Raw genomic sequence first — 144,179 nt, 5'->3', positions numbered from 1 at the left:
GCTCAGGTCATGATCCCAGGGTCCTGGGATGGAGCCCCGCATCTGGCTCTCTGCTCAGCTGGGAGCCTGCTCCCTCCTCTCTCTCTGCCTGCTTGTGATCTCTGTCTGCCAAAAAAAAAAAAAAAAAAAAAAAGCCTAGTAATCACCCATTATTTGGAGGGCTGATTGATCTGGAATTACTTCTAGATTGTATGTTGTTGGTGGGTGAACACACCCAGGTAGTTATATGTATACGTAAATTGTAAGAAACAGGGAGGTACAGGAAAGGGCCAGAGAAGAATTAAAGAGAACAAAGGAGGGGTTTCAAACTTCATGCGGTTATATTTTTGAAAGATTCTTTTCTTGGTGTAGAATTCTAGGTTGACAGCTGTTCACTTTCCTACTATAAAGATGTTGCTTCACTGTCTCCTTGATTGTGTTGCTTCTGATGAGAAATCTGTTATTCTCATATGTTTTTTGCCTCAAAACATACTGTGTCTCTTTGTTTGTTTGTTTTCTTTTTGGCTGTTTATAAGATTTTCTCCTTATCATTGGTTTTAGACAATTTGAGAAGGTTGTGTCTGGGTGTAGTTTTGTTTTGTTTTGTTTTCCTCACATTTCATTTTATTAATATATAGCTTAAGTTATTTTTTAAGACCTCATTTTTTAGGTCAGTTTTAGGTTAACAGCAAAATTAGAAAGAAGGTACACAGATTTTCCATATACTCCCACACACCCACTTGCCTAGCCTCCCCCATTATCAATAAAACCCACCGGAGTTATACATCTGTTACAACTGATGACCCTGCATTGATACATCACAATCAACCCAAATCTATAGTTTACATTAGGGTTCACCCTTGATGTTGAACATTCTATGAGTTTAGACAAAAAGGATAATGACATTTATCCACCATTATGGTATCATCCCTAACAATCCTCTGTGTTCCACTTACTTGTCACCCATCCCACCAACCCCTGAAATCCTTTTGCTGTCTTCATAGTTTTGCCTCTTACAGAATGTCAGATAGTGGGTATAATACAGTATGTAGCTTTTTCATGTTGACTTCTTAAAATTAATAATATGTATTTAAGGTTCCTATACATCTTTTCATGGTTTGATAATTCATTTCTTTTTAAGGCTGAATAATATTCCATTATCTGTTGTACCACAGCTTACTTATTCATTCACCTACAGAAGGACATCTTGGTTGCTTCCAAGTTTTGACAATTATGAGTAAAGTTGCTATAAACATCGTGTGCAGATTTTGTGTGGACATAATTCTATACCTCCTTTGGGTAAATATCAAGGAGCAGGACAGTTGGATCATAGGGTAAAATTATGTTCAGTTTTGTAAAACTGCCAAACTGTCTTCTAAATTGACTGTTCTATTCTTCATTTCCACCATCAGCATATGAGAGTTTCTGTTGCTCCATATCCTTGACAGCATTTGGTGTTTTGGATTTCAATTACCCTGATAGATGTGTACTGATATCCCCTGTTGTTTTAATTTGCATTTCCTTAATGATATATGATGTTAGGCATCTTTCCATATGTTCATTTGCCATGAGTTGCCATGTCTGAAGCCTGTTAAATGATGTACTGTGAAGGTCTTTAAACCATGTTTTCTTCAGATTTTTTTTATTGTTGAGTTTTAAAAGCTCTTTGTATATTTTGGCCATCATTCATTTATCAAATATGTCTTTTGGAAATACTTTCACCCAATCTGTGACTTATCTTGTCATTCTTTTGACATTAACTTTCACACAGAAGTTTTTAAATAAAATCCAGGTATCAATTCTTTCTCTCATGGTTTGTGCTTTTGGTGTTGTATCTAAAAAGCCAGCACTATACTCAAGGTCATCTAGATTTTCTCCTATGCTATCTTCTAGGAGTATTACAGTTTTGTGCTTACATATAAGTCTTTGATCCACTCTGAATTTTTGTGAAGGATACAAGGTCCGTGTCTAGATTGACCTTTTTTTTTTCATGATATCTAAATATTCCAGTACTATTTGTTGAAAAAACTATCTTTGTTCTATCATATTGTTGTTGCTTCTTTGTCAAAGATCAATTGACTATATTTATGAGGGTCTATTTCTGAACTTTGTCTCGTGTTCGATTGATCTGTCTGTTCTTTAGCCAATACCATACTGCCCTCATTTTGGTACCTTGATAGTAAATCTTGAAGTTGGGTAGTGTCAGTCCTCAGATTTTTTTCTCTTTTAACATTGCCTTGGCTATGCTGGTTTTTTTGCCTCTCCCTATAAATAAAAGAATCAGTTTGTCAATATCCATAAAATAACTGCTGGGATTTTTTATTGGGATTCCACTGAATCTACAAATCAAATTAGAAGAACTGACATCTTGACAATATTGAGTCTTCTTCTTTTTTTTCATTTTTGGGGTTTTTTTTTAAGATTTTATTCATTTACTTAACAGACAGAGATCACAGTAGGCAGAGAAGCAGGCAGAGAGAGAGGAAGGGAAGCAGGCTCCTCGCTGAGCAAAGGGGGAAGTGGGCTCCCTGCTGAGCAAAGAGCCCAATGCAGGGCTAGATCCCAGGACCCTCTACCAGAAGGCAGAGGCTTTAACCCACTGAGCCACCCAAGGGCCCGTATTTTTTACAAATATATTTTAAAAAATAACAATTGCAATGACATCAGTGATTGATCATCTGTACTCTCCCTACTGCTGGGAGAAAAACCTATATTGTTGAGTCCCAAAGGAAAATCAAGACATTATTATCAGGCACCCAACAGCCAGAAAAAGCTCTTTTGGTCCAGCTCTGTTGGTATAGACACTGACATGTTCAGTGTACCAGTGCAATTAAAATATATACATTTATAATTATCTCATCAAAAAGAACACTCAAGATAAAATAACTATGCATTAAGCCAGTTATTCACTCATTCATTCACTCTTTCTGCATCTATGAAGTCATCACGACAGTCATAAGGACAAATAAAATAACTTCTAGTAACAAAGAAAAAAAAATCCAAACCTCAGCCCCCTACTTTGTGGGTTATTTCGGTGTGCTAAAATGACCATAATAGAAGGGCCACGGGCTAACTGACATGCAGCAACAAAATGACAACTGAAGCATTTCATTTCAAACAAAGCACAACTCAAACTCATGGGAAAAAGGTCTGCAACAATATGAGGTTGATATTACCATGTACAAACTTATAAACACAAATTACATTTTAGAATTGCTGTTCCTTAGATCTGAGAACTTTCTTTCTGAGCTCTGCATCTTAAAGACCCTTATACAAACCAAGGGATAGAAATCCCTCCTTATTTTTAGTGAACTATCATCTGAAAAACTTGGGGATTACTGAATAAAGTCATTGTCTGAAACTTAAGTCAAGAGCCAAAGGGTTGGTCTCTCCTGACATCTGGAAGCCAGGACAGGTGATTAGATACCAGGGACTAGGAAAGGACTTCACTTCCTCCTTTGTTTGCGTAGTTCTGTACCTCGATTTTGACCATGACAATTATCTCCCTTCGTAATATTTTCTTCAGAGGGTTTATTTTCTTTTCCCTATTAATACAATTAGAGTGAAATCAAAGTGCCAATCCTTACTCTTGGTATTTAAATCAAACCCAAATGATCTTCAAAAGAATTAGGTCTTCATTGTTTCTAGAGAAGGCAGCAACTCTTTTCTGAAAAATCATCTTAGTTTCCCCCAGGTTCAACATCTAGCAAAGAGATTTCTGAGGCACAGTCCATTCTGGAAACTATGTCCCAATTCTTGACCCTGCGGCCATGACCATTACCAGTCGACAGCTTATCCTTAGACGGTGAATGCAACATAAAAACCTTTCTGCTGTACAAGGCCTATGTAGAAAAGGGGAACCATGGCAACTGGTACCAAAGAATCAGATGCCAGGGAATGAAAGAGAATGTTCGCTCTCCAGGGCCAAAACAAAGCAAAGTGCTGCAGGAGTGAAGCCAACATTCACCTTAAACTTGAGCAGGTAAGCTGGAACATGTCCAGGAGTGCATGACTGAACAATGTTTTCCAGACAGAAGTTGTCAAAGAGCAGTTCTCAAACTTCTCCCTTTCCATGTGTGTTAAAAGGTTATGGTATAAATGTAAATCATTCTTTTCATCTTCATGATCCATCCCAGGCATCCATTCCCTGGAGACTCACGTTATGTGATAACACATGGGTATATATACTACTCTCTCTTCTTTTGCTCAACTGAAACACATGTGAACACTTCTTCTTTTTTTTTTTTAAGATTTTATTTATTTATTTAAATAAATATTTAAATATTTATTTATTTATTTGTCACAGATTGAGAGAGAGATCACAAGTACCCAGAGAGGGGAGCAGGCGGGGTTGGGGGGGAAGCAGGCTCCCTGCCAAGCAGAGAGCCCCATGTGGGGCTCAATCCCAGGACCCTGAGATCATGACCCAGGCTGAAGGCATGAGCCACCCAGGCGCCCCATGTGTGAACAATTCTCTTCCCCAAATGCTGTCACAAAGCCTATGATTGTTGATCTCTAGGAGTGCCAGGATGACTCAGTCATTGATCATCTGACCCTCAGTCTTAGATCAGGTCTTGATCTCAGGGATGTGAGTCCAAACCCTGCATTGGACTCCATGCGAAATATGGAGCTTTTATGGCTTTGTCCTCTACTTAACAGAAGGTAGTTTCAAGGTCCAGACAGACAAACAGAACACATCTTGTCAAAGCTTAAAAAAAGAGAGAGATTCCACAATTTATATTTTTAGAGCTTGAGTCTTTTGTCATTCTATTCCCAGAGTTAGCTTTTTCTTGGCTGGGGTCCAAAAATACCAACCTATCATCTGAGTAGATAGAGATTATTAGGGTGAATCTCAACGAATTTACTGTTTCCATATCATGAGATGGAACTTCCTTACCTGGAAGTCACCTCTGAATACAAAGTGTCTGGTGAGTCAGCCTGAGATCCCCATCAGAGGGATGGATGCTGCTTAGATACCATAGGAAGAAGTGAGCCTCAGTTTCCCTGATTGCAGTCTGGGTTGAGAAGTTTGCCCTCTGCTGGCTGGCTTCAGAAGCCAACATAAGTGCTGTGTGTGCACTTAGGTGCATGTGTCCCTTGCATCATCCTAATCCTAATTAGGATCCTAATCCATCAACAGTCTGAAACAGGTATTGTGTAGAAGGCTGAGACAAAGGCTTGGGGTTTCAATTTGCCAGACATCACTGCAATTATAATACTGAGCCACTTTTTTTAAAAAACTAAGTGGTTTCTGTGTTGTAGAAAAGGCAGCACATAATTGTCAATGTCCCATTGGAAGAGGGGATCAATTTCCTGGAACGGTAGAAAACAGTGGTGAGGAGCATGACCTTGATCTGTTCCAACACATGGCCTAGAGTTAGGACATTCAGATGATCTGTGTCATTGCTTCTTTGTCTGCTTGGTCTGGACCCTGCATATGGGGACTTCCCTCTTCCTATGGAGAGAAAAACCATCTACTATCACCATGCTTCCGAGCCATGGCGGGAAGGTGCTGAGACTCGTGCAGGTATTTCCTTCTTCCCTTTGGAATGTTCCCTTCTGCCTCTAGTTGAGCCCTGGCTTGCCTCCTCTTTAGTATGGGTTTGGCCCGTGTTTGGCGTTCACATAGAGAGGCTCTTCTTTAAGCATCTCTGCCCCAGGGAGAGGGATTCTTTGGACAGCAGGTACAGAGCCAGCACCAGGCACCATCATGACCATCCCTCCTGAATTGACCACATTGCCTGCCACTGGTAGTGTCATAGTGACAGCCCCTTGCCCACTGCTGCTTGTGTCGGTGTTGCCTCCTGTCTGAACAATCTGTTCTCCTGCCAGACTGGCTGCTGGTGTTGTGATCATCCCTGGAAAGGGACTGTAAGGTGCTGCAGAATGGTGCCGTCTGCATGTACCGGCTGATGGATGGTGGTCTGTCCTTCAGTGGTCTGTGCTATTTGTCATTCCTGGACAGTCTTCTGCTGCTGGGTCTGGGTCTGGCCAGCAATGACTGCTCTCTGGGGCTGCGAGATGATGATCTGCTGGGTCTGGCCTTGCTGGCCCTGTATCTGCACAGCCTGCCCACCATGGATCTGAATCTGTCCAGGTGGGACCAACTGTATCTGCTGTAAACCCTGAGTCCCAGACATAAGTACTGGCATGATGGTTTGACCTTGTCCACCAGGGACAGCTTGGACCATGGTGGGCTGGCCAGTTTATGGAATTAATTGGCTTCCACTGTTGACCTGTACCATTAATGGCTACCTCGGACCTGCTACTGAATCTCTCCAGCTGGCATGACAATCTGTCCAAATATTGCTGTTTACTGTATACTACTCCATGGTCCCTCCAAGTTAGAATCCTGTCCACAGTGAGTTTCACTGAGGAGATCCTAGAAGACTGTGAAATGCACTCCGTGCCTGCTCCCCCGGTTCTCTGCCCATGCTGATTGGCTCTAGTACCGGATCCCAAAACCCAGAGGTCCAGCCACAGCCGTTGCTGCCACAGCCACTGATGTGATTGAGTCTTCTTAACCATGAATACACAGCATCTCTCCATTTATTTGGTTCTTTGATTTTATTTATCATCTTGATTTTGTTTTTTCTCATCTAGATCTTACACATATTCTGTTCAATTTGTACCTAAGTATTTCAATTTTTGTGGATCCTAATGTAAATTGTATTTTTTTTAACTTTCCAATCATTTATTGCTAGTATATAAGAAAGCAATTGACTTCTGTATATTAACTTGTATCCTCAATACTACAGAAATATTTACATTATATTAAATTATCATATTTAATATACTAAAGCATTTAATATTGATATTTAATGTTATATTTACCTTAATAATATTAATATTTAATGTAATATTATACTTAGTATACTATATTTAATATACCATATTATTTTTGTTCCTCTATAGGTAGAGTCTCCCCCACCCCCCACCTCCAGTTTCTTTCAAAATTTTCTCTTCAGGTTTAATTATCTGTAGTTTGAAAATGACATGGGTAGCTATAATTTTTTTGGCACATATCCTGCTTGGTTATCTCTGAGCCACCTGAATCTGTGGTTTTGTGTCTGATATTAACTTGTTCTCAGTAATAATTGCTTCAAATAGTTCTACTGTTCCATTCTTTCCTTCTTCTTCTGGTATTCTCACTACACATACGTTACACCTTTTATAGTGGTCCTTGGATAGTCCATTGGATAGTCCATTCTCTCTTTTTCAGTCTTTGTTCTCTTTACTTTTCAGTTTTGCAGTTTCTACTGTTATAGTCTCAAGCTCAGATAGTCTTTTCTCAACCATATCCAGCCAACTAGGCACGTATTGCAAGGAGCATTGGGTGTGGTACATAAACAATGAATTCTGGAACACTGAAAAGAAATAAAAAAATAGGGGCACCTGGTTGGCTCAGTGGGTTAAGCCTCTGCCTTCAGCCCAGGTCATGATCTCAGCATCCTGGGATCGAGCCCAGCATCGGGCTCTCAGCTCAGCAGGGAGACTGCTTTCCTCTCTCTCTCTGCCTGCCTCTCTGCCTACTTGTGATCTCTCTCTCTCTCTCTGTCAAATAAATAAATAAAATCTTTAAATATAAATAAATAATAAAAATTTTTAAAAAAACATTCTTCACTTCATTCCAGTTGTTTAGTTTGTTTAGCATTTCTTTCTGATTCTATGTTAGGATTTCCACCTCTGTTCATGATATTCACCTAGTTTTGCATGCTGTCTACTTTATCCATTAGAGAACTTAGCATATTGATCATACCTGTGTTTAATTTCCAGCTTGATGATTCCAACATCCTTACTATATCTGGTCCTAAAGTTTGTTCTGTCTCTCCAAATTGTGTTTTGGTCTTTGAGTGTGTCTTGTAATATTTTCTTGACAACAGGACATGATGTACTAGGTAAAAGGAACTGTTGTAATTAGACTCTTAGTAATGTGGTGGTGTGGTGTGAGGGTCAGGGAGGTGTTCTCTAGTCCGATGATCTGGTCTCAGTCTTTCAGTAGTCTATGCCTATGGACCATGTCATAGGGTTTCTCAGGTTGCTTTTCCCTTTTAGGTGGGACAGAATTGCTCTCCCAATTGGGTATTTCCTTTTCCCACTAGGAAAGCTAGAGCTGACTGGAGTTGGATAATCCCTTTGCCCCAGGTCAATTAGGCTTTGATAAATACTCCAGCAGGTTTGGTTCTGGTTCATTAGTTTCTCCTGAGGGCAGGCTTTATTACAAAGAGCAGAGTGCCCTGGGTGTGGGGTGGGGGAGGAGGGGGGTTGGTATTTAAAAAATGGTTCCTTTCTCCTCCCCCTGCCTAAAGCAGGAAGGAATTTTTCTCCAATACTATAGGGAAACTCCAGTACTATAGGGAAACTGGTCAAACTCCTGGAGGTCATCTCAAAATATTGTGCCCCTTGGTGTTCTTCATTTTCAGAATGATTACCACTGAGCCTCCATTAATTCATCGATTACAGCTCAGGTTTTTCTATCCCAGCACTGGATCTTGCAGTGTCTGTGAGCCTCTGCTGGGGTAACAGTGATTACCTGTATCGCCTGCCTTTGTCTCCAATCTTGTAGGTAGTGATTTGTTCTTCATCCTCCCCTCTCTTAGGAACCCAAGAAGAGTTGGTTTTTCGGCTTATTTAGCTTTTTACATGTCATTAGGATGGAGTGGTGACTTCCAAGCTCCTCACATGTAGAACCAGAACATTCGGTGTAGTTTTCTTCATGTGTCTATATTTCATCTTTGTGGAGCTTCTGGGGTAAGTGGGTTTATAGTTCCCACCAAATTTAGAAATTTTTCAATCATATATTTTCAAAAAAAATTTTATGTATTTCCTATTTCCCTTTTAGAATTCCAGTTAAATATATGTTAGGCCAGGAGAATTTTTTCAGCAGCTCCTTGATGCTTGGTTTTGTTTTGTTTGAATTCTTTTCTGTGTTTTCTTTTGAATGGTTTCTATTGCTGTGATTTTTACATTTACTGATCATTTACTGATTTTTCGTTGGCCCAGTGACATCACAGCATATGAAAACTGAGGAACATCTAAAACACCAGGTTATGGGTTCTTTGGTCCACTTTCATAGTCATGTTCCAAGAAATTGGTATGATAGGGTATCTATCAGAGGTATCTAAGAGCAATCACCTTTGAAATTCTGGTAACACTGGTAATATTAGATGGATCTCCATTTTTATCCATTATAAAGAACACTGTATAGAGGAGGGTAATCTAGCATCCTTGCTGCAAACTGAGATCACAGGACCTCACATGTGTTGCTAGGAAAGCTTTCGTCCTTCTCTTCTTCCTTGAAGACAATGAGCTTCTTCAGTAGGAAAGGATAGAAAGGGTGATTGATGTTGGCAGTGTTGATATAAGTATAATGTAAGACAGAGGCCATGAGATTTCTTATTGTTGGCCAAAGTAGTAACAGAAGGTAGCATTGGACTTCTAACATGTTTGTCCAATGACAAATGGAGAAGGTTGTCTCTACTGACAGACTTGTGTCAGTGAAGAGCTGAACCCATTGAATTAGGATTTTTTCAGCAATGCCACCCAACATCTCGAATCTCCAGGGGAATTCTTAGGGAGTTCTAAAGAATGCAGTATGAAGTTGTAACCTAGAGAGACTCTTAAAAAGCACTTTTTGTAGCTCACAGAATTGTCCAGAGTTTACAGGTGAAGCTATAGTGCAGTCAGCCAACACTCTACACAACTAACAGGAGTGATTATGGAATTAAGGTCCTCTAGTTTCACTGTTGCTGTGATCACCACGGCCACTACCCAGGTTTCACCAGCAATGTCTTCAGGTTTCCATCTACTTTTTATAGATTTAGGTGTAATGTCTCGACATTTTGATTTCAGATAATTGGGGAAAAGCACAAGGATTTTAATTTCCATGTTAATTGGTGAGTGAGTTGTATTCCCATATGCCATCAAATTTTACTTCTCCATCCAAGAGCAATAAGTTCAGCCCAGTGGACCATGTTTTAGGAAGGCTTCAGGGATACTCTATATAATGATTAATTGCTCCCATTCTCCTCCCTGTCCCACCTTTTGCAAAATATGTATTGATTCTCTGTGAGCATATATTTTAAGTTAAGTTTTCATTGCTGGTTTTAAAATATACATTGCACCCTGAGTCTTAAATTATTTTTCTAATTCTGTTTTTACCGTTCATTCGTGTTATATGAAAACTTAATTTCAAACTGTTACATTTCTAGAGAGCATCCTTCTGTTTTAATTACCTATCTATTCCACCAACACCCCCCTCCCACAATGGATACTGGATTACCTCCAGCTCCCTGCTATCATAAATGCTGTTATGATGAAAGTCTTTACAGACCATGATCCATCTATGATCCATCTTTATGGACCTACATGAGGCTTTCTCTTTTGGGTTTCATCTTCTGTTAATTACCTGTTCATATTCTTTTGTCCTCTTGTTCTCAGTAATTTGCAGCAGTTCCTTTAGTTATTCTAAATATTATTTCATCATTGGCTTTATATTTTGGAAATAACTTCACCCAATTTGCCATTTTTCTGTCACTCTGTCCATGACATGAGGATTCAGATCCAAATGCAGGAAATAAGAAAAAACTGGAAAACCTTACATAGCTCTCAATTATCAGACTCAAAAGGAATTGTTAGCCTCTGTCTTAAATTGTTCCCCAGGAAGGCTAGTTCCATCAAGATATTCGGTGAATAACTCATGTAAACCTACAACTAACACAGCCTTAACAATACTCAGAGGTAAAAATGTAGGGTGTTGCCAGAACTGCATTTACCATAAATATATCTTGGTTTCATTGCCTTTTAAAAATCCATCCACCCACACCCCTTGATAATATGCCTATTTAAGCACATAACCAAGCCATGTCTTAAGAATCATTAAACATTAGAATGAGGTCAAGATGAGAAACTTAGTGCATTCATTAGGGTGGGTGTCCAGGAAGTCATTAAGGTGGGTTTCCAGAGAAAAAAACGTACTGCTGCTCCTTTCAAGACTGAAACAGAAATGTAGCAAGATGTTAAAAAATAGTGTCAGTGAATTTCCTAATGCTGAGCAAATTCTAATTCCTTTGAATACTGATAAGAGTGCAACCTAATGGAAGAACTTTACATGGAAATGTTCAAACATAGATTTGTTGTCACATATTTCTTTCATATTAAGCTAAGGCAGTCCATTTAAAAGTCCTTTTCCAAATGGACATATTCCTAATACATAAGAAGAACCATTGAATTTACCATGACCTTAATCTTTTGCTTGTATGTCTTTGATTAAATTAAGCTTTAGTGATGTGGTCATTTCTCTTGTTTTGCTTCATTTCTCACCAAAGAAGTACATACCCTCTTGAAAAGGTTAATGTTACTCTGAACTGGATCTTAATATAATTCTCTGCTAACATTTCCATTTCTGAAATGTACTATGTCATATCTCATATGTTAAATGGCAGTGTACCATCAATGCCACAAATATATTGGAAACATATATAACAGAAAGATCTAGACATAGAGATAGAGATGGCCATGGAGAGGGAGGTAAAGAAAGAGATAAAGATGAAGCTAGAGATAGATTTGTTTCTAAATGCAAAAATTGAAAAAGATTTAGAAAATCTGTATCTAATTCCTACCTTAAGACTCAAACAACTGGAATGCCTGGGTGGCTCATTTGGTGAAGTGTCTGCATTTGTCTCAGGTCATGATCCCAAGGTCCTGGGATTGAGTCCCACATCAGGTTCTTTGCTCAATGGTGAACCTGTTTCTCCCTCTGCCTCCTGCTCCCCCTGGTTGCGCTTTCCTTCTGTGAAACCGAATTGTTCATGTGAGACTTAGTAAGCTGAATTTGATTATCATAATAAATAGCTTTCAGCGTTAGGTTATTTTTAGTTAAAAAAATAGGACTTAATTAAATATTAAGTAAACTACTGATAGTTGTTTTTCCCTACCATGACTTCTAATGATACTGATTCAATGAACTAAGACTCTTACTACAGGGGCGCCTGGGTGGCTCAGTGGGTTAAAGCCTCTGCCTTCTGGTCAGGCCATGATCCCAGGGTCCTGGGATGGAACCCCATGTTGGCCTTCCTGCTTGGCAGGGAGCCTGCTTCCCCCTCTCTCTCTCTGCCTGCCTCTCTACCTACTTGTGATCTCTATCTGTCAAATAAATAAATAAAATCTTTAAAGAAAGAAAAGACTCTTACTACAACATGGGATAAACTATAAGTGTATCTTCTGGATAGATGTCAGAGCTATTAGCACATATATTTAAATGAATAATAATTTTTGTTGGGTATTATTAGTAAAGAATAATAGTTAACCTACAGAATACTAGAAAGCTGTTTTAGAAAAAAAAAGAACAATTATGGAAAAAACGGAAAAGAAATAAATGTCTATAGATCTCCTACACATACCATCTCTGTATTAAGAGGTCTTACATATTATGCTTGTTATCTCACATAATTTTCATATCTAATCCCCACAGAGACTTACATCTCATTTTCCCACATTTTTACAGAGATAGATCATTCAAGGTAAGTATAACTGACTGCCACTGCATGTTAATTAGTCTTCTCCTCAACAATAGGTGTTATCCAAGTTTTGGAATAATAAAGTAGAAAGGAGTAGAAACCTCTAGAAATTTCTGGAAATCTTTCTCCCTCTCTAGTTCTCTCCCTCTCTCCCTCATTTTCTTCCCAATAGACAGCAGTGTATGTTACCTTCTTTTTCTTACTTCTAAGGGATTAAAAGCAGATTAAGTTCCAAAGGTCTAGAAATAAAAGAATAATTCCTACTACCCATATTTCAAAAGATGTAAAGTAAAGCTCTAGAGCTAAATGCACATTCTCCAGAGTTATACTCTATATAGTGTACACATACACACACACACACACACACACTATGCTTTATATAAGATCATAAAACAAATAACTGTAATTAATAAGAAATATAACTACAATATGTATTTCTGATTCATAGCAACTGTTATTATTTGGTCAGTAGAAGGAATGAAACATTCACCTGTTCCTATTTGACTGAGTTAGAAAGAAATTAAATGTGGAAAATATCATAAAATTTATCTTTCTGCTAATGCGAGAGCTGAGCAGCTTCAAATTCATTAAGAAGGTATTAATTAGAAATTGTATATGTAGTTCTATTTCTTTAAGACTCTGGCCTTGTCTGTTACTCCTTTTCTCTCTCACAAATTAGATCCCATTCTCCCACCCATTTTCCCTGACCAACAAATATGTTCAAGTCTCCTCTCACTGAACACACAAAACCAAACAAAACCTCAGCAGTCCTTCCACTTGAAGATGGTTCTCCATGTGTATCATTTTCTTCATGGCCAAACTTCTCAGGACAGGGTTGTCACACACACAGATTCATTTCTTCTCTGTAAGAAGAAATTCTCATCTCACTGAGATCTGACATCCTCCACCTCTTCCCTGAATCTCTTTCCCTCCTTATCTCCTGAAAGGCTTTACCTTGTTGGTTTATTTCCCATCTCTTTGTCTTCACACTCCCTTTGGTTGTGTCTCCCTAATTTTCCAACCATAAAGTTTGTATCTTTGGACACAGCTGTGGTCTAAATCTTTGTGCCCTGCCCCAAGTTAATATATTGAAAGTCTAATATCCAATGTGACAGTGATCGGAGGTGGGGCCTTTGAGAGGGGCTTAGCATGTGAATGTGGAGCCCTTGTGAACTACATTAGTTCTCTTACCAGAGACCTCACAGAGCTCTCTTGCCCTTTATGCTCTGGATACAAGAATTCTCTAGAGTGAAGAAGGCTTTATCCATCCACACAGGCAACCTGATCTCAGACTTCCAGCCTCTGGAACTGGAAGCAACAAATTTCTGTTGTTTATAAGCCACCCAGTCTGTTGTTTTGTTAGAACAGCCTGAACGACTCACACAGACACCTTCTCATTTTGTTCTTTCTTACAGATCTGAATTTTCAACTGCTTACTGGACATCAAAAATATTACCCAGTGTATTCCCCCAAAACACTTTTTCCTCCATGTTATTTAGTGACATTCCTATTATACTAGATAGAATTATTCCATTTGCTACCAGAGATAACCTCTCAAAATATTAGCTTGCACAATACAAGTTATTTCTTGCACATATGTAGTCCAAAAAAAGGGTTCCTGTTCGGTGGGCCATTCTCTGCCATCAGTGATTCAGAGATACTCAGGACCCTCCACCTTTTTACTTGGCCATCTTTAACACTTTATATTCAAGGTCACTGAGCATGTCTTCATTGAGCCATTAGAAGGAACAACAGCATGGGAAAAAGCAAAAGTAATTTTGTGGTCTTTTCTGAAAATGATACACATCACTTACGGTCACATTTATATAGCACATCGAAGAGAAGAATATTAAACTGCTCCTGCTACCATAACAAAATAGCATGACTGTGTGACTTTAAACAACAGAAATTCCTTTTTCGTGGCTCTAAAGCCTAGGAAGTCTAAGATCAAAGTGTCTGGTTAGAGTGTTCTTCCTGGCTTACAGATAGCTGACTTCTCATTGTGTCATCACATGGGTAAGAAGGAGGGGGTAGGAGGAGAGAGAGAGATTTGTGGGAGAGTAATAGAGGAATCTTCTCATAAGGCCACAGTCTGATCAGAATAGAACTCAGCTTTTATGACCTTGTTTAATCTACATTATCTCCTAAAGACCCTTTCTCTATATCCAGTCACTTTGTGGGTCAGGGCTTCAAAATATGAATTTGAGGAGATCACAACTCAGTCCATATCTGATCTGTTTTCCCAGGAAGAAGAGGAAATGGGTCCATTAAATGGCTAGGCAGACTCTACCACAGTTCACCCTTCTGCTCATCAAATATCCTTTCCACCCCTTTTACCCCACACAAAGAACATACTTACCTTCTCCCTAAGGGATAGAGGTCAAAGTCCCTTCCAGTAACTGCATCCAGCTCAATGTCCAGAGTCTCTGGGTGGTGCATGTTCCTCTCCAGTATAAAAATCTCTTTTCATGGTCCAGTGACTTAGAACCTAAAAATACAAATGGTCTGCCTCCCCAACCTCCCCTTACGCATGTGCACATATACTCACTCACATCTGATATATAAGTTATAGCAAGGACAAGATAGCCACAATAAACCCTTTGATATTAAAAAGGAAAGAATAGGAAAAATAGTCACTGATCCATAGCAATGATGAAATTCTTCCAGACAGGAATTTTGAGAAATCTCTGTCCTGTCCTGACAAAGGGGTGGTGTGGTGGGAGTTCCCTGCTTCTGCTCTCTGGAGGGAATTCCCTTGTCCATTGACTTCTGTATCCCCTGGGGCTCATCAAACCTAAAACTTTTACTCTATAAAAACTCAATGAAAAGAACAAAAAGACAAGCTACAATTTGGGAGGAAATTATTACAAACTACCTATCTAAATGTGTACATTTCTCTCAATCCTCTTCAACAATAAAAAAGATCAAACAGTAAAATTAGAAAATGGGCAAAATACATGAACAAACATTTCACCAAAGAGTGAATAAGCAAATAAGAGAATGAAAAAATGTACATCATTAGCCATTAAAAAATGCAAATTAAAATGTAAATGAGATATAGAATGGCTAAGATAAAAAAGAGTGACAAATCCAAATGCTGGTGACATTTCACAGAAATTAGATCACATACACATTGTTGATGGAAATGTGAAATGGTGCAGCCACTTTGCAAAACAGTTGGGCAGTTTCTTTAAAAACTGAATGAGCAACTACCATACAACCCAGCAATTACACTCCAGGGTATTTATCCCAAAGAAATGAAAACTTATGGGGTGCTTGGGTGACTCCATTGGTTAAGCATCTGGCTCTTGATTTGGGCTGAGGCCATTCATGATCTCAGGGTCCTGAGATCAAGCCTCACATCTGGCTCCATGCTCAGCAGGGAATCTGCTTCAGGATTCTCTCTCTTTCTCCCTCTCCCATTGCCCTTCTATTCCACTTGCATGCTCTCTCTCTCTCTCCCATTCTCTCTCTCTCCAAAGTAAGTAAATATTTTTTAAAAAATAAATCAAAACTTGTATTCACAAGAAAACTGCATGTGGATGTTCATAACAGCTTTATTTGTAATAGCCAAAATCTGTACTCAGCCCGAATATCATTCAACAGGTGGATGATTAAAGAAACAGCACTACCTCCATACTATGGATAGAACTCAGCAATTGAAAGGAACAATCCATACATACATACATATCCGTACAGGAGCTTCAATAATCTCTGGGAAATTACCTTGACTGAAAAAAGTCAATCCCAAAAGGTTGGAAAAATGGCAGCAATGGAAGACAGATTAGTATTTACCAGCAACTGGGGGTAGAGAGCAGAAAAGAATGGGTGTAGTTATAAAAGCAACATAAGGGATGCTTGTGACATTGCATAGTTCAGGATCTTTAGTGTGGTCATGCAAACACACAAAGGTGAAAAACTTAATACACACATGCAAAAGAATGAATAATACTGGAGAAATCTGAATAAGATGAGTGAATTGTATCAATGTCAATATCCTAGTTGTGATATCTTATTATAATTTTTGCAAAATGTTAATGTCTGGGGGGAAACCAGTCAAAGTGCATACAAAATTTCTCTGTATTACTTCTTACAACTGCATGTGGATCTACAATTACCTCAATTTAAAAAAAAAAGTTTATTAGGTTAAAGAAAAGTTTCTCATTACAAATTACCAGGAGTTGCTGTGGGTAATAACTCTCTAAGATGAATGTGATTCACTTCTTATTTTTAAAAAGTTGCATATTATGGGAAGGAAAGGAGCCAGCCTCCATTCTTCAAGAATAAATTCTTAGCATTGCATATAAGATTCTCCTTACCTGATTCTAAAATACTTTCCCATCCCCTTCTTTTCCTACAATATATAATGCTGCCTACATCTCAGCCATGTCTATTTCCCAAATATTTCAAGCAGTTTCAAGACCCTATGCTCATGTGATTCTGTCAAGCTGAAGTAAGTTTTCCCATCATCTATTAAAATTCTTATTCTTTCAGCTTATTCAGATGCCACTGCCATGTCTGAAGCTCTCATTGGTCTGCCTTGTCTGAATCTCTGACTCCTTATTCCACATTCTTACAGCAGTTCATCTTTTTACTTTCCATCTCCTTTTACACATTATTCAATATTTGATTAACCAGGCTAACTTCTCTCTCTCCTACTATATGCGATATATTATAAACTCCTTGAAAAAAGAACTGAATCACATTCATCTTTGCAAATTATTATCCTCCAAAACTCCCAATACAGTCCTTTGCATGTAATTTAATATTCACCAAAATTTATCAAGCGCCTGCCATTGCCAAGCCCTGTCCTAAATGCTTTCCGCACATCAAAGAATGTAATCCTCACCACTAAGGAGGTCTTCTTATTTCCACTTATACATGATAAACCCGAGGCACAGAAAGCTTACATACCTCACCCAAGGTCACAAGTACAGCTGTATGCACATGGTCGCGTTCATACCCTTCATGGTCAGGTAATGCTGCTCCTAATTAGCCTTCAATGATTGACTATCTGATACATTTAAGGAAAGCGCTCTGAAGAAGTACAGCAACTTGTTTCCCAGCAAATTAGTACTGTTGATTGCTGGTTATGTGCCAGGCACTGTACTGGCTGCTGTCACATCAGCTCATGGAATCCTGGTCTTCCCATACAATAAAAGGGAGAAAAATGAAACCCAGAGACATTACATAATTTAGTCTACCTCTCCCAGTTGGTATTAGGGCTTTGTTTGTTTGTTTCATCAGCTCAAGTTACAAGTAGGGACAACACCATGATTTGTGAAATCAGGTGAAACAAATTAAACGAGATCTTTCTAATAAAGTAGTTAAGTCCATAAAAATTATGACATCTTAGAAAATCTGCCTTGCATTTGTATTTTTTACAAATTCTATTTCCTAAATCTGTTATTTGATCTGCCTCTTACACAAAGTTTTCTTTCTGTATATTCTCAAGTTCTCCATGTTCTTATGAGCTGCTGTGAGATATAGTGTCATAAATAATCACTTTTATAAAACATTGAGAAGAATAATTACATATATGAAGTTGATTCCCTCTGTCAGAGAATTCACTTAAAATGCTAGGTGGGCTTTAAGTCAACCAACACTTAATATAGGATCTGTTTCCTCCTGCCTTCTACCCTGTGCCTGGGATTGTGCTGAACATAAAGAAAATCTAAGAAAGTATTCAACAGGTTCTTATTCTTTAAGGCCTTTTAAAATTCATGGAGTAAATGTTATTTCAACCATTAACGAAATACTTCATCCTGGTATATGGTCTTTTCTGATGCAATTATATGTATATATATAATTATGTAAATAATTATAAATATTTTATATAAGTATATAATATATAAAATTATTTATGGATATGCGTATGTATAAAACAAGGTTCTTAAGAAATCCCAAGCTTTCTTTACAAATCTGTAAAAACTATTAATTTAAAGGGCATGGAGCTACAGAACTCCAGACTCACTCTACAAAATTGTTGTCCCTACAAGAATTTCTGGAACAAACATGGCTTTTATAGCAGGACACTTTTATATGGTGCATGTTACTTCAAGTTAAAAAAAAATGATAAATTGGTGGATTAAAATCTCTCTCCTCTGATCTGGAATCCACGTACTCGGGAACCACTTCTCTTGATCACCTTTGGCCTTGATGGTCATTTTGCTTCTATCAAAGTTCAAACTCTCCAAAGGTAAATAAGAGAACAAAAGAACAGCAATAAACAAAACACCCCCAGAGGGAAGGGCATGGGTGTCTGAGAGCAAAGCAGCAACAGGGCCTACTCATTTGCAAAGGACTGGTTGCCACTGGCATTATCATCAACTGGGATCCCCTTGATGTAAGTCTTGTTCTTCTGTTAAGTTATATCGTGGGCTCGTAATGAACGAATTTCCTGTCAGGGAAATTCATGTATCAAAAGCTTTTTTATGTGTGCTGTGCATGAGTGCATTAAGACCCTAGTACAAGGATGAGAAAGGGATGAAAGAGTCAGCAAAGCCTTCATGAGAACGTGAATTTTGAGCTGGGCCATGATATAAAGATAAAGAGGTGAAAGGTTCTGCAAAATATGTAGCTGGGATGAACAGTAACTCAGCAGGAAACAGTACTTGTGAGAAGAGTTTAAAAAGGAGAAATGAACCTGGAACGGGTGCGGTACCAAACTCATGCAGCCAATGTGGCCATTTATAAATGAATATTTTACAGAAGATATCTGTAGCCACCGGTAGGTAAGGGCAATTAGATGGGAGGCCTTAGGGAGCCTCTGCACCCTCACTACCACTTTCCAGAAAGGTAACTCTCAACTGAATTTGTCTGCACCTACTGACAAATTATTAGCAAACAGACAAATAAATAGAAACCTGTTCTTTTTTAAGATCTTAATTATTTATCTGAGAGAGAGAGAGAGAGCTTTAGTGGGGGAGGAGGAGCAAAGGGGAAGGGACAAGCAGACTTCCCATTGAGCACAGAGCCCAATGCGAGCTTGATCTCAAGACCCTGAGATCTTGAACCTGAACCAAAATCAAGAGTGAGCTGCAGAACACCTGGGTGGCTCAGTTGGTTAAGTGTCTGCCTTCGGCTAAGGTAATGATCTCAGGGTGCTGGGATCTCTGCTCAGTGGGGAGTCTCCTCCCTTTTATTCTCTCTCTGTACTCTCTCTCAAATAAATAAATAAATAAAATCTTTAAAAAAAAAAAAAAGAGAGAGAGAGAGAGATGCTTAATTGAAGGGGCCCCAAAACCTGTTTTTTGAGGTCAAGTCCCAGCTGTCTCTTTAAGTGCTCTAAACATAACTGACATGAAAGGGTCACTAGAGAAGAAACTGATAATTTTTCAAAATCAGGGTCAACAAAACTTCTGTTCAGCCCAAGACAACCAAACTTTTCTGAATAGGAAGCTGCTCACAGGCAACATTTGGGAATCAAGTCATCAACCAAGCCATGAGGGTGGAGACTACTGAGCTGGATTCTTACAGTCTATCCATATATCTGGCCAACTCACACCTCTAGCACACTTTGCTAGCAAAAACTCATTCCAAACATTCATATTGCTAATCAACAAAATGCCTTGTGTTGATTAGAGCTAAAAATAGTTGAAGAGCCACTAGGAGCTCTCTCCTCTGAAAGTGCCCTTTTGATTAAATGCCACCTCACCATCCCTGAAGTGTGTATCCCTCTTCGGGCAACTACACGCCATCCATGTGGATTAAAGATAATTAAAACACTTCTACATACCACATGGTCTCTGATGAAGGATTTTGAAAAGTAAATCATCCCTGACACAGCAGGCAGGAGACAGCAATAAATCCTTTAGTGAAACAGGCTGTTTGAGGCAGAGAGAATGTTGGCAGATGTAGCAGAGGACAGGGCGAAGCCAGAGGATGCGAAGTGCCCACTGGCAAGGGAAGTACATTTCACAGGCTGCAGGGAACCTTTGAACAGGAGACTCAAATAATCTTCTCCTGCGAAGGTAGTATTGGAGAGCATGGGCTCTAGAGGAGGACTGCGGGTGGGGATGAGAACTCTTGCCATTTACTAGCTGTGCGCACTTGGGGAAAATGTCTCTATGCCTCCATAAAGAGGGGATCATTAAAATATCGAATCCATCATATTGCTGAGTAGAGTTAATTATAATATCTTTATAGCATAAAATGCTTGTAACAGTGTCCGACACCAGTAGGTGAACAGATGTCAGCTATTCCAAGAAGGATGTGAGGGTGCAAAGAGATGGAGGAATGCAAACTAAGACATCACTCAATTGCACCCAAGTGGTAATGTGCACAGGGCCTGAGTCCCTGCCATCCAGGCAAGAATGATGGTTTGTTATTTGCCTCCTTCCCTCCTTTTTCCCCCAATAATCTTGATTAGATGTGAAATTTAATTTGCAGGATTGAATTTGCCCTTGCGCCTGGTGGCAACACTGCAGTCCCAGAAGTGGAACCCTCATTATGGGAGGTGATCTGGGACCTGCCGGAACCAGCTGACTACTGTTCTACGGAGTCAACAAAGCACAGAGCGCAAAAATCTCCTCTTGGACACAGAAACGTGGGATGACATGTTCAGATTGTGAACATAATGTGTGTTAAGATTGGGGGCTGCTACCACAGCATGGAAGAGTCATGAACCTTGCACGTGACAATTCTTTTTCTTCTTAGCCAAAGCAAATAACAATTCATATAGGAAAGTAAAAAGAGATTTGGCTTCACTTATTTTGCTGTTTGAATGCCTTTCCTGAAAATATATACTCAGGTTTTCAAAATAGAATATACTTTTAGGGTTTCTTGCATCAAATTGTTCAATTGTTCATCTAAATAGAATTAAATCAAATTGTTCTTCAGTAACATGGCAGATTATTCATCTACGTAACCATTAAAACATACTGAGTCCCCACTGTAGTTACTTAAGCTGCTTTAGTTAATAAAGTAGACGTAAATCCCTACTTGAATGGACCTTCTATTCTAGTGGGAAGAGACAGACATGAACCGTAACTGTGATAAATAACTCACAAAGCATGTTGGCAGATTGTAAGTACAGTGGAAACTAACTAGAGAGCGGTAAAGGGGCTCAAGCATGAGCAGGTGGGAGGGATGTGCAGTTTTAAATGGAATGATCCATCTTCCAGAAGATGGCTTGAGGAGTGTGCTGAAGAAAGTGATGAAAGCCACCAGAGACATTTAAAATTAAGAAAGAACACCTCAGGAAAACTAAAATAAATTATGGAAGACATTGTAATGTATAAGATTCTGACCTACAAACTAATTTCAGAATTATCTATTGCAATAAAAAGATGTAGTGATGCCAAAGACTGCATTATGGCTGGAAAAAATAGAATCCAGCATACAGCAGTGTGAAAAATGAGCCACTTCTTTTTTTGTAATCTTATTTTATTTAAATTCAATTAACATATAGTATATCATTAGTTTCAGATGTAGAGTTCAGTTGTTCATCAATTGCATATAACACTCAGTGCTCATTATATCACCTGTCCTCCTTATTGCCCATCACCCAGTTATTCCATCCCCCATCTCTTTCCCTCTAGCAATCCTCAGTTTGTTTCCTACAGTTAAGAGTCTCTTGTATCCTTCTCTTATTTCATCTTATTTTATTTTTCCCTCCCTTCCCTAAAGATCCTCTGTTTTGTTTCTTAAATGAGTGAAACCACATGGTAATTGTCTTTCTCTGATTGTCTTATTTCGCATAGCATGATACCCTCCAGTTCCATCCATGTCATTGTCTAGGGTAAGATCTCATCCTTTTTGATGGGTGAGTAATAGAAAAATGAGTCACTTCTTAATGGCTCAAAGAATGGCTTCAGTCAGAACTTCAAACTTCAGGCCAAAATTAACATCTTTATCCAAAATTGAAGAAGAGGGCTCTTTTTCTTTTCATTAAGTTTCTTTCTTTAAATTCCTTTGAAACACCACAGTATTTGGTCTACTTACATCATTTCTAATCAATCAAAGACTATTTATTGAGCTCTACAATGTTCTGGGCTTGTTTGTAAAGATACTCTATGAAAAACAATCCACATTGTCTGAGTTAACTACCTATTGGGACGGGAATACAAGCTTTAGAGTAAGTCATATAAAACCTAGGACCATGGAAAAACTTCATGTATGAGGTTTTGGATTTGTTGATTTTAAAATGATCTCAAGAACTAAAAAGTTATTGCTGAATTCCTTGGGTGGTAAACAAACTACAAAAATAATTTTAAATTGCATCCATTGTATTTTCAATGGTTATAATTTTGATATGATAGATCAAAGACTCCAACATAGAATGGTTTAAATAAGATAGATTATTATTTTCTTTTTTTAAATTATTTATTTTTTTTAATAAACATATAATGTATTTTTATCCCCAGGGGTACAGGTCTGTGAATCACCAGGTTTACACACTTCACAGCACTCACCATAGCACATACCCTCTCCAATGTCCATAACCCCACCCTCCTCTCTAAACCCCCCTCCCTCCAGCAACCCTCAGTTTGTTTTGTGAGATTAAGAGTCACTTGTGGTTTATCTCCCTCCCAATCCCATCTTGTTTCATTTATTCTTCTCCTATCCCCTTAACACCCCCATGTTGCATCTCCACTTCCTCATATCAGGGAGATCATATGATAGTTGTCTTTCTCAGATTAACTTATTTTGCTAAGCATAATACCCTCTAGTTCCATCCACGTCGTCACAAATGGCAAGATTTCATTTCTTTTGATGGCTGCATAGTATTCCATTGTGTATATATACCACATCTTTATCCATTCATCTGTTGATGGACATCTAGGTTCTTTCCATAGTTTGGCTATTGTAGACATTGCTGCTATAAACATTCGGGTGCACGTGCCCCTTCGGATCACTATGTTTGTATCTTTAGGGTAAATACCCAGTAGTGCAATTGCTGGGTCATAGGGTAGCTCTATTTTCAACATTTTGAGGAAACTCCATGCTGTTTTCCAGAGTGGTTGCACCAGCTGGCATTCCCACCAACAATGTAGGAGGGTTCCCCTTTCTCCGCATCCTCACCAGCATCTGTCATTTCCTGACTTGTTAATTTTAGCCATTCTGACTGGTGTGAGGTGATATCTCATTGTGATTTTGATTTGTATTTCCCTGATGCTGAGTGATGTGGAGCACTTTTTCATATGTCTGTTGGCCATCTGGATGTCTTCTTTGCAGAAATGATTGTTCATGTCTTCTGCCCATATCTTGATTGGATTATTTGTTCTTTGGGTGTTGAGTTTGCTAAGTTCTTTATAGATTTTGGACACTAGCCCTTTATCTGATATGTCATTTGCAAATATCTTCTCCCATTATGTCAGTTGTCTTTTGGTTTTGTTAACAGTTTCCTTCGCTGTGCAAAAGCTTTTGATCTTGATGAAATCCCAAGAGTGATAGTTTGACTTCTTCTTTGCCGATTTGGATGCCTCTAATTTCCTTTTGTTGTCTGATTGCTGAGGCTAGGACTTCTAGTACTATGTTGAATAGCAGTGGTGATAATGGACATCCCTGCCATGTTCCTGACCTTAGCGGAAAAGCTTTCAGTTTTTCTCCATTGAGAATGATATTTGCTGTGGGTTTTTCATAAATGGCTTTGATAATATTGAGGTATGTGCCCTGTATGCCTACACTTTGAAGAGTTTTGATCAGGAAGGGATGCAGTACCTTGTCAAATGATTTTCAGCATCTATTGAGAGTATCATATGGTTCTTGTTCTTTCTTTTATTAATGTGTTGTATCACATTGATTGATTTGCAGATGTTGACCAACCTTGCAGCCCTAGAATAAATCCCACTTGGTCGTGGTGTATAAACCTTTTAATGTACTGTTGAATCCTATTGGCTAGTATTTTGGTGAGAATTTTCGCATCTGTGTTCATCAAGGATATTGGTCTGTAGTTCTCTTTTTTGATGGGATCCTTGTCTAGTTTTGGGATCAAGGTGATGCTGGCCTCATAAAATGAGTTTGGAAGTTTTCCTTCCATTTCTATTTTTTGGAACAGTTTCAGGAGAATAGGAATTAGTTCTTCTTTAAATGTTTGGTAGAATTCCCCCGGGAAGCCGTCTGGCCCTGGGCTTTTGTTTGTTTGGAGGTTTTTGATGACTGTTTCAATCTCTTTACTGGTTATGGGTCTGTTCAGGCTTTCTATTTCTTCCTGGTTCAGTTGTGGTAGTTTATATGTCTCTAAGAATGCATCCATTTCTTCCAGATTGTCAAATTTGTTGGCATAGAGCTGCTCATAGTATGTTCTTATAATTGTCTGTATTTCCTTGGTGTTAGCTGTGATCTCTCTTCTTTCATTCATGATTTTATTTATTTGGGTCCTTTCTCTTTTCCTTTTGATAAGTCTGGCCAGGTCTTTATCAATCTTATTAATTCTTTCAAAGAACCAGCTCCTAGTTTTGTTGATTTGTTCTATTGTTTTTTTGGTTTCTATTTCATTCATTTCTGCTCTGATCTTTATGATTTCTCTTCTCCTGCTGGGTTTAGGGTTTCTTTCTTGTTCTTTCTCCAGCTCCTTTAGGTGTACGGTTAGGTTGTGTAACTGAGACCTTTCTTGTTTCTTGAGAAAGGCTTGTACCGCTATATATTTTCCTCTCAGGACTGCCTTTGCTGTGTCCCACAGATTTTGAACCGTTGTGTTTTCATTATCATTTGTTTCATGAATTTTTTCAATTCTTCTTGAATTTCCTGGTTGACGCATTCATTCTTTAGAAGGGTGCTGTTTAGTCTCCATGTATTTGTGTTCTTTCCAAATGTCCTCTTGTGATTGAGTTCTAGCTTCAGAGCATTGTGGTCTGAAAATATGCAGGAATGATCCCAATCTTTTGATACCAGTTGAGACCTGATTTAGGACCCAGGATGTGATCTATTCTGGAGAATGTTCCATGGGCACTAGAGAAGAATGTGTATTCTGTTGCTTTGGGATGAAATGTTCTGAATATATCTGTGATGTCCATCTTGTCCAGTGTGTCATTTAAGGCCTTTATTTCCTTGTTGATCTTTTGCTTGGATGATCTGTCCATTTCAGTGAGGGGAGTGTTAAAGTCCCCTACTATTATTGTATTATTGTTAATGTGTTACTTTGATTTTGTTATTAATTGGTTTATATAGTTGGCTGCTCCCATGTTAGGGGCATAGATATTTAAAATTGTTAGATCTTCTTGTTGGATAGATCCTTTGAGTTGATATAGTGTCCTTCCTCATCTCTTATTATAATCTTTGGCTTAAAATCTAATTGATATGATATAAGGATTTCCACCCCTCGCTTTCTTCTGATGTCCATTAGCATGGTAAATTGTTTTCCACCCCATCACTTTAAATCTGGAGGTGTCTTCCGGTCTAAAATGAGTTTCTTGTAGGCAACATATAGATAGGCTTTGTTTTTTTATCCATTCTGATACCCTGTGTCTTTTGATTGGGGCATTTAGCCCATTAACATTCAGGGTAACTATTGAGAGATATGAATTTAGAGCCATTGTATTGCCTGTAAGGTGACTGTTACTGTATATTGTCTCTGTTCCTTTCTGATCTACTACTTTTAGGCTCTCTCTTTGCTTAGAGGACCTCTTTCAATATTTCCTGTAGAGCTGGTTTGGTGTTTGCAAATTCTTTCAGTTTTTGTTTGTCCTGGAAGCTTTTTATCTCTCCTCCTATTTTCAATGATAGCCTAGCTGGATATAGTATTCTTGGCTGCATGTTTTTCTCATTTAGCGCTCTGAATATATCATGCCAGATCTTTCTGGCCTGCCAGGTCTCTGTGGATAAGTCTTCTGCCAATCTAATATTTTTACCATTGTATGTTACAGACTTCTTTTCCCCGGCTGCTTTCAGGATTTTCTCTTTGTCACTAAGACTTGTAAATTTGACTATTAGGTGACGGGGTGTGGACCTATTCTTGTTGATTTTGAGGGGGTTTCTCTGCACCTCCGGGATTTTGATGCTTGTTCCCTTTGCCATATTAGGGAAATTCTCTCCAATAATTCTCTCCAATATACCTTCTGCTCCCCTCTCTCTTTCTTCTTCTTCTGGAATCCCAATTATTCTAATGTTGTTTCTTCTTATGGTGTCACTTATCTCTCGAATTCTCCCCTCGTAGTCCAGTAGCTGTTTGTACCTCTTTTGCTCAGGTTCTTTATTCTTTGTCATTTGGTCTTCTGTATCGCTAATTCTTTCTTCTGCCTCATTTATCCTAGCAATGAGAGCCTCCATTTTTTATTGAACCTCATTAATAGCTTTTTTTATTTCAACGTGGTTAAATTTTAGTTCTTTTATTTCTCCAGAAAGGGCTTTTATATCTCCTGAGAGGGTTTCTCTTATATCTTCCATGCCTTTTTCAAGCCCGGCTAGAACCTTGAGAATCGTTGTTCTGAACTCTAGATCTGACATATTACCAATGTCTGTATTGATTGGGTCCTTAGCCTTTGGTACTGCCTCTTGTTCTTTTTTTTGTGGTGAATTTTTCCGCCTTGTCATTTTGTCCAGATAAGAGTATATGAAGGAGCAAGTAAAATACTAAAAGGGTGGCAAAGACCCCAGGAAAATACGCTTTAACCAAATCAGAAGAGACCCCAAATTGTGGGGGGGAGAAAGGGGATAAAAAGAGGTTCAGAATAAAAAAGAAACAATTAAAAAAAGAAAACAAATAAAGAAAAAAATATATATATATACATGCATATATACATATGTATATATATTAGATAAACTAGTTAAAAAACATTAAAAAAGAAAAGGGTAAAAGTTAAAAAAATTTAGCAGAAGAAGAAAAAAATTGAAAAAAATTAAATTAACTGCAAGACTAAAGAATCATGGGGAGAAAGCCATGAGTTCCGTGCTTTGCTTTCTCCTTCTCTGGAATTCCCCTGCTATCCTTGGTATTGAACCTGTACTCCTTGGTAGGCGAACTTGGTCCTGGCTGAATTTCTTGTTGATCTTCTGGGGGAGGGGCCTGTTGTAGTGATTCTCAAGTGTCTTTGCCCGAGGCAGAATTGCACCACCCTTCCCAGGGGCCAGGCTAAGTTATCTGCTCGGGTTCGCTTTCAGGAGCATTTGTTCCCTGAACACTATCCGTAGAGTTCCGGAGGACGGGAATGAAAATGGCGGCCTCCCAGTCTCTGGCCCAGAGGAGCTGAGAGCTCGGGACCCCACTCCTCAGTGCGCCCTCAGAGAATAGTGCCCAATCACTCCCGTCTCCCTGGCCTCCAGCCGCTCTCCAATCTCACCCAGCCTGCGACCAGTTCAAGGTAGCCCAGAGCTGAGAGCTCACTCCTTGGCTCTGTCTTTGTAGCTGGCTTTCCCGCTATAATACCTGCAAGCTCTGGGACACTCAGACACCCCCGATCCTTCTGTGACCCTGTGGGACCTGGGACCACGCTGACCACACATGGGCTTCACCCTGGTTTAGCCTCTGGAGCGATGTCCCTGAGCGGAACAGACTTTTAAAAGTCCCAATTTTGTGCTCCATTTCTCCGCTGCTTGCCCGGAGCTGGCCCCTCCCCCCGTGGTCTATCTTCCCATCGCTTTGGGTTCACTTCTCCGCCAGTCCTACCTTTCAGAAAGTTGTTGATTTTCTGTTTCTAGAATTGCTGTTCTTCTTCTCTTCGATCTCCTGTTGGATTTGTAGGTGTTTGCAATGTTTAGATAAGCTATCTAGCTGATCTCCTGCTACCTGAGGTAGTCTCAGCCTGCTACTTCTCCACCATCTTGACTTCTCTCTCAATTATTATTTTCTACCAAACTATAGTTTAGCTATTCTAGGCTGACAGGATCTCTCTGCTCCACATGGGCATTCTAAGATCCATGTGTCTGCCCCCCATGCTTGATCATTCGCAAAGGCTTTGTCCTTGTCTTCAAAGTCATAGTCAGGTCTTTGACACATCTGTGTTCCATTTCCTATTTTGGGGAAAAAGAACCATTGTCTGGGAAAGGTAACTAGTCCTTAAGTTGGAGAAGAGATGTAAGTTGAAATTGTCACATTCTTCCCAGATATCCTTGGTCCAATGTTAGTCACATGGTCATACTTATCTGCAAGAAAGACTGAGAAATGTGACCTCTATATAAATTACCACATATCCAGGAAGAAAGAGACAACTTGCATTCTGCTGTGGTCTGCCCTTCTGTCCACCCAAATACCCTACACACCATTCTACCCACACATGCAACACACTACACTTTCTCTGAAATACTCAAAGTCCCATCCAGTTACTGTGGCCAGATCAACAAAACTTTAGGATCCCCAAGTGATGAGCAACTTTTCCATCTGGTCCAAAGTGGCTCCTCATGGTCTAGAAGGTATACACAAGAAAGCAGCTTATAACAGATGAATGAATAAAGAAGATATGGTCCATATATACAATGGAATATTATGCCTCCATCAGAAAGGATGAATACCCAACTTTTGTATCAACATGGACAGGACTGGAGGAGATTATGCTGAGTGAAGTAAGTCAATCAAAGAAAGTCAATTATATGGTTTCACTTACTTGCGGAGCATAAGGAATAACACGGAAGACATTAGGCGAAGGAGAGGAGAAGTGAGTTGGGGGAAATCGGAGGGGGAGATGAACTATGAGAGACTGTGGACTCTGAGAAACAAACTGAGGGTTTTGAAGGGGAGGGAGATAGGAAGTTGGGAGAGCCTGGTGGTGGATATTAAAGAGGGCACATATTGCATAGAACACTGGGTGTGGTGCATAAAAAATTAATCTTGGAACACTGAAAAAATAAAATTAAACTTTAAAAAAAGAAAACAGCTTATTTATGTTATCTGCTTCCTTCCCAACACACATTCAATCTACAATGGGGACCAAATTCTTGCCTGAGCATATCTCTTTCTTATAATGCTTTGTTGACAGCATCAGAGGGTCATAGGAATGCATGTCTTCAAATTATGCAGATCTCTGGCACTTGAGATCATTGATATTGGCTTCTGGGAAGTTGGGTCTGAGGGAGTGGTTAATGGCTTCTTGGAGAGGGATTCCTGTGATTTTCACCTGCCTACTGGTAAGCTCTCAAGCAGTGCTGGGTTAGATCAGCAATGACAACTTTCCAACTCTTTACTTCAATACTCCCCCCAATGGTAAGGGAAGCCTCTACTTCTCTATATTAAAATATTTCATTCTTGGATTGCTAATTGACTTTTTTTTCCTGATCAGACCCAAACTGTTGCACCATATTTCATCGAACCTAAGTCATTGTCAAATGTAAGATCCACCATTAATATATTCAACACAAAAAAAAAGAAAGACTATATAAGCTATATATATATAGTTAGCTATATAAGCTAACTAACATCCTGGTTTCAGAGAAAGAGATATTCGAATGTTTAAAATGTGTCTCTTAGACTCAAGAAAATATGGGAGAGTAATCTCCTTGGAATTGTTTTTTAAGTGTGGGATGAAGTAGGATCTAGTTTCATGTTTTTCCACATGGATACCAGATTGTCTCAGCATTGTGGATTATAAACTATGTGCTTTCATTCCCTGATCTGTAATGCTGCTTCTGTCAAATACCAAATACCCTTATGTGTGTAGATATGATTCTGGGCTTTCTAGTCCATTCCACTGATTTGTCTATCTCCATACCAATACCATGCTGCCTAAGTTGCTATGTTGTCAAAAAAAAAAAAAAGTTTTGATGGCTGTAAACAAATCCTACTAACTTGTTCTTTTTTACAGCAATCTTGGCCTTTTGTGTACTATATAAATTTTAGACTTAGCTTGTCAAGTTACACACAAAGCCTTCTGCCATTTGTCATTCAGATGGCAATGACCCTCTAAATTAATCGACCTGTCCATATAGTACTGCTTCTTCCAATTTATGAGAATAGTACATAACTCTCCATTTTTATATTATTCTTTTAATAAACTCTTTAAAGTTTATTTGTAGAAGATTGGCACAGAGTTAGTTGAACTCATTCCGAAGTGCTCCATACTTTTGATGTTTTCATGTATGGCATCTATACTGTTCAATTCATATCTGTTGGCTTTGCAAACTCTCACCAGACTCTAAATCATGCCAGTTTTGTTTCTTCCCTTCTAATCCTTGTACATTTTATTTCTTTTCTAGTTTTATTGAACTCTCTGGAATCTCCAGTGGAGTGTCAGATGGATGGGGTGAGAGCAGACATGTTTGTCTTGTTGATCACAAAGGGAAAGAATTCAACATTTCATCATCAAGTGTGATGTAAGTTATAGTTATTTTGGAGAATAAGAACGCTACCTTCTCTTTTTTTCCTAGCTTTTTACGAGATATTATTTAAAAATAGGTAGTTTTATCACATATTTCATTATGTGGTAAAAAAAAAATGGCCAGCAGTATTCCAGACTACAATACCTATTTCTTCGTCCCCTGTCCCTTGTCTACTAAAATGCAACATATCATCAATTTTGTGTTATGACAGTACACCATTCCCAAGTACCTATCTCTAAATTTGTTAAGGTAAAGTCTAACTAGTCTAACAAAGTTAACTCATTCCCACAGCAGTTCAAATGACATGTCTTCTTGCATACCTAGTAGCCTGATCATCTACTCTCACAGGGATCCTCTCTTCAAAGTTGTCATGCACTTGAGATTCTTTTGAGTACAGTAAAGCTTTACTCCCTAAAGAAAAGAAATCAGTATAGAACTGGGTTGAGGAATTTCAATACAAAAACCATTGATGCTGCTTAAAATGGTCATGCTAGCCATATTCCTCCAAAGTCTGTTCTTCCCACGCCCTTGGCTGCCCAGCCAAAGACTGCAATTCTAAGTCTCCCTTGCAGCCAGGTGTTGCCATGTGACAGATGAGCCAATGAAAGGCAAGGGAAAAGGAAGTATACAGTTTCTATGTCAGCTCCTTTTTCTAGAGAAGCTGCCTTTCCAAGACTCTGGCTCTTTTTCCTTTCCTGCAAACCCAAGAGCAGAGATGCCAGCAATCCATTTTGAATAAGCAGATAAAGATAAGGGCTAAGAGAGGAGCAGAGTAACTGGCAGAAACTTTACCTCTTCTTAAATTGCCACCTCCACTCCATTAGCATAAACATCTTTTGGAAAAGTTGGAAAAGACATTTTATCATCAATCAATAAGATCTGATTTAAAAAATTAATTGCAAAGTTTCTTATTTCAGTATCTCCATGAGAAGATAATAAAGTGTTCAATCATCTAGGAAAAGATGGATGGAAATAGATTTTTTAAAACCAAATCGACTGCTCACGCACTTTCTTATTTGACATTCTCAATCACTAACTTCAAGCCTAAGAAATATCTATTGACTATCTAAACTTTGTTCTAGCATTGTCGGAGGTACTGGAAAACAATAATCATTAAGACAACCACTGACTGCATGGCAGTAACAAATAAAAAGACACAGACACACGTTTTTCCCTCTATGTCTGTCTCCACTTTCCCCTTTGTCTCTGAAATTTGCGTTAAGGATGCAGGTACCCATAAAGAGTCCATTTTACACTATTTGGTGGATATGGGACAGAACTCAACATCAAACTAAATCAAACCTTTGAGCTGTTTTCAAACATATCTCACAGAATCGTTGCTGCAATACAAAGGAAAATTACTATGGTGGCTTGCCCTGGTTCTATTATTCTGAAGAAACTCGAAAATGAGAAAAGAATAGCCTACTCTGTAAGAAGTCGGTTTTGCTGATCGTTATTTTAAGAAGTTGCTAATACTAAACCTTATTCGATGCTTACAGTCTAAGGAATAATATGACCTAACATTAGTACCTTATGTATTAAGTGATTCTATCCTCACACAGAAACTCCCTGAGGTAGCTATTACTAATGTCCTCATTTTACCAATAAGAAAAACAGGGCTGGCAGCCATTGAGTAACTTGCTCACCCGACACAGTATTCAAATGCACAAGGCTTGGATCATTATTATATTCTCTTTGTTTGAAGTCACTGTCCTGGTCTCATTCAGCTTCCCTCTGGCCTTCTCTCCCTTGGCCTCACTTTCTCATCTATTTAGCATGTATTTCATAGGGTGCATTGTAAGACTCAATAAGGACTGTCTTAAACTTCTTTAGAACTAAGAAGGATGTAGAAAAATAATCACTCAAGGTCTATACCTCTTTCTGTAATTTAAAGTCTTATTTTTAATTTTGGGGTGATGTTGCATTTATGCATAATTTACCTAGTTATTTTATTTAAATGGCTTTAGTTACAATAAAAATATAGTAATAATTCTTAACTTGCTAGAGGACACTGACCAAGTCAAAAGAGAGGTTCTCAGACATACAAATGGCTAACAGACACATGAAGAAATGTTCATCATCATTAGCCATCAGGGAGATTCAAGTCAAAACCACATTGAGATACCACCTTACACCAGTTAGAATGGCCAAAATTAACAAGACAGTAAGCAACATGTGTGGAGAAAGGGGAATCTTCTTACATTGTTGGTGGAAATGCAGTTGGTGCAGCCACTTTGGAAAACAGTGTGGAGATTCCCTAAGAAATTAAAAATAGAGCTTCCCTATGACCCTGGAATTGCACTACTGGGTATTTACCCCAAAGATACAGATTAGTGAAAAGAAGGGCCATCTGTATCCCAATGTTCATAGCAGCAATGGCCATGGTCGCCAAACTGTGGAAAGAACCAAGATGCCCTTCAATGGATAAATGGATATAGAAGATATGGTCTATATATACTATGGAGTATTATGCCTCCATCAGAAAAGATGAATACCCAACTTTTGTATCAACATGGATGGGTCTGGAGGAGATTATGCTGAGGGAAATAAGTCAAGCAGAGAGGGTCAATTATCATATAGTTTCACTTACTTGTGGAGCATAAAGAACAACATGGAAGGCACTGGGAGATGGAGAGGAGAAGTGAATTGGGGGAAATCAGAAGGGGAGACAAACCATGAGAGAGTGTTGTCTCTGAGAAACAAACAGGGTTTTGGAGGGGAGGAGGGTGGGAGGTGGGATGAGCCTGGTGGTGGGTATTACGGAGGGCACGTATTGCATGGAGCATGGGGTGTGATGCATAAACAATGAATTCTGGAACACTGAAAAGAAATTAAAAAATTAAAATTAAAATTAAAAAAGAGAAGTTCTCCCTTGTTAGTTATATATTCTATAATCCAGTGTACGCAAATATCAATGAGTTACAAATGTTCTTCTGTATATTAAGAATGAGGCAAAATAGGATTTGTCTTCATTTTTGGGTTTTAAGGGTACAATCCTGTAGCAGTCTGCAAACCACAAATGCAACTGTGTGTAAGGCCACATATTTTATGCATCCCAAGGATCAGTCTTAAAATCAATAATCAACCAGATTAAAAATAAGATTGAATTATCTTTCTTATATCTCTATAAAAATTATATTATATCATTGTCATATAAATAGGCAATCAAAGATTACACTGCCAGAAACAGGGAGATGTCCTACAGATGTGTATCAGGTAGTTCATTAATAAAACTACAGTTATCTTTCTAGCTTTGGAGATGATTACAGTATTTATCATTTTTTTAAAGTTTTAATTTGTTGTGACTTCTTTCTTTATTCCAAATAAATGTTTTCTTACATAATTTGGTTCCTTTTCTTACTGAGTACCCCCCAAATTATATAAGCTTTAGTCTCTATCAGAACAGTTAGATGGAGTTTTCCTCCTCTGCCTCCATACTTCTTGCACATATTACATGATTGTCATGAGGATAAAATGAAATAATGCATTTTAAAGATCTTGGAAAAGCAAAAAGTACTATTTTACAAAAACTGTTAGTATTATATTGCTTTGGCTATGACTCATTTTCACCTAAATCTTTCACACATGGTATAGAGACTTCCATAAATGGGTTTTCATTTCTAGCTCAAAACAGAATGTGGTTTCCTATGTATAATATTCAGGTGTGAGGCATAACTGCTAAATTATGGGGTATCTCAGAAATCTAAGATATATTTTCTGCATTGAAGAGGTTTATAAATTCCTGAGGAATCTCTTCATTTGTTTGTTGATCCATACCATAAGCCAGACAATATATTATACAGTAAGATGAGTCAGAAACAGAGCCTCCTTTGAAGACAGTCTCAGTGATGGTGTTATCCGTTGAGAATGGGTGTGGATTTTGAAAAAACCCAAAAATCATTTGGAGGTAATGGGATGGATGAGTTGAACAAACTTGAATAATCATGATTGAGTCTATAAATAAGAAATGAGTGAAATAATGAGGCTAATTTTTCTTATATGGTCCATACACTGGATTCGAATACAACTTGTGAATTATTTGTTTATAGAGGCACCTAGGTGGCTCAATTGGTTGGGTGTTCAACTCTTGATTTCAGCTCAGGTCATGATGTTAGGGTCCTGAGATCAAGCTCTATGTCGGGACTCCACACTGAGTGGGGAGTCTGCTTGAGAATTCTCTCTCCCTCTCCGCTGCTACTCTCCCCCCTCGCATGGGCACATGCTCTCTCTCTCAAATAAATAAATAAATCTTTACAAAATAAAATGAAATATTTGTTTTTAATAGTCATTCATGACTTTATTGTCACATTTTGTACACACCGTGATTTGGAGGCCTGCTTGTACACATGCCTTCAGTAAAGAGAAGCCAATGCACCTATATGTTTGTAAGTTAAACTTCTTCAAGTGTGATATATTCACTAAAGCAAATTTTACTTTAAAAAAAAAAAACATAAAATTGTGCATATATGTATGCACAAACATAGACCCTCAAAAGCACTACTTTGCCTGAGACAAAGCATCTACTTGTATTAACATAATTATTAATTGCTATGAAATAAGGTTTCATTCGTGTCTATGAAAAATGGCTGTTGGCTTGAAATTTCAGATCAACCGTCAGGATTTCTTCTGCTTTTTGAAGAAACAAATTTAACTTATAAAGGCGTATAAAAGAAACACATGTTAATCAAATGTCAAATCAATGAATTTTTTTTAATCTGCCTACTGGAGCCCAATAACATCACTAAATTTATATGCAAACCTGAACCTCCTTAAGTACCTATTCCTTTTGCATAGAATGAATTTAATTTTACTTATTATGGAAATCAGGCAAGCTTAATTCCTGCATTGCTCATCTGTAATGGATTTGTGAGTTTCTAGCCCACTCATAGCTGTAAGAAGCACAATGCTCAGGGTGACATATTCAGAACCTTGGCCAGCAAAAACACGGAAGCAGTATCATACACCACGCTGCTAGAACAATCCTTACAGTTTACCCAACTTTGTTACCTATACAGCAGGCCTCCCTTTGCTTCTGAAGACTTCTCAAGACACATTCTGAACACTAAGAGTCTATTCCTCAGCAGGGAGAATCTAGAACCAATCATCTTCCTTTATAATTGCTCCCTTTCACAGAGCTCCATATTTAATAGAGAAGTTGTGCATACTCATCCTCTATTTTAAGAAGCTACCTTTAAAAAATTAAGTATACCCTGCCTCATTCCACGAAAGTTGAGAAAATTTACTAAAATCAATGTATTACAACGGGACAAGATAAACATAAAACTAAAACATCAAGGCTGGGAGGGAAAGGCAATCATGAGGGTACTAATAATGGACCTTGCAAAACGTGTTAGCAAAGACTCCACTGGGAAAGACCAGGACTTTTAGTCTGTTCAAAAGTACACTTTGACACCAATTTTTCAGCCAGGGATTTGGGTCACTTTTCAATTAAATAAATATATCTTTCTTGGGTCCTTTCTGGGTGTTAGGGAGTGGGCTCAGCAATGAAAGATGGAAAATTTTATGATTCCTGCTTTCAATTTAGTGAAGACAGACATGTTGACAGCTGGCTCCATATCAAGGATGAAAGGGAAGTATTAAGATAGTCATGCACACAATGAGTTGAGGAGGGATAGCAATTCCCAGCTTGGAACCAGGAAGGACTTTTGCAGAAGTAATAACTGAGGTGAGCTTTAAAAGATAGAATTTTGACAAGAAGTTAAGTGCCACTTCCAGTCGGTGAACGGGGGAAGAATGAGGCACAAACAAGTCAGCTGCAAGAGAAAGGGAGCAGGGGACAACAGTCGAAAAGAAGCGGCAAGTGGCGCCCAAACAGGGACCAGAAACAAAACAGGAGAAGAAACCCCAACGTGAGTTTTTGCACGGCCGTGCCTTTTTCCTGCTGGTGAGCTGTGGGTACTTATCGCAAGGTATGGGTAATCTGGAGAGCACAAAGGATTATCGCCCTTACATTCGCTTACCGAGACGGCTCCTAAAGGCAGGAGGAGAAAAAGTCAGCGAGGGCCAACTTACGGAGCTTTTAAAGATAATTAAAGAACATTGCTCCTGGTTCCCTATATTAGGGACTTTAGATTTACAAACATGGGGAAAAGTAGGTCATGAGTTAAAACTTTTGCATACTAAAGGAAAACCAATTCCGATTACTAGATGGCCTACTTGGACCCTCATTCACTCCATTCTGGAGCCTTTACAAACCCCTGATTCGGCGAGCGATAATGAATGTTCAGGAGAAACTAAAAAAGAGGAACCTGAACATGCCATGCGGGAGGAGAAAGAAATGACGAAGGCCGTCGTAAAGGAATATATAAAGGAGAAATCTCCTCCTCCTCCTCAAATAACAGAACAAAAGGTGCAAATGGCACTGCCGCCCTCAGCTTCATCATTCTGTGAGAAGGCACCATTTAATGAAAAATACATGCTATCAGCCATTCAAAAAGGCCTCCTTGAAACACAACGAGCAGAAGACCTAGATGCCGTACATTTTAATTTCCCGGTTATTATTAAAGAACATGTCCCTCCGGGACATGATCCTAACAACCCTAATGGTATCTATGAGGCCAAGCATGAGCCATTTCCCTTCAAATTATTGAAGGAACTAAAATAAGCAGTACAAAACTATGGAGTGAATTCTCCATTTACAACAGGAATCATTCAAGGCATCACAGAAGGCAATCAACTTTTTCCGATTGATTGGTCATTTTTAGCAAAAACAGTTCTATCTTCAAGTGAGTTCTTACAACTTAAAACATGGTGGCAAGATCACACAGAAACAGCAGCTGCCCATAATAGAGCTAGTAATGTCCCTATTTCCATGGAACAGCTCATGGGTATTGGGCCGTGGGCTCGAGTGCAAAACCAGGCACTAATGAATGATCAAGCTATTGAGCAGCTCCAGCGTTACTGTTTGAGAACCTGGGGGAGAATAGAATCCCAAGGAGAGAAGTGCTCTTCTTTTCAAAAGATGATACAAGAAAAGGAATTTTCAGGTTTAATTGATACTGGAGCTGATGTCTCTATCATAAGCTCATTACATTGACCTAAAAAATGGCCATAGAATTCCTCTTCTGTTACTATTACAGGATTAGGACAGGCTGGCAATGTGCATCAAAGCTCCAATATTCTTTTCTGTGAAGGACCTGAGGGTCAAAAAGGTTATCTACAGCCATATATTGTAGACTTGCCCATTAACCTTTGGGGGCGAGATTTACTAAGTCAATGGGAAGCCTCTTTGGTTATACCCTCCCCTAAGGAGGATTCCCAGATTTTTCACTGAGGGCCACTGCTCCTGAACCCATTAAATTAAATTGGAAAAATAACAAACCTATTTGAGTGGAGCAGTGGCCCTTAACACAAGAGAAATTACTTACTTTACAAGCCCTAGTAGAAAAACAGATAAAAAAAAAAATAAAAAGGACATATTGAAGAATCTCACAGTCCTTGGAATTCACCAGTTCTTGTTATTAAGAAAAAATCAGGAAAATGGAGACCTTTAACAGACCTGCGTGCGGTTAATTCTGCTATCCAGCCCATGAGGTCTCTCCAACCTGGATTGCCTTCGCCTAATCTAGTCCCACGCGAATGGCCAATAATTATCATAGATTTACAGGATTGCTTTTATACTATACCACTTGCTAAGGAAGACTGTCCCCGTTTTGCTTTCACTATTCCCAGTGTAAATTTGAAAGAACCAGCCAAACGATATCAATGGAAAGTTCTTCCACAAGGAATGTTGAATAGCCCCACTATCTGTCAGGAGTATGTGGCAAAAGTTATACAGCCAGTTAGAAATCAATTTCCACAAGTTTATCTTATCCATTATATGGATGACATGTTACGTGCAGCCTCTGACAACATGCAATTGCAGGATGCATTCAGAATGCTTCAATTGCAATTTGAAAAATACAAACTAATTATAGCTCCAGAAGAAATACAAGTCACCACACCTTTCTCATATTTGGGGTTCATTATGGACAGGACCTCAGTTAAACCCCAAAAAGTTCAAATCCGTAGAGATAGAATTACAACCTTGAATGATTTGCAAAAATTATTGGGAGACATTAATTGGATAAGACCTAAAGTTGGAATTCCCACTTATGCTTTACAGCATCTATTTGCCTCTTTAAAGGGAGATCCTAATTTAAACAGCCCTAGGACCCTATCAAAAGAGGCCTTAAAAGAATTACAATTTGTTGAAAGCCAGATTCATTCAATGCAAACAGATAGAGTCCAACCTGAGATACCATTAGATCTTCTTATTTTTCATACCCCACATATACCCACTGGGTTAATTATTCAGGAAAAATTAATTATAGAATGGATTTTTCTCCCAAATAATACTGTTAAAGCGCTCACTACCTATATAGACCATATTGGCAGTATTATTCAATTAGGAAGAAAAAGAATTCGCCAAATACAGGGGTATGATCCACAGGTTATTGTTCTGCCTTTAAATAAGACACAAATTGAAAAGACATTCCAAAATAATTTAAACTGGCAAATTGCCCTTAGTGGTTTACTGGAAACACTTCTCATTATCCCTCTTTACCTGTTGTTTCCTTTTTAAAACATACTGCTTTTGTCCTTCCTAAAATTACTTCTAAAAATCCAATAACAGATGCCCCTACTTGCTTTTCTGATGGCTCTGTCAAAGGTAAAGCTTGTTATTATGGTCCTACTTCGAAGATCATATCCACTACCAGTCTCTCAACACAAAAATCAGAATTAATGGCTGTTATAGCATTGTTTCAAGACGTTTCTTCTGCATTTAATCTGTTATCTGATTCTTTATATACAGTATATGTTTTACAGCATATCAAAACTAATACTGTTTCTACATCTGATGTAATATGATGGCTCTCATCATGGTAGCCGTAAGTCTTCCTGGATGTTATGCACAAATAAATAACTTTGCTTACTGGGCTTATATACCCAATCCTCCCCTGCTCCATCCAGTAGAATGGGGAGAAGATATAATACCAAATTATTTAAATGCCTCAAAATGGGTACCTGGAATTTTAGATCCCAGATTGCCGCTATTGCCCTTAGAGGAGGGCACAAATGTTAATCTCACTTTAGGATATCAAAATAGACCAATATGTATCGGCAATCATTCCAGTTGTCTTATCCCTGGTGATCAAAGATGGTTGGTGGACTTTCCTACTGATAATTATCTGACTAAAGTTCAGTTACATTTACTCTCCACTAAAGGATTCTTAGCCAATGAATATCAGGGTCCTAGCCATAACACAGCAGCACCCCTTATTCCCAAATGCAAACTAACACAAATGTGGTTTGATGAGGGAATTCGCCCTTTATGGGAGGATTGTCGAGCTTCTCACCTGGGTATTGTTATTAATGATTCCTATGGAATTATATGGGACTGGTCCCCTAAGGGGATGGCAGTCACCAATTGCACTGGGAGACCCTGCTCCCCTCATCGAAATTTAAAATGGCAAGTTTTTGATGATCTCATTTCACTACAAACCTTAACCTCAGGAGATGCACCCTGGTCTGGCTTGGGCAAGGACTTTTTATGCCCTTTTGTTAATTTTACTAGTTACCAAGCACATTTAGATATAGCCTTAAGAAAAACACATACTGCAACAGGCCTCTGGGGGAGAGGATGATATACGGCCTTGAAGCTGAGCAGCTGGGAACGCCTCGCCTGCTCAGGGCTGAACGCAGCCTGCTTCATTTTTCCATTATCTCCCCTTTCTCCTCTCAAAAGCGCCTGTGGCTAGTTAGATAGGTCCTTTAATTGTGCTTGGTAACTAGTAAAATTTCCCATGGGTTATATATTAAGTAATACATTGTTCTGAGGGGCAGTTGCAGTTAAGGAAGGCCAAGAGCACTCCAGGCTCTGGAAGTATCCTGACCCTCTTCTTGTCCGCCGTGCTGTGTAATAACAACCCCTGCACCACACACTACAAACGTGTCCTGATCAGCCTTCCTGCTCCCCACATTCATCCCCAAAACCAAGGCTGGAACCTTGCGCTATACCCACCTCACCTTGCATCTTCCAACTCTTCCAGCTCTTCTTTTAATCTACACAACCTCCAGGTCATTATGCCTGTTATCATTTTGTTTTATTAGCTAAAAACAGAGGCCCAGGCTGAATGTAACAATGGCTTCACTGGGCAGCAAAGCCTCCCTCTCCTGGAGGGCAGGGATCTTGTCTACCATTTTGACAAGCCTCAGCCACAATGACTTAACATGTGCTTTCTAGTAAAAAGTTATTTAATTAATAAATGTTAGCAATTTTTGTACTTATAAAAATGATTTGTTTTCTACTAAAAACCTACAACATTGATATATATGTATTTATAATTTTAAATGTTTATTTACTTACATATTTGTTTACTTTAGCAACCATGAACTAATTGTTAACTTAGATAAGTTAACATTAAATAAGTTAATAAATAAAGTTACCTAATAATATCCTCCTTTTCAAATTGTTCTCCAGACTATAGTAAGGAATAATTTGGTGATGTTGCAACCCAAACAGAGCCCTCTTTTGTGTCCCCCACACCCTTGGGTGATACCCCAAACTTAGCCTGGTTCAGAAAGTTCTGCCTCATCTCCCTGTGCTTAGCAGTCATGCCCTGGAATCCGTTGTCTTCCAGTCATGCTCTACACTGCAGCTCTCAAGTGCCACAAACCATATCTTTTACTTCCAGGTCTCTTATGCTTTTAGAGACTGTTCACATCGTCTGAAATCTCCTACCAAATGACCTTCCAGGTTTAAGCCCTTTACAATCTTCTTACTGAAAAAAATTCAGAAAGAGAGGTGGTAAGAGTTTCATTTTTTAAGATAATTATTAGAAGGCAACCCTCTCAAGGAAGAGGAGGCAACCGAACATAATTTTGATGACAATCATTTGATGCTCAGGTCTGAATTCCTCCCAGGGCATCTGCTTAGAGGGATCCACAGAGAAAGTAACCTTAAAGAGACACCTGAAAGACAAGCCCAAAGCAGTATACTGTTTTCTGCCACACTGGAATAAAGCAAGGTTGAGATTGCCAGAGTTAGAAAGCCCTGAGAAGTTCAAAGGCCATGCCCGGGTGAGTAGGAGTTTGATGAGCTGAGTCTCTGAGGGGCAGAGCGAGGTTTGCAATTACAGTTGAGCAGTGACCTAAACAGCAGTGAGGCCCAGCCCTGCAGCCCAGGAGAAGCTTCCTTATACTGCCCTGTCCCTGATTCCATCCACCCCACAACTTCCCCTACTTGACTACCCTGCCACTCCTTCTTCATATTTCAGCTTACCCCCCACTCTCTAGTATCTAGAGACCACCCCAGTAGCAAGTTCACAACATTTTCTGTGTTCCTCGCCAAGGTGTTAAATCTTGTATCACCAAGGAATGCTCCCAAACTAATATACCCTCCACTAGTCAAGCACCTCAGAACCCAGGCTCATTCATACTCTCCTGACTCCTGCCAATGTGTGTTGTGTCGCATCACATTGGAGGTGTTCTCTTTCCTCCTTTATCAGGCCCAGAACATCCTGCTGGGTGGTGTTGAGACTTAATTCTGGGTGCAGGCCCTGTGGCCAGGAGGAGAGACAAGATCCCAAGGGGACCTCTGCATCACCTTCAACAAAGGGCGAGTGTAGCTATTAATAGGGGAGATGATGGTTCAGGCTCAGAGAGTTCAGAGGAATCTGGGAACTCAAGATTTGGGCATCAGGCAAATGGGATTTATTCCCAGGATGCATGGGTGGCTCAATACTCACAAATCAATCAGTGTGATACATCACACCAATAAGAGAAAGGATAAAAACCATAATTTCATTTCAATAGATGCAGAAAAATCATTTGACAAAGTACAACAACCATTCATGACCAAAACCCTCAGCAAAGTAGGTTTGGAGAGAATATACTTTCAACAAAACAAAGGCCATATATGAAAAACCTACAGATAACATCATACTCAATAATGAAAAACTGAGAGCTTTTACCCTAAAGTCAGGAACAACACAAGAGTGTTCACTCTCACCACTTTTATTCAAATAGTAGTAGAAGTCCTAGCCACAGCGGTCAGACAAGAAAAAGGAATAAAAGTCATGCAAATTGGTAAGGAAGAAATAAATTTCAGTATTTGCAGATGACATGACAATAGTATATATAGAAAACCCTGAAGACCCAACCATAAAACTACTAAAACTGATAAATGAATTCGGTAAAGTTGCAGGATAAAAAAACCAATGTAGAGAAATCCATAATATTTCTGTACATTAATAATGAAGATGCAGAAAGGGAAATTGTACCCTTTGACCACCTTTCTCCAGTTTCTATAAGTTTATTTTTCTTTGCTTGTTTTGAGATTCCAAATGTAAGTAAGATCATACAGTATTTGTCTTTCTCTGACTTATTTCACATAGCACAATGCCTTCAAGGTCCAACATTTTGTTGCAAATGGTAGGATTTCCTTACTTTTTATGGCTGAATAATATTTCATTGCGTATACATGTCACAACTTATTTATTCCTTTATCCCTTGATACATACCTAGGTTGTTTTGGTGTCTTGACTATTGCAGATAGTGCTGCTATGAACATGGAGGTGTGGGCATCTTTTTGGGTTAGTGGGGTTTTTTTACCCTCTTTGGATATATACCCAAAAGTAGAATTGCTGGATCATATGGTAGTTCTGGGTTTTTTTTTAAGATTTTATTTATTTGTTTGTTTATTTATTTGAGGGAAAGAGAGCATGAGAGAGAGCATGAGAGGGGAGAAGGTCAGAAGGAGAAGCAGATTCCCCGGGGAGCTGGGAACACAATGCAGGACTCGATCCCAGGAGTCTGGGTTCACAACCCAAGCCAAAGACAGTCACCCAACCAACTGAGCCACCCAGACACCCATTAGTTCTATTTTTAATTTTTTGAGCCTCCTCAGTACTGTTTTCTTTAGTAATTATACCAATTTACAATTCTACCCACAGTGCCCAAGTGTTCTCTTTCCTCCACATCTGTATCAGGCAAATGGAAAAGCAGGTATAGGTCAGACAATGATGATGGAGTTTAGACCTGAGTTGGCCATGGAAGCTTTGGGGCAAGACTTATAAAATCAGAACTGAGAGTTGAGAAGATGACTACAGTGCTGTTCATCACTTCAACATTCATCCAACTAATAGTTATTAAGAAACACCAATGTATTGTTCCAGATATTATCTATACTTGGGTCATTGCCCCCAAGGAAATAGGCAATAAACAGGTATAGGTGCTGACAATATGTAGTTATAAACTTTGCCTGTGGGAGGAAGTCATCAATACAGAGCTCAGGCTGAAGGCTACTGTAATGGTCCAGGCAACACACACACACACACACACACACACACACACACACACACACACAAAACAAAACAACTTAGATAAGACTCTAAGGAAAGTCAATGGCAGGTAAACAGGATAGAAATAAAGGACGAGGGGTGCCTGGGTGGCTCAGTGGGTTAAAGCCTCTGCCTTCAGCTCAGGTCATGATCCTGGGATTGAACCCCGCATCGGGTTCTCTGCTCAGCGGGGATCCTGCTTCCCTCTCTCTCTCTCTCTCTGCCTGCCTCTCTGCCTTCTTGTGATCTCTGTCAAATAAATAAATAAAATATTTTTAAAAATAAATAAATAAAGGATGACACATCTGGAAGCCAAAGAGGAAGACTGCGTGACTGATGGGAATAAGAGAGTCAGTATTTTAGGAAATAAGAGACACGGTTAGTTGGATTACAGATACGTCAAACTTTAGATTTCCATGGGATATCTAGAGCGACAGTATGAAGAGAAAGAAAAATCTAAGTAAAAATAAAGCATGTGGTAACACTCTTATATTTGAGAAGGAAGAGAAGAGCCTACTCAGGTCACTTCATCTCACTGTAGCTCTACTTCCCTGCACTGCTAACATCACAGGGTTTGAAGGAGGATTAAAAAAAATAGTATGTGTGAGGGATGCCTAGGTGGTTCAGTCAGTTGAGCCTCTGCCTTCAGCTCAGGTCATGATCTCAGGGTCCTGGGATCAAACACCACATCGTCAGGCACCCTGCTCAGCAGGGAGACTGCTTCTCCCTCTGCCCCTGCACTCACTTGCTCGCTCGCTCTCTCTCTCTCTCTCTCTCGTAGGTGCTCTCTCTCTTTCTAATAAATAAAATCTTAAAAAATATAATATATGTGAAGACACTTTGTAAATCACATTAGAAGAAAGCTTTCTAAGAAACGGCCTTGAGGTGCCTGGGTGGCTCAGTCAGTAAAGCCTCAGACTCTTGATTTTAGCTGCGGTTTTATTCTCAGGGTCTGATCAAGCCCCTCCACAGGCTCCAGGCTCAGGACGGGGTCGGCCCTCTGCTCCTCCACCCACTTGCATGCTTTCCCTCTCTCTCCCACTCATTAAAAATAATTAATATTTAAAAGAAGAGGCTTCAGATATTTAAAAGAAATGGCTTCAAATACTACAGGAAAGTCAAAGCAAGTAAGGATCTGGCAAAGGCCTCTCCCAATGCTGCCATTTGGTGGTCAAAAACCAGGTGCAGTATGAAGAGAGTAAAAGTGACCTCTCCTCTCCAGGCCCAAAGATAAAGTGAGAAGACATTGATGTGCCCCATCGATGTCTCTGAAAAACATTTTAAACATCAGATTGAAAGAAATCTTTAAAATGCTTTATTGCCAAACATTAATCTTTTTTCTTTAAACTCAAGTTCACAAACCCTGTTTTTTTTTTTCCGTTCTGTATCCCCCAGCACACAGCATGGTGCCTCACCCCTGAGAGGCAGTCAGGTAAGTTTCAACTGATGAAATGCACAAAGAATGGTGATCCCCACTGGGCTCCTTCCCCAATATCTCATTCCTTCTGCCTTCTCCTCTGTCCCTCGATCCTGGTAGCTCTTTCCAGCTCTTCAGGCAAACAAATTACAGCAGGTGGTCATTTATGCTTTTAGGTTATGTGGGCCCTCCAAGCACTGGGAGTACAATGAACATTACTCATGTGGTCAGCGGAGACTGACTTAAGAGAACACACATTCTTTCGGTCTTTTTTTATTTAAAAAAAAAATATATATATATATATACATACATATATATATACATATATATACATATATATACATATACATATATATACATATATATATGTATGAGGGTATAATTACCCTTTATCCAAGGAGTATAGACTAGGAATCAAGCAAGCGCATTTGCAACTTTCTTCCTCCAAAACGCTCTTGCAATCCTCACCAAGCCAGAGGGCGGACGCCGCCGGGTTCCGGGCTCTGTCCTCATACACTGGAGGATGTTGCCCCCTGCAGGAGAGGTTAGGTAAAAAAACTGTTCTCGAAAGATCACATCCCGAAAGGGTCATAACTTTTGCTGGGGAGGAATCACCGGCCTGACGAGGGCTTCTGAGAAAAGGCAACTCGGAAACAGTGGCCTCTGAAGTGCAGTATTTGGGGAAATTTTCGGCAAATCTAGGTAAAGGGGAAAGGCTCGTTCTTTTCTCCTTGCCCCGCGCCTCCAACAAAAAGCAGCCTGAAGCAGGAAATGTCCTCTCTCTGCGTCGCCATGAGCACAGGCCAGGTTCTCTGTTACAGAGCAGGAGTATCTAAGGAGGTGGCTGAGAAGGCAAGGGACCGGTTCCTGTAGTGCTCCGACCTCCTGAGGCTCGTTTTATGCCTTGGACTCTTCGCCCCTCTCGCAGTGTACATGCGTTCAACTTTAACATTTTATTCCTTCACCCATGGGGGGGGGGGGGTTATTTTGATGGTTCAGGCAAGGTAGGTTTACAATGGCATTTCTTTTCCAAATTCTGAGTATTTCTCCTAGATGTGTTTGACTTTTCAGCTACACTGAACTACTCAGCCTTCACTCTCGCAGCTCACGTGGGCACCCAGGCTTTCGAACTGCAGACTCGAGGAGTGATGAAGGTAACCGGCGACATGGGGACGGCGGGCCCGTCAGGAAGACAGGGAGGCACGGACTCCCCACTCCTTAGGTGCAGGGGACAGAAGCCATTCTAGATAACTCCGCGGGAAGGGATTTCACACGGGAAACCAGTGCTTACACGATTTGCTAGACAGAGGTCGAAGTCAGGAGCCACCTTCCGACAGTTGGGATTTCCGAATCACACCCCTGAGCCACCCTCAGCCACGGGCCAGGTGTGGGTGCTGTTCTGAGCACAGCCACCGCCTCACCACTGCAAAGCGGATTGCGACAGAGGCCTCTACTACTAGAAACACCCACATCTCCCCCAGTGTTTCATCCCAGCACGCCGGACGATAGGAGGACAGCCTCTATGTCACTCCCACACCCCAAAGCTCCTGTGGGTACAGCTCCGTAGCAGAATCAAGTCCGGAACTTCAGCTGCAGGAGAGCCTGGAAAATGCAGTTTCGAGCTTCCACCCCTTAGGACACCGGAGAGAATACAGCAGCACCCAAAAGAAGCTAATTGCCAGGCTACCGTACCCAGCAGGCCACCTCATCTCACCAGGGAGAAAAGCTTCCTCTGGGTTCTTCCCTCTTCCCCAACTGGTACCTCCAGTCATTTCCAGGTATCTTCTGGGTACACCTTCCGCAACCCCCCACCCCCCACCCTGTCACATATAGATAGCCCTGCTGTTGTCGTCTATCGCTTGGGTTCCTGGAATGGCTTCCTAACCCAGCTGTCCTCCTCAAGGCCTTAACCATTGCCGATCTCCCTTTCTGGAATGCAAATGATCATTCTTTTCTCCGTTTCAGGCCCTTTGGTACCTGGTTTCTCAGGAGCCACAGGATAAAGCAGGAGCACCTCAACATGGCGTACAAGGCTCTTCGTGCCCTGACACCCACCTTCCTGTCCAGGCTTACAGCTGGGCTCCCTCCTCGTTCTCATCCCTCTGCCCACCCTGCGATGTGTGCTCCCAATGACTCCAGACTTCTTCCCTCAACATGTTATGGTGCCTCGCAATGCCATCTTTCATGTATCATTTTTCTAACTGGAAACTCCCCTTCTCTGCTTAGAGAACGATTTTTCCTAATTCACACGCCGTATTTTCCTGATGTGGTGCCTAAGATTTCAGTGGTTCTATCGGGGTATTTAAAAGGCCCGGGAGTAGATATTCAAGTGGGATTGGCTTAAGAGACCCTAGGCAGCCAATTCAAGGGTCAAAGATCCTTCGGTGGATGACAACTTGGTTTGCTTTTCTCTCTCCAGTGTTCTCTGAAGGTTGCCTTTTAAGAATTACCTATTGTTGAAGAACATTCTACAGAGCCCTTTTGTAATGAGTACCTAATTACCTAATCAGAGCTGAGGTATTTCACCTTAACATTTGTGCTATATAGAATTTTGTGCAATCCTGATGATCACCTTATTTATTGGGGACTGGATATTGGTGTGGAGACTAATGGTTCTCAGTCATATCTCTGTTATCAAACAATCTAGAAGCTTCCACCTAGAGAGAGTTTTACATATCAGCTCCGAAAGAAGACAAAGTATGCTCATCCAACACTAATTACAACAGGAATAAGTAGGCATAAAATATGTATCTGCTGAATGAGTGAATATAAGGAGTCTCCATGTTGAATACACGAGATCAACAATGAACTCTTTTAAATTAGGGGTGAGAGAGGATACCATTTCTATTTGATAGAAATAGCAGTGCTACGGTTCCTGTCTTTCTGAGAGTGGCTTCTGTTGCTGATTTTGGAATGTCTGTATCATGGTGTTAAAGGTCACTGTGTTTAAATGTGGAGGGACACTTAGGTTATATAAACACCTTTTTAAACTTTATGTTGGCCTGAATTCACTTATGACATATTAAACAAAGGAATCCTCCTGTCCCTGGAAACTTTGCTTTTCCAAGGCTGCTTGTACATACCAGAATTTTATTGTTTATTTTTATTTATTTTTTTATTTTTTTAGTATTTTCACTGTTGGGATGGGCTTCCTTGTTGGCTCACCCTTTGACCCTCTACTCCTTTTTTTTCCTATGTAGTTTTCCAGACCCCCTCAACACACCTCTGCTCTCCACAAAGTGTTGCATCAAGAGCTCAAAAAATATAACTGTCCTGAAATTCATTGCCCATATTTATTTTTACTTACAACTATTTTGCAAATTGTGTAGTGTTCTCTCGTAATGCTGAAGGTGTAGATCATATGTGGTCCTATTTGCTTATGTTATTTTTCTGGATAGTTTCTAGAAAATGTGTAAAGAGATTTGTATTTTGGTGACTTCCATTATCCTTAGAATACTAGGTTCCCATTTTTTTACCCGTTGACCAACCGATTTTAGAAACAGAGTAAGGATCGGCAGCATAGCAAGAATACTTCGGACTGTCATACACCATTTCTGCTAGACAGTAGTGCTACTGAACATGTTCAGCTTTATGAACTTGATCAAGTAACAACCCAGTTCATCATAGTCTGTAACAGCAGTTTCTCAGAAAAGCAGATTATTTGTTTCAGAGAACCCGGCTTTGTTCCCTGAGGGGTCTTCTTCAGTATGTTCTTCCTACCAGATATTATAAACGTGATATATTTCATAGTGACATATTGAAGTACAATGGACCCATTGAGTCAAGAGTAGTGAAGTACACAGCTGCTTGCATTGTTGCATCGCATTGCATTTACCATCTGGGTGTATGTTACCCTGGATCCCTACTCAAAACCCAACTTCTGGTCAATCAGTCATCAATGATCAGTGTAGCTTTTCCTACTGTCCTTGTGTTCAGACCATGGTTCCTTAGAGATCTTTTGTTTCTGAAAACATATGTATTTTTACTTAAAAAAAAAGATAGTTGATAGATTATACAGAGACATACATAGATAGGTAAGATAGATAATCACACTGTGTCTGGAGTAAAGGGAACTTTTAAAGTGTAATCTTACCTGCTTTCTCATACTTAATTTTTTGTATAGTCTTCTTCCATTGGCTGGTATGCAAATATAAGCACAAATGTCTTCTTCCTTATTCCAAAATACAGCGTATTGCATACATACTTCTGAACCTTGCGCTTTTTCACATTTTTAACATTATCTCTTTCTATATTAGGAATAGTGTCTCTTTTTTTACTTCTTAATATGCACCAATAAATGTATCATTTTAATCGGTCCCGTGATGATAGGTATTGATTGGGCTATAAAAAATGTTTCAATGAATCACCAAAATATTAGGATTGCAGGTCAAAAGATTGAAGTATTTGTAATTTTTGACAACTGCTGCCAAATTGTTCTTTATATGGATTATACCAATTTATAATCTCAGCAGTAAAATGAGAATGCTTCTTTAAAATCTTAACCAAAACTTTATCAAACCTTTGAATTTCTTCAAATCTGACCTTTGTTTGCACTTCTGAGATAAAGCATCTTTTTACACATTTAAGGGCCATCTGTTATCTGCCTATTTTATCCATTTTTCTCTTGAGTGGATGGTATTTCTTTTAAAGAGTTTTGAGGGGGAGAGAGCGCGAGTGAAGAGAGAGGGACAAGCAGACTCTGAGCGCACAGCCCAACATTGGGGGCTAGACCCCACAATCTTGAGCTCATGACCTGAGCAGAAATCAAGTCAGATGCTTAACCAACTGAGCCACTTAGGCGCCCCTTGAGCGGATGGTCTTTTATTGATATTTTAAAATTTTAGAATTTAGCCTTTTGTAAAAATAACTTGCGATTCTTGTTCATCTTTGTCCTTTGACATATGTACTTTCTTGCTGTGCACGTTCTTTTTAAATTGCTTAACAACCTATTCTCTAATGGTTACAAGATGTTAAGTCATAGAGAACTCTTTCCCACTGAAATACTGTAAAAGATTTAAACTAGAGAAATAAGGTTAAGCTTTCAGCATAGTCTTCTGATCTGTTTAGAAGGGCTTTTAAGCAAAACAGATCATCGCTACATAATAGGACTACTCCACGTCTCAGCCGTGGTCCCTTGCACAAAGTTGCACAGAGAATCTGATAAAGGGCTGTCTTAAGAATTGTTTCTCTGACCCATGAGCTGTATCAAATAGCTAAGAAGCTTTTATCCATAATAGTTTGTGATGAACTAACTAGGGAAGCCCTTATTTGAATCAAAGGCTTTATACAGCCTATAAGAATTAAAGCAATAAGTAATTAGCATCTATGTTCACAAACCAAATGAAATTTCATGTGCAGCATGAACAAAATTAATTGCTCATCTATAATATATAAATGGACAGTATTTGACATGAATGTACTGATGTCTAGATTTCTGCCTAAAGGGAGAGGAGATGAAAGACTTGTACAAATAGTATATGATTTATATAATTATATCCAAATAATATCAGCTACCATTTGAGTGCCTTCTACTTGACAGGTGTTTTTAACATTAGAAGGTGTGTATCACCATTTTACAAATGTTAAAGTATGGCCCAGACAGATCAAAAAAAAACTGTCTCCAAGTTCAAAGAACTGTTACCTGGCAGAAGTGGTAATCTAATATGATAACCAATGCTTACATATTTTCCATCATATTAGTGTGGATCTCCAAATACATTGTGTGGCTGGTAAGCTCCCTCAATGTGGGTTTGCTTGTTTGTTTAATGAAAATGCTTGGGAACTTGTAACTGTGATTATTTGGGCCATTATAAACACTCCTATGAAAAACTATATTAATATGTTTTCTTTTGGTTTGGAAACAGAGTCACCTCCATATCCCCAGGTTATTAGCAGAGTATCTGACTAAATAAACACACTATGTGTTTGCCAAAAGAGCAATATGAACCTGTAAGTCATGGTATTTAAACTGCAAAAGCTATACAATCTATGTCAGGAAAAAAAAATTAATTTTGGCTTAGTATAATATCTATGCTCATTTAAATTAGAAAATCTAAGGCAGTAACCTGGAAAGTTAAATACTGCATATGGTAATATGGAATGAGCATTCCATAGAGGGTGAAAAAAAATGAGACTACAGTTGACCCTTGAACAACAAACTGGGGCTTAGCATCATCAACTGCCCCATCTCAATCCCTGCGTAGGCAAAAATCCACATTTAACCTTAGACTCCCCCAAAACTTAACTACTCAGAGTCTGTTGATCTGAAACCCTACCAGTGACATAAACATTCTATTAACACATATACTGTATGTTATATGTATTATATACTGTATTCTTACACTAAAGCTAGGGAAAATAATACATTAAGAAAATCATAAGGAAATATATTACAGTACTGTATGGTATAAAAAAATCTCTGTATAAGTGAATCCACCCAGTTGTTCAAGGGTCAACTGTAATTTACTCTCCATTTAACTTCTGCTAGAAACTTAAGCTAGAAGAATTATTTGCAACCATTTCATATTCTATGTATGCAAATCCCATGTTCTATGCTCCTACATTATAAGTTAATCAACAAAGTTAATGTCTGGTATCTAAGGCTGGAAAAATCTTTGTCCCTGATTATTATGTAAACCACCATTAGAAAATTCATTATAAATGCACATTACCAAACCATTAAACAGCCAAAATGACAGGATTCACTAAGTATTCAAGAAGAAAACTTCACTGGCTTCACCAATAAAATATTTCTATTGGCTCCTGAAAAGGATTTTGGTTACTATGTTTCACAAAACAAACGCTTTTTTTGGTCTGCAATATCCTTTGCTTTGGTCCCGTGAAGTCACTTAGCCCATGAAAAGGTCAAGATGATTATGAGAGCTAACTTTTTTGTGTATACTAATAAACAAAATTAAAACACATACATATTAGAAGCATCACATATTTAATGTCAAAGAATTTGAATTCACGTACAAAAATTAAACAACACATGATTTCAACTTTAAAAAACCATAACACTTATTAGTCAAACAACTATACAGTGAATATCAAAAACACAAAAGAAGTATAACTATAAAAACCTGAAATACATTAACAGCAAAATTAAAATTTATTTCTACAACAGGTAATTAACTAAAATATTTATAGTTATTTTCAAGGACCACAATGGTAGACTGCTTTTCCTTTAGTACTGCATAAAATCTGTATCTTAATTTTTGCCCTTCATTTCTTTCTACATAATAGTTAGCTGCTTCTGGTTATATAACTGTTACAATCTCTAATACAGATAGTGATCCTTGGTAATCAAATGTAGTGTAACCATTGTCTGCAATTGCTTAAATATTTGTGAAATGCTATTTGGCAAAGTTATTATGCAAAAATTTAACATAAACTATTGGGTTCTACTGCCCACTCAGGAATTAGAAGTATTTAAAATCCCAAAAGTTTAAAAAGAAGAGTAGTTTGCTATACCTTTATCAAGAGAAACCACTGAATAACTTTTTAAACTTAGCATTTTTATAAGTTCTGCAATTGTAGGTTATTCCAAATTATGGTTGATGTTTACTATGTTGAAATAAATATATATTTATCATTTTAAAACCAAATGTGCAAACCCGATTCTAAAATAAAACAGTATTTTAATTTGCATGCTTTACAAAGAAACTTTCATACTCATGTTTACAGTATCTTCTTCAGAAGAATGAGGCCTGATTGGAGATATACAGTCGCTGTCCAACATGGCTGCCATTAGCAAGTGATATTGTTGGTGACAAGGGATAGCTTGGATAAGAATAAGGCCTTGAAGTATAAGGAAGCACGCTGGGAGTCCCAGAAGAGAAAGTAGCACTAACAGGGGAAAGACTATTTATTGAGCTGCGACGAAAATTGTAGTCTGTAAATAAATACATGAACAATTATGCTGCACATCTTTACGGATACAAATTTAATTCAAAGAGACAAAGCATTAAAACTATAATCACAGTTTGACATAATGTTCTAACATTCAAAATCCTGCTAATACTATTTTGCTGGTAAAGACTGTTTCAACATTCAGAACATTGCAAATTCTAATGGTTTTTTACTAGAAGTTTCTTTCACTGACACAAGTTTCTTTCACTGACACAAAACTTCAGAGATCTTACTAGAATGCATTCTTGGATATCTTTTACTTGCATATCTATTCATTGTTTTTGGGTTTGATCACAGAAAAAAGAGAACCTCTGATTTCCCTTGTTCTACAATGCAGCTCCTTTTAAATTTGGTTCTGATGCTAAAGGGTAGTCCATGAAGAAAAGATTAAAAACCAGCGAATTCATATTTGCTTATTTTTTTTGAAACTGTATTTGGCATCAAGCCAGCAGAAACATTCTCCCCTGGACTGCAAAAACATTTGGTGTAAACTAACTGTCCAATATTTCATTATTTAAATACTAATATAAACTTCTGTATAACTCAGTATACCAATTTAACATTAGCATTCCTACTTGTACCATAAAACAGTAAAATGAATCATGTTTATAAAATAAACTTCAAGAAACCATTATCAACTTATAGTATAGAAAAATCCAAAAATTAAAACCAAATTATTTTTTAAAAACCAGTTATATTTGAAGTATTACTATTCCACAATATTCATCTTATGTGCCAATAATTTCCTGCTTCATTGTTATGTTTATATGTGTGTATGAATATTAAAGACCAAATCTGTAAATCCTGTGCTTTCCAAAAACTCAACTATGTTCTTTAGGGTAGAATAAGCCAAGGGCCTTACAATGACTATAAAATGATTATTTATAAAAGTTATGGTGTTTCTAGGAATGAAAAAAAGGAATTAGGTAATCTAATGCACAAGTCAAGTTTTTTCTATATTTTCCTGGTCTTATAGATGAGGCCTAAAACATATAAGCATTAACTTAATGTTGTCATGGGACTTAATATTTAGCCAACAGGAATGTGATCAACTGCAGGAGAATAAGCTCAAGCAACATCAGTAAGGACCTAGTTAAGAAAAAAAAAATGGAAAAAATAAAAATCAGTTAAATATAAGTTTAATTTCTAACACTATAAAACTCTAACTTGATTAATTTTATAATCTTTTTATTTTTATTAGTGGTACCATAAAAGCAATAAAAGCAGTCTGTTCCAAGAAGACAAATACATTTAAAATATCCAGTTCAAAATATTTTCAGTATTTTGAAGTTGGATAAGGAATTACTTTGATACCATTTGCTTTTCTTATATCCAAAGTAGGGTAAGTAGGTATCACAGAATTGTTTTTCTTAAAGGAGGCACTGTGCCTAAATAGTATGGTATTTAGTATTAATAAAAATCTTAGTGCTTCCATAATTCAAATTAATTGTTTAAAAGAATTTCTGATTCTCTCCCCCTAAAGAATATTACACAAATATAGACAATTACTTATTAGACAGGCATCTATGATACAACTAGCTCTTTAAATTTTAACAATGTGGCCACAGACAATTCCATTTAGAAGAGCAGATCTTTAACTAGTTATACTTCTGTAGGTGGGGAAAATGTAGTTTTCAGAGAAATCACTTTCACTTTGGGTTTACACCCATGCAACAGTTAATGCAGGCTGTTCATTGAAATGTAGATAAGAGACATCTTCAGAGAATGATTTCACAAAGAAAATAGCCAGACAACTGGCTACTGGCTTAGTACTCAGGTCTGAAAATGGGCATTTTATATAGTCTCCTACTGTGAACCTTTAATTTAAAAATACACTAATCAACTGTTGTCTTCTCACATTTCTAAGGAAACTAAATTGAAATACAAAATTTGACCTCATTCATACAGGATAAATCAAGACAAAAAAATTTCCCCCGAATACTACGAAAATTAGGAAATGAAAAGCTTCAATGTTCATAATATTTTACAAGCATTTCAAAAGTAAATTTTATTACAAGAATCTAAATATATTCAGAAAAAATCTGGGTAATCAGAAAATACAATACATATCAAATTTAAGATAGTAACTACTGACATAAACCTAGATGAATCATGTTTTCCTTAGATCTAACATACAATATATATCACAGAAAATAAAAATCAGGAAGCATCACTGATTTTTATGAAATAAATTAGGTCAGTCAGAATTCCTAGCATATACTTACTTGCCCACCCCTGGTTTTTCTTCCCAATGAATATTCTTAGCTCTTCAATCCCACTGTTTCTGTCTCAGACTTGGATCTGTCCTCCCCTTTTCCCTTCTTAAGGGAATGATAGAGCCAATTTCAGAATTTAAGTTTTACACTAAGAATTATTCAACTGTCTTAAGACTTTCTAAATTTAGGTACAATTTATATACAGTGAAATGCATATATCCTATGTGCCCATTTCAGTGAGTTCTGATAACTCTATAAACCTATGCAACCAACACCTAAAACAAGATACAAAACATATCCATCAATCCAGAAGTTCCTTGTGTTCCTTTCCAGTTAATAGCCCTTCTGCAGGAGGCAACCACTTTCTGATTTCTCACTATAGCTTAGAATTGTCTGTTCTTAGATGTCATACAAAATGTATTTTTTAAGAACTCTTAAGCCTAGCTTCTTTCTCTCAATATAATTTCTAAGATTCACTATGCTGTGTATGTCACTTTACTCCTTTTTATTGTTCGTCAGTATTCTATTGTATGTATACACTATAACATTTTTTATCCATTTACCTGCTGACAGATAAATATTTGTTTCTAAATTTCAACTATTATGAATAAAGCTGTCATGAATATTCTCATATGAGTCTTTTTGTGGATATATGTTTTCATTTCTTTTGGGTAAATAACTAGGAGTGGAACTGCTGGGTCACTGGGCAGACAGATACTGCTCAGCAGTTCTCCAATGTGACCATTTTACATTCATACCAGTAAAATACAAGAGCTCTGTTCTATATCCTGACCAACATTTAGTATTGCCAGTGTTTTGAATCATAACTATCCCAGTATGTGAAATGGAATCTCATTTTAGTTTTAATTTGGATTTCCCTCATGACTAATCCCTCATAACTAATTATGTGTTTAGTTGCCCATCTGAACATGTTCTTTAGTAAAGTATGTATTCAAGCCTTTTGATCTATTGTTATTGGTTTGACTTTTTATTGTTTATAATAAAAATTTTTAGCTAATCAAATTCTCTAATTCAAAATCATAAACCAGGAATAGGCTGGTCCTCAGAAGTCTCTAAAATTCCAACCAACTTTCACTGAAGAGTGACACAGACCAAAGATGGTTGATTAAGTGACTGTTGGCTACTCCCACAGTTAAATGAAGAAAAACAAGTTAAAAATTAGGTCTCCTAATTCCTAGGAAAGTATTATTTCTACTTGACCAGCTTTTTCACTCTGTATATCTTCTCAAAACTGGGCTGGGGAAAGTGGTTGTTAGAGGTTGTCTAATAAGAGGTTGTTAGACAGAGGGTAGAAATACAGTAGATAGTGCTCTCAGCTATCTGGCTGCTGCTTGCACCCACCCAGCCCCACATTTCCCATTCAAACCATGCAGCTCTGCATTCCCGTTTTATATGCTAAATGTTATCTAAGAATCTCATTTGAAGAAAAGGCCCTTTGCAAAAATAAATAAATAAATAGACTTTGCTCTAATGTAATGATTAGAGATAGCATTTTGAGCAAATTGCCTACAATTTCATATTTATATCTGGAAAGAATACACTTCCATAGAGTAGCTTTGATCTATACTGCAAACAGGCTTAACCTTAAGTGCCTATTCTAATCAAGCAGTAATGGCTAAAAGGACCCCCAATTCCCAACCATTTGGAAACTGTGGCTAGACTGAGCAGGAAAGTGAACAGGCAGTAACTGCTGTGCCACTGACCTGGGAGCAAGTGCAAAGACTGGCAGCACTTTCACCACCTTTTTGTCAGCCCCACTTTTGTGTTAATTCAGTCTACTACCTTTCTCTGACCAACACAAGAGATAAACCACCACCAAGATGCTTCTCAGTGAAAATTTAAGCAATGGATGTACACTGCTGCTTTACTCCATTTGTCTCATTTGTTTGTTTCTAATTCTCTTACACATCTTGACCAAACACCATGGATTCTCAAACTGCTTCTCTGCTTCATATAAAAGAGGGAGGAAACCCTTAATGGAGACCTTACACTGAGTTTGGTCGAAGTGTCTTCCTACACTTATTTTAGCTATCCGTTTCTTCTGGTTTCTTTCGGACCATACTCTTTAACTTTCCATTAGTAAGTACATTCCTCATAATTCTTCTTCTTGTTAACTATTTTTCTTCTTCTCCTTAACTATTTAAGTTCTACCTTCAAATCCACTCCCATTTTGATGTACCTTTTTTAAGTGTACAATTCAGGGGTTTTTAACAGATTCACAAAGTTGTGTAACCAGAAACACTACCCAGAATATTTTCATCACCCTAAACAGAAACTCTGAACCTTTTAGCAGTCACTCCTTCCTTTTCTCTCTCCCAGCTCCAGCAACCAATAATTTTTGTTTCTATTGATTTGCCTGTTCTAGATTTTTAATAAAAATGGAATCATACAATTTATGTTGTCTTTTTAAATTAGCTCCTTAGCATTTGTTTCCAAGGTTCACCCATGTTGTAGTATATATCAGAACTTCATTCATCTTTGGATCCCTTGCATGAATACACCACATTTTGTTTATCTACTCATCAGTCAATGGATATTTAGGTTGTTTCTCTCTGTTGGCTATTATGAATAATGCTGCTAAGGAATAATGTGTACAAAATTTCATGTGGACATATGCTTTCAATTCTCTGGAGTAAATAACTAGAAATCAACATGCTGGATCATAAGGGAATTTTATGTTTAACTTTAGAGGCAACTATACTGTTTTCTAAGACAGCTATACTGTTTTACCCTCCTAAAAGCAGTGTATGAGAATGAAGCACCTGATATTTTGATCTATGAAACACATTTCCCATACCCTTAATACATATCCCATAACTTTAATACATACTTTAAGTACTTCTTTAGATTTCTATAGGATATTTACTAAAATTTTTGAAAAAATTTTTATTTCACCATTTTATTATTTCAATTTCTAAAATTCAAAGAGGCCATAACTGAAACAACTTAGTAACTTTCTTTCACTAAATTTCACCTGTCTGTTAACAAGTTAACATGTTAACACAGCACTGTATATATGCAGAACACAAAACGTGGCTGGATTCAAAGAGAGATTTAAGAAATCTCTTTGTAAAGAGTGTAATGACATAAGAATGTAAATGACATTTATCATTTATTTTGTCCTTTCCATCCTAGGAAAGAATTATCAAGAACTAACTATAAAACAGATGAGGAAATTTTCAAAATTACTACTTATTAAATAACTTATAACTTACAACATATTTAAAAATTATTAACTAGAATTTTTAAGTAATATTTTTGGCTAGAACACTTTAGTTATTATCAAATTTACTGGCATTTTTACCTAGTTTACTTTCCCTATTACAATTAAATATTGACCAAAACAAGGTATTTTTACCCTTTACTTAATTTTTGCTATAGGCAACTGACAGGAAAGAGCAAGAAGCAGACATGAAATGACCAATTTTTTTTCTAAGACTAGGCTCATATAATAGCTTAAGTAAGTTTTTCTGTTTTAAGACGATTTTTAGGAGGCTTTCAGTATGATAATCCTAGTAATGGTGGCTGCATAAGAATGAAAGTTATTATCTCAAACTCCTTTCCTATAAAGTTCTAGTTGGTTAGTTCTCTGTTTTTCAGATTCAGTTTTGGGGAAAAAATCATCTGCTTTTGTTTTTAATTGTTTTTTAAATTTACAATTTATTTTTTATATAATTTTGAGTGATTTGTTTCAAATTCTTGCTGTGAAACTGACAGTATATATCAATTTTTATAAACATAATTGTCAGATACCTGTACTCTTATTTTTAAGAAATTACTACTATTTCATCCTAAATTACCTAAAGATTGTTATTTAAGCTTTCAAAAAACAAAGGTTTGAAATTCTAGAAAAAGCAAACTAATCTATAGTAACAGCAATCAGATCAGTGGTTGCCTGGAAAAGAAGACAAAGGAACAGGTTACTGTAGGAGTGGCAAAAATGTTTTCCTGTGATATCGTTTCACAGATGTATACATAAATCAAAACTGACCAAAGTGTACCCTTTAAATGTGTACTTTATTGTATTTCAATTATACTTTGATAAGGTTGTAAACAAAACCCAATGTTTCTTTGAGTTAGTTTCAGTGTTTCCCAACATATACCCTTGTACAATTGAGGTACTCAAAACAAGAATCCCTAAGCCAAATAAAATACTGAAAAAATTTTAGTAAAAATGGATTTAACACTTACACAGGTTGCGACTGCAGTGATTTTTAATACACTAATAAGCATTATGATTTTTCCTAAGGCAGTATGTAGTACACAGCTTTCCCCAAACTTGTTTGACCTTAGAAATAGTTATTTAACTGAACAAACTTTGCAAATCACTTTGGGAAGAAATTTTAACAGGGCTAGTATGTAATGGCAAACATTAAAAACAAAACAGAAATATTCTTGAACTATGTTAAACACAGTGATTACAAATTCAAATGCCCTCAGAGGCTCAGCTGTAACAAACAAATGAAAAAAGAACTCAAAGAGGACCAAATGTAAAACAGGTGTCTAGCTATTTGTACTGAAATTAAATCAAATTGCTTTCCTTTCAAAAAACCAAAGAGACCAAACAAACCACACCTAGAGTTTCCAGTCTGCTACCTTTGTTTAATAGATTATGTCAAATTCCTTTTCAAGAAAGTTCCTAAACCATTTGGAAGAGATTAATAGAAAAGCAACCTATAAGAGAAAATTATTATCTGAGCGCTACAGTTTATCTAGGTTTCAGTATGGCTCAAAAATTACAGCTCACTAGAAAAACTATCTGGGCAAAAGTGAAGAGAGAATAAAAGCCTTAGGAAAGATGGCAACTCTTTTCAAGTCTCATTTCTATCAGTAAAATTAGTCCTCGTAATTCAAAATTTTAACTACAGAATTTTGTAAAAGGTATTTCTGCGAATAGCATCCATATTTGAATTTTTATGTTAAGATTAAGATATACAGGGGCGCCTGGGTGGCTCAGTGGTTAAAGCCTCTGCCTTCGGCTCAGGTCATGATCTCAGGGTCCTGGGGTTGAGTCCGGCATCGGGCTCTCTGCTCAGCAGGAAGCCTGCCTCCTCCTCTTTCTCTGCCTGCCTCTCTGCCTACTTGTGATCTGTCTGTCAAATAAATAAAAAAAAAATCTTTAAAAAAAAAAAAGATTAAGATATACAAAAATAAAGTCATATGCCTCAAGTATAATAAATACATTTCCTTGTATCTAATGTATGAGTTCTATTAATGAGTTAATAATTATTGAGAACTTACTAAGTGCCAAAGCTACCTATACAACATCAGCACTACTTAAACCTTATAAAAGCCTCACAAAACAAATACTATTATTTTCCTCTTCAACAAGGAAATTGAGGCACAGAAAGATGAAAGTTAACTTACTTAAGAACACAGAACGAGTACATGGATTCTACCCAGGGAACAACAACATTCTTTTTGCCTCAACATGTGAAAAGGAAGCTGAATGAAAGTAATCTTTATTTAAACTATAAACTACATTTAACATCCTACTAAAACCTATCCTTTCAGCAATTTTCAGATAAAATTGAGAAATGCTGAAAATCTACATGTAATACACTCACTCCAACGACATCTACATTAAAATACTGTTTACCATACGTGGTGGTTCAAAACATACACTAGTATGTTATAAGCTTTGAGAAGAACCTGAAATATGGAAACCAGTTAACTTTTTAAAACTTTTCTTAACAAATCTATAATTAATAAAGCTATTATAACCAAATATTTCACAAGCTTCTTTAGACAATTTTAAATTTTCTTCTTATAACCATAAGAATAATTTATAACTGGCTTTCTGAAAACTAAATATATCACTTAATATTCCTAAAAGACTTTTTCTTACCTGTTTATTTTCTCCAAATTCTTCTACATAGGTCCAGGCTGAAGAGATTGTGTTCCCTGTCTGTAAGCAGTGAAGACAGAAAAGAATTGAGTCTTTAGATTGATGTTATCCCTAATCTTGGAAGTGCATGGAATCCTTGATAACTTTAGTTAAAAACTCAATCAGTAAATAGGAAAATAAACTTAAAGAACAAACAAGTGACAAATAATTACCATTTCTGAATCTCTGCAAAGATGAAAAAAGAAAACAGTATTCTGATATATAAATGAAAAGTATGAGTTAATACATAATCAAAAAAAGTCTCTCTATACAAATTAAGTCCCAAGAAGTACTAATAAAATAAAGGACTTTAAAAACAAGTAAGATTGCCCAATTTCTGATAAGAAGATAGCCCAAAGAATCTAAAGGAATTTGAAAAATATCAGTATATTTTCTTTCTGTCATAAAGAGAGATAGATGGCCAAAATAATACTAAGCTTAAAAAAAGTTTTTCTTATTAACAGCTAAATTTTATATACTTGAAACCTAATATAACCATATATAGAACAACTTTGGATATCCATATTTTAGTGGTTATCTCTTTATATCCCTTAAAGCGTTCTGGTCAGGATGTACATCCAACCATATGCTAAGATATTGTGCAAAAAAAAAATAGATATGAACAAATGAAAATGTTTGATGATCCACACAGAACTACAGATTTTTAAATAGCCATCTTAAAGATTATAACTCAGTAGAAAAAAAGTCAAAATATTTTATTATTTACATGATGAAATTAGGTAACTTCCATCAACCCTCCTGGTAAGAGTTAAAAAAATGCAGGTAATTATTAAAAAGCAAAAGGATTTATCAAAAAGCACTGAGAAGGACCAAGGAAGACACTGAAGAATTACGGGACCGTGATCTTGGATAAGAAGGAAACCCAACATAGTTTGCACACCTTTTGGAGATGTGTTTTCCCCTAGAAGGACTGGTCAACTCTGAAGAAGGATCTGATAGCCAATGGAAGATAACAAGAGACAAACAAATTTCTGAGGATAAAAGGACAAAATTAGAGCTGTGGAGCTAGTGATAGCTGGGAACCTGAATAAAACTGAACTTTTTAAGAGAAGACCAACTTTAAGAGAGAGTAAACTCAACTTCAACTTTTCCTGTCCCTGCCTGGATTAATAAGGCAATCTGGGATTGCCAGTCCCTTGGTCATCTTTCTGAAGCAATATAAATCTTCCCTAAATAAACATAAGAGCATGCTAGCTTTCAAACTATCCCTATATTTTTCATAGACAATATGTGACATTCAATCAAAAATAGTCATAGAAAGATAAAACAATGTGACCTAAAACCAACAGAAAAAAACATTCAACAGTAACTGATCTACAAGGAATTCAGATAAAGTTTTCAGAATTGGATATTAAAATAACTATGCCTAATATACTCAAGGAAATAAAAGAGTAAAAATTTTGAAGGAAAAATGTAAATCATAAGTCAAATGAAATCCTAGAACTGAGAAATAAATCCAAATAAATGGTTTTATCAACATGCTAGACACATATTTAAAAAAAAAAATTAATGAACCAAACAAAAGGTCCGAGGCAAATACACAGACAAAACATACAAAAAAGTGCAAAACACAGAAAGAACATAATAGATAAATGGGATACAGTAAAGAGGTCTAACATAGGTGTAACTGGAGTACCATTTAAAAAGGAGGGAAAAAAATAAGACCAAACCAGTATTTGAAAACAAAGTAACTTAGAACTTTCTGCAACAAGTGAATAACATTGATCCACAGATTTTAGACGTTGTGAAAAGTCTCAATGAAGATAAAAGCCAAGAAAACAGTACGTAAGCACATCACAGTGACACTTTCAGAAATCACAGATATTGAGAAAATATTAAAACTCCCCGCAGGGGTGAGGAGAGTTTATGTTCAAAGGAACAATAAGTAAATTACAGCTGACTTCTCAACAGAAACAGTGGAAACCAGAAAACAGTGAGTGGAATTATAACTTCAAAGGGCTAGAGGAAAATAACTGCTGATCTTATATATAAGATCAGCAGTTATTTTATTTATATATATATATGTATATATATACATATATATATCCTTTCAAAAGGTGGGTGAATCAAAAACATATTCAGGTAAACAAAACTGAAGTAAAGGAAATACAATTGAATGTTCTTTGGGCAGAATATAAAGGAACAACTATAGAGGAAACTTGGAGATATAAAATAGGAAATGAAGAATAAAGAAAATGCTAAAAATGTAAATATAAATGAATATAAATGTATATTTCGAAAGAACTATTATAATTAGGTATGTCGGGGATAAAATATACAAGTTTAAAACATTTGGAAATACCAGGGTGCCTCTGACTCTTGATCTCTGCTCAGGTCTCAATCTCAGGGTCATGAGTTCGAGCCTCGAATTGGGCTCTATGCTGGCTGTGGAGACTACTTATTAAAAAAAAAAAAAGATAAAACATATGGTAATACCATGACACTGTAGAAATTGGAAGAAGAAATAAGTTGAAGTGTATAAAGGTTCTTGCACTGTCTGGAAATGTGATAAAAGCATTAATATTAGACTTTAATAGGTTAGGAATCCAAGTTGGAATCAACAGGGTAATCACTACAAGAACAGTAAAGACTCTACAGCTAATACAGCTGAAAGAAGAGAAAAGGGCAAAGAAATCATCTATCTAAAGAAGGTAAGAAAAAGAGAATAGGGCAATAGAACAAAGAATAGAAAGCAAATGGCAAGATGAAAGATTCTAAGCAAATCAATAAGAACATTAAATGCAGTTAACCAAACACTCAAAGAACAGACTTTCAACAAAAACATCAACAAAAATAACAACAGAACCTAACTATATACTGCTCTCATCTTATGGCTAAGATACAGGAAAAGTAGAAGTTACACAATGGAAAAATATATAATATGCAAACTAACCAAAAGACAGCTTATAAGTAAGTTTAAGTTAACATCAGAAAAGTACAGTACAGCTTAAGGCAGGAAAGCATGATAGAGCTAGAATGACAGTATAATGATAAAAGGTACACTTACCAGAGAAATATAACAAATTCTGGATTTCTATACATCTAATATATAACCTCAAAATATAAAATGCAAAAACTGAAAGAACCAAAGGAGGAATGAAAATAGACCTATAATCACAGTGGGTGGTTTTTATAATCCTCTCTCAATAAAAGAATGAGCAGACAAAAAAAAAAATCATGAAACATAAATTTAAATATGATTAACAAACTTGCCCTAACTGAATTGTATGCCTCAAAAAGATATGCTGAAGTCCAACTACTCACACCTCTGAATGTGACCTTATTCAGAAATAGAGCCATTGCAAATGTAATTAGTTAAGCTGAGGTCACAGCAGAGTATGATAGAGCCTTAATCTAATATGACTGGTATCCTTCCAGGAGTAGAGAAAACAGAAGATTGCCTTGTGAAGACACAGACACACAGGGAGAAGACAATATTACAATAGAGGCAGTGACTAGCATTATCCATCTATAACCCAACAACTCGAGGACTGCCGACAACAGAAGTTAAAATTGGCAAGGTAATTCTCTTCTGTTGGCCTGAACGGGAACATGGTCCTGCCAACACCTCGATTTCTGGCTTTTAGACTTCAGAACGTGGGCGAATAAATTTCTGTTGCTTAAGTCACCCAGACTGTGGTACTTTGCCACAGTGACCCTCATAAATACAAGGCAATTAACAACTGCAAACACATTCTTTTTAAGCAGGCATGAAATATTTACATTAATTGGTTATAAAAAAAACAAAAGGACTAAAATCATACTTTCTGATCATAGCAAAAAATATATATAGGTAACTATAAAAATGTGTGTGTTTGCTCAAGAAATCAAAACATTTTGAAATGAACAGATAAATGGATAAAGATGTGGCCCATATACAAAATGGAATGTTACTCAGCCATCAGAAAGGATGAATACCCAACTTTTGCATCAACTTGGATGGGACTGGAGGAGATAATGCTAAGTGAAATAAGTCAGAGAAAGTCAATTACCATATGGTTTCACTTACTTATGGAACATATGGAATAACATGGAGAACATTAGGAGAAGGGAAAAGTGAAGGGGGAGAAATCAGAGTGGGAGATGAACCATAAGAGACTATGGACTCCAGGAAACAAATAGAAAGTTTTAGAAGGGAGGTCGGTGGGGGATGGGTGAGCCTGCTGGTGGGCATTAAGGAGGGCACAGATTGCATGGAGCGCTGGGTGTTATACACAAACAATGAATCATGGAACACTGCATCAAAAACTAATGAGGTACTGTATGGTGACTAACGTAACACAATAAAAATAAATAAATACATAATAAAAATAAAAATACAATACAGCAAAACGTGTCACAGCTATCACTATACCTTAGGAGGGGAAATTTGTAGCCTGAATATGTATATATTACAGTAAAAAAAAAGGCTGAAAACTCTAAACTAGGATGGCTTCCTAGATGATATTTCACATATTCAAAAAATATATCATACCAATTATATACCAACTCTTCCGCAGAACAAAGAGAAAAAACTTCCTGCTTTTAGGAAGAAAGGCATGGGCCAATCTCACTAATGAACACAGGTATAAAAATCCAAAAGAAAATATCAAAAGTCTCTTCAATAAACAGTGCTGGGAAAATTGGACAGCTATGTATAGAAAAATGAAACTCAATCATTCTCTTACATCATATACAAAGATAAACTCAAAATGGATAAAAGACGTCAATGTGAGGCAGGAATCCATCAGAATCCTAGAGGAGAACATAGGCAGTAACTAGAAAGCAACTTCAAGACATGTATCCAAAGGCAAAGAAAACAAAAGCGAAAATGAACTTTTAGGACTTAGTCAAGATAAAAAACTTCTGCACAGCAAAGGAAACAGTCAACAAAACAAAGAGGCAACCCACAGAATGGGAGAAGATATTCACAAATGACACTACAGATAAAGGACTGACATCCAAGACCTATAAAGAACCCCTCAAACTCAACATCCAAAAAACAGAAAAGCATATCCAAAAATGGGCAGAAGACATGAAAAAACACTTCTCCAAAGAAGACATACAAATGGCTAACAGACACAAGAACAAGTGTCCATCATCATTAGCCATCAGGGAAATTATAATCAAACCTACACTGAGATACCAACCTAACACCAGTTAGAATGGCCAAAATTAACAAGACAGTAAACAACAAGTGTTGGAGAGGATGTGGAGAAAGGGGAACCCTCTTACACTGTTGGTGGAATGCAGGTTGATGCAGCCACTTTGGAAAATAGTGTGGAGATTCCTTAGAAATTAAAAAATAGAGCTACCCTATGATCCTGCAATTGCACTACTGGGTATTTAGCCCAAAGATATAAATGTAGTGAAAAGATGGGCTATATGTACCCCAATGTTCATAGCAGCAATGGCTACAATTGCCAAACTGTGGAAAAAGCCAAGATGCCCTTCAACAGATGAATGGATAAAGAAGATATGTTTCATATATACAATGAAATATTATGCCTTCATCAGAAAGGAGAATACCCAACTTTTGTATCAGCATGGATGGGTCTGGAAGAGATTATGCTGAATGAAATAAGTCAAAGCAGAAAGAGTCAATTGGTTTCACTTACTTGTGGAGCATAAGGAGTAACATAAAGGGCACTAGAAGACAGAGAATAGAAATAAGTTGGGGTTAATCCGGAGGGGGAGATGAACCATGAGATTCTGTGGACTCTGAGAAACAAACTGAGGGTTTTGGAGGGGAGGGAGGTGGGAGGATAGGTAAGCCTGATGGTAGGTATTAAGGAGGGCACATATTGCAAGGAGCAATGGGTGTGGTCCATAAACAATGAATCTTGGAACACTGGAAAAATTAAATTTAAAAAAATAGTGAAAACCAAATTTAGCAATACACAAAAAGGATAATGCATGATGACCAAATTGTATCTATTACAGAAATACAGGACTGATGTCACACTGAAACACCAATGCAAATCACCACATTAAAAGAATAAAAAATAAAAATGATATAATTATCTAACTATATACAAAAAAGCATTTGATAAAATTCATCACTCAAGTCATTCTTGATAAAAACTCTTAGCAAACTAGGAATAGAAGAAAATGCCCTTAATGTGACAAAGTGCTTCTATAATAAAAGCTATGACAAACATCATACCTTAATGGAGAAATAGTGAAAGTTTAAAAGGATGCCTTCTATCATTATTTGTATTCAATGCCGGATGAGCAGTTCTAGCCAGTGAAACAAGGCAAGAGAAAAAAGAAAAGTATAAGGATAGAAAAGAAGGAAAAAGCTCATTATTTGCAGCTGACATGACTTTGTAGGTAGAAAATTTAAAGTAATGGAGGATCAAACCATTAGAATTAGGTAGATCATTTTATTCAAAACATAAAAAATAAATTGTAATTATATAATCAATCAAAAATCAAAATTAAAAGGCACCTTTTACATTAGCACTGTGCAACATTAAATACCTACAAATAAATCTAGTAAAAGATGTAGGAGAAATTTATATAGCAGACTACTGAATGTTTGGAAAAATTAAAGAAAGCCTAAATAAATGGAGAGATCTATAATATTCATGGATCAGAAGTTCCAATAGTATAAAATGTCATTCCTTTGCAAATTGATCTGCATATACAATTCAATTTTAATCAAAGTCCCAGTAGGACTTCTTTTTGGTATAAATTAACAATCTAACTGTAAAATTCATATGGAAACATAAGGGCCGAGAAGAGCCAAGATATTCAAGAAAAAAATATGTAAAGATGTTCTCTATCAAATTAAGACTTTTCAAAGTTATTTAATTAAGACAATGTGGTAAATTAAATTATATCAATGGAATAATGAACTCAGAATAAGGCAGGTATGTGCACATAGGTGTGCATGTGTGTACATACACATACATACTTGATCTATGCTGAAGGTGGCACTTCAGAGTCATGAGAAAAGGGTAGTTTTTTCAATAAATAGTGCTATGTAAATGATTATACCTAGTGAGGGTAAAATAAAATGAACATGTACTTCAAACCCTCCCTAAATTTAAAAGAAAAAAAAATTCTCAATTTCTAGGAGAATTATTTCATGACTTTGAGGTAAGCAAAGATTTCTTAAGCACGACACAACCAGGACTAACTTTAAAAAACTGATAAATTAAACCATACCAAAATTAAGAACTTCTCTGTTTTTCAAAGTGTACCTTGAATAGAGTAGAAAGGTAAGCCACACAGAAAAAGGTATTTGTAGAAAATATATAGAACAAGAGGCTTGTATCTTAATTAAAAAAAACAAAACAAAACAAGCAAACCACTACAATAAAGAGACAAGAAACTTAGAACAAGACATTTCATCAAGAGGATATCTTAATGCCCCATAATCCTTTTAAAAGATGTTTGATTTCATTAGTAAACAGTGATATAAAAGTTAAAATCTCAAGGAGACAGCAATATATACTAAGCAGAATTTTCCAAATTTTCAAAGATTAATAATACCCAAGTGTTGGCAGGAATTTGGAATAACCGAAACCCACATGCTGCTTATGAAGTGTAAATTTATATAATCATTTTGAAAAACTGGCATTATTTACTCAAGTTTTAAAAATATGACCCACTTTTACTCCCATGTATTCAACGGGAACGCATGCAAGAATCTTCACAGCATCATTATTTGAACAGCACAAACTGAAAGCACCTCAAATTTCTATCAACAATAGAAACAGCAAATAAATTCTAACATTCTGGGGCACCTGGGTGGCTCAGTGGGTTAAGCCTCTGCCTTCAGCTCAGGTCATGATCTCTGGATCCTGGGATCGAGCCCCACATCAGGCTCTTTGCTCAGCAGAGAGCCTGCTTCCCTCTCTCTCTCTGCCTGCCTCTCTGCCTACTTGTGATCTCTCTCTGTCAAATAAATAAATAAAATCTTTAAAAAAAAAAATTCTAACATTCTGATGGAATATTACTATCAATGAGAGTGAATGAACTGTACTGCCACATGCAACAACATGGACCAATCTCTATTCATAAACATAATGTTAAAAGAAGCCAGACAAAAGTATATAAAATGCTGTATAAAAACCAAAAGGACAGAAGTCAGAAGGATGGTTTGAGAAGAGAGAAGATAATATGTGCGTCGGGGTACAAACAAAGGAACTTTCTGAGGTGTTGATATTTTATGTTTTCACTGGTAGTTAAACAGATACGGTCCTCTGTAGTAATTCACAAAGCTTATAGTTACGATTTGTGGACTTTTCTGTCTGTATGTAATGTAATAACTTACTAAGTTAAAAAAAAGGGAATTACAACAGCTACCATAGTGATATCCATAAATGAGAAACTCAACATTATGATTAAAAAATAAAACTACTCATAATACAGTTAGCAAAATAAAGTAAAAATGATTCAGAGCAATTTAGAAACTATAATGGTGATTTTCAGTAAAGAATCTAATTGAAATTACTATTAAATACGAAACCAGTTGTCCCTCCATAAGGCCTTCACATACCGTCTGGAGTTTTAAAATTAATTATTTGTTAATCTTTAGTAAAGTTTAAGAGGAAAAATGCTGGGATTTAAATTATCAGTCTAAAACAATTACATTTCTGTTAATGTACAGAAGAGATGATGATAATCCTCAAAGGAAAAGTAAAAACCATTAGCAGAATCTCAAGTAAATGTCAAACACAAGGTTACTACTGGTGCTTTGTCATTTGTTAGTTTTGTCATTTGTTATTCCTTTTAAAAAGTATTGACTGTTAATAAATGTATTCAATGAAACTATTTCAAAAGAATTTTTTTTTTTAGTTTCAGGTATACAACATAATGATTATTCAGTAAGGGATTATTCAGTAATCCAGACACAAGGGAAAAGCTAGGGGAAAGAAAAGGCATGTCAAAAAGTCAAGAATAAGAATAGGATACATAGGGACACCTGGGTGGCTCAGTTGGTTAAGCAGCTGCCTTCGGCTCAGGTCATGATCCCAGCGTCCTGGGATCGAGTCCCATATCGGACTCCTTGCTCAGCGGGGAGCCTGCTTCTCCCTCTGCCTCTGCCTGCCTCTCTGCCTACTTATGATCTCTGTCTGTCAAATAAATAAATAAAATCTTAAAAAAAAAAAAAGAATAGGATACATCAAATTTCAAAGATCAGAAACAGGATCTCGTTTTCTATAAAACTGAAATCATTAGATACATTATTTTTAGTCTTCTGTTATGTAAAAGTAAAAGCCAAAAAAAGATAAACTAGGTAAAATTACTACTAATTAAGGTATTTATTTTCATTATATCCACTAAGACCTATCATTGTAGATATGAACTGTTCTATAAACATGTGATGAAATGTTTTAAAAATCACTTAAAACTAATTATACAAGCATACTGTGTATTTTTGAAGATTTCACTGGTTTTCAGTTTGAAGAAGAATTCCATACAAATTTTTAAATAATTAGTATAAAAAATGAAGAACTGCGTTTCAGACTTTCAGGTATGGCATACTGCTCTTTCTTCTTTTCAAAACAGAAAATAACTAAATGCACAGGATTCCAGTATATTCTAAATGAAACTTCTGTATTAGCAACCTGAATTTTCAGGGTTTTTCCTGCCTTTAGAAAACTAAACTGAAAGAACTCCATCTTCTTATTCTACACCTGTTTAGAAGAATGAAGAAATGCAAGCCAGTGTAATAAGTTTAGAAAGAACATACAACAAATAAGCTATTGCCAATTATTTTCCATTTGCGATGTCTTAACAAATGTTATAGATGGCACTATATGTAACTATGGCTTATGTTATGAACTTAAGAAGCTATAATGGTCAATAAATATTAAAAAATTAAATAATATTAAATTATTTTTAAATAAAATTACAAAATATTTGGTCAATAAATGGTCAACAAAATTATAAAATTGTACATATGATCCAATATATTCTATACTACTACAACCAAAATCTCCTATTCTTCCACTAACCAAATTTCATTTATATATATACACACATATATAACATATAATCTTTAATATAAAATAATCCATGACCCAAGTCTATATTTTAAGGATTTCACTATTTTTAAATACTCATTTCATCAGCATTTTAAAAACTATACACTAATCATTTCTACTTAATTGAAATAAAATTATATAACATCCTGTTAACCACCATTCATAATGTAATTGTTCTGTATCTGTGCCAACTCCATATCTCAGATATTTCTTTTCCAATCCTTTTCCAGTTCCTGCTCAAAGTACAGTCTTTATCTTTCATAAGAATCTTTATCTTTAATCTTAGAGCATGAAGATAATTTTCAATTATTTGAAAAGCACTACATGCTAAGTATTAAAGGAGGAGACAGTACTAGATTATACAAATGCAGTAAATAATAACAATTTTTTTAAAAAGTATGAAGTCCCTAGGCTTTACAATCCTGAGGGGTCAAAAATTTTACAATAATAAAAAGTAATATAAAAATTACTAAACTGTTGAGTAATATAAAGAACAAGTCATCCTCAGCAGTTATTATGTCTAAAAATAGCTTGATATAAGAAGTTAAGTAAATGACAGCAAGTAGAAGAATATTCCAAGCAGAGGGAACACCACTTGGAAAAGCCTGGAAGTGCCCATGAGCATGACGAATTCAGATGATCAAAGCTAAGAGGTTTTTGTCTATGGTTAGGTAAGATAGGGAAAACCAGGAGAGCATTCTGAACAGAGAATGTGGAGTTCAGAGGACCTTATCATACCACAAGAGCAAGCCACTGTTGGTTCCTGAACAAGAAAACAACAATGAAAAAACAGATATAATCAGAGTGAAAAATCATATGGCTGAATTATGTGTTTGAGATGTTTTGAGTATAATCAGAGAGCAAAATGAAAGTACCAAACAAGGGACCATGAAATAAACAAACTCTGCCTGTTTGAGATTCTGTCTAGCATCTGACAGAGGAAAAGAAAACATCATCTGCCACCTTGACACATATAGTACTGGTTGTCAGTGTCCATCTTAAATTTTAAAATCCCAAATTTACCTTGTAAACAAAATATGTTCACAAGATCTCTGTAATTTAGAATCAAATGATTCATTTAGGTCTGAGATAGATGTCCTAAGTCCACACTACACTGAAGTGGTCTGATACATGGGCTTGTAGGACTGGTAAAGATAAACTATCTCTGAAAAGAATGTAAGAGCATGGAACAAAGACCCATCTCCTTCCATTTTAATTTTTTGAAGAATAACTGGCCAATAATATCCCGCAAGTTCACAGTCTGTTATTAAATGTTTAACAGTAGACTCAAGTCAGTTATCATTTCAATCACGTGACATTACAAAGAACAGCAGCTAAGAGCATACAGCCTCTTAGCTAACTAGGGGATCCTGGGCAAACTATTTAATTTCCTAGAGCCTCAGTTTCTTCATTTGTTACCAAAAAAGCCCGTATAGGCATTAAAGTAATATTTACCTCAAGGAAGTTTCAGAATAATGTATTATATATAAAGACATTTAGCATAGTACCTATATAAATGTCGAAAGTATCTTAACTATTACTAATATTTATAATTATAAATGATTGGAAACTGTTGTCTTAGATTTGTTTTCTGAATGTTATTTTTCAATATTTGTATGATGCACTTAAATACACAAATGGCATTCTTGTGTGCTTTTTAACATTTTAACTCATTTATTACAAACAATTACCCTACGGGATAAATACCGTTAATATTCCCATTTTTATAGATGAGGAAACTAAAGAACAAAGAGGTAAAAATAACTTTTCCAAATAAGTGATGAAGCTGGGATTTGAATTCAGGAAATCTGGCTCCAAATGCCATGTTCTTTTAGTCTATGAAGCCTGAATGTTATACTAAATATTAAGTACTGAATTTCATTTTGCTGAAATTCTTTCCAAGTGCAATGTACTACCCTAACCCTCTCACCTCAGGTTAGGTCAGGTCATCCAGTTATGTATCTTCATATACCCTGCACCTCTTCAGTGTTTATCAGAACTGTAACTGAGCACCTTCTTCATAGAAGGTAAACCCTATGAAGGCAACAACTGGGTCTGATTCACTACAGATTCTCAGAACTTTATAGACAAAGTACAGTGTTCAGTAAGTTTTTATTGAATCCATGCACGTATTAACAAGGATTAACAGTCAGCCAGCTGTCCGTTAATAAACCAAAAAGGAGAACAGAAAGCCTAAAAGAGTGAATAATAATAAACAAAAAGGTTGTTCATATGAGAATAAGAATGCCAAAGCGAAACCTGCTTACATTGAAGTTTTGAAAAGCACATTCTTCAGAGGGCTTCAAAACAGCAAGGCTCTAAGTGATGTTAAGGAAAATAATTCAGAGTTCTAATAGTCTAGTAAAGAATCTTTCCTTTCCCCATACGTTTGTTTAATAAACAGGTTTAAAACAAAGATTTTTTTTCTTTTTTAACTGGGTAAAACAGAGCTTTTAGTACTTTAAACACTTACATGGTTCTAGGTTATATTAAATCATAACCTGCCCCCCTCAAACTTTCCTTTATTAGACTTAATTCTAACCCCTGAACTTCATATTACAGTCTTTTACCATGTGCCAGCTCTTCCAACACTTGACGACAGCAATCATATTTCCCCTGTAAATACAGAATATATAAACTAAAAAGCCCCAATTCTTCAGTTGTTCACTGTCCTACTTTGCATTAGATTTTCCAAGTCCTCCCTGGTTGTCAAGGATTAATTAAACCAGAGGGTCCAAAAGAAAACAAAACATTTCACATACAGTCTGAGAAGAATAAAAATATTTGGTCTGGAAACAATACAACTTTCCTATATCCCTGAATTACATGAATTTGAGAATCTCTAGAATACAATGACTCATTCTAATTTTGATAAAATAATTCAAGCTCTTAACTCTTGGCTGGTTGGGAAACTTTCATTCTTTGTCAGCTTATTTACTTAACTGTAAAAGTATGTTATATAAAATGAATATATAAAATATAAATGTACAGTTATATTATTTACAGAATAAAAACATGTACTCACCCCCGCCCAGGCTTAGAAACAGAAAATTATCAATAACTTAGAAGTCTCTCTCATATCCTTTCCAGTTCCTCCTTCTGACCCTTAAAGTAATCATGATCCTAATTTTTAAGTGTTATTCGTTCCTTTGCATTTCTCAACGATTTTGCCACATATTCATATAACCCTAAACAATAAATTGTTTAGTTTTGCTTGGCTTTATTTTCCTACTCATAATTTCCCATTGCTTCAATTCTTTCAATTTAAAATTTGAATCCTGGGGTGCCTGGGTGGTTCAGTCAGTTTAGTGTCTGACTCTTGATTTCGCCTCAGGTCAAGATCTCAGATTCTCAGATTCTCAGATTCTTAGGATCTCAGGATCTCAGGATCTCAGGGTCATGGAATCAAGCCCCAGCTCAGCAGAGAGTCCACTCAGATGCTCTCCTCTCCATCTGCCCTCCCCCCAGCTCGTGTGTGGTCTCTCTTTAACAAGAAAGTCTTTAATCCACTTCACAGCTTTCATAGATAATTAATTAAGGATTAAAGTGAACAACCCCATCCATTACCAGAAAAAAAAGATAAAAAAATAGAGGGAAGATGAATATTCTACTTAAGTCCATGCACTCCACCAATATGAGATAATGCCATCCTCACCACTAGAAAATTGAGCGGAGGAGAAGTTTCCAAATTTTCCTAAGTTGGGTTTTATAACAGGGCTTTAGAATGTGTGTAAATTTCCTGAATTGATGAACCATACAAGTAAACAAATCCTGGGATAAACAAATATAATTAAATAAATAAGCCAATTATACATGGATTATTTAGTTTTGATTTATTCATATCTCATATCTAAGTATAAATATTTGGGAGTTGACTACAGAATTTTTCTTGTTATAGAAAAATTCTCAATACAGCACATCAAATTGAAGGAAATGAAAATAAAAATTACCTGAAAATTCATTTAGTAAGGCAATGGAATCATTCCCTTAGTTACCAATTCAAATGAAAGAGTGCCTGACATCACCAATCTACTTTCTGAAGCCTTAGAGGACTGATGAAAAAGTTTGTCTATCTCCCTCCCCAAGTCATGTTCACTAATGTAGCAACTCCTTGTTTGCATATGAACTACAATAAACAAGAATAAATAAATAAGTAAAAATAAAGTACAAAAGTTTTTAAAAAGAGAAGTGAAGTTTTTAATAAACACTGGTACCTAAATCAAAGTAGATGACTGCAGGGGTGCCTGGGTGGCTCAGTGGGTTAAAGCCTCTGCCTTCGGCTCAGGTCATGATCCCAGGGTCCTGGGATCGAGCCCCGCATCGGGCTCTCTGCTCAGTGGAGAGCCTGCTTCCCTCTCTCTCTCTCTCTCTCTCTCTGACTGCCTCTCTGCCTACTTGTGATCTCTGTCTGTCAAATAAATAAATAAATAATCTTTAAAAAAAAAAAAAAGGTAGATGACTGCAAAAAGAACAGAAAAATCACACATATCCTAGATGCACTGTAATACAAGAAGTTAAAAAATCTTAAGTCTACTGCTAAGTAAACCATAGGAAAACAAATTTAAGAAATGAAAAAGGAAAAACAATTATGAGTATTTCATCATGTGTGTAAATCCCCCTCAGAAGCTAGGAGAGTGCTTTCATGGGACAAATAATCCTATTTTTGCTTAGAATCCTCTTTTCCCCCCTAGTTCTTAAGAGAAAAGGAATAGCTTTCCAATGCTCTAGTGTCATCACTATTTCCATACTTGATAAAACTAAATTTCATACTGAGGAATCCCTAAGGGATTCTTGATCACTTAAGGAAACTTAATTTGTGAGATCTCAAGGAAACATGGAGACATAATACACACAGGTAAGAATTATTTAAATTAATAAACATGTCCTTGCTTGGATTATCTTTTTACTTTTGGTAAAAATTATTAAATTCAGAGTGCAGAATATAACTTTAAACATTTTTTCCAAAGATTCATAATAGCTCATTTGGAATCTTATACATTCTGTGCCCAAAATAATCTTTAATCTTCATAGATTCATAAATACTGATTTGGTCATTCTTGAACCAAAAATTAACACAGCAGTGGTACGGAAAAAAAAAAAAGCCATACACCTATATGGCACATAAGCTGGAAACTGATTTGTTTATCCCATAACCTGGCCAGTAAACAAGCAGACTGGAACGTGTATTGCTGAAACAAAGGCAACAAGAAAAAATATTAATGGGCTTGCCCTGCAGTCTTACAAAAATCCACATACAAAAAAGAATTATAAAAAAAAAAGTTGAAAAAATAAAGTATTTCTAGTAATAATATCCTTTTTAGAAAACATAATGAAAGAAAATTAAAAGGTACAAGAGAAAAAGTGAAGGTCAACATAGTGTATAAGGAAGCTGGAATTGTATATCCTAGTTTACATTTTTTTATCTATTTAAGTTTACTCAAATGTAAATCCCTTGAGTTAATCTGCTTATAAAAAACAAGCTATGTTGTTTAAACACAAAATAAAGAGACATTTCTGAGTACACTCACCAAATTATCAGGCAATACAATTACAACAGATTGTTTTCTAATGACTGCATTTTTATATACCTTTTAACCTAAAGTTACAGATACAATTATAGCAGAATTATCAGTGTGGTATACAGATGATATTTACTGAATCAAAACAATGCACGAAGGTATATAAACAAATCACTTTCTTAAAATTTGAACTACATTATGTATATAAAAACCTACAAACAGGTCATTTTTGTAGTCCAAATACTATGAGATAAATAATGGCTCACACATAACTAGCATATCTTTAGGCAAATACTACAAATTTAAGGAACAAAGAACTCTGAGCACTTATTAATATTCTCATGATTTAAAACTTCTAGTTAGAATCCCCAGAAGTAAGAGCATCATTTTTGGAGGAGTGCCTACCATGTCTTACATAGAGTATGTATTACTCTAGAACAGAGAATCAATTGCTCTAGAGTAGATGATATATCCGAAATTAACTAATAAAAGTAGATACTTTATTTAATCTGACCAAAAGACCTGGAGGCAACTGGCACTGAATAATTTTAAAGTAGTTAAAAGCACAGATGATTACTTGAATAAAATCATCATAGTAAAACATTTTTCAAAAACATTCTGTCTCCATTCACTAGTCCTATCACTAGATTATATTGCTAAAACATAAGTAACTATTGTCTACCAAACTTTCAATAGGAAACAGAAATAAGGGCATAGCAGGCAGAAGACTAATGCAGCTTTTCACACTGATTTTGCTGAGTCTACCTCCCCCCAAAAATAAGCCAGAAAGAAGAGAAATATCAATATAACACTGAAATTCCTTTCAAAGCCATGCCAAAAAATATATTTAGGGGACATCATGTGGCAAAATTATAAACTGCTGCTGACATCTAAGAATGGAATATACATGCAAAATTTATTGTGGCATTTGATACAAGAGAGGAAAATTTACAAACCATTATTTTTTAAATATTAAATTATAAAATCAGATATTAAATTTAAAAATAAAGCAGTAGCTACTGTTAAAATGTGTATTAGAACAAGTATTTCAGGAAGGTATTACCAAAGATACAAAAGAAAAACTGATCAAACATGATTAAATAAATATATAAAACAAATGAAATCACAGATCACATTAGTCAGTTAATAACATAACTATGGAAATGCTGGTCACATGATATGTTTTAATACACATCATTATTTTCCTAGATTCTCTGTTACAAAAGAAGGCAAATTTCCAAACTTTTAAGTAATTAGGTTGTTTTATAAAATCTCAGTTTTGATTATATTTAACTGAAAAAATTCAGGGACGGAAATAACCAAAAAGAAATTACTTGTCATAATGCAAATAAGATAGGTGACTTGTTGCTTTTTTTTTTTTAACCCATTTTTCTGCTGTGAAGGAGAGCGATGAAAGCTTTCAATTATATAAATGAAGGGATATTAAACTGATAGTTAATTCCTAGAAAAGCAGCCCTCGGTTTTAAACTATTTAAATTAAAATATGTGTGTGTGTGTGTAAATTCAAGTATTATTTCTGGTCCTTCATAGGATTTTTGACTATATTTTAAACGAGACCATAAATTGGAGGGAATAAAGGAATCCTTAAAGCTCATCAAGTAAAAATCATGACATTTTAGAGGTGAAGGCACTGAGGTACACAGAGAGTGAATGATTCATTTACCATGAAAGGTCTCGGTTTGTTGATGATTGAGGCTATAGGTTCTTAAATTTTTACTCAATACTTTGTGTTAAATAAGCTGCTTCTCTTACTAACTCCATGATAATTATGGTTCATTAATATAAGTGTTAATAAGATAAGAATTATGAGTAATACCAGATGATGATATTGCAGGAGAAAATAGTATGTTTCAAGAGAAACAAAAATACATTTTCATGAGTACTGGGCCCTCTAGAGGGTCAAAGACACATAGTTGAGTTAATGGAATTTTCATCTCACCATTTGGTCATACGAAAACAAATTAATGTACAAATGTTGATGTTATCCCTCCTTCTTTTTAACCAGATGAATTTTAAAGCAAATTTAGCAGATTATTTTTAAGATTATCAATTTGAAATAGTATCATCAAAGTTAGGTCTGTAATTAAAACTGGAAAAAATAACTTTCTAAAGGCATTATTTTTCTTTTATTTATAATAAATTTCATTTAAATATGATACAAATATTACATATATTGAGCTTGTCTCCCAAAATTATTTCCTAAATTAAAAAAAAAGTTTCTCTGTTTCAAAGCAATTTGTTAGCAAATTTTTTAAATTAAAATTTTACTTTTGCATTTCTGCCCATCAATCTGGAAATAATGATAGCTCATAAGAAAAAAAGCACCAATTATTTTTCAGATTAAAATTTCTCAGAAACTTTTACTTTCATTGTACTGTGTCTTCTATTTTATAACTTTCAACCAAATTACAAGTGGTAGCAAAAATCAAAACCTAATTTTAATGACATTAAAGGTTTAGCAAAGATAACAGCTATCATGCTTGGAATATATATCTAAATATTTTACCACTCTATGACCATAAAATATTAAAAATTCTAAAGAGTGTCATTACAGGGCACCTGGGTGGCTCAGTGGGTTAAAGCCTCTGCCTTCAGCTCAGGTCATAATCTCAGGGTCTTGGGATCGAGTCCCGTATCGGGCTCTCTGCTCTGCAGGGAGCCTGCTTCCTCCTCTCTCTCTCTCTGCCTGCCTCTCTGACTACTTGTGATCTCTGTCTGTCAAATAAATAAATAAAATCTTTAAAAAAAAAAAAAAGAGTATGTCATTACAAAGTCAAATACAAGAAACAATATGCAAGTCAGCCACAAAATGAATACTGAAAATAGAAAATATAGGAGATATTAAAAAGATGACCATAAAATGACACATAAAATAGTCCACACAACTTAGGATGGACTCATCCAGAAAAAAATTACTTGCTCAAAAGAAAAGCAACTAAAGACAACATAGTCATACTATAAAAAAATTTAAAAAAAAAAAACCTTGCAAAGTTTTATAAAAAGCAAGACTGATGAAATTTCAATTAACTAACGTCCGCATCTTTTCAATTCCTAATCCTTAAAATCTGACTGAAATCACCAAAGCAAATACCAGACACAACTGTTTGCCATTAGCCACCCCCAACCATGCTGTTTTTCTAGCAGGTATTTGCTCATGTTGTGCCCCTCTGCCCATAAACTCTCTCAAGATTTACAACTCAAATCAGGTGGGCACACCCTTCCTTTGTACTCTCAAAACTTCTGCAGTTTGTCTCTGCCTTCTTCAGTAGATCATGACTGCCTAAGAGCAAAAACAAAGTTTTATTTAACTCCTGACTGCTACAAAAGTACACATAGTACATGAGCAGCACTCAAGAAAAGTTGTTCTTTAATAAACTTCATTAGTCACAGCCAAAAGATGATGAAATTACATCAAGGGCACAAGCTGATTTGTGACAGAGGTTCTTTACTGCTGTTTGAAAGTAAAAAATTGCCACTTGTGTCAGTATTATACAAACATAGAAATAAGAAAAGAAAGGCCTTGCCTTCAATTAGTTACTAATAAATTATACAACAAGGTGAACTGCCATGACACACTTGAGGCTACCTCCCTCCTTCCAGTAAGTATTCTCCAGGACTTTCTTCAAAACTGTAACTCTCCAGGACCTCCCTTTATTTCCTTGATTTTGCTTATCCCACTCCTAACATGGTTAAGAATCCTCCAGGGGAAAACAGTGGCAAATATGGAAGGCCCATATTCAAAACAGAGGCAAAGACTATCACACTCATAGTCTGGATCAATTATTAAACAGATACAAAATTATTAACTAGAAAATGCTTATTTAAAAAGATATGGTACTCAGGGTGCCTGGGTGGCTCAGTGGGTTAAAGCCTCTGCCTTCTGCTCAAGTCATGATCCCAGGGTCCTGGGACCGGAGCCCCAGGACCCTGGGATCCGGTTCTCTGCTCAGCAGGGTGCCTGCCTCCTCCTCACTCTCTCTGCCTGCCTCTCTGCCTATCTGTGATCTCTACCTGTCAAATAAATAAATAAAATCTTTAAAAAAGAGATATGATACTCAATGACCCATGAGATCTCCATACGTCAAATACTTAGCATAGAAACTATTTCTGAGCCCACAGGTATGTAGTCAATGTATTAAACCCACTGAGTATCTCACATATTACAGGTTCCTCAATATAAACAGGTGACAATTTCTCATCCCATTGGTTGGGTAATCAGTTTCCAGTGAGGTTAGGGAGATCATTCTCTGACATTATGAAAAGGAAGATAGTCTCCAACTTCAAAGTTAAAAAAAAAAAAAAAAAAAAAGGGTTCAATTTTGGCATTAAATCCCAGCTTTTAGCTTCTTCTATTAGGGGTATTTTGCTTAAAATAGAATTCACTTTAAATGGGACTAAATTACCCAAATTTTTTTTAAAAATTGACTTTAAAGAACTACCCACCAAGAACTTTTGGGGTTCCACTAAAAGCATTAAATGGTCACTACAAGTAAACTCTCAGACCTCTAGTACTACTCATTTAGGTACCTATTATCCCTTTAAGAAAACTATTTTCCTCATAACACCAATGATAATCATTTAACTAAAGTCTAATTTTTTCTGTTTTATTTTTCAAACCTGAAAAATGGGCATGATAACACCAAAACAATGTGGGTATTAAAAGTACATTCTTAAAGGACTCTAAAATAAAAAGGTAAATGACTATATCACATATAATAATCAAAGACCATCAAAGTAAGACTGGGTAATAATGCTCAGAATAACATCAAACTGAAAGGGTTAACAGAAGGGTATGAAAACAAACTTAAAAAAGAAAAAAAAATTACCACACCCAAAGAAAACATTTTAAAATAGAAGTCAAATTCACTATCTGGAGAGGTACATTCAAATTCTTTAAGAAAACAGAGCCAAAACATGATTTAATATTTAATGAACTCTATTTGGGAGACTCTAGGAACCAATAACAACCTCTCAAGATCTCAGAAAAATCCAATGCTTGAAACATGTAAATATTTAGCAGGATAGGAAGAACATACCACCCTTTACCCTCTAAGAACACACTACTACCAACTGATCTCAACCCTTAAACACCCAATAAAACCTTGCAACCTTTAGATCTGTACCTAAAAAGGCATTGGCTCTTTAAAGCCCCGAGTGTCCAATATTAACAGAAGTAAAAAGCAAACCAGAATACAGCCACAACAATATTCAGTCTATATATACCTTAATCTCCCATTTAGCAACATGTAACCTCCTGGCTGTCTATAATTCCTGCCATACTTTAATAACCTCCAAAGGTCAGGCACTTGTTTTCTGATCAAAGATTTCTAGACCCCTGATTTCGGTTTCTTACACTTCCCTAAATTCTATCCCTTCTTCTCCTCAGCTGCCTCAACCTTCACTCACATATCTTGTCAACTGCAATAAGGATTTTTATGTTACTTTGTAGATAAGGCCTCAAAAGCCTTGTGTAGCGCATCCAAACAAGTCCTAGTGTTTAATTAATATTTTTGGCTTATATTTAGATCTTGGGTCTTCTCTCTGATGGTAATTAGAAACTGAGAAAATATATAAAACAGAAATTGTCGATTTTTTTTATTATAAGTAGCTTTTATATAAGGCTGATAAAATCTGAAATAGAGGACTAAAGCAAACTGCGTCCTCTAAGTATTTCATTTATTGAAGCTAACTTCATCCATAAAAAACAAAATCAAGTTGGGAAAACTATACCTGAACAGGGATTCTCTTTAGGAACTGTAAGGTCAATAAAACTAACTATGGTCCTAGAACTCAAGTCAAAACCATCTCAATAATGGAGTTAAAAGCTGATGAAAAACCTCTGGTTCAATTAGCATCTGATCTTTATGGAATAAGCAGATGGGCAAATCATGTCGAACTGGAAAATCTGCTATGAACTAAGACTATTTTAAGAATCTTGGAAATTTAAGCTAAGTTAAATTTGTAAGGAAATAAGCAGGGATAGAAGTATGTTTTAGCATTACCATGTTAAATCAGATATAAGTATCCTGAGAAAATCTCGCTCAGCAACTAATTACCTATATTCCACTCCAAAAAAATAATTTGATCCATGTTTTTCTAAGAACCCTAATTTGAATTATTTGCTGTCCATGTAATTTTAATCTTTAACTTAAATTGTCTTTATTAAAAGAAAAAATGGAAGGCTTCTATTTTGTGCATTAATGAAAATCATACTTAAGAATTTATTAATTTCAATGACTGTAAAATTCCCTAATGTTTCCAATAATTGAGGACATGACCAAAAGTTTCTTTTGAAAGAAACCCTACCTTCAGCCCTGAAATTCTGATGATCAGATTCTCCTAAAACCATGCATACTATGGTGGTTATGCATGGATAAGCACTGTATAAAATACATCTATACAATGTATAAAATTCCCTCCCCGCTTCGCAATGGTTTTCCTTTTAGACTGCCTTCTCTTTAACAAACTTGAGAGTATCAATTTTAAACAGACATAAGCTTCAGTAGTATGGTTCTGCAACCATATAACAAATCAATTTTAAGCTAAGAGTTTGACAATTATAATCAAGAAACAATTATAATCCCTCTTAGAGACTCATTACTGTTATCTTCAAGAAACCACTATTCTTCTAATAAATATTATTTGAGGCACAAAATGATCACCAAACACAATCTATAACTCTGTCAAAAAACTGAGAAAAAGTGGGAGGGGGGGCAAGAATAAAAAACAGAAGAAAATATCAGAGTGATATTGCATCTCTTCCTTCACAATGCAAAATGTTTTGTTACCAAAGCCTTTTTAACTATCCCTCAAAGGTATTAAGTAAACTTAATCTTTTAAAAACATGAAATTAAGAAGAGAATGGTCATAAACACCTCTTGGTGATGCTTGTTGTCTTTCATGAGTAATAATGACAAATTTCCAGATTGGTGAGCATAAGGCTGTGTCTACACATAACCCATCTGAAATACCTCTGATTTTACCAACTCTCTGCCACTGCCCCCTGAAATGATTACTATGTAGACTTCACCAAAGATGCAGGGACACTCTTAGAAGCTGATTTAAGTAACATCCTGTAAGTTACATAGAAATTATCAAATGAAGATCAGTCATTACAAAAACAATAAATTAATGAAATAAGATCATGATCTCTGTAAATCAAAACCAAATTTTCCCCTAGTAATGTTTAAAAAGCTAAAAGCTAAATATAGGAAGATTATACAAGAGAAAAGTCTCAACAAAATTTACCATGAATTCATAAAACTGAGGTAAAATTTATGTTAAATACCACCAATTCAAAATAATTTTTAATAATAGTATTTCCTAGTTTCATATTCTACAATAATTATTTAAAGTATTTTTAAACTTACCCAAATGAAGTAATGTAAACTGGGCTGCCAGTTCCTTTGCATCTTCTAACGTAGTACAGAGTTTGTCTGGCATAAAGTAACTCTGGGATCCATTTGCAATAGCAGGAATAACAATTTTATATACCAAGAGTACCTTCCCATCTTGACTTGTTGTTGAATATAAATAATATTCTGGTGGTGCCCAATTATTTTTGTTGCAGTAATAATCCAAATGCATTACTGCAGAATTGAAATGATTGGATTTTAAAGAATACATACTAATTGGAGTAAGCTTTGTTCCAGGAAAAAATGGATAAGTGCATCTTTCAATTTCAGGGGGGCTTGGGCTATGTTGACCATTGAGACGAGCTGGAAGAGTTGGTGGTTTGCCTAGAGTTTTTGGGTGGCTCTCTTCCTTGTTAGCAAACACAATCAGATTTTCAGAATTAGGGCTAATCTGACCATTAAGATGCTGTCTCCAAGTGTTTTCTTTATTTACTGGTTTTGCCAGTGTTACCTCAATACTTGCTCCATCAATGCATTTTCCATTCATAACTGACATAGCAGCCACTGCATCTTCTCGGTTGAAAAAGTGAACAAAAGCATAATCCCTAAGTTTCTTTACTCGTTCAACTGCACCAGGTTTGAATTTGTTGAATTCTGCTTTAATAGTTTCCTCTGTAGTTGAGATCATTAAATTTCTTACATAGAGAACTTTAACTCTCTGCATGGTTTCCTCATCAACCTCCTTCTCTGGGTCAGCCCAATCTACCTGAATGGTATGGCCCCAGAGTTGGAATGTACCTGTAAAAAAATAAATTAACCTGAAGACAATTAAAACAACTAAAAGTCAAAAACTATTAAATAAAACTTTCTCGAAAGAAGCAGGAACTCCACTATCAGTATATTTGGTTAAACACAGTTTCTCACATGAAAACTTCCATGAAAGTTTTTACTAAGGCAAACCCAGCCAGAACTTACAGTGGAATTCAAAAGTCAACAGTACAAATACATTTCAAAAATACACCTTTATTGGGGCACCTGGGTGGCTCACTCAGTTAAGCATCTGCCTTTGGCTCAGGTCATGAGTTCAGGGTTCTGGGATGGGGCCCTATATTGGTGGGAAGCCTGCTTCTCTTTCTCCCTCTGCCCTTCCCAATCCCTCTCCCCCTGAGCATGCTGTCTTTCTCTCTGAAATGGGTTAGATCTTAAAAAATTTTTAAAAAGACCTTTAACAAAAGAATTAGGTACCATCCTTTGGATTTTTACCAAACAACAATTAACACCACAATAAAAGTGTATATATGAATATGTTCAGTAAATTCATATAGTATTACAGATAATGACTCATTTTATAGGAACAATTTCTTCTTGTCTTTTTAGAACCATTTATTTTACCTCCTTACTCAAAAAATCTCTATATCTCTTTAAGGGCATTACATATTATCAAAATGTCAATCCATAAGGTGCTGTCATTTTTCTATATTTACAATTAGGTTAATATGAAAAAATCAACTTTAAAAGGCAAGTTTACCTGGGATTAGTTTTCTCCTAGCCATGGCAGCAGCTCTGTGAGATTCATATTCAACAAAAGCAAAACCACGATTTTTGGTCTTATCTGTTGCACTTGGATAAACAATGACATCTACAACTCCTTCTGTAACTTTCTTCATTTCATCCAAAATTTCTTCTTTCTTCTTTTCCTTAGGAATAGCTCCAATAAATAATCTGCAATTATCCAAGCTTACACACACACCAATAAACTTCCCTGGTCGAATTTCATAATTATTAAGAATTCTGATGGCTAACTGGGCCTCTTCTTTTGTAGTGTACATCACAAAAGCATACCCTCGATTTTCACCACTAAATTCCATCATAAGTCGAAATTCATATATCTTCCCAGCTCTTTCAAATACAGGAACTAACTCATCTTCATACATATCACGAGGTATTTTTCCTACAAAAACTTCACAGCCTCTAGGTGGAGGGGGACCTTCCCAACCTGAAAGACAAAAATAAACAAATTCTAATAAGATATTTATATGCACTATTCAATGATTCACTCATTCCACAAATTTACTGTGCCTGCTATGCACTGTGCACTATTCTAGATATTAATGGTACAACAGTGAACAAAATAGAAGACCCTTCCTCATAAGGCTTATATTCAACAGAGAAAAGAGATAACGACAAGTGCTATGAAGAAAAATAAAGCCACAGAAGAATTGATATTCTCTGTAGTCAGGTAAACCTTCTCTGAGCATATGAGGTTTAAGAGGAGATGAGAAAAAAATGAGGGAACAAACCTTCCAGATATATTAAGAAAGAGCAAGTGTTTTGTACATTAGAACACCATACAGCACACAGGCCTGTACAGCTAACACATACTTGAGGTAGTACTAAAGTTGTAGTGCCGCCATCCAGGTGGCTAGAGGCCCAGATTTTATCTTAAGTCTAACAGAAAGCTAACTGGAGGTTTCTGAGCAAATAAAGTACACTGGCTACTAGTAGAAAGGCAAAACATCGTAATTATGTAGCTGTTTCCATCTGGTTTGCCTCTAGTATACGTCACTCCTCTACTCTCTGCTCTTTCAAAATCCTTCCCAAAATAACCTCTCTTTAACAGTACCCTTTTCCCTGTGACCCAATCCTGACTCTTCATAAACCCAAGTAGTAAGCCCAATAGACTTCACCAAAAATTGTTAGAATACACAAAGTGCAAAGTTGCAAGATATAAAATAATGTACAGAAATCTGTTGCATTTCTATAAACCAATACTGAAAAAGAAAAAAAAATCAAGGAATTGACCCCATTTACAACTGCACCAAAAACCATAAGATAACTAGAACTAAACCTAATCAAAGAGGTAGAAGATCTATACAATGAAAACTACAGAATGTTCATGAAAGAAAATGAAGAGGATACAAAGAAATGGAAAAAAATCCCATGCTCATGGACTGGAAGAACAGATAATGTTAAAATGTCTATACTACCTGAAGCAGTCTACTCCTTTAATGCAACCCATATCAAAATACCACCAACATTTTTCTTCTTTTTTTTTTTAAGATTTTATTTATTTATTTGAGAGAGCAAGCAAGCACAAGATGGAGAAGGGTCAGAGAAAGAAGCAGACTCCCCATTGAGCAGGAAGCCTGATGTGGGGCTCAATCCTGGTACTCCAGGATCACAACCTGAGCTGAAGGAAGATATTTAACTGACTGAGTCACTAAGGCACCCCAACCACCAGCATTTTTCAATGAACAAACAATCCTCAAATTTTTATGGAGCCACACAAGACCCCAAATAGCTAAAGCAATCTTGAAAAAGAAAAATAAAGTTGGAGGCATCATAATTCTGGACTTTATATTACAAAGCTGTAATCATCAAGGCAGTATGGTACAGGCACAAAAATAGACACATAGATCAATGAAACAGAACAGAAAACCCAGCAATGGACCCACAACTATATGGCCAATCAACCTTTGACAAAGCAGGAAAGCATATCCAGTGGAAAAAAGGATAAGTTTCTTCAACAAATGGTGCTGGGAAAACTGGACAACAACATTCAGAAGAATGACTGGACCACTTTCTTATACCACATGCAAAAATAAATTCAAAATGTATGAAAGACCTAACTGTGAGATAGGAAAACATCAAAATCCTAGAAGTGAACAAGGGCAGCAACCTCTTTGACCCCAACCGTAGCAATTTTTTTTAAGATTTTATTTATTTATTTAAAGGGAGAGGGAGAATCTCAAGCAGACTCCACACTGAGCACAGAGTCCAATGTGGGTCTCAATCTCATGACCCTGAGATCATGACCTGAGCTGAAATCAAGAGTCAGATGCCTGACCAACTGAGCCACCTAAGAACCCCAGCCATAGCAACTTCTTACCAGATACATCTCCAGAGGCAAAGAAAACAAGAGCAAAAATGAACTATTAGGACTTCACCAAGATAAAAAGCTTCTGCACAGCGAAGGAAACAATCAACAAAACTAAGTCAGCCTACAGAATGGGAGAAGATATTTAAATGACTTATCTAATAAAGGCTTAGTATCCAAAATCTATAAAGAACTTATTAAACTCAACACCCCCCACAAAAAAACAAATAATCCAGTTAAGTAATAGGAAGAAGACATGAATAGACCTTTTTCCAAAGAAGACATCCAGATGGCCAATAGACATGAAAAGATGCTCAACATCACTAATCATCAGGAAAATACAAATCAAAACTATAATGAGATACCACCTCACACCTGTAAGGGCTGAAATTAATAAAACAAGCAACAACAAATGTTGGTGAGGATTCCAAGAAAGAAAATAAATTTCCTCTATACCACTGGTGGGAATGCAAACTGGTGCAGCCACTCTGGAAAACAATTAGGAGGTTTCTCAAAAAGTTAAAAACAGGGCTAACATATGACTGAGCAATTGCACTACTAGGTATTTACCTAAAGGATACAAAAATACTGATTTGAAGGGGCACATACACCCCAATGCTTATAGAAGCATTATCAACAATAGCCAAATTATGGAAAGAGCCCAAATGCCCATCAACGGATGAATGGATAAAGAAGTATACCATGGAATATTACTCAGCCATCAAAAAGAATGAAATCCTGCCATTTGCAACAACATGGGTAAAGTTAGAATGTACTACGCTAAGCAGAATAAGTCAGTCAGAAAAAGACAAATACCATATAATTTCACTCATATGTGGAATTTAATGAACAAAACAGATGAACATAGGGAAGGGGAAAAAAAAAGAGAGGGAAGCCAACCATAAGAGACTATTAGCTATAGAGAATAAATGGGAGGCTCCTGGAGGGTAGGTAGGCCGGGGAGAGCTAAAGAAGGGATAGGTATTAAGGAGAGCACTTGGCTGCATTGAGCACTGGGTATTATACGTAAGCGATGAATCACTAAATTCTACTCCTGAAACCAATATTAACTATATGTTAACTAACTAGAATTTAATAAAAAAATTGGAGAAAAGAAAACCCAACCAACCCAACTTTCTTCTCAACTATTTCCTAAACCAAGAGAAGAGTTGAAAAAAATGTAAGAGTCAAACATGCATAACATACATAATCTACCAATTTTCCCTCACAATAGTAAAAATAACTGCTAAGGTATTTCAGCAGTTATAAGGAAAGAACTATTATTTTGGATATTTGTGGATATATATGCCTAACGTATATTAAAGACTCAATATTTTTGAACATAAATAAATCCACACCTGGAGGAGGACCACCAAATTTCCTTTGCCCATTTTCTTGTACCATATTGTAACCAGTCTTTTCCATCAAAGCAAGTAATGCCGCTTCATTCTGAGTACCAGTTCTGACTTTACTGCATCCATTTGTTCCATCTATGTTTTCTTCATTCATGGTTGCAGTTCCTAAAACAAAATTCAAAAACAGTGTTTATGACATGAAGCACCAGCGACCTATGAAGGATTTCTTTTGGGTTCGAGAAACCAAAAACAGTTGTGGCTGCTACAACTGGTGACCATTGTGGTCTTGCCCACAAAGTTATGCTACCTAATGGAAGCTGGAAACTTCATTTAGTGTGACTGATCAATTAACCAGTACCTTTAGAAAGCGTTAAGCTACAAAAAAAGAAGGCAAAAGTAAAAAAGAGAAAAGAACAACAACAAAAATAGAAAACACAAATACATGAAAAGGAGTTAGAGAAAAAAAAAGCAGAAATAACAAAATAAATATACTGCCATCAATGAATATATGATCACTGCTGATCCACGGAGCCCAAAGTTTAAATTATTTTATCATATAGGACAACTGGATTTTATGATTTTTTTTAAAGATTTTATTTGTTTATTTGACAGAGAGAGAGATCACAAGTAGAAAGAGAAGCAGGCAGAGAGAGAGAGGGAGAAGCAGGCTCCCCGCTGAGCAGAGAGCCCGATGCAGGGCTCAATCCCAGACCCCAAGATCATGACCTGAGCCAAAGGCAGTGGATTACACTGAGCCACCCAGACACCCCTGGATTTTATTATGCCTTTTACTTTTCAGATAAATGTAGCCTAATGCCAATATGGTTCATGTTGTCAGCAGTCTTTAAGGACCCCACCAGTTATCAGAAATTGAACAGATCCTTGGAGTAAGTAAACAGAACTTCAAACCACCCTGTTCCAAGAAGAAGCTACTAGAGAAAGTAGGGATCAAAACCACTTCCTCTGAGCAGAAACAGGAACTACTATGATTTTCAACTAGCAGCAGATTAAGAAAATTACATTAGGGGCTCATCGGTGGCATAGTCGGTTAAGCATCCAACTTAGTTTTGGCTCCAGTCATGATCTCAGGGTTCTGAGACTGAGCCCCATGTCCAGCTCCCTGCTCAGTGCAAAGTCTGCTTGAGGTTCTCTCTCCCTCTCCCTTTGCCCTTCCTGCTCATGCTCTCTCTCTCTCTCAAATAAATAAAACTTTTAAAAAAAGAAAAAGAAAGAAAATTACATCAACAGGTAAGCAGGACCTAGAGAGAACCTGAGATCTATGTTGAGCACTATATATAAAGATGTGTTTTTAATTTTTTTAAATGAACTTAATTACCATATCCTTAGGTTGCCAGAAAAATCACTTTGATCCAAAAGATTAATACTCTGATTTACTCTATTTCTTAATTTTAGGTCTCTCTTATTTGGTGTTATCATTAACAAATACAAAAATTAAAATCCAGAGGTGCCTGGGTGGCTCAGTTAATTAAGTATTGCCTTCAGCTCAGGTCATGATCCCAGGGTTCTGGGGTAAAGCCCTGCATCGGGCTCCCTGCTCAGCAACAAGTCTGGTTCTCCCTCTCCCTGTGCCTGCTGCTCTCCTAGCTTGTGCTTTCTCTCTCTCTCTGTCAAATAAATAATTTTGAAAAAGTTAAAATCAAAATTAAAACGCCTAGGCAACTCAGGTGGTTAATTGTCTGCCTTCAGCTCAGGTCATGATCCCAGGGTCCTGAGATGGGAGTCCTGTATCGGGCTCCTTGCTCAGCTGAGAGCCTGCTTCTCCTTCTGCCTGCCGCTCCCCCTGCTTGTACCCTCTCTCTCTCTTTCCCTCTCTGACAAATAAATAAAATCTTAATTAAAAAAAAAAGGTTCTCTTAAAAAAAAATTAAAATCTTGCACTGAGCAAGCCATTTTTGACTTTCAACAGAACTTTTCTTATTATAAATGGAAACCAAACCACAGCACAGCATTTTAAAAAGTACAGAATTTTTAGCCAGAGCACCTCAATTTGACTTCACTCTGCCACTTTATAGCTACGCAAATTGGTCAGCTTATTTTCTCTCTACTCACTATAAAATGAGAATACCAATACAAGTTATTGCAAAGCTGCTGTTAGGATTAAATGGGGCAATGACGTGAAAGCCTTGTTAGAATTACCTGAGGCTTAATTAAAGGTTAGTTTTGATAAATACTAGAGGGCAGCTCATCTTAATTTTTCACATACCCACAGTGCTTTTGTTTTTGCTCTTTTCAGAAAGATCTTGCATTTTCTCAAAGATTGGGGCAGAGGAGTTGTGCTGTGGCAGACACAAACCTAGGGAAGAGGGGCGCCTGGGTGGCTCAGTGGGTTAAGCCGCTGCCTTCGGCTCAGGTCATGATCTCAGGGTCCTGGGATCGAGTTCCGCATCGGGCTCTCTGCTTAGCAGGGAGCCTGCTTCCCTCTCTCTCTCTCTCTCTCTCTGCCTGCCTCTCCATCTACTTGTGATCTCTCTGTCAAATAAATAAATAAAATCTTTTAAAAAAAAAAAAAAAAAAAAACCTAGGGAAGAGCATTAGCATCTCTACAGTGGACAGAGGGTGGGAATGGAGAAGACATTACCAAAGAATTACTGCTCTAGAGTAAGTGAAACTGTCACTGCAGTTTTACTCTCTAGTACTTAGTAGACTGTGGCTCTGAAGCCAGACTGCCTAGATTCAAATCCTTTTGCACTCAACTAGCTATAATTTTAACTTACTTAGCCCTTCTGTAACCTAATTTCCTCACCTTTAAAATGCAGACAATACACTGCCTATCTCATAGCTTTCATGGACATTAAGTTAGCTAACTGTTGTTAAAAACCTCTAGACTCATTTTTTGGACATAAATGTGAAAACTAATTTTTATGCATATATTGGAACCTTTAAAACCATTAAACATCTGCAAATAACTCTAGCTTAGAATCCAGATACTTATCTTTACAGTAACTGATTTCAGAACAAAAGTATGACACTGGATAGAAACAGGTTGAAAATAAAAATCAGAAGAGGTTCAGTTTATTTAGTAGCCTATTATAAATGCCAGAAAACATGTATACATTATCTCTAGTTTCTAAAACTACTAAAAGGGACTCTCAACCTTGATAAAAGAAAATTATTTCCACAGATGAAAAAACTGAGGCTAAGAAAGATAAATTATCCAAGATCATGGGGCCAGAAAGTGGCACAAAAAGAATTCAATACCAGGTCTTCCTGATCTCAATATCCCCTCCTGCCAAGAAAATGCCCTTTTGCCACAATTTTACCTTAAAAGCCCCTCAAAAAACAAAGTATCCAAATTGACTTTTATGCAAGTGGAATATTGAGAAATTATGAATTCATATACCTAAGTCAGGTGACTTCTAGAGTCCTCCTAATTTTAAAATAGCTGAAGTTTTCTGAGTGATGAATATAGCTACAAACACATTAATATCACACACATCACAGACATACAAATTTTTCACAATCTTTAAAGCTCTTTGCAAGCTGTTATATTTTATTCAACAAAGTAATTCTGAAGAAAACAAGGCAGGGAAGTCGCTCGTAGATCCATATATTTTCTACCTGCCATCTACCTTATTCCTTAAACTTAGTAGCCCAGTTTTCTTTATGAAGCTAAGATTCATTTACCAAACTGCCTAATGAACGTATTGAAAATGAGATATTCGGGCTCCATGGGTTAAGGGTCTGACTCTTGATTTCGCCTCAGGTCATGATCTCAGGGTCCTAAGATAGAGCCCCTCATCAGGTTCCATGCTCAGCAAGGAGTCTGCTTGGGATTCTCTCTCTCCCTCTGACCCTCCCCCAGCCCCACTAGTGTTCTCTCTCTAAAAAACGGGAAAGAAAATTAGATATTCAGTAGGCATGCTGAATTCAACATATCCAAAAGTGAGTATCACTTTATCTTCCAAACCTGTTTATATTCCTTCCTGTTTTATATCTCCCATCAATTCATCCATTCAACCAATAAACGGCATCACAACAAATGTACTCCCTCTCCTCCAAACTTTTACAACCAGCAACATGTAAGCTAATGCAGTCTTCCTTTGATTCACAGCTAATCAGTCACAAACACCTGCATATTTTACCTATGAATATATCTTGAAATCAATCTCTTCCTGTCCTTCCCCACAGTCCGTTCTCAATTATTTCTTACTGGAGTTAGTACTAGGTTCCTAACTGTTGTTCCAGGTTTTAGTCTTAACGCCCTTCAAACAAAATCTCCATAATGCCATCAAGGTCATATAAAATGTGTATCTGATCATCTTAAGATTTGACTACAAATCAAAACTAAGGGGACTCTTAGAAACAAGAAGGACCTTCAAAAAAATAAACAAAAAAGCCTCAAAGGAAAATATTACTCTATTAGTTTTACTACATAAATATTAAACTATTTTGGAGGGCAAAAAAGCAAAATCAAGACAGAAAATTTTAAACAGGGAAAAATTATCTGCAACACATACATTTAAGGCTTATTTAAAATAAAGATAAGCAGAATGGTGTGATAATTAAGAACAAATTCAAGTACCTAAATAATTGCTTAAATGCAAATCCTGGCTTTTCCCTTACTAGCTCTGACTTTGGTCTTCAGTTTACTTGTCCTTAAAAAATGGTAATAATAGGGCGCCTGGGTGGCTCAGTGGTTTAAAGCCTCTGCCTTCGGCTCAGGTCATGATCCCAGGGTCCTAGGATCAAGACCTGCATTGGGCTCTCTGCTTAGCAGGGAGCCTGCTTCCTCCTCTCTCTCTCTCTCTCTTTCTCTCTGCCTGCATCTCTGCCTACTCGTGATCTGTCTGTCAAATAAATAAATAAAATCTTTAAAAAAAAAAAAAAAAAGTGAATAATAATAGTTTCTACCTCACAGCATTCTTACCAGGATTAAGTATTAAGGGCTGAAAACTATTTTCATATAAACACTATAAATGTATTTACTATCTAATTAATATGCAACAATAAATAAAACTAACTTCTAATAAAGTATTATTGTCTAATAAATTGACTAATAAAATAATAAGAAAAGCACAAACTGCAGACCAGGAATTGCAAACTCAGGATTCATTCAGTTGTCCAACAAATGTTTGTTGAGCACCAATTGTTGTGGATACTATTCCTTATGTCTGGGATACATCAGTAAATAAAAGACCAAAATTCTGATAATGAGAGTAATAAGTAATAAGGAAGGAATATATGTGAAAGGTAGTAGTGTTGCAGGGGACAGACAGGGATAAGACTCATGGAAGGGAGTGACAGAAGAGAGGGTATAATTTTAAATAGGATAACTACTACTGACCTCAATGAGAAGACAACATTTGAGCAAAAAATTAAGAAACCTATCCATGCAGTTATTTGGGAAAAGCACTGCACACAAAAAGAAAAACGAAGACAAAGGTACAAGGTAGAAGTGTGCATGGCACACAAAAGGTGCAGGCAAGGGAACTGGTATGGTAAGGCAGCGGGGGTGGGGGTTGTGATAAGAATATTAGGAGAGGAGGTCAAAGAGGTAACAAGCTGCCACGTGACACACAGACCTTGTAAGTCAGGTCACAAAGGACTTTAGCTTTTATTCTGAGTTAAATGAGGAGCCACCATAGGTTCCTGAACACAGGAGTAATAGGATCTTTCCTTTCAAAAGGGTCTTTTGGCTATCGTTTTGGAAAGTCAAAAGAGGTGGTATGCCTGTCTGGCTCAGTTGGTAGAGCATGCAACTCTTGATCTCAGGTTCTGAGTTCAAGCCCCACACTAGGTGTAGAGTTTACTTAAAAATCAAACCTTTAACAACAACAACAAAAATGGAAAGCAGAAGTGGAAACAGGAAGACTAATGAGAAGACTACAACTAAAATTCAGGTGACAGATAATGGCAGAATGGACCAGAGAGGCTGGTGAAGGGAAAAAGAAGAAAAGAAGGAGTCTCTGATATGAGATATATTTTAAAAAATATATCCAACAGAATTCACTGACAGACTGGATATGGGTTGTGAGAAAAACAGAGAAGTCAAGGATAACACCCAAGTATTGGCCTGGGCCATGATAAGCAGAAAGATGAGGAAGACGAACAGACTTTAGGGGTAGAAACGAGGTCAGTTTTGCACATGTTAAGTTTTTGTATCCACTAAATGACCAACTCAAATGCCCACAAGTCCCTGGGAAGAAATGTTAGATAAGCAGAAAGGCCAAGGATAAGACTCTAAGAAGTGCTAAGCACCATCTGAAAAGGGCATTGACTACGAAATTCTAGCAAATTGTTATCGTGATCAAATCCAGTCTCCCAGTTACGCCAAATTTTCCAATTTTTCAGGAGGGGAGCCAGAAATCTGCAGATTTTTACGTGAACTCGCAATTTTTCAAATTTGAGAACCAAATAGCTACTTTTACCTAATAAAACTGCAGAACTGGTGGGAATGCCATTTGGTACAGCCACCATGGGAAATACTAAGGAGGTTCCTAAAAAATTAAAAATAGAATTACCATATTATCCAGTAATTCCACTACTGGGTATTTACCCAAAGAATAAGAGAACACTAATTTTAAAAGATGTATGTGCCCCTATGTTCACTGCAGTATTATTTATAAAGACCAAGAAATGGAAGCAACCTAAGTGTCCACTGATAAATGAATGGATAAAGATGATGTGGCATATTCCATACAGTGCAATATATTCATCCATAAAAAAGAATGAAATTGTGCCATTTGTGACAACATGGATGAACCTAGAGGGTATTACGCTAAGCCAAGTCAGAGAAATACACATAAACCATAAGATTTCACTCATATGTGGAATTTAAAAAATAAAACCAAATGGACAGACAACAAAAGAGACAAAACAGAGACCCCCCAAAATCCTCAAAACAAACTTACAGAGAAACCTAGTGGCTGCCAGAAGGGATATGGGTGGGTGGTAGGTGAAACAGATGAGGAAGATTAAGAGTACACTTAGATAAGCACTGAAAATGCACAGAATTGTTTAGTCACTATACTGTATACCTGAAACTAACATAACACTATATATTATACTTCAATAAAAAATAAAGTAAAATATTGCTAAGCTACATAAATGTCATTTCATTTACATGTGTGATACTCAACAGACATAAAAATGGCATGACTAAAAAGTAATCTGGTAGAAAATCATGTTCAAACAGTCCTGGCTATATATTAGTTCTAAATTCCAATTCAAAACTTAATGAGTCAAATTCTCAAAATTCAGTTCAATTTTCTATACCATTATTAAATGTTTTCTATGTCCAAGTCACTTTACTGGACTTTCAGTCATAATGATGACCCTAAGGGGCAGAATTACAATCACGAATGTCTGGTCCTGGGGACAGAGAGTAATATAACTTTCTACTTAGCAGACAGAACTGTGCTAAGTTAGAAAGGACTGCCACAGAAGGTAACGTCCTGCCAAGTGGAAGTATTCAAACATGGTTCCTTGAAAACAGAGTATTGTATACTCAAAAAAACCAAAACAAACCAAACAAAAAACTGAAAATTATATCAAATATAAAAACAGTAATAAACACTGTACAGACCAAATAACACCTACGGACTTTCTATGGTTTTAACTCTATGCTGCGTCTAAGGGCAGAGACTCCATCTGCCTTGAACAATTAGCCTGCTACCCACTATAGTGTTTGGTACATAGTAGGTACTCAATAATTATTTGTTGGATGAAGAATCTACAGAAAATTCAGAAAAATCCTTATAGGACTTCATATACTGTTAAGAGGCATGTATTTAATTGGAATTATCTTTTTAGATGGAAATTTGCTAATATTTATCAAAATCTAAAATGTTTATAAACTTAGTAATCACTAAAAAATTAACCTACAGATATAGTTTCACAAGTATGCAAAAATATGTTGTCTGAAACAAGGTCTGTAAAAGCAAAAATCTGGAGGGGCCCCTGAGTGACTCAGTTGGTTAAGTATCTCTCTCAAGTAAATAAATAAAATCTTTAAAAAAAAAAAAAAAAAAAGAGCAAAAATCTAAAAAAATAGCTAGCTGTCTACAAATAAAATATTTAAAAATTATGGTATAACTACATAATGGAATATTATGTAACTGTTAGAGAATGTCAGATTTGTATGTACTGATATGGAAAAATACTAAGAAATATGAGGAAAAATTACATTGGAAAACAAGATGTTTACTGGTTTACCAACTGAAATGTTTTGTTTAAAGATATTCACATATACATTCACATGTTTGTAGAAGCATAAAAAAATTTTAGAAATATTTACAAGACATTTAAACAGTAATTATCATTGGTAAGTAGGAATGAGGAGTCAGAGTACTCTAATTTTCACTTTTCTGTGACTGCCAAAAACATGTACTACTTGTATTAAAAGCAAGAAGCCTTTTTGAGGGTTTCCACTCTTCCTTAAATATAAAATCTAAACTCTTTAAAAAGCCATAGGGTTGCCTAGGTGTCACAGTCAATTAAACATCCAATTTTTGGTTTCAGCTCAGGTCTGATCTCAGGGTCCTGAGATCAAGCGCAGCATCTGGGGGCTCTGCGCTCAGTGAAGAGTCTTGCTTGAATCTCTCCCTCTTCCTCTGCTCCTTCCCCTCACTGCAATAAATAAATAAATCTTTAAAAAAGAAAGAAAGAAAAAGAAAAGGTCACTTTTAAAAGTCCTTTCATAATCTGGCCCAGTCTACTTCTCCAATTTCATTTCTTAATATATGTGAACAACAATACTTACCTTTTTGCAATTTGTCAAATGTGTCAAGTTCTCACATACCAGCCTTTGTATAGCCTATTCCCATAGTCCTTTCTCACTCTCTTTGCCTTTCCCATTCCTAATATCCTTCAGGAAAACCACCCTGTGACCCTCCCGTCTCAATGCTAAATAAGTATTCCTCTATTTGTACTATCATCACAGAACCCATCTGAGAGTGCTGGTCTGTCAATCCCTTCTACCTCCCTCTCCCCTAAATTCTGCCAAATAGCCAGAGTCTAGTCTTTCATTTCCAAATCTCTACCACCAGGTACACTCCCTGGTATATGATTACTGTTCAGTGAAGACAGAAAGGATGGGATATTGCAATTTAATTAGAAATAATAGACTTGGGTGAGAGAAGACCTGAATTCTGTGCTTAGTTAGGAGATCTTTGATGGGTTACTTTACAACATTTACCTTTACATTCCTAATCTGTGAAATTCCATTTTATGTTTATTTCTGCATTCATTTACTTAGCATCTCATATACCCTGCATGACACTTTACAAACATCATTTCATTACCCTGTGAGGTATTTTTCTATTTTATTTCAAAAATAACTGAGACTAAGATAAAGTTATAGTGCCGGCAAATTGGTAGGGTAGATACTCAAATCAGAGACCTGTCTGCCTAAATATTGGACTCCTAAAGCCCTACTTTAGACTACCTCCATTTTAGATATTTAATAATCTGAGATCTCCGAAAAGTGATGTGATTTGCCTGAAATCATATAAACTGCAAAACCAGTATCTAAATCCAAATTTTTTTCACATCAATCTTTTTTTTTAAATACAACTGTAACAACTATTCAGTTACTCATGCCTCTTGAAAAACCATATCATTTAAAAAAAAAAAAACAAAACCTGTATTAACTTAGAGGGGGAAAAAGTCAACAAAAAAACTTTTTGGAAAAACTCTAATAAAATAATGTCAGATTTTTTAGAGATCCTAAAAATTACCTCATTCTATCACCCACCTGATGTTTGCATCTCTTTACAAAATTAGGGCAAAGCAGTCACCTATTTTATTCTTGAATTCTTATAGGAAACTCACTGTTCTTTAAAACAATTTAACTTTGGTTAACTCTTGAAGAAAAGTTCCTCCTTATAATAGGTCATAATTTCTTCTTTGTAATTTTCACATATAGATCTTCTTATTACCCTTCTGGCCAAACTGAACATGCCTCTTTCATGGAACTGCATTTGAAAAATGATTTTCCTTTTCTTCAAGCTAAACATTATCAGTTCCTTAAACCCAACATTTCCTAAAATGGTATCCCTTAGAATACTATTCCAGGAGCGTTAACAGGCCTCAAAAATGTGTTCCATACCTAAATACATCTGAGAATCACTATACCTCTCTTTTAAGAGTATCACAATGAAAATCAGCGTATTTAAGGCCATGAAAAGTTTCAGTTAAAACAAACCTTTCAGCTATAACTCCTATTTCTCAAACATTTCAACATGACACCCTACTTCCTTCCACCCTACACAACCTTGCTACTTCTATTAACTTTCTATAAAATTATTTAGAAAATGCTGCCTTAACTGCTCTTTACACAATACAGTTTCATGTTCCCTCACTATCCTGACTCTTTTCTTTAAAAGCATAGTGGCCAAAATTACAGAGAAAGATGTGTTAGTGTTCTATATAGCTGCATGGCATTGATGGTTCAAATCAAGTATACTGTCAACAAAATACCCAAATCTTTCTTAGCCTATGTCAAAGTAATTGGATTTTAAAGCCATACTGAATTCCATCATATTAGATTCAACCCACAATTTCTTCTTAACCTCCCTTCTGATCTTTTACCCACTTGTGTCCCATCTATGATATGGCCTAACTTAACCTCCTTTTCCAAGACATAACTTTTTTTTGAAGAGAGAGTGAGAGGCAGGAGAGAAGAGAAGGAGAAGGAGACAGAGAATCCTAAACAGGTACAACAACCAGCATGGCCCCAAAATCATGAGCTGAAATCCAGAGTCGTACACTTAACCGACTGAGCCATCCAGGCACCCCCAAGACATAACTTTCTTATTTTCATGCTTAATTAAGAACAATCTTTCCAAATATAATCAGAAAATATTTAAAAACTGTCCTAGTTGGACCAGTGAAGAATAATGTTTCTATACTTTTTTTTTCTATTATTTATTTACTTGACACAGAGAGAGAGAGAGATCACAAGTAGGCAGAGAGGCAGGCGGGGGCGGGGGGGGCGGGGGGAACGGATGCCCTGCTGAGCAGAGAGCCGATATGGGCCTCGATCCCAGGACCCTGAGATCATGACCTGAGCCAAAGGCAGAGGCTTAACCCACTGAGCCACCCAGGCACCCTCTACACTGTCTTTTTAAATAGTCGACATTCTGTCATCCTTGTAATGAGACTGATTATTCAAGTAACAGTTCAAATCAAGCCTTTAGCTTGATCCATTTTAAAAATGTGTTTACATTTGAAGAATAAGTATATGTGATATTCTGAAGAAATATTTTTTTTAAATAATAAAGCTACCTTTCTCCATTTAAGATTGTTTTTACTAGGGGCACCCGGGTGGCTCAGTGGGTTAAAGCCTCTGCCTTCGGCTCAGGTTGTGATCCCAGGGTCCTGGGATCGAGCCCCGCCTTGGGCTCTCTGCTCCACAGGGAGCCTGCTTCCTCCTCTCTTTCTGCCTGCCTCTCTGCCTATTTGTGATTTCTCTCTCTCTGTCAAATAAATAAAATCTTAAAAAAAAAAAATCATATATATAAAAAAAATTGTTTTTACTAGGTTTTGACATTATACCATCATTGAAGATTTTCTACTAAAAGAATATTAGAATATTAGAATTTCTACTAAGAGAATATTAGACTTGCTTAAGGTCACAAAACTAGTAACTGAAAAGACCTGTGGCTCAAACCTTCAGACATTTATAAACTTAAGATGGCCCATCACGTGGGACATTACGCTGGTCCATTACACTAAAGACATTATGTTGATACAATGTGGAAAAGAGGGAAATATGAGATTTATATATTTTAAACATGCCACTAGTTTAATATGCTACCTTACATATCTGTTTACTGCTATAAAAACAACTGGTAAATATACCTTCTGCTTCCATTCTACCCAAGATGTAGAATTTAATTAATACACAGTTTTGTTTTGTTTTTCTGTAACTCATAGCTTACTCTAAATGGCTGATGTGTGCAATAAAACCCACCCCAGCAATTACTTACAGACATATATTTTGGGTCAATTCATGTCTCTAAAGTTTTATTTTTAAAGATATTATCTAGGGTGTCATGTTGAAATTGCTCAGTCTACACATTAAAGACTCTTTTTAATAGATAATAACTAGAAAACTATGCTGGACTTCATACATTTAAAGAAATCTCAACCAAAATATCTTAAAAACTTAAAATTACATAAGTATAAGACATACAGGAAAGTCACTAATCTCACCCTTTTTTTTTTTTTTTTTTTTGTCTCACCCTCTCTTTAGAAAGGGGCATCTGGGTGGCTCAGTTAAGCATCTGCCTTTGGCTCAGGTCATGATCCCTGGGTTCTGGGACTGAGTCCTATGCTCAGTGGGGAGTCTGCTTCTCCTTCTGCTCCTCCCCTCAACTTTTGTGTGTGTGCGCGCGCTCTCTCTCTCTCTCTCTCTCTCACTCTGCTCTCCCTCTCTCCCAAATAATTTTTTTTTAAAAGAAAGAAATATGTGCTTTATCTTAAAGCCTCCACAACAAAAGTAATATATACACATAGCTAATGAAAAAAATCTAAAAATATCTAACTTTAATACCATACTTAATTTAACAAAATACATTTCTAAAAAAAGCCAGAATTTAAGAACCTCAACAAAAGAATTAAAAATCAAATCTAAAACAGGTATACAATGACTTTATATTTATTGTAAAATATTCCAGAATCAATCAGAATTACCAAAATTCCAAGAAAGCATAGCAGTCCTATATATCATAACCAAACTGACATACCAACTGAAGCTTCTAGGCTTAATTAGTCTTGCTGACCCAAGGAATCTGAGTAAAGGAAGGAGGTTCTTGACATAAATAGCAAAAAAAAAAAAAAAAAAAAAGTGGGGACAGCAGATTAAAGGTAGTTATAAAAGTTATTATATCACATATAAACTCTAGTTTTCATGGATAAATTTTTTTTTCCTGAGCTTTGAACTTTCAAAGATTCCTCCCCAGTTCAGTTTCAAAAGTAAAATTAGAAGAAAAGTTAAAGAAAAAAATCCTCTGAGCTCTAAAGTAGATGGCCAAATGGCATAACCAATCACAGAATAGGTATTTGACTAACTGTTCAAATCAAGCCTTTAGCTTTAACTGTTAACTTTATCCTCATTAATTTTAAGCATCCTTAATAAGTTGACAAAAATATAAATTCTCAAATTCATACTGCCTTTCAAAATAGATATTAACTAAAAAATTACTAGCACTATTTTAGCAAAATATACATGGAAATTAATCATTTATCTAAAGAAATCTGTGTCAGCCGCATTTAAACTACTTAAATTGAAACTTCATTTTATGAATTACGGTAAAAATTTATCAAGTGAAAATGAACATCTTATAAATTTTCCTATATTTTTAAAACGTGAATACAATAGTGAAGAAAACATTAATTTTTAAGGTATCAAAATGCTTTTATAGAAAGCACATTAGATCTTTATGGCATTCCTTAAATTACATGGTATTAAATTCCTGATTTGTTAGTTCAATTGAGTATGGTATGCTTAGACCACGGATGCCAAGTCAATGGAAGTTTTTTACTGGCAGCTCATTTTAGTGACAGACTGCACTATTTTCCACATGGTTGGAAACTAAGAAGGATTACTCAAAAGTGTATGGATTTAGAAGCCTAACAGTATTTCAGAGTAAAAAGGTATAGATGGATCAATTCAATTCCATTTTAAGTTATTTTTATTAAAATATGAGGACACATTTTTATTCCTAGAAGTTAAATATATAATGTATAAAAAGCGTTGGCACTGGGTGTTTCACAACTTTTAGTAATACTGTGAAGGGCAGTACAGTTTTTAATTTATAATTAACAATAAATTTTTTAAATACTGTGTTGAACACAAAATTCTCAGAATTTAGGATAAAGATATCCACAATACAACCAAAATTCTTGTATGCCACTACCTAATACACTGCTATTCCTTACATAAGGTTTTCTAAAAGCTTTCATCCAAAATGTGACAGTTTGAACATAGAGATCATATTTTCTTTCCTCACTTTTTTTTGTTTTACCCAATGATAAGATAGTAAAATAAAATAAGACACAACCCAGCATTAATATACAAATCCGGACAGATTTTACAATTATTTCATTTATAGTTACAAACCCTCCTTAAAACATGTCTGTTTCCTAACAACAAAAATGACAGCATTAAAAATATGAGGCTTAATTTCAGTCCATAAATTTGGCATATTCTTATAATTGTTAACTCATAATACATCCAATATTACACATTATATTCCAGACGTTGATATGTATTATAATCTTTGGCAATAATGCTCAAGTCCAATACTCCACCCTCTAAAGTGAAAATTAGCAAATAAGCAGTGCCTTAAACAGAAACTAAGGTGCTGCTAATTGTAGCACTAACAGATCTTTATGTCTATTATGGCATATAGGTGCAAAAAAAAAAACAAATTTTTAAGAAGAAACCTTTAGATATGTACCCTGGAAAGAAGTCAATCATTACAGCTGAGGAGCTTTAATTGTGAAAATCTCTGAATTGAAGTTTGTCCAAATGCGCAACTGTACATTGTAGTAATTCTTGAAATGAAAATATCTTCCTATTATTCATGTAAGGAAAATCCTACCAACAGTGGATATGTTATTTATATATTAGTGTACTTATACACTCAACATATCCTGCTTCCTGATTCTAACGCCATTCTCAAGCACAAAGTGGAACAGATCTGTAAAAAGAAGCCAAGTCTTGAAAAGCTCCTCCCGATATTCCCTCGGCAATATCGGCCTGTATTACAAGCATCGTATATTATAAAGGCTATAAATTACTTGTCAAGAATAGAAAGGGAGAGCTGAAAAAAACTTCAACATTAACAAAATTCACAAAGGAAGAAACTGGTGCCCCAATTAACTGGTCCTGGCTTCCCAAAGATCTCAGAATTCGCATCAATGCCACGATTAAACCCCGGATCTCCCGACTCCAGGTTTCGTGGTCCTTCCAGGACTCCAAAGAAAAGACTCTAAAAAGTTTGTAATTGAAACTACTTGACGTTAGGAAACAGATGATACTATTGCGAGTATTACCGTCCGTGGCGGCCTGCTGCGCGAGTGGGGGGGGGGGGGGGCAGGGGTGGTAGGGGGTCAGTTATCTTTCCCGCACACCCGCAACCTTTCACTGTTCAAACCCCTACACACAAGAGAGCACTTGGGGAATAAAGAGAAAGAGTCAAAGGCAGAGGAAAGTTCGAGGCTCATCCCCAGAACTCAGTGAAAACGACCGGATGGCCAAATCTCACCCAGCAGTCAGGACGCCCCGGACGTCGTCCCAAAGCCTCTGGAGGGGAACGCGCGAGCGCGACAACGGCCGGATACCCTTGACGTGCGGCGGTCGACGGACTCTGGGTTAGAACATGGAGGGCAGCAGGTGGGAAGCAGCCGGAAGGCGGCGGGGGAGAGCGGAAATAAGGCAGAAAGAGGGAAGGGCGCTGGGGGGGCGGAGGGAGCCGCCGAGGGGCCCCCGACGGCACGGGGAACTGGGAGCCAGACGCCTCGTACCACGCGGCGCAAAGGATGACAGCAGGAGTTATCCAGGCAAAGATGCCCTCTGGGGCCAGGGAGCCGAGCCTCTGACACTAGCTCTCCCGAGGCTCGACGGGGCAGGGGAGTGAGAAGGGAGAATCCGGCAGACACCGCCTCCAGCGGGGCATGGGTCCCCACTGCGCATTTGGCATGACAGTGTGTCGGACAGGGCCTTTTGCGGCTGGGAGGCAGGGTCTCCAGCCGTTAGCAGCGGTTTGGCAGTGACCCCGCTGTCCCCATCCCCTCCTCACCCCTTCTGGCCTTCAAATGTTGGTCCTAAATCCCTGGGACCAACGACCACAAACCGCCGCCACCGTTTCGGGGACCAGTTGGTCAGAGCGGGGGTCGCCGCAGGGGGATGGGAGCCCACGCAGAGGAGCTCGAGACGTCCTCGCGCCTAGGTTCGTCTCCCAGCAGGCGCTGCGCGCAGTGGTCTAGACCTCCCCACGAGGAGTGGAGCCTCAACCAATCAGTGACCAGCCCCGGGGAGGAGTCAGGGAGCGGAGAGTGGGAGGGACCACGGTTTTCATCTGAATGAGGCTCTCTGAGGGGACTAAAAGCGCTTGGAGCGACAGGCACTTTAACCAATTGGAGTTAGGAGAGCAAGTTTTAGGGGGTGGTCGTACATGTAATGATACCAAAAGAAAATCCTGCGTATTTTGTTAAGGTGTTTAAAAACAAAGGCTATGATTTTGACATACTTCTTTCACTTCAGGGAAAACATAGATACACTGTCATGATTCTTCTCATTTGACGGAGTTTTCAAGTCTTAAACTCCTAGTTTGCACCATTTTTTAATAAGGGCGGATGGAGGATGGGGAGCTATGAGACTGAACAGGCGGATTTGCAAATAGGACTAGGCACATGAAAGTTAAGTGGTTTAAATGCCTAGGAGAATGGGCTAAATCGGGAGACCTAGTAATAGACCTGATTCCACCCCTAATCAGTTTGGAGGAGAAATGAATGTCGGAGCTGAAGAACCAGGTATTATGCTTGTGTAAAACCAACTTTCACAGGTACGGTTGTGCGTTATTCTACATAAACGCCTTGAATTTTGCTTCCTTTGAAGATATTGCATGAGTTTAAATAGCAAAGAAAATAAAAATGGCTTTAGGAACTTAGTCGGTTGACTAATAGACTCAGAATAATAGGACTGGAAAGAACCTCCATCACATAGCTTCTGCTTTAACAAATGAGGGACTTGATACCCAGAATAATCCACTGGGTTACACAAAGACCTAGGTGCCCAAATACCCAACGTCAAAGTGCTTTCTTCCACATTAACTACTGATTTTAGTTTTTTTGTCTCCCTATGTTCAAGATACTAACAAATGTCTTAAATTTTGTTAACAAGACATGCTTGTGTACTTTTTATCCCTCTTCTCGTAGTAGGAATTAGCAAGGACTTGGGAGTCTGATGGATCTGGACTCAAATCCATGTTACCATTTTCTGGTCGTGACATAATGGGGATTGGGAGGATTTTTTTTTTTTTTTTTAAGATTTATATTTATGTATTTGTCAGAGAGAGAGAGAGAGAGAGCGAGCGAGCACAAGCAGGGGTAGCAGCAGCAGAAGTCAGAAAGAAAAGGACGCTCCCAGTCCAGCAAGAACCCTGATACAGGGCTCCATCCCAGGACGGTGAGCTGAGCAGAAAGCAGCGGCTTAACCGACTGAGCCACCCAGGTGTCCCAGGGATTGGGAGCATTAATGATAAATAATGTTAACAAATATTGAGCACTTGTTATGTTCCAGAAACAACTATAAGGTATTTTCACATATTAGTTCATTTAATTCTCATAATAATGTTGACAAAGGTACTTGCCCCATGTACCTGCATGTGTCAGATGGAGACACCCAGACAGATAGCTTAAGTTAGTTTGTTCAAGGTCATACAGCAAATAAGTATATTTCCACTCTAAACCCTGCAGACATAACCACTATGCTATACGGTCTCAAAATGTGTCCAGAAACAAGTGGTATAATGCCCAGAGCATGTTAAGTAGAAGCTTAACAAATACCTTCCTAAACTGTCTGTCCTTCAGTCTATGAACACCACCAATCTCGTGTATATAGGCTATATGCCTATATAAATAAGAAGAAGAAGAAGAAGAAGAAGAAGAAGAAGAAGGAGACGACGAAGAAGAAGGAGAACCAGAAAATCCAGACACAGAATGTAACTACTTGGCTGGGTTTTTTGTTTGTTTGTTTTTTAACATGTCAGTTCAAGAACTCAAGAACTGCAAATATGGCAAGCTCTATCATGTTGATTACTATTAGTGACTGCTCTTTCATATCTCCAGAGATTACCCACATTATTTATTTTTATGTCAATGCCATCTCAATTCTCAGTAATTCTAACTACATGTGTTTAAGGTCAAATTAGCTGAAATTGTGTTAAGACATATTAGTCTGAAAAGTTCAAACTAAAATATTTCTAGGAGTTGCTTTAAGATCCTTAAAGCCTCACTAGGTGGAGATGTCATCTTGTGAGGTGCAAAAGATTGTTCCTGGAAAAGCCTCAAGGGTTATTTTACATTTCTAGCTTCCTTTTTTCCTTTGCCAGACACCCTCTCCCAGACCCATATAAAAAAAAAAATAAATAAAAAAAAAATAAACAAAGGCTTCTCAACAGGCATTAGGCCATTAGAACCTTGCTTTGATGAAGACAATGCGGTTTGAAGACCCTTGCGGTACTTACATTGTGTGTCCTTTTGGTCAGATTTCTTCTAAAATTTTTTACTATGTAAAATCTATTAATAGATGTATTTTTCAAATGCTATAAAAACTATTTTCTCTGTATATAAAAGTAAAGGAATGACCTTTATTTCTCAAGTCTCTTTGAAAAGAGAATCTTAAATACCTTTACCAACTAGAATTCTTTTTCAGGAATAAATTCCAAATTAGGGCTTTCAAGTTTATGAGGAAAGAAAATCCAAATTAATAGGAAGAATGAAGAATGAAGATAAGTGATATGGAGGTATATTTGACTGAAAAGAAGCCTAAAGTTGAATACTTGTTGGTAAGGGAAAAAATAGAAAGGGAGCTCTCTGCATGACTTTGGGACCTGGGAAGAAAAAGTTATCAATAAAAATTGAAAGGGATATAAAAAATATAGTTGGTTCAGGTAGTCTAGATATCATGTATGTGTGGTTTTTCTCATATAAAATGCAATTTTTTAGAATAAATATCTTCATATAACTTCTGTAAAATACGAACCCCCCAAAAAGGAAGAAAAGCAATAAGAAGTCTATATTAATGTTTAAAATCCAACTTAGTCCTAATAAAAGAAATGAAGGGTGAATACTTTCATACAAAAAAAGAGCACTGTATAGTGTTAGAGCTTCTTCCCTCCACATCAGGCAGTGATAGCGCAGATCCCCCAAAAACATGCCAACTGTTTGCTTGTTTACAGAATTAATGATCTTTCTACAGGACACAGCTTGGAAGCTAAGGACCATCCTTTAATCAGGTGACTCTCCAATCTAAATGATATCTCAAAACGCCTTCAGAAGTGTGGGGGCTTCAAAAACTATCTCAGAGTAAATATGTTTATTTCAACTCATTGACCCTCATTTAAGGCTTTCTGCTTAACAGATTAATTTGAACTCTTGATGTCTCTGGGATGTAAATGTCAGCACCAAGATGATTATAAGGTGGAAAAGTGCTTTGACTGGTTAAGGTGAGAGGCTATCCCGAGCCATCTTTTCATTCAGTCAGTGTACTTCCCATGATTAACAAACTATCCTCCCAAGACAACAAATTAGAAATGGGGATCTTTGTACATAATTTAATGGTCTAAACAGGGACCAAACTTGTAACTAAGGCGTCAGTTAACATAGGGGCTAACTAAAGGAAGCAATACTAAAACCAACCTTTGCTGATTGCTATTAGTTGTTAGTTAATAACAGGATTCAGTCATCCAGTTGTTTGGTTTTTGTTAATCAATTACAATATTAGAAATAGTGCTTGATGATCCCATAAAAATCATCTTTTTCCCCCTTTGAGAAACATACTTACCTCATATGAAATAACCAATAATATATGTTAAAATAACTTCCTCTCTCTCTTTTTTTTTTTTTTTTTTTTTTTAAGTAGGCTCCACACCCAATGCAGAGTCCAGTGTGGAGCCCAACCCAGGGCTTGAACTCATGACTCTGGGCTTGAACTAATGACCCTGGGATCAAGACCTGAGCTGAGATCCAGAGTCAGATGCTTAACCGACTGAGCTACCCAGGCATCCCTAAAAAATAACTTTCTGATTAAAAATTTAAATACCTGGTTGGGGAAAGAGTATGATGAACTCTTTCCTGTCTTACCTCACTGGAGAATCTTCCTTAAGTAACAAATTACAGTGGAACTAGAGCCGACAGACACCATAGCAGTTGTTCAGCTGGAAGAGCCAGAATGACTTGTCCCAAATCACAGAGCCTGTTAGTAGCAATACTGGATCTCCAGCTTCTCTCTCCTGACTTTCAGTCCTAAAACCTGGCTCTCAGAGAAACTTTTAAATTGTGCTTTAAATTACACAATAGTTTAAAAAACCCTATCACAAATATATTCAACGTAGAATATTATTTTGGCCGAGGACAACCAGGTCAGCTTTGGCTCAGGGATATTAGTACTCCTGGCCATAAAGGATGTGTGAAGTAAAGTAGTTTCTTGGGGATTGACATTTCTTTCTTCAGAATCCATGGGTGGTGCCCTCCCAAAGTGACTGCAGCTATGTCTATCTAACTCAGTTATTGTCTTAGCAAAAGAAGCAGAGGGAGACTGCCCCTCTTTGCCTATGAGAGTTTTTTGCATTTTCTCAAATGCAGGGACTAGAGAGTCCATAGAACTCAAAGGGGAAAGTAGAAAACCATTACAACCCACAATCCAGTCAGTCAATGTTTTACGTTAAAGCATCAGATCTTTCTAATAAGTTATTATATTTGTTTTAATTTGCATTGATCTGCTTATACATACAATTTCTAGGGCATCCTTGAAATCACTGACCTTTTATGTTTCGCCGATTTTTAACTATTCCATTCCAATCCTCATTCTTAATGAATGGGATACTTTTCCTTTTCATCTCAACCCACATCTTAGCCACCACTGAATTACTAAGCCCTTGCAAGTTAAAAAACAAAAACAACCCACATTTTGTTTAAATAAATAATATATTAAATATTTATATTTAAATATAAATATTATATTTAAATAAACAACTACAAAGTGTAATTCTGATTTTCATTAGGACTGCCCTGTGTATATGGGGCAGGCTAACTAGACTGGAATAGAACTGTTTCTTTGGTTCCGTACAGTAGCCCGGTGTAACCCAGAGATAGGGCTTTAGTTCTACAATAACTAAGAGAGGAAGTCTGTAGTATGTGTTTAGAAGGCTGGGAAGTGGGTGAGTAGTATTTACATAAATTAGTTAGATGTGTAGAAGTAAAGACGAAGTAGATGTAGAATAACAATAAGGTCTAAATTCATAATGACTGCTTTAAGAACAAATATTGATAACATTACATCATATTAAAATTTTACACAGGTTTTTCTTACTACTTATTCACTACATGCATGCTTAAATACCTTTCTTAGTTTATCTTTGTAGCAAAGCCTGTTTTTATATACGTCTTATATCTAGGATGGTTTTTAAAAAAGAAAAAAAGCACTGGAATCAAAGCCAAAAAATCTATATGCCAATTTCAGCTCTTCTTTTTCCAGTTGTATATGGCCTTGGTCAACTCACTTAACATCTCTGAGCTTCAGTTTTCACAGTTGTCAAATGGACAAAACACCAGCTATCTCAGAGGTGGTCGTTTAACAGGAGAGAGCAAATGAAAATGCCAAGCCCTGTAGGGCCCATTTCTTTTGTGGGATGTGAGATTTTAAGTGTCTTTTTTTGAGTTGTTTGTTGTGTGTTATTGTAATTTTAAAAATTTAAAAATAGACATTTAACAAGTTAGATGCAATGTACTTTCTCACAACTCAGAATTGATTGCTGTTAACAACCAGTCATGTTTGCTTTAATTATTTTTTTGAAAAAAAGTGTATGCACATGCACACATATGATAAAAATTGAATCTCCTTTGGCTTCCCATTTATTCCCTTTGCCCATTGATAGGTTCCTTTATTCAATATACATTTATGGGGTGCCTACTACGTATCAGGCATAATGCTAATGCTAGGGTGGGGATTCGTGGTGAACAAGGCAGACAAAAATCCTCGCCTTCACTTTAGTATAGCCACACTGACTTCCTGATTGTTCTTGACTATAGAAGGCCAACTTCTGCCTCAGGGCCATTACTCTTGCTATTCCATAATCCTGGAATTGCTTCCTATACATGGTCAAGTGATGGGCTATTTCTTCTTCTTTGAGGCTTTATTCAAATTCCCTTCTCAGTAAGACCCTCCAAGGCCATACTATGTAAATTACATCTTTTTTCTCCAACACTCATACAAGCTATATCTATCTCTCTCTGCTTAGTTTTTCTCCATAGTTCTTCCCACCATTTACCTATCCATATTTTATCTTGCCAGTATCTGTCCTCCTAAAATATAGGATCCAGGAAAGCAGAGATTTTTGCCTATTTATGTCTTGCCCACCTCCAGTGCTTAGCAAAGTGCCCTTAACAATTATTTTTCAAGTGACACAAAGGAACGAATAAGAGTTTAAAAATTAGGGGCAGCTAATTTCTTCTCAAATTTGAATGCTTAAAGTGATCAAAAGAAAGCAAAGTATAATTCCTATATGATTTACCAAATTACTAAAATGTTGATGGACATTATCTCCATCTCCCCGCTTCGATAGAAAAACTAAAGTACTTACTTGCAAAATATGAGTGAAATGATTTTCATAATGTCAGGGTTTAGAAAAGTTATATCTAAAGTATTTTGAGACTAATAAAAATGGGACTCTGGGGAGCCTTGGTGGCTCAGTTGGTTAAACAACTGCCTTGGGCTCAGTTCATTATCAGCATCCTGGGATCAAGCCCCACGTCAGGCTCCCTGCTCAGCGAGAAGCCTGCTTCTCCCTCTCCCTCTCCCTTTGCTTGTATTCCCTCTCTCACTATTTCTTTCTGTCAAATAAATAAATAAATAAAATCTTTAAAAAAAAAAATGGGACTCCAAAATTCGTTTTTGCACAATTTAAGCTGCTCTGGGTTTGTTTTTGTTTTGTTTGTTTGTTTGTTTGTTTTTTAATGTCTGGATTTGAAATTACCGTAAAGCTGAAATTCCTGTAAACTCCAAAGGAAATTTTACCGTCAGCCTTCTTGTTGGCCTCTAGAAGTAGACTTAGCCAGCCCAATAAAGGACTCCAACTGCATGCATCACTGCAAGAGTAGTTCAAGGACATGAGCAACACTGTTCAACAAATATTTGTCTACCACCTACTGCTCTCTAAGCACTTAGGAAGTCTAATGAGTTCCACTTCAAAAAAATTTTTTTTTGTTAGTCACAGTAATAAAGCGGAAATACAATGGGCTTTGGAATGAGATAGTTCAAATGCTGGCAGTGTAAGTTTGGACATAAATTATTTAGCCTCCCAAAGTCTCCATTTTCATATCAGTTACACATACAACAATACTGGCTGTCTTGGACTTTTGTAGTCTAGATTAAATAAGATTCTCTGTCAGGTTGAACTGAGTTATGCTGCAATAAGAAATAATCCCACAAATCTCAGCAGAAAGTAACAGAGGCTTATTTCTCTCTTGAGAGAAATGCAATTGCCCATGTGAGATGGTCCTTTCCCTTTACTTTACTCAGGAACCCAGACAGATGGAGAACGGCTGGCTATTACACTGCAGGCCGCCATGGCAGAGGAAAAGGACCCTCCCTCGTGGGCATTCGCATGCCAGATTTCAAACTGACATATATCCTTCCAATCACATGGCATTAACGGCAGCTGGTCACATTTAATTGTGGGAATCACCCATAAAGGGGCCTGAGAAGTATAATTCTAGGGACCCAGAACATTAGCACCTGCTTTGGTTGAGCAGCAAAATCAATGACATGGTAAATGTAAACTGTTTAATATAACATCCATCTTGGATCTGTCCCTTTCCTCTCTCTAGGCAGCTTCCTGTATGCCTTCCTGTTTATTAAGTAGATACCCATATTTCAAAAACAGTGTCTTTGAATTCACAAACTGTGTTCAGTACAACGCTTGAATTAGAAAATGCTCCATGAAAAAAGTTATGTGACCAAATTAATTTGATAAACACCACCTACTACATCCCTTCTTAAAAATTCTCGTTGTGTTATTAGAAGTGCTTATTAGAAGTTTAGAGATGTCCTCTGGTAAAGATAACTCTTTACTTCTGTTTAACCCAAGGTTTAACAAACTTATTTTTTTAAAGATTTTTTTATTTATTTATCCGACAGAGATCACAAGCAGGCAGAGAGAGAAGAGGAAGCGGGCTCCCCGCTGAGCAGAGAGCCTGATTCAGGGCCAATTCCAGGACCCTGGGATCACAACCTGAGCCAAAGGCAGAGGCTTTAAACCACTGAGCCACCCAGGTGCCCCAACAAACTTATTTAATTACCGAACAGGTTCAGATTGTTGGAAAATGCTACTCCAATGACTGTAAATTTAATATCATTAAATTTCCAGATGACAATGAAAAGGTCTTAGCATTTAAAAACAAAATGTCTTATTCAGAAACTTAATATAGATTTCCTAATGTATTAGTTGTTTAAAGTAGTTCTCTATCAGTATATCAGTAAAAGGATGTTAATTACTTTGTTCAACAACTATTTATTGAGAATTTAATTCTACTTCCAGTACTCCCAAGACTAACACTACTATTCACATTTATTGAACACCTCCTACATGCCAAGTTGATATTCAACCCTCAAGATACAAAACTAAAAAAGGTGGACAAGATCTTTGCCTTGATGGTGGTCATGGTCTAGAAGAGGAATATCAGTCAGCATGCTTCTGAACACTTTGCATGTGTTAACGCCTTTAATTCTCCTGACAACCCTTAAAATTGGCATTATTATTGATTTCATTGTACAGATGAGGAAAAGAGAAGTTGCACAGCTAGCAAAGTGTCCAAAATTCAAAGACTGATTAAATAAATTGTAAAACATCCATATGGTGGAGTATTTGATAGTCACTAAAAATTCTGTTATGGAAGAATATTCAGGAGGGGGAAAATACTACTTATGATTTTAAAAGGAGAGTCCATTTTTACTAAAAGTAGAATATTCTTACGTAATATTAACAGAAGGATTAAAATAAAGTATATTTTTTCACTTCATTCTGCTATCTTGAACATGTAATAGAATTCTTTCTTAAAAAGAAAAAAGATAATGTGATTTCTTTTTTTTTTTTTAAAGATTTTATTTATTTATTTGACAGGCAGAGATCACAAGTAGGCAGAGAGGCAGGCAGAGAGAGGAAGGGAAGCAGGCTCCCTGCTGTGCAGAGAGCCCGACGCGGGGCTCGATCCCAGGACCCTGGGATCATGACCTGAGCCGAAGGCAGCGGCTTAACCCACTGAGCCACCCAGGCGCCCCAATAATGTGATTTCTAAGGGAAAAAAAATCAGATAACTTACTTGTCTTCCTGCACTGCGGTGCCAGCTGTGAATATGTCTGGGGTTCAGAAGAGGCTGGCCTCCAGCATCAGCTGTTATGGCAAGAGGAGGCTCTGATTGGACTCCAATAAGACCAGTGAAATAGTCAGTACCAACTCTGGTTGGCAGATCTGGAAGCTAACCATCTGCAAGCCTGTGACCGCCCATTCCTGGGCTTGATGCTAGAAAAGGACAGCCATCTGTCTGGGCATAGGTAAGCCAAAGGGTACTGGTGGTGCTCGAATGTCTGAGAAAGTTATCTGGATGAGGAGAAGGCGAACTCTCCACCAGCTGCTCAGAAGGCACTGCAAAATTAAGATTAGCAGTCACCTGTATCACAGCTGGATTCTCATGCAACAAGTCACTAGCTGAGGGTTGAAGAAGTCCACCAGGAGCTCCCAGCTGACCAGGCTGGGACCCCCAGGGCCAGGGCGAGGAAGCACCCAGTGCCCCAAAGAGTCGCTTCAGGCCAGAAGGAGCTCATCAAAGCTATCTGTCCAGGAAGAGACCAAGAAATAAACCTTCCCCTCTTTTGTGTGCACACTGTGACCACAGTAATTACATATATCAGTACTCAGTAAAATCAGCCTTCATCTGCCACAGGAAAAAAAAAAAAAAAAAGAGATAATTTAGTAATCCGCCAAAGGAATAAGTGTTGCATTTAGTTTTAAGACAGAATCTGTTACTTGATTGTGCACCATTTACCTTGTCTGAAAACACCCTCCTGATAAATAGAAAGCGAAAAAAAAAAATCTATATACTGCTTACTCTGAGAACTGGAATCACCATGGAACTCGGTTTCTTATTACAGAGTCTATGCTGTCACATAAGGTTAACACAAGGTCAGCTAGAGTGTTACGTTGCACTTAGTAAAGATTTAATGCTAGATTTCTCTTTACAATAGAAATTTAACTCATTAATTCAGATCAAAAGAGGCGAAAGAGCTTTTTATCTTAATTTAAGAAAAATTCAAATGTTTTACTTCTCCGGACTGACAATAAGCATTTATTATTTTAATAACAGAAATGTGAGCATGAAATACTTACTAAAAGAATTCTTTTGAGAACAGACTTAATGAATACATAAGAATGACTTATTTACCTTAGCGTATTTGTAAGTTAATGGGTATGAGTAAATGACTGCTTTAGAAGTATTTGGGATCTTTAAAATGATTGTCTCAAGTAATTTAAATATCCTCTCTTGTAATCTTGAATACACTACTAATGTTCTTAAATTCATGCAGAATTAAGCCTTAACCCATCCTGTCAGTAGTGTCAAGGAATACAAAGTGTAGCTCTGAATTAATGAGGTTTTAGGTCTATTGGTACATAATTTAGCCTCATTTTATCTGCCTTTTGCAGCAACAAGGGAATAACCAAATTGAGTGTGTGACCAGTTATTAACTCCTAATGAGGTTGGCAACTTGTGCCTGGTGAAATTAAAGATAAAGGAAGTAGGCATTTAGCATGATGGAAAAGAAAAGGATGTGGTTCTTTTATTTTTTTCCTTTCCCAACTTCTACTCTAGATTATTTTTCTGTTGATAAGAATATTATATAATCAGTATGTCTAACTTAACTAAGACCCATACTCATCAAAATTTTTATTTTTCTTATGATCAAGGCAAGGACTCTAGAACTCTGTCAGCTCCCTCTTTTCTTTACCTGTTTCCCAGCTAAACCACACACACATGCTTTGTGGCTGCTACCTGGTTTTCACTTTGGATTATCAAATGTGTGCATACATGCACACATACACACATTTCTTTTCTTATAAATTATTTAATAAGTTATTTATTCACCCATTATTCCCATATATCTTATGGTGACTGTTTAGATTAATTTCTTTTTTTTTTCCTTTGAGTGATTTCCTCCAATAGTCTTTTCAAAGTTGGCCTTTAAATACAATCTTTCTGAGCCTTGAATGCCTGACACCATTGTTCTTGCTCCGTCATATTTAAATAATAGTTTTCCTGGAAATAAAATTTTACTTTCTCAGCTTTCTTATTTCAACACCTTGAAATAGTACTTTGTTTCCTTCTTGCAACCAGTGTTATTGTGGAGATGTCTGACGTCAGTTAATCTTCTTTTTGAAGGTGTTCTATTCTTTCTGGAAGCGTTTATAATTTCTTTCTTTGGCCTTAAATTTTATCATAATGCGTCTACATATAGGGTTTTTTTTAAACTATATGTTTAAAAAGGAAAAAAAAAAAGAGAGAGAGAGCGAAAGCACAAGCGGGGAAAGCAGCAGACAGAGAGAGAAGAGGCTCTTCGCTGAGCAGGAGCCTGATGCGGGGCTCGATCCCAGGACCCTGAGCTGAAGGCAAAGGCTTAACCAAGTGAGCCACCCAGATGCCCCTTTATGTATAATTTTTTTTCTCATCCATTTTGTTTAGCTCTCTATGAACTCCTTTACTCAGATATATTCATCTTTCCTTCATTCTGGAATACTCACAGGCTTTTCTTCAAACATTTTCTTTTTTCCACCTAACTTTTTTCTCTTCAAGGATTCTTATTAATTGAATATACTTCTCTCCTACACTTAAAATTTTTTTGTATATCTTATCCCTTAATAATAATTATTATAATTTATATTTATGTAGCATTTGCTATGTGCTCAAGACTCTTCTGTCCATTTTGCATAAGTTAATTTAATCTTCACTACAAATCCTATAGGGTAGGTCCTATTACTCTATCCATTTTACAGATGAGAAAGTGGTTACAATTAAGTGACTTGCTCACGATTATTCAGCCAGTAAGTGGCAGAGGTGATATTTGAACCAGTGCATCTGGATGGAGAGTTCACATTTTTAAAAATCATGATGCTGTAAGGCTTGTCTTTATTTATCCCTAATGTTGTGGGTAGAGTTTTTGACCTGTTTTATCCAGCTTCTTATTAATTTATTGGTTATATGCATTGTGCTACTTATCTCTCCTTTTGGGTTTTTATTTTAGATCATGCTTTTCATACTTAGCTATTTTTCTAATTTTTTGTTTGTAAGTGTTAGTTCTTGCTTCATGTTACGATTAGCCTCCTTTATTTCTCGGGGAATATGTATCATGCTTATTTTAAATTTGCCTTCTTTTTCATTAATGTAACTTCATCCACTATGGCTTGTCCAGTTCTTTGGTTGCTGTCGTGATCTTTGGTTATCTAATGTTCCTTGTGAGCTCAAGGTCATACTGATGCTCTTCATCAGTAATATGAACTGAGGCCCAGTCCTTTGCTGGACAGCTTAGGGAGTTGGCAGCTGGCCAGAGGCCAGAGAATCTTCTTAGATTTTGGTTATATACTCCCAGAGTAAAGGAGGAAGCAGGGAGAATTCCAGGACCTACTCTTCACCTCGGCCAGTACTACCCTGGTAGGCCCCTCCCACTAGGTACTGCCATCTTTTTGCATCCCAGTGACACAGTAGAGTTTCTATTCCTTCCAGTAGAATTTGAATGAATGAAATGATGTAACACTAACTCTTCCCAATATTATTCCCATGTTCTCCCAGGAAGATAAGTAATCATAGGTCACCATTCTGTTATTAATTTTGGAAATGTTAGAAGCAGGATCTGGAAAATATCTTCATTCAAGGAAGGTGATTTTGGTTTTCCCTTATTAAAAACTTCAGAGAAGAGATTTAAGAGAATCTATTTAATAAAGTTTCACAGATGTTTTACACACCATGAAGCTGAAACATTTACTAGAATGAGAATTTACCAATTACAGCTAATGCTTACTGAGCACTTACTTTGTTTTGGCAGTGTGCTCAGAACTTTAAATGTGTCATCTTACTTATTCTTTACTACAATTTGATGTAAAAGTACTATTTTTATCTCTATTTTATCAGGGAAGAAAACCCAAGCTTAGAAAGTTTAGTTGCTCTTTTTTTTATTTTTAAGTTTTATTTTTTTAAGAAATCTCTACACCCATGGGACGCCTAGGTGGCTCAGTTGGTTAAGCCGCTGCCTTCAGCTCAGGTCATGATCCCAGCATCCTGGGATTGAGTCCCACAACGGGTTCTTTGCTCTGCAGGGAGCCTGCTTCTCCCTCTACCTCTGCCTGCTACTCTGTCTGCCTATGCTCACTCTCTCTCTCTCTGACAAATAAATACATAAAATCTTAAAAAAAAAAAAAAAAGAAAGAAAGAAAGAAAGAAAGAAAGAGAAAAGAAAAGAAATCTCTACACCCAAAATAGGGCTCAAACTCATTACCCTGAGATCAAGTCACACATTCCTCCCACTGAGCCAACCAGGGACACCCCCTCCCTTTTATTTATTTTTTTTTAACTTCAGTGTTCCTGCTTTGTATAGGTAAGAATTTAGCAACCACTTTATCTTCAAGCATTGCCCTATGATAATAATTATGAAATCTCTGACACTCAGTAGCATATTCCAATACTCACAGTGGAAAAAAAAAAAAGCTAATTACTTGGATAAGTTGACAGATTCAGTGTCCTAGGGAATATGGAAATTCAAGCAAAGAGCTGGATTTTTACACCCTTTTAGAAACATTGGATAATCAATGTCTTGAAGCAGGAGGTGGGTTATTTCCAAAAATCTTGGTGAGAATCCCGTAGATCATTAACATGCCTCATCCTTGACTCCCTGGCACCACAGTTCTAAATGAAAGACCTAACTTTTCATCCAGATAACTGGCATTTTTTTTTTAAGATTTTTTTTATTTATTTATTTGACAGAGAGAGATCACAAGTAGGCAGAGAGACAGGCAGAGAGAGAGGAAGGGAAGCAGACTCCCTGCTGAGCAGAGAGCCCGATGCGGGACTCGATCCCAGGACCCTGAGATCATGACCCGAGCCGAAGGCAGCGGCTTAACTCACTGAGCCACCCAGGCGCCCCTGGCATTTTTTTTTTTAAAGATTTTATTTATTTGACAGAGAGAGAGAGAGAGAGAGTGCACAAGCAGCAGGAGCAGGAGAGGGAGAAGCAGCCTCCCCAATGAGCAGGGAGCCAGATGCAGGACTCAATCCCAAGACCCTAGGATTATGACCTGAGACAAAGGCAGACGCTTAATGACTGAGCCACTCAGGCGTCCCAATAACTGGCATTTTTCATGAGGGTGATTATCACATAGATTCTGAATAGATACCATAATATTGGAGGCCATTTAATGCCCAGGAACTTGGAAGTTTACTTTGTTCATAAAATGACATGTGTGTCCATATAAAGATATAGAGCATTAAAGCAATACAGTAAGCATTTAACTGCTTTGTGTTTAGAACTGGATTTACTCCCCACAGGGAGTGACTAAGTAGGATCACTGGGCTCTTGCTATCCCCCGGTAGCAAGTTCTGGACAGGACTCCACACTGAGAAACTTGTCACAGCAAAGCTGCTGCTCACTGTGTTGCTGTGAGGTAGTATAGTTAGGACTTTCAAAACAGTAGAAAAAGATTTACCTTCCAAGCGTTTCTTAAGGCTGTCCGCAGTAAAGAAACATTTTCTCTGGTAGCTAAAGGAAGAAAATTAAGGGGTGAAACAGAAAACAATATTCATTCTGTAGGCTTTGATAGACCATCTCCAGTATTTGTCAGAGTACTAAGCCCTGAACGATAAGAGCAATTCCTATGAATAACACCATTCCTATGTCTAGTTGGTTCAAGAGATAATTGTGAAACTACTTATGGACCTTGAATAGCATGACAGTGACTCCTAAATTCAACTGTGTTTAAGAATTGTCTTGAGGGGTAGTCATTAAAAATGAAGATATTCAAGATCCCTGTCAAGATTTTGAATCAGCAAATTTAGCAATTGCAATTAGGTCAGCTGCATAGAACAGAACATTCTAAAATAATTCCAACTGCCTGAATACATTAACAGCTTATTTGCTCTGAAGAAACCCAGTACAAATCTGATATAGTATCATCACAGGGACCCAAGGTTCTTTCTTCTTGCTTCAACATTTTAGGTTGCTTGCTCCCATCCAGAGAGTCACCTCATGACCCAGAACAGCTGATGGCACTCGAACCCTTACGTCCACTTCCAGGCTATCAGTGAGAGAAATAGCAAAAGAAAAGGCACACTCCCTCCCCTTCAAGGTGTCTACCTGGAATTCCTCTACAACATGTCTGTCTTCATTAGATTGGTCAGAACACTGTCCCATGGAAAAGACAGTCGGGAAATTTGGTATTTTGATAGGTGTTTTGCTAGCCCCAACTAAATAAGGATCATATTACTAGAGAGGAGACAAACAATGCTTATGTGATAGCTGACTAAGAATCCCAGCTCCACTATATGTGGAACGTTGTCCAGGAACCTGCAATTTTAACACATTTCCTGGGTGATTCTGATTCAAGTGGCCAGTGGAGTATGCATTGGAGAACAGTACTGTAGACAATCAGAAAAAGGGAAAAAGTAGAATTGGATGATATTAAGGTTTTGTTTTGGGGGGGGGGTTTTGGATGATACTAAAGTTTTGTGGGTTTTTTTTTTGCTTTTTGTTTGTTTGTTTGTTTGTTTGTTTTTGAAAGCACTCCATTTAACAGAGGTACACAGGCCTAATGAAATGTATACCTTGAAAAGAAAACTGACATGTATTAAGAATGCTAGAAATGGGGTGTGAGTGTTAAGTAAAATAATTTAGTTGGCTGTCATATTATTATGTATGCATTATTATTGCCAAGTATTTGGAAGAAACCCTGAACACACACACACAGACACACATGCACACCCCCCCCCCCCCCCCCCCCCCCCCCACCCCTTGGCCTCCTGCTGCCCCCATCCAGAGACTGATCATAATCAAATCTTTCCCTCAGGTGGAATCTTGAATGCTGTAAAATCCAGTTTTCAATATGATTGCTAAGGACATCTGAATGGTTCTTTTAGCTTTCCTAGATTCCGATTTTAGAATAAGAGGTGCCCATCGATGTCCCAAGCTGAAATTCACATTTCACGGCCTCTGTGATCAGGCCACGCTTTCCTTTTCCCTCCTTCCTCCTTTCCCTGGCTCTTCCAAACTTTTTCTATTAACCAGATTCGACAGAAAAAGCTTTTTACTGACAGTAGCCCTTTCTCTTCATAAAAGAGCCAGTACCTCTCATTGCTGGAAGCCTGGCCTTTGCTGGGATTTCCAAGAGGTCAGCAACTGGGTCACATCATTGGAACGGGCAGACCGACTAAACAACCATCTGGGGACCTTGGGACCTAACCGCCCCACTGGCATAAGCCTCATGCAGTGCCCCAGAACCCCACCGGCCAGGCTTTGCTCCACAAAAGCACCTCAGCAGGAGAAACAAACAGCTGCTTTGCTTCCTAGAGCTAAGTCTGAAGAGGAGAAGCTGAGCCCAGAAGAATCCCTTTGGTAAACATTAACAGAAAGAATTGGTGTGTAGTTTCCAGAAGGAACTGTAAGCCTAGAAGTAACTGCTTAGAGCATGGAAGAGGCAATACTGACTATAGTGTCTTGGTTACCATGTATTAAGCAGATCTATGGACCAAGCCCACTGCAAAGTATGACATACTGTAACCTTCACCATAATCTTGGAAGTAAGTAATGTCGTCCGTCCCCCATTTATCCTGGAGAACATTAAAAGCAAGATAGCTTGCCAAAGAACTCTTAGCTGGTCAGGAGCAAGACCCATAGCCCAACCTTTCCATTTTACCACAGAGACTCCCTGACAAAGACTGAACACGATTGTTGACGGGGGAAAGGGAAATCACAGAGGGGAATCACAAATAAATGTGATAACGTTTATGAAACAATAGAAAAAGGATTAAACGACACTAACATTTCCAGGATGAATCAATGCTCTTCCTACGAAATCTAGAAATGCAATTATTTTGACAATCTCCCATAGATTAGATGGTGGACAAACAGGAAAACTTGCAAGATGGAACAGGGTGTTTGGCAGAGAATCAGAGTCGTTGAGGGAGTGCGTCATGGAGGCAAGTCTGCAAGCCCGTGCCTAGTGCTGACAGGAGTGCCTGCTGGGGCTGTGAGGTGGGCAATGTGCCCACGCCCTGGGAAGCAGCAGTGTTGTCAGAGCCAGGGGAGGAACACCTGAAACTGGTGCATGGCCAAAACTCTTTCTTGTACGTTAGCTATCGGAGCAACAGAAGAAATTTAGCAAGGTGACGAAAAGAAAGGCCATTTGCTCCTTAAACCAGAAAAAGGGCTAAGAATGAAGATGTGAAACTATGACATGAGAGGAGCAAAGGACTAAACAAGAAATTCACAACACTCATGACATACTACATGTTGGATAATTTAATTTAAGTTAAAAAAAATTAAAAATGAAGGAAAAGAAATTGACAACAGTCAGGGATAAGTGCCACGTTCATGCCTGTAAAACCCAGCCTGAATAATATTACAATTAACACTGCCAGGCAGGAGACTGTGGGAGGCTACACAGGGCCACCCTTGGCCTTCTAGTGGGAAGGAAGCCCTGGGCCTCACTGTCCACATCCATAGCCCATAAAGCACCTTGCATGCAAGTACTCAATGTCTATTTGTTGAAAGGAAGAAAGTAAAGAGAGAAAAGAATCAAAGTGTGAGTGGCTAGTTAGATGTTTAAGTGTAAGTCTGCTGTGGATCTAAAAGTGAGAGAATGTTCTTCCTTTGGCTGAATGTCTATAGAAAAAAAAAAAAGTGGGAGATACTGAAATTTTAGTTATTTTTAAGAATTTATTGAACACTATATCATACCCTCAGAAACACTTTAAGAGAACTTATAATTTAATGCAGGAGCCTAGGAAACCAGCTACCAACAAGGCAAATACATTGATTTCAAACCTGTGGCATCTGGTTATTTTGGGTCATCTCAGCCCCTTGAACTTGGCCCCAGGCCCCACTGGAGAATCACAAATAAAGGCAGCTGTTGGGCCGCAGCCACCAGTTCAGTCCTGCACTCCAGGTGTAGTCTTTCTGTTTTTTCCCCTCACACTGCTGCAAACATTCGGTCTGGGTTTTAACAGATGCCAGTGGGGGCACATGAGGCTGGGAGGCCTGTACTTATGAGACCAGGCCAATCTTGTGGCTTTCCAACAGGGCCCATCCCACATCCCACTGCCTCTGTCCTCTGCTTACCCAGTGGTACTGTCAGCAAGGATTCTAGGGCCTGGTCCATAAGAATAGAGACTGGAGGGAAAATGTTTACAACTGTAGGAGGATATTCAATCCTGTCTGTTCTCAGAAAATGGCCAAGACAGATTTCTGCTGAATCAACAATATTAGATATATTGTACGTGTAAATAACGTCCTTCAGTCTGTAACCTAGGTCTATCATTATTTGTGATTCTACCACTCATGATAAACCTTTGAGAAGGCTTTTCACCATGCCCCATTGGTGGAGAGCCAGGAAGGTTCATTTGCCACCTCCGTTTCTCAGCTTTTCAATATTTACCCGTTGAGTTGGGCTCTAATTTGGAATATGAAACACCTGGCCCAAATAATAAGTCCCAGATGAGTTGTGTGGTTTAGGGAAATGTGCGTGCCCCTGCGTGTGTTTACCAACAAACAGATGGTAGACGGACACACCTGTTGTTCTTACACAGGCCTTGGTTTTATCTCTGCATCTGTCTTGGCATTGCTTCACAAAAGGAAGCTGCCTTGTAAATAACTCACCATGGAATTTAGAGTGTTCACCATGGTGCCAGCTTAGAAACTCTGTATTGTCCACAGCAGAGGGCTGCTGAGCAGGAGCAGTAATTGGGGCCACTTAGCATATCTAACAGAACTAAAACCAGGCATCAGCTGTGTTAGCCAAACTTTCCAATTCTAGGGATGGGGACCACCTGGCCTTTACATATCACTTTCTTGTGAGGATTTTTTTTTTTTTTTAAGATTTATTTATTTGACAGAAACAGCAAGAGAGCGAACATAAGCAGGGGGAGTGGGAGAGGGCAAAGCAGGCACCAAGCAGGGAGCCTGATGCAGGGCTGGATCCCAGGACCATGATCCAAGTTGAAGGCAGACGCCCAATGACTGAGCCACCCAGGCGCCCCTCTTGTGAGGATTTAAGATCTTCAGAGTGGTTACATCCTTTTGAACTTTAAGAGTACAACCAAAAAGCACAGGTAATGACTAGGCAAGTAAAGGTATCCCCTTCTCATGCCAAGCCCACTGGCTAACAGCAGTATGATCTCGGAAAGAAATTGATGACCTCATTTACTTGGTTGCCCACAATGAGGGTAATGGGATATGATACAGAATTTAGGGTAAAAATACCAAGGCTTGAGTCCTGATACTACATTGCTGACTTCAGGGTCATGAACGTTGAATCCACTCAGCCTCAATTTCCCAGACTGTAAAACAAGAATAACACTTTGGTGGTTAAAAAGGAAGTCATTTATTATTTGTAGGCCCAGTTTCTTCTTTATAGGGTAATTGTTATCAAATAAGCAAATGTGTGCAACAGCACTTTATAAAATAATAAATGAGAAAATGTCAGATATTTTCTAAAGCCACTTTCAACCAAAGATTGTTCTAAAGCTGTGGTCACAACATGCCTTCTCACTAGAGAGTGAAAACTTTCATCTTCCACCCCTCTAGTCCCTTTGCCAAGCTCGGTGACCCCTATATAATGGACACTCAATATAGGTGAGCTGAATGGGAGGAATGCGGCAGAATCTGAATTCTCCCCCATGGGAATGAGTTAGGTGCACTGCCAAAAAGTAGTTGGTGTCCTAAGCCTGTAAGGACAAATGTGGAGTGGTTGATCAGGAAGCCCCCCAAATTCTGGGTACCTAGGAGATACCTCCCTCACCCCACCAAGTTTCCCTCCTACCAGGAAACAAATGTGTACTTGGGAGCACATCCTAACACGCTGACTTCGGAGCCCGTGTCCTGAGGTTCAGAGTTAGTCACTATCACCGCAAGTCAACTGCCACGTGGAGGCAATCTGACGGCAAATTAGTTTGCCACAGATGTCATGACATCCCTTAGTTCCAGCATACTTCTTAAATAAGTCTTGAAAACTTTCACATTCTGGGCTCTTGCGGAGAGTCCGTTCCACATGTCACCATCGGGTCACCTTGTGTTGCAGTCTGGATGAGCAGGTGAAGCCACCAAGAGCTGCAGCACCTGAGTCTGGACGTGATGTAAAGATAAACACCTGGTTGCCTTTTACATAGCAAAAAATAAAGGTGAAGTTCCAAGAAGGAAATGGACTCGTACGTCCCTAAGTAAAAAAATTAATAATAAATAATAAAATAATAATAACAGATAAAAAGGAGACTAGCAAATTTACAAATTATATTTAATCATACGTAATGACGCTGCAAGAGGGTAAACTCAAATGCTCACGTGGAGGCAACCAAGATGACGGACAACTCCTTCAGTTCATGCCCGTTCAAGCCACATAGCCCTCTCACACAGTGACTTAAACTTTTATTTCTGCTTCATTATAAGAAGGCAAAGACTACAGCTCATCAATCCCACCCATTCTCATTTTTGTGCAAACCAATGGTGGACTTATGTTGGGGGGTGGGGGATCAGTTTGAGGCCTGGAAGGAAAACCAAGGAAACGGCCATATTGGGAGAATCATGGCTCTGATCAAGTCTTCTTGTTGGTGTCTTCACCTATTGCTGAGGTGTGTAAAGAATAAACGCAAAAAGTGTCTTTTCTCAAAATCTGTTTTGAGAAAAGATATCCATAGCACTTGGTCTCTGGGTGGTCAGGGGAATGAACACCAGCAAAATAGAGAAATCTGAGCTATGGAAGGAGGGGTGCCAGTCCCTACAGCAGCCACAAAGAGAAATGCGGATGGAGTGGCCACTTACCTCCTGAGGAGCTAGTCCCTCAGACTGCTGTGTTGCTCTAAAGCCGTTTCCTTCATTCTCTTTTATTTTCAGATGTTATTGTCACTTAAAGTCCATTTCCAGGAAAAATTAGATGTAGGGTGAAAAGGAGAGAACTGACCACTGTTGACAGTCACCGACTGTCCTTTGTCTGTGACTTGCCAGAGATGAGGTGGAGGGAGATGTGTGTGCAGTAGTGGAGTGTGGAGCTGAGTTGGGGAGTCTCAAAGAGGAAATAAATGTTGGTGTAGCTTCAGCATGTAGCAATTGCTACATTCTGGGTTTCCACCCGGCAGTGAGGCACCTGGTCAGACCAGGTGTCTGGACCAACATGGAGCTTACAGATCTGGTTCTTGGGGGGGCGGGGGGGGCTCCTGGGTCTCACTCTGTTAAGTGGCTGCCTTTGGCTCAGGTCATGGTCCTGGGATCCTGGGATCAAGTCCCATGTCATAGGGTTCCCTGCTCAGTGGTGTCTGCTTCTTCCTCTGCCCCTCCACCCCCCTTGTTCTCTTTCTCTTGGGGAAAAAAAAAGCTCTGGTTCTTCTGCTTGAGTAGATCCTTAGGGGGCAGCTGCAGGCTGATCCAGGCTTAGCAGACAAGAGCTGTTTATCTGATAAATTTTGGAGTTTCAGCTCATTGATTTACTCAGGATAAACAAGAAGATTTACTTAGGAACACTAACACATTCTTCTTCAAAGAATAAGCGATTCAGTCAAATAGATAAAATGATCTCAAAATTCTATATGCATTGAGATCAACATAGAACTAATGGATAAGAAACCATTATTTGGATAATATCCATTGAACATGTTAGCAGTTTGGATTGGTTTAATCTTGTGTTATGATTTTTATGACATTTTAAAAAGATTTTACTGATTTATTTGATAGAGACAGCAAGAGAGGGAACACAGCAGGGGGAGTGGGAGAGGTAGAAGCAGACTTCCTGATGAGCCAGGAGCCCAATGCTGGTCTTGATTCGGGGCTTGATCCCAGGACTCTGGGCTCCTGACCGACCTGAAGGCAGATGCTTAACAACCAAGCTACCCAGATGCCCATGACCATTTTAATCTGTAGAGAATCTGAAGTATCCTTATGAAGTTATCATGCTCCCCCCCAATTCCAATAGCATTTGAATCTGAGTCTTGCAGTGTGTCTTGATCTCTCCATCGTTCTATGAAAAAGAAGAAATGTAATGGACTCCCCTCAACAGGTTCTTTGAATGAGAGCTCAAGACTCTAGAGTTCTGGCAGTATGGTTTTTGTTTCTACTCCTTCCCATTCCCCCTACCCCCTTACCAGAATTTACATCTGAATATGTGTTCTTTTCAAGGAAGACAATAGAAATGGGAATGTTCATTGATTTGACTTAACTCTCTGATAGTCATCGCTGCTGTGAAAGAAAAGCGCAGTTCTGATAATATCCCCAAAAGTCATTTCCCTCAGAAAATAACTATGAAAATTAACTTGAGTTATGCTTCTTAAATGAGGCATAAAGCAGTTCACAGTATGTTCCCAGTATGTTCCCTTCCAAAGAATGCTGAAGGGGAAACAGAGATGTTGGATATTATGCGGTTTTCTGTCTTTGGGCTTTGTTTACTTCCTTTTCCCACCAAACTATGACAAAAGGAAGCCCACACTCACTTTCCGTTTACATTTCAACCCATAATCTGCCTTCTCCCTTTAACTCCCTAACATCCCCATACCTAACATTGTGGATTCATCAAGGCCACTCAATCTCCTCATTTGTCAAATCCACTGTGAAAACCCACCAAACCCCAGCTCTCTTCTGTATCTCCATGCTATTCAGATTCTTAGCTTCTAAAACTCACTCTTTCTGGCCTCACAGTCTCTCCTTGGTCTACTCTAACCTTTGTGCCATTATTCCTCAGTCTTCTTCTAGAACTGTTACTGCTCTTTCTTCTTCCCTCTTATTTTTTTTGTGACCTTACTCTTACCTCCTTCCACTTTTTAAAATTCTGCATAGACTTCCCCGGAGGGTCCAGTTCATATCCTTGGCTTCACCCACCACCATTATGACTCCTAAATATATCCTCATTCCTGAGCTCTGTCTTGAGCATGAGACTCCAATTTCCAGCTGTCTACTGTGCATTTCCACCCATGAGTCCAAAGCCTTCTCAAACTTATATATCCCAGACCAGGTTTGTTCTACTTCTCCCTACTTCTGCCCAAATTAGCCAGTATGTCACATACAACAGGTACGGTTATCTTGGTGCCCAATCATAGCCTGTCATGCCTCAGACGCATTTCTTGTCAATCTTGGCAGGCTCTTCTGTAACCTGGTTTCTGGCTTAGTTGGCCAATGTGAAGCCCTCGAGGGAGACTGGAGGGTGAGAGTAGAGGGGAAACCAGGGAATTACACACATCTACATGCTCATTCCACCTGACGATACTTAGAATGGTTTCTGTTTTCTTCATTGGGCCCAGATGAAACCCCCTCCTTCTCACCCCTCAAATCAATCATTCTCTCTCCTTCCTCCTCATTCCATCCTATTGAGTTACTGTTGGTCTTCATCATTTCTCTCCTACATTTTGGTGATAGAATTTATGTCCCTTAAGTTACATCTCCTCACCTAATCCATTCTCTACACACTTGCAGAGTGAGTTGTGACAATAATGAGATGTTACTCTCTTCTTGAAAACTAAAACTGATTGCTATCTTCAAAGGAAAATCAATCATAAGTAGCCTTTTTAGAATAGATCGCCATACCTTGGAGCATGTCATTGTGCAACTTGGCAACAACTGATTGGCCCAAGGATGTCACCTGAAGGGAACAGACCTAAAGGATATGGAAAGAACAACTGGCCATGAGGTAGCCTGGCAGAGAACTTTGCTCATGACCACCAATATTGCATAATGACTGGTCAGCTTAATTAGATCCTTTGGAAATTTTAAATGAGAGACAGAGGCCCAGAGAGTGGAGAAGTAGAAGAAACACAAAATCAAGTTGTAGAAAACCGTGAGGCAGCAGAAACGATGATACTCTGAGGGTTAGGAACAGTAGGTGGGTGGCAATAAGAGTAGCAGTTACAAGCTCAGTGGAATGAAGTATCTGGGACAGAATCTAGAATCAAGAGGAGGATGGCCCCAGGGTTGTTGTTGGATCGTGGGAGCAGGTGTGAGCAGATTGGGGAGATGTGCCCATTCATCCTTTGATTCCTATAGCTCCCATTTCTCCTTGAATAAGTTAAATAAATTTCCATCCATAAACTTTACATTTCTTTTCCTAACAACCATATCCCATCCGATCATGTGTTTGACAAAACAGGAAGCTCATAAGGCTCACCTGAGGTATTTGGAAAGTTTAGGAAATGCTTTCTTTCCACTTCAGACTTTCATAGTGTCAAGTTCTCCATGATCTTGCCTCTTGTCTCTAACAGCACCTGAGTCTAGAGTTGTCCTCCTCAAAGGAATGGCCTAAGAGTATGGGTACATTGCTCTCAGACAACAATGTAAACACAGGTAATTGTTCTTTGGGACTAGCAGTAATCCAACTGTGCTTTGTTTTCTCATGACTCCGTGCCTTTCCGTGTACTTCTCCAGGTGCCTGTAATGGCCTGGAGAAAGGAGATCTCTTTCACTTAGAATGTTTGTACTCTTTACAACTCAATGAAGATATTGAAAACTTGTTTCACCATCTCTCTCCTTTACTTGCCCCCAGCAGACAGGTATACGTTTTGCCTCTGCCCTTCTGATACTTGCACAAACTTATTGTTCTGAAATCTGTTTACTTGCCAATCTTTCTCGTGAGACTGAGCAACTATAGGACTAAGATTCCAACTAGTTCATTCTTTTGTGGCCCTGCTTGGAGTAGACAAAAGGTCTGCAAGAAATTAATACATTCATTGGACGAAAGCTTGTCGAATTTATGGGAGACCTCAGGAATCCAAGGTCATATAGAGGAAAGAAAGCTGGAGTCAAATTGTGGATCTGCCTCTGGTTATTTGTGTAATCGCAAAGTATCTCGACTTCTATGCCTGATTTTCCATGTCTGAAATGTGGTTAGATGTTGAAGGGTTTGGCTCAGCAACCTCTGTGGTTCTTTACAATACAGTAAATGTATCTCAAGACTGACACTGGGATTTCGTCCTACTCACACCCCTGCTCCACTCAGCCAGAGGAAAATGGCAGCCACACTGGTAGGGTTAAATATCTGGTGACTGAGTTCATGAGCATGGCTCTTTGTGCTGTTGCTGCTGGGCTTTGTGGAATGGAGAGAATTGTTATTTAATATTACACAGAAACTTTTTCTACATAATCAAGGTCGGCTTCCAGATGTGGATAACATAAATCATATCAATCTGAAAGCAGATCCCCATAGTTTTAATTTCAAATATGTAAAGCCAACTATGTTCAGTAAAGGAAGCCTTGAAAGACAAGATTCTCAGGCTACCATGCTCAGAAAAACATTTATGTGTATCAAATTCAAAGACAAGAGAGGACAGCATATAAAATTGATTTTATTTCATACACATATAAACCAAATAGAAAACTAGTTGAGCTAACAGATCTAGGTTAGATAAAATTCTCTAAACAGATTATATAAAACACAATATTGGCAATCATCATTTCTTATATGCTTCTCATCTATCACAAAACTTTGCCATTGGCATAATTGTGTTATCACTGGAAAACTCCTTTATTTTACATTTGACAGCAATAGTATGAAATAGAAATGGAAAAATAAGAAATATATCTCTATTCTGAAAAAAAAAATTAAACAAATCTGTACTTCTTTGCTTGTCCTTGCAAAGACACAGAACTAGCAGAATAAAGTTCTGGAATATCCAAAATACATACAGTTACCACATGAAGTTCTATTTCAGGAACAGAGTTTTTGGCAGGAAGGGATGAATGACTCCTCCCTGACACTCCACAAACAGTTACTCATGAGTCAAATAGAAGGATTTGGCTCCTCTGCTGACAGTTTCTTGACAGGTTTGCTCCCCACCCTCACAATTACAGGCCCTGATTTGAGAGATTAGGGACCATAACTAGTCTCCTAAGAGAGCCCTTTGTCCTGTCTTGCCCCATGCTCCCTCCTTCCTCTATACTTTTGGGAGTTACCTTGCTGAACTCAAACCTCCACTGCCTGTTCATAAAATCCAAACGTCTTGGTCCGCACAAAACTTGTACCCACCTGATCTTTGCTTTTTCCAACACCTCTCCTCATTGGCCTTTCTCCACGCTAGCCTGTGAACCACTTGCCTATGCCTGACTGCCCCATGCAGTTCCATGCTTCAGTCAATGAACAGTTGAGTGCCTCCCACTTGGGTGCTAAGGAACGGGTAGTTTTCCTGCATTCGCTCATACTGTTCCTGATAACGTAGAATGTCCTACCCAAATCTCTCCCCTTGGAAAACATCCCATGTTTCCAAGTCCCAGTACACAGTCCCTATAATTTTGGCCCTATAGGTTAAAACTAACCAGGTCATTTTCTGTGCTTTAAACCAGCTCTATTGCAGTCTTACTGCTTCTATGTCAATGAGGCCCTAAACTTTGAGGTCCACGTCTGCTTCTTTTCATTCCTATTACCTGCCTAGTACTGGAGACATTATTTCATCTTGGCCCCAGCTAGTTCTTTGGCCTTCATCTACATATGGCAACAAAACAAGCACCGAAAAGTTGCCTTAGACACTACTTACCATTTCACAAGTTAGAAGGGAAATTTAGAACTGCAAGGGACTTGCAGAATCCTAAGGATGAATCTTAAGTAATGAAGCCCAGAGACATTCATCAGAGACACAGGAATGGCCCAGTTTCTTCCACAACCACAAATCAGGGATCTGTACTTCTTCTACCTTGTTAAGCAACTCATCAAACTGAGCACAACAAAACTCTCCTTTGTCCTAAGTTCAACATATTCTACCATTGTGGAGTACTGGATAAACGCTTCTTTCCAGTTTCCTCTTCCTGTAAATAGCAGAACACATCAGTGTGATAAAATCACCTCATACTACTTCTCAGCCTAATGCTAGCATTGCCTACTTCTGATTTCTCTGACCTTCAGGGAGATTTAAATCCTTCTTCCTCTGTATTCCCAGAGCACTGTATACACTCTGATATGGGTAGTTCAAAAGTAATATTAATTCTAGACCCTGAAATTACAACAGGTCAGTACCTGGCATGTAACGAGCACTCAAATGAATGAAGAATTGGATCTTACTTTAAGGATATGAAGTAAGACTAATTATGTTAATTCTAACCTTAATACTTCCCTTAGCATTTAATAAGGGATTATTATCTGTGAACACAGATTTAACATCAGGCAGTGGTTTTTGCTACCTGACATACTGAAGTCTGCAAAAAAGCATTTATTTAGGAGGACACCATATGTTTAAAAAATCAATTTATTTAAACAGTTGCTACAAAGATAATATACAGTAAGGGAAAAACCACTAATACAATGGAGTTCTCATAGTGGTTGCTTTCATGTACACATACTTAAGATAAATTTAAGTGGTTGGAATAGGCCCAGATAACCTTTATTCTGTGGTGTTGCCATTTCGTGTTTTGACTATTTAAAACATTTTAAGTGATTAAACACAAAGTTTAATTTTTTTTTTTAATTTATTTGACAGAGAGAGAAATCACAAGTAGGCAGAGAGGCAGGCAGAGAGGGGGAAGCAGGCTCCCCACCCAGCAGAGAGCCCGATGTGGAACTCGATCCCAGGACCCTGAGATCATGACCTGACCTGGAGGCAGAGGCTTAACCCACTGAGCCACCCAGGTGCCCCAAAGTTTAATTATTATTAAATTCCAACTGAATTTGTTGTAAATTAGTGGTAGTAAAACAACAGTTACACTAAAATCTGCTCTTAAATTTGTTCTGATTAGATCACTGAGTAACCAACTCAACTTCCCCATATCACTCATTATGTGACTCATTATCTTGTGATTCTTGATAGCTTATAAAGCAATTTTAATACTTGAAATGCGAGTCTAGCTTGTGGCCTAGTTTTTATAATTTGGTAATTCTACAAAGTATTTGAATGCTGGCTTTAACAGTGCTACATCTCAACCGTGATATTAAGACAGCCTCGGTGTAATCGATTTACACACCTGGAGGCACTAAGACACTCAGAAATTACTTCTAACAGTAATTTCCTTGTGGCATCCTTCTTTTAAGGATGGAAACTATACTTTGCAATGAAATGAATAAATCTGTTAGAAGACAAATCTGAGGACTTTTAAAAAATTATACAGTACATTAGTAAGTGCCTTAAAAGGTAAACCATCCAATGACATATATGAAAGTTATACTGTGGATGCAAGGTCATAAGAAAACAGACTAAACTTGTTTTTACATCACTTCTACAAATGCTCTCTGGTAACCACACTGTATTATAAAGCAATCAAGAACGTTTGTCTCTCATCAGTCTGTGTATGTGTGGACATTTTCATATTTAATTGGCACATACACTCTCTAAGTATCCAAATTACTTCAATCCTATATCCTTTTACCTCTCAGAGTGGTTTAATGTCACCACAGTGACACATAAAAGGAAAAAAAATAACAAATGCCAAGCTTCTGGGTAAGTAAATCCAAATCAAATTGTTCAACTGATGCTATACTAGCTTATTTCTGCAGGAAAACATAGGTTTCTATAGTTCTAGTAAGTTACTTTTTCATTAAACTCCAACTTTACCATCACGGTTTCAAGTAATGAAAATAGTTTTGACTTATTGGGAATTATATATAATGCATGAAAAAAAAAGGATTATGGGTTTTTTGTTTTGTTTTGTTTTAACCATCATCAAACATGTTTTCATCTGAACAAGGGAAATTCTTTTAGTTTAATGTAAGGTTTTCAATGAAACAGAATAAATTTACAATGAAGTTAGTGGGCTCATTCAGTAAGTCTTCTAATCTTCAAATTCAGGCCTAATGGAGAACCATGATTACAGGAGAAAAAATAATCTCCTGTGGCCATCATCTTACTGGCTGGTTCCCTTGGAAAGGTGAATTCTATCACAAGTTGCCATGTTTCCAAGATCTGCACAGGGCTTTAAAATGGAACTGCCTGAGAAGATTGAGAAAGCCTTTGTTCTTGGGCTTACACAGTAAGCACTTTGCATGATTCTTAGTCACATTTTTATCCAGAACACAGTGTTACAGGTCACATTTTTCTGGACGATGCATATACTGACTTGTGCTCTATAAATATAAACATATTTACACACAGAATACACACTGACACGGGGATATGAAGTTAGCCAGCCATCCATAAGAAGAATGGGATAAAAATTGCAGGAAGGGTAGTATACGATGCCAAGCCCAGACAGAATATAGATGCCAATCCCAAGACCGCCGAAGCGAGAACACTTCTCTGATCACGGATAATTATCTTCACATTCTCACAGAACTAGAAAATAAAATTTAAGAATATTAGAAAAGGGGCTGAACCTAAGAAGAATTACCTATACCAAATAGTAAAGCATAATTTTTTCACCTAGTTTTCTGTCTAACAAAAAAACTAGAATTTCTCTTAATGACTTTGGAAAGAATTTAAGATGTGAGTAATTCAGTTTCTTGGTTCCACATCCCATAAGTGACTGAAATGATGCTTCAGGCAACGAGGTTCATAATGACAATTTCTAAATACAGAATTTTTATAGAAAACTACAGAGAATGTAACCATATAAAAGTTATTTGGGATTAAAGATTAAAACTTTAAACTGCTTTTTAATAACAATAACATATTTAAAATTACATAAGCATAGGAGTCTCTAATCTTGAGTGATAAAATTTAGCTTATTATTATTGGTGAATTCAATTCCTACAACTCACATTTGAAAATTTGATGATACCAGTGAAAATGTTCTTCTTAAGTCTCAAAATCTAAAGGCATAGAAAGCCAATTTTTTTTGTCATATCCCATTCCCTGAGTGAATTAAATTCAATCAATTATGTGACATAAAATTGGCTGCCAGAGATAAATAAATGCCTCTGAGGAAAGCATTCTTCTAATATGTGAAATTGTTTTTCTTTAAAAACTTAATGCACTCAGAAGAGATGGCTTATGTTTGAGTCCTGGCTCAACTCTTGTTAGCTCCAGTAAATCTCATGTAAATCATTTAACTTGTCCAGACTACCCTCTTCTCCATGGGAATAAGGAGGTTGTTGTGAGGATCAAATGAGATCTTTAATGCAAAAGTACTCTGTATTCTTCTACATGCTGCATAAATGTAAGGCATTATGGTGGTTATTATTACAGCTACATTTGTTGATAATTATCTCTACCTCATCACTGTCTGGGCAAAATTTATCAGTGAACTGCTTTTATGTGACTTTCACTACTCGTACTAGTTTTAAGCTCCTTTTCTAGATATGACATTGTATATGCTTTGAGGGTGTCCTATACAGTTCTGGACAGCTAGGTTTCTAAGTTCTTAATGGACAGAGTATACAAGCCCAATATATTTTAATGCACTACCTTGACTGTAAGGTTGTCTCTATCCATACTTTTATACAACTTCTAGACAAATACGAAACTTCCTGTTAGTTATCCAGATGCTGTTTTTCTTACATGTCAAACAGACGATTTGTCTCATTCTGCTGACCCCAAATATACAATCTTAAAGTGGTGAGGATCAAACTAAACGAAGTTTTCAGGACAATGGGAAAAGTACTTGGCAAATAATGGGAAGATATGCTTTTAGATAAATGAGTAAGCTGTCTCCATACAGTTATGTCCTTTTGTCTTTTTCCCCAATAATTGTTAATTAAGGAAAACAGGGAATCATTGTGGACTCCTTTCCCCCAAAGCAGATTTTTCTCAAGGAGTGTCTTATTTCTAATGTCCTGTTCTTGTTCACTTGGCCATTAGCTCAGAATGCATCTCTAGTCTACTGGTGCTCAACAGGAGGAAATGTCCTGCATTGCTAGAAGGTGTTAAGAAGCCTGTAAGGACACTTTCTGAGCACTGAAACCCCAGAAATTAAAAGGGGTATTTGTGTTAATTTTTTAACAATGAAAAGCATTACCAGCAATTAAAAAAGAAGAAGAAGAAGAAGAGTTGAAAAAGCATAAAGCATAGCAATAGTAATTAAAGGGATTTATAGTTTACAAAACACTGAAATTGTTAATAGTAATATAAAACTCCGTTAATTTTATGATTTCTAAACTTGTTAAAAAGAGCTTCACGCTACAAAAAAGCAAAATTTTTTTTTTTAAAGATTTTATTTATTTATTTGACAGACAGAGATCACAAGTAGGCAGAGAAGCAGGCAGAGAGAGATAGGAGGAAACAGACTCTCTGCTGAGCAGAGAGCCCGATGCGGGGCTCGATCCCAGGATATGGGATCATGACCCGAGCTGAAAGGCAGAGGCTTTAACCCACTGAGCCACCCAGGCGCCCCGCAAAATGTTTTCTTCCAATTTATTTTCCAATTAGTTGCAGTACTTTCATGAGGGAAAGTACTCTTCAGAGTGTTTATAAACTCACATTTAACTAAGAGACACTTGCAACTCTCAGTGTTATGCTTACAGTTGTCTACATAGATGGAGAACCCAGCAATCAGACCCTGCATCAAGTAATCCCTTACATCTCTGAAAAGAAGAAACCAGTCCTCCTTCAGTATTAATGACCTACTTCTCTCAAGGCATGTTTAAAAAAAAACAGTTCTTAGAATTGGAAAATTTGGGATGGGATTTTTTTTTTTTTTTTCCCCAGGAAATCTACTCTGGCCAAATTGTTTGTTACACCATTCAAAGTGGAGACAAAAACTCAGTTTCACAAGAGGTGCTATGCAGCAACAGCTATTAAAACACTTTTTTACTTCTGTAAAACCTTACAAAGTTTCCAAAGATGAAAAACTACTCCAGCTAGTTATTTATGCAGACTAAATATTTTACTACCTCAAAAAAAGCACTTTTGGGGGGGGGGTGTCAAAATATAGAATACAGTGCTATATGTGTTCCATGAAAGGGTAACTCCTAATTACTGGATAGAAATACTGTTTTTCCTTAGAGAAATAATTTGCTTGGTTCCTAAGTAAATCTGGCGTGTTTCCTTTTGTACACTTTTGGAGCCAGTGTTTGCAAATGTAGTGAAGTTCATTTCTAATCAGGCCTGGACTGGGGCTGTGATTCTTAAATCATTGCACACTGCTCTAACTATATTTTTATTTTACTTAGAAAAGAATTCCTAGCTGGAGTCTGGTGTAGCTCTATAAATAATCTATCAGGAGTTTCATATACCAATGTATAAAAAGCATAGAATTTGTATGTTCTGCCACAGACGAGAGAAAGATTTTTCCATATGGTCAAAAAATTCATCAAGATGTGGGGCAATACAAAATCAGTTGCATGGACTCATTCTTTTGGTCCACAAAGTATCTAAACATGAAGGCTAAAATGTGAAGCTCATTAGGTGAAGGCCCAGGTTTCACTTAAGAGTGAACATTAACAATAACCTCTTTAACAACTACAGCAAAGACTGAGAAAGCATCTAATTGTAAAAGCAGTTGCAGGATTAGAAAGTCAACTATCTTTAAGTTAAGAGGTTTCAAAAGGAAATAAAAAATCCATCCCCTCCACCCCTTTGGATTTGTGAGTAATTTAATCACCGTCAATGCTAATACTGGTTTTATTTTTAAGTGCCCATAAAAATTACAACATTGAATGGATCTTCTTGAAAACTAATTGTTTTGACCTTTGAGGAACCCATAAACAATCCCACCTTTGGAGCTAAGGGTTGAAGGATGCCTAACAATGAGGAAGTCTAGATGGGGATTAAAGCCTTCAAGGAAAAGAATTCAGAATACCAAGGAAATAACTTCTCTGAAGCCAGACACAAGAATAAGGGATCTACCAGGGAGGTCTTCCTACTGGGAATTATGATAGTTTATATTAAGCAAAGGGAATTCACTGTGCAGTTTACAGACGGAGAAACCTGCATGTTTCCTTAATTTTAAAGGCATAACAATTTGTACACGGGGTTATAGATAAAATACAAACGATGAACGCCTTTCTTCGATTGCAATTCTTGGGAAAATTTGCAAGCACACGACGACAGATTTTCTCTCAACCCACCCCCCATCTCCACCTGCCCTTTTGTCATTTCGACGAGTTTGGGTGGACACCCTGAGGACCTCTGCAACAATAACTGCGTAGATTTGGAATCGCTGGCAGCGGGACCGTATTTCCACACTCTTTAACCGCGCATTTTGAGGTTACCTTGCAAGGGACAACGCTATTTATTTACTTGGCCTCCTTCAGGAACACCAGAGACCGTTACTCATCCTAGAACTCAATCCTTGATCCCAGAGCATAGAAAAAAGTTAGAGATGGGAAAGGGGTCCCCACCGAACCCACGGGCGAGTCACACGTGTACCTTGTCCGCCTGGGGGCTGATCGGGGTGCCAAATCTGCAGTAAGTTACGAAGTGCTCACAGTTGTTCCAAAGTAGGCTGTAGGGAGTCATGCCCAGCAGCTTCTCGGCCCTCTGCGCCACCTCTTCGTTGAGCAGCGCCTTCTTCTTGAGGGACTTGTCCAGGTGATTGACCAGGATGTCGGCTCCGTAGGCGAAGTCCTCCACTGTGTCCACGCGGATGCTGGCTACTCTGCCAATGACGCCCAGGATTAGACGCTTATTGGAGACCACTTTCTGCGTGAGCCCCTTATCGTTGGTCAGGGCCAACAGGATGTCGGGCATCATGTGGGCAACACGGTTGTCGCCCAGGTAGATGCCGTAGTGGGTCAGGTGGGTCCGGGGCACTTCCAGCACGTCGCCGCGGAGGAAAGAGCTGATCTCATAGAAATTATTCCTCGCCTTGTCTTCGGCCGGGGTGCCCGAACTGAAGAGCTTAAAGTTGGAGATGAGGAGCAGCTTCTCCAGCAATTGGGACAGCGCCTCCAGCATCGGGTTCTTCATCCTGCAGGGGAAAGGCAGCGTTGGGGCGGGGGGGTACCGCAGCCGGTAGCGCACCGGCCGGGGTAAGTGAGGTCGCCGGACTGGGGCGCTGCGCTGCTGCTCACCTGCAGACGGGCGGCCCAGTGCGCGGAGGAATGCAGCTGCCTTTAAGGGGGAGCGAAAAGGAAAGGAGAGAATCCTGGAGACTGGCTTGGCCGCCCTGCCCTGGGGACTGAGAAGAATGAGGATCTGATCGCGGCCGACCGCGGGGACAGTGGGACCGGCGCTGAGAGCAGCAATCCACGAAACCCACCTGGGGGCGGTGCCGGGGCGCAGGGCCGCGCGCGGAGCTCTGGGCTGAAGCCCTCTCTGAGGCCTTTTATCCCAGTCAAGGGGGCGGGGCCGAACGCCGTCACAGACCCTAAGACAGCGCTGATTGGGCCCAGGCTACCAGCGCAGCTCGCTGCGACGGGCGCGCGGGTTCTTTGGAAGGGGGCTGGCGGGCCCCCTGGGTGCGGTGTTCTTCCTGGAGACCCGATTCCAGATGCAGGTTCCCCCTTAGCCCTCGCGACCCAACCTCTTGCATCCTCTAAGCGGCCGCTTAGAGCAGTGGCGGAGGCACTGCAGGGCAAAAGTTTCTGCACCTGCCTGGATTGGGCGTATTCTGGGCACTTCGAGAAAGTTTTCGGTGGAAAAGTCCCCTCTGGAGAGATTTCTGAATCGAACCACCTTCCTCTAAAGAGCTGGATACCCAGAGACCTCGGCTGCCTAAAGTGTTTGCATTTCCTCTGCGAAGCGTGCGCCTCTCCAAAGCCTGCGGATTCCTTCCTAAATTCCCCGGAGACCTAGTCCCACGCGCCGCGGGTCTTCGTCCTCCCTTTTACATGCCGCGAATCCTTTTTGCGCTCAGCTGGCGCGCGGGTCGCCTAGAGACCCGCGAGTCCAGGTCCCGCGCTCTGGCGATTGGAACCCAAGGCGCCTCTGTGCTCGGACGCACCAGTGACCGTTGAGCGCGCGGCTCTCAACCGTCAGCAGAAAAACCGCGAAGCCCCCAACGACCGCCTGGAAAGCCAGATTAATATCAAGTTTATTCCTCCGACTTCAGGGTCAGATGGACCCTGCGTGGTTTCACCCAACAAGACGTTGCCGCTTTCAAAGCGCAGCCGCCCGGAGTGGGCAAAGTATGGATGTGGCACTGCTTTCCTTGCCAGAGCGCCTGCAGCGTGACCCAGGCGCAACCGCGAGGATGGTCCCCTGGAGCAGCCGGATGAGGGAGCTGTAGACGCGAGGTCCGCGCCAGGCTCCGCACGCGGTGTCCCAACCCTGCTCGAAGTTCGGTGCTAGTGCATTATGTAAATGCTTAAATTCCGCAGACAAAGGTCACAATAGAGAGCCTCGGTTGGCTCCACAAAGCTGCCCAATTCGGGGCTAATAGGTTTTTTCTGAAAGCAGATTCTCCGCTCGCCTGGGGGAGGAGGCTGGCTGTGGATGATGGATGAAGGGCCATTCATCTTACCTGGAAGATGAAGGGGACCATGGAGACTAGACGGGGAGGAGGCCGTCTCCCAATTATCCTCGGAGGCCCGGCCTTTGCTTCCACCCCGGGTCTGCCATCAGCGTTCTGCCCCAGTCGTCCCGTTTGCCGGTGACTTTTTTGTTCATTTTACAAATGATCCCGAATCACATTAGAGTTCCAGCAAAGAGAAGAAAACTCCATTTCCCACAACCGAATCGAAAGCAGACGATGGAGAAGGGGAGACAGGCAGTGCACTGAAAGTTTAAATCGTTTATTTCCCCAGTCTGCCCCCCAAAATTTAAAGCGCAGAAGTACGCAGCGGCCAAAATTAATCAAACACCCGCGCTCGTGGGCGTTTGTTAGCTTCCAGCCGCACACCAGCTCAGCCGCTGGGTTTTAAAATCCGGGGAGTCTGTGGAAATTCTTAAAAATCTGATCCAGATCTCGGCGCACACGTTAAACTGCAGATCGCACGACTGAACACTCTAGTCTGGTACAGTTCTAAGAAAGCGTACGGAACCTCCAGTGTCAGGAGCCAAACGGCTGGGGGAGATCAAAGGGGACTTAGTAATTAGCGATTTCCGTCTCTGGTGGTCACTAATGCGGCTTATTAACGCCCACGACTGACTCCACCTGGGAAATTTGCGCAGACAAAAGTACGGAGAACTAGAGAACTTTTTCAGAGCAAAAAATATTAGGGAGAAATCACCTCGAGACCTTCAATAGCCTCATCCCCCACAAGGGGTTTTGTTAAAGATACGCAGTGCCAAGCTGATTTGCGTTTCCCCTGCCCCGCCTGAGGAAATTCGGCCCTGGGTAACCCAAAGGAGGCTGCAGAACATTTCCATTTGCCGTGTTTTTGAAGTCTTCTGAGACCTCTTAATCGGGGAGTGGTTAGGGAAGATTAGGCAAATTCTCAACTGAAAAAATGCAGCGTCCTCCAATGAGCTCTTGCTGGCTCAACTGATTTGCCCTCCCCATGGTAACCCTACTTTACAAAAGGCAACTCTCAACGTTCTTAGACTTGTATGTATTTTTTGTGGCTGAGCAGTTAGTTTCTGATTGCTCCCTGAGAAGCACACTTCAAAAATTTGTTTATATGCTAATAGTCACACTCCCACTAATAGACTGCATCAATATTAGCTAAACTGGGAAGGGAAAATGCTGTTAGAAGGAAAGGCCCACGAAAAATCTGATGTTCGAAATTTCTCCTTGGGGGTGCCTGAGTGGCGCAGTCTGTTAGGCATGGGACTCTTGGTTTCTGCTGAGGTTGCAATCTCTGGGTCCTGAGATCCAACCCCAGTGTGGGATCTGCTTAAGGCTCTTTCTCTGCCCCTCCCCACCCCAGCACTTTCTCTGTCTCTCTAAAATAAATAAATAAATCCTTTAAAAAAAATTTTCTCCTTCCTTAAACCAGAAATCATTCACTTAGAACAAGGAGCATCCCCATGGGTTGCTAGAAAGATCTCTTGTTTTCCGGATTGTATGAAAGTCAGCTATTTTTGCAACAAGTCTCCATGTGCAAATGCCTTGAATGCATTCGAATGGGTCACCAGGTCTGGCCTGGGAATTCTAAAAGAGCTGAGGCTTTCCAGGTCAACACACAGACTTCACTGAAAGTTTCACGAACTCTGACCTCAGTTACCACTTCCCTATCCTCCCAGAAGATAGTGAGAACAACCCCATCTGTAGTTTTCAAGTCTGGGTCCATTTCTCCCAGCGGTACAAGCCAAGACTGTGCTGGGTTTCTGTGCAAAGGAGGTTGAAATCGGGCCTCATAAAGCCCACCTAACTTGTGCGCTTCATCTTTGTACCCTTGGGTCCCTGGGAGCCCATCATGGGTCCCAGGAGAAAGAGGTCCCACTCTCAGAGACAAGGTGCAGAGTCCAGTGGAAATGTGGAAGGCTAACAGATTTCCTGCCTGCAAACTTCTTGCATCTGGAGCCTCCTTGTTCCTCAGAGAAGTCTTTAGAGTAGAGAATATGATCACAAAATTCTGTGCTTCCTATGTGCTGGGCCCCGAAGTAAGCTTTTTCTCACTTCATCCTCATTACCCTGTGAATTATCATCTTCATTTTACACAGGAAGAAACTGAGGCTTATAATTTTGCCTCCATCACTGTGTTGGTGTGGATCAGGACTCATCTACAGGTTTCTTTGCCCCCACGTCCATCACCACTGGGGAAGGACTGACCTTCCATCAGTTTGTCCACCTGTCATCCATTCATTTATTAAGTACCTGCTATGTGGCTGGTGCTTATGCTTGCCTTGGAAAGTCAAGCATAACCCTAAACTTAGATCCCATGCCTTTTCTTTTTAATTTGGACTTCATTTCCCTGCTTCTCTAGTGCCATGGGGGTTTAATTTTTAGCATCAGTTGTTTTCCTGTAGTGGTGAGGAAGGTCTGATGAAGATTCTGATTAATAGTCTTCCCTCACCAGGAAGGCCCCAGCACTTGAGTGGCCATGTTCCACACCCTCCTTAGACATAGGTGTTCGGGGTCTTGTTCAGGGGCATGGGCTCAGAAGCAGAACCTAGTTTATCCCAGACTTCTCACCTCTTGCACCTTCTTTCCCCTGGTCCCTAAGCCTGATGAATTTGGTTTTCTAAACTTCATGCATCAAAATTATTGCCCATCTTTAGCATGATTTTGTTGTTGTTCTTAGATTTTTAAGATTATTAAATTTGGGGACACATAAATAATGATAATCCTACCATTTGTTTTTCTTCTGAGCTATCCTTCTGCCTTCATTTTACTTACAAATGCTCAGGTCTGGCCCCATGGACACAGAGGCCCTAACTGGTTAATTCTAAGGGAGTGGGGAGAATAAAGGCTTTGTGCACTTTCCTCTGGAAGCAGGGGGAAAAGAACAGATTCCCTTTCATGGAGATTCCACACTCAGTGCTACCTAACTAGAGTGTTAGTAATCAATTACCTCCTGGGAGGAAGACTTCCTTCCCCCAGCTTCCTTCCTGGTTGGCCAGCACCTTAGTATGAGGGCCTCAGACCTGCCTATTGTCTTTAGAAAGATTAAAGGCTGCAGTTCCAGCCAGACAGGATTTAGGGGATTTTTGTTGTTGTTGTCGTTGTTGTTTACTTGTTTTTTGCTTTGCTAACCATAAAATAAGAAGATTGAGCAAAAAACCAAGAATGTGTATTTAATATCAAGAATCAGGACTCAAGTAAGTACATCTTCATATAAATGAATAACAGGTTGAGGCAGCTGTGACATGGAGGAAGGAGGCAAAAATCCCAAGTTTAGGCCTCATAGTGCCATTTACAGCTAAATGAATTCAGACAAGTCACTTGTCATCTCTGAGCCTCAATGTCATCTTTCTAAAATAATA

General features: G+C 37.8%; 2 protein-coding genes and 1 pseudogene across 10 annotated transcripts; all 3 read right to left on the bottom strand.

The window, feature by feature from the left end:
• Nucleotides 1–5,356: 5,356 nt before the first annotated feature.
• LOC116877712 lies at nucleotides 5,357–6,311 on the bottom strand (annotated as a pseudogene).
• Nucleotides 6,312–52,375: 46,064 nt separating this feature from the next.
• Nucleotides 52,376–124,941, bottom strand: RBM46 (RNA binding motif protein 46). Of its 9 annotated transcripts, none has more exons than XM_032862780.1 (8): nucleotides 92,149–92,330; nucleotides 91,834–91,923; nucleotides 89,613–89,774; nucleotides 85,906–86,373; nucleotides 84,393–85,175; nucleotides 62,383–62,473; nucleotides 61,443–61,502; nucleotides 53,235–54,446 (listed from the first exon to the last, which is right to left on the bottom strand). In XM_032862780.1, exons 2-7 carry the CDS (start codon nucleotides 91,874–91,876, stop codon nucleotides 61,466–61,468), a joined length of 1,584 nt encoding a protein of 527 aa, XP_032718671.1. In that variant the 5' UTR covers nucleotides 91,877–91,923; nucleotides 92,149–92,330; the 3' UTR covers nucleotides 53,235–54,446; nucleotides 61,443–61,465. The 9 variants fall into 9 exon arrangements, with proteins under 9 accessions (XP_032718625.1, XP_032718650.1, XP_032718633.1 ...); XM_032862790.1 differs by having other exon boundaries at nucleotides 53,255–53,340; XM_032862798.1 differs by lacking the exon at nucleotides 62,383–62,473 and having other exon boundaries at nucleotides 92,149–92,327.
• Nucleotides 124,942–134,209: 9,268 nt separating this feature from the next.
• Nucleotides 134,210–139,708, bottom strand: LRAT (lecithin retinol acyltransferase). Its single transcript, XM_032862720.1, has 3 exons — nucleotides 139,630–139,708; nucleotides 138,798–139,338; nucleotides 134,210–134,825 (listed from the first exon to the last, which is right to left on the bottom strand). Exons 2-3 carry the CDS (start codon nucleotides 139,335–139,337, stop codon nucleotides 134,673–134,675), a joined length of 693 nt encoding a protein of 230 aa, XP_032718611.1. The 5' UTR covers nucleotide 139,338; nucleotides 139,630–139,708; the 3' UTR covers nucleotides 134,210–134,672.
• Between the last annotated feature and the right edge of the window lie 4,471 nt (nucleotides 139,709–144,179).

Source organism: Lontra canadensis, unplaced genomic scaffold (assembly GCF_010015895.1).
Source record: "Lontra canadensis isolate GAN:19392208 unplaced genomic scaffold, GSC_riverotter_1.0 scaffold1, whole genome shotgun sequence".
Lineage (NCBI taxonomy): Eukaryota > Metazoa > Chordata > Mammalia > Carnivora > Mustelidae > Lontra > Lontra canadensis.
The sequence above is the reverse complement of the archived record's forward strand: the minus strand, read 5'-3'. Positions and strand labels throughout refer to the sequence as shown.

Bases quoted from the DNA above. Each gene is read 5' to 3' on its own strand.
- RBM46 (XM_032862734.1), bottom strand. From the start codon at position 91,876: ATGCAAGATCTTTCTGAAAAGAGCAAAAACAAAAGCACTGTGG. The intron at 89,775-91,833 runs GTATGTGAAAAA...ATTTTGTTTTAG, and splicing joins CAAAAACAAAAGCACTGTGG to GAACTGCAACCATGAATGAA. The intron at 53,341-84,392 runs GTAAGTTTAAAA...ATTTATTTACAG, and splicing joins GTTTACATTACTTCATTTGG to ACTACAATTTTCGTCGCAGC.
- LRAT (XM_032862720.1), bottom strand. From the start codon at position 139,337: ATGAAGAACCCGATGCTGGAGGCGCTGTCCCAATTGCTGGAGAAGCTG. The intron at 134,826-138,797 runs GTACACGTGTGA...TTTATTTTCTAG, and splicing joins TCAGCCCCCAGGCGGACAAG to TTCTGTGAGAATGTGAAGAT.